The sequence below is a fragment of the Argentina silus genome (genome assembly GCF_951799395.1).
Source record: "Argentina silus genome assembly, chromosome: 14".
Lineage (NCBI taxonomy): Eukaryota > Metazoa > Chordata > Actinopteri > Argentiniformes > Argentinidae > Argentina > Argentina silus.
The window spans coordinates 3,781,904-3,913,784 of NC_139668.1; the positions used below are offsets into that span (position 1 = coordinate 3,781,904).

Here is a 131,881-nt window from a genome sequence, read left to right on the forward strand (position 1 = left end):
TGCTGATGACATTGTTGCGGATCTTTTTTTGAAATTGTTTGAATATACCTTAGAGAAAGACGACAAACTAGCTGATATTGCTACGGGTATACCTAAAAATGCCATGTACACCTCTAAGGATATTCAAAATGAGATCATTGAAACACTGGCAAACCTGGTTCTTGGAGAGGTCAGGAAATGGTATGCAAATGCTGACTCTGCAGGGTTTTGCATGAAAAGTGATGGGACTAGGGATAGGTGTAATGTTGAACATTTGTCCATAATGATTCGGTTTGTATGTAATTCCATGCCAGAGGAGCAACTGATTGGGTTGCTTGACTTGCATCAACTTGATGCTGAGTACATATCCACTGAAATATTGAGACATCTTTCCGATGCTGGCTACACTGCTGACAACATAGCCAGTGTTATGATGGTGCATCGGTGATGAGTGGAGTACGAGGTGGTGTGCAAGCATTGCTTCAAAAGAAGCTTGCTAGATATATTCCATATATTCATTGTTATAACCACCCTTGAGCCATGTGCTAAAAAGTTTTTTGACTTCTCTAGTTCCCTGTATAAGTTCTTCCGTCACCACTGTGTGTCAGAAAAGTATGATGCTCCTTGTCTTAAAAGACTGCTTGAAATTCACTGGATAAGCCATTATGATGTGACACGGTGCATTGTTGAGAATGAAGACCGTCTTCTCACTATCCTGTCAGAGATCTCAGAGGATGATGGTGCCATAGTTGATTTGTGCACTGAGGCATCAGGCCTGTTAATTCAAATTAAGAGGCATAATTTCTTTGAGGTTGGCAAATTTCTAGTGCGGGTGCTTGGTGTCTTGAAACCAGCGAATGCAATTCTACAGTCTCAGTCTATGGATATGTGCACTGCTTGTGTGGTTGTTGGTGCATCACTGGAGTCCTTAAAATCCATAAAGATGATTGTTGGACAGAGCTTTCTCAGGCACCTGCTAGGGATGATTCACATCCTCCAAAGAAAAGGAGAACATTGAGTAAACACCTTGGTGAAACTGTTGTACTCTCAACTGTGGGTCATACGGATTCTGATGATCCCACCATCACCCCCTGTCAGTCTCTGAAATGTGAGTGAAAGACAATGTGAGTCTGAAAAATGAAATTCTTGTTGCAAAACCAATGTTGGTCAAGAAATGTCCAAATGAAACAGACCTGTTCACTGTGTGTAAACACCTGCAGGAGTATAAGGAAGCTTTTCCTGTGTTGCATAAATTGTATGTAACGGCCCTGGTAATTGGTGCGTCTTCAGCATCATGTGAGAGTTCCTTCTCCACACTGTCACGAGTCCTAACCCCCTATCGTCGCACCATGTTACATGAAAGAAAGAGGAAATTGGTGATCTTGGCCCATGAGCAATCAATAACAAATACCTTAGACATGGATGAATTTGTTAGAATCTTTGTCAAGGGAAACAGGAGACTGATATTGTAAATCCATAGATAGATTAAAAAAATAATAATAATAAAAAAAGGATATATGGCTGATATACTGTACATATACCTTCGGGCTACTAGTCCACTTCTCTCACCTCTGGGCTACCTACCACCCAAGTTGACCACCTATCACTTCTACCAGCCCACCCTAACATAGCAGGCTAAAACCAGCCATGTCGGCAACAATTCCAATTTCATCCTCCAGAAAAGACAGCACAAATATTACAGCAAATAATATGGCTAAATTCTGATATACTAATAGAGTATGGTATTACTTTTATTTATCCCTTATTTTACCAGGTAAGTTGACTGAGAACATGTTCTCTTTTGCAGCAACGGCCTGGGGAAGAGTTGCAGGGGAAAGGAGAGGAGATGAATGAGCCAATTGAAAGCAGGGGATGAATAAGTGGCCAGGATAGTATGAGGGCCAGATTGGGAATTTAGTCAGGACACCAGCACTAACACGCCTACTCTTGCGATAAGTGCCATGGGATCATTAACGACTTGGGAGTCAGGACCTCAGTTTAACGTCTCATGCGAAGGACGGCATCCTCTGCAAGGCAGTGCCCCATTCACTGCCCTGGGGCATTGGGGTTTCTTAGAGAGAGGAGTGCCACCTGGTGCCTCCAACACCACTTCCAGCAGCCTGTTTTGGTAACCCCATCCAAGGATTGCTAAGTATGGGTGGCATCTAAGCATACCCTGCTTAGCTTCCCAGACAAGCCAGCAGAGGGATGCAGGGTGGTGTGGCTGCTGGCCTTGCTAATAACATGTCCTCCTTTGAGGGGAAGATTGGGGCAGGGGGAAACAAAGGGGACTAGAAACGATGCAAGCATTGCTATCTGATACATTTTAAAGCTTTGTTTGTGAATGGGAAACTATTTGAGCTTGTTGTAAGTGGCTCAAGCAAGCACACACTGGAACTGCAGCAAAATGTGTAGCCTATAGATCATGGATGTCACATACATCAAGAACTGTCCAAGGATACAACAATGATATGACACCAATATGAAAGTTATTCCGTTTTTAGCCAACTATGATAAATGATATGCCGGACAGGGGCCAAAAAGAACAGAAAAATGAAGACAGTTATTAATCATTAATGAGTCATTTGATGCGGGCTGTAAAACAGTGAAAATATAATTTCATGAAGTTCTCATTTCAATCATGTGAAATACAGTATGTTCAACATAAAATTTGCAGTGCCGAGCAGAAAATTAATGACACGAATTGCGCTCTTTGTGTTGTGAGCGCGCCGTATAGCCAACTGCTGAAATGCGCGGAATCAACTGAGAAACATTATATCGCTACGATTTAATTAACTTGCAGTTTTGGATTTTCTGTCCGCCCAGACAATTCAATGGCAGGGGAAACACTGCCACATAAATCTGACATAATTTCATGAAGTGTCCATGACGAGATGATTTGTTCTAAATTAAGATTTATCCAAGGCAAAAACCCCTTTGCGAAATACACTTCCTATCTCCCTGATAACAACTGTAAGCTACTTTTCTATCCAGTCTCAATCCCAATGAAACCCAAAATCCTTTCTCTTGTCTCACATGAAAATCAATACGTTGCATTATTGAAGCCAATTCGCGGTTATTCATGTCATATTGCACTAAAACATTTCCCTCACTTCTCTGCGCTGTGAGAGAATGCGTGATGACGGTATGAGAGTAGATAGGAGTTGGTCCCATTGCTTGGTCCTCGTTAAAATATTATGATATTTAAACCATTTCCACTCTTCATCTCTGTAATTCATGAGCTGCTATAATACACTTTATTTTGACAATATGATAAAGCAAATCATTCTCTTTTCAAACATGTGTCTGCTGCAGCAGCGATATTGAGGTTGACCACCGCTGCGATGTCGGCCTGAACCTATTAACCACTGGCCGACTGTACACTGCTGCTTGCAAACGTACTACTCTATGCTGATCTGTGTTCTCGGAACGACAATAAGTGGCAGGTACCAACATTGAGACTTTGAGTGTGAGTGTTAAGTAATGTCTAAACAAATGTTTCTAGCATTTTATTGTGGCCAACCATTGAACTGCATAGGGCACCTATAATGGACTGTACAGAAATATTTTTCAATTATTTCAATTTACCTCTGGTATCTGTCTACTCAGCAACACTTGTAGAATGTAGATCAGGTGAGTTTGAGTCTAAAGCGGTGTTTTATCAAATGTTGGTAGCAGTTTACTGGGGCCAACCAGCTCACAGGGCCTTATCTGGAATGCATAGGGCACCTATAATGGACTGTATAGAAATATGTTTAAATTATTTCAATTTACCTTTGGTACCAGTCTACTCGTCAACACTTCTAGAATGTATGTAGATCAGGTTAGTTTGAGTGTAAAGCGGATTACATTATTTATACTGTCCAAACTTCGAGCCTGGCTGCCTGGGTCAATCACTGATTTTTGTTTTGGTAAAAAAAAATCCAGAATATTATGTCGCTCCATACCGGCATGTTGTTGTTTGTTGCTCGCCTAGGGTTGCTGAAGGCTTGTTTTGTATCCAAACATTTAATTTAACAGCAGATCACCTTATGGTGTAAAAACCCTGGAGACCAAAAACTATGTTTTAAGTGAGATGTTATGGCTTGTCAAAAGCTGCAAAAGGAGCACCACCACCCATAACTTCACCTACAATGCAGTATAATACAAGTACTGTATGTTACATCATAAACTGTATGTTAAATCATGTCACTTAAGTTTGACGCTGCCAGTGAAATAATAAGCGTCCTTGACTGAAGCTACAGCTGCAGCTCTTGCTAGCGATTGTAACTCTGCCTCCAAAGATGACAAAGTGTCTCATGTCTTGTTTACTCTCCGTGACTTGACAGCAAGCTAAGTGTCTGTATCTATAGTTACGTGTTAGCTTATAATATTATTGGCCACATACGGTGCCAGTTCTCAGGGGCAAGTTAATATTAGTTCGCTGATCTGGCAAAAGACCAGTTCAGGGCAGTCTGAGATGTGAGTTTAAGTGCAGTCTAAGTGCGATACCCGAACCCCATCGTCATTGGTCAGACCTGTGTTTGTGAGCCAACTTAAAAAATGATGGGTGGGTGGAAAACGAGCATTTGACAAGGAACTAAATTGTCACGTGCTAGAATCAAATGTATCTAAACTTGCATATCACTCTTAAACATTTTCAAGGATGATGAATAAATCAGAATCAAATAATCAAAATTACATCTCAAGTGTGATTCTAATACCAGGCATCTTAAAAAGATGAGAAATATTTAAAGATTACAACGGTTTTAGACACAAGACTAGCCTTATCTTACTCTATTGACGTGGCCTAGTTCTAGGTGTGGTAAGAGGGAATACGTTTTTACATTTACATTTATGGCATTTAGCAGACGCTAAATGTGTGGCTACGACAACAGAATGTATAATTATTATACTAGTTAACCTTGAGTCCTTGACCAGGAATGCATGTATAAGCTGCACGCCATGAACTACAGTAAATCAGGGTAACTTGGGGAAAACAGACACACACACACACACACACACACACACACACTCACCCCGTCCAGTCTCATTCTCTCTTAGCAATTTCAAAGCATTACCAAACTAATAGTGAACAATATCATGTCCTATCCAACAGAACTAGGAGGTCATGTGTAGGAGCCATGTGTTGTCAATCCATCAGATAACGATATCACAAGGGGACGAAAGGGGGAAAGGTTAGAGAGGTACAGAGGGGGGAATGGAGAGAGATAGATGAGGCTTAGTGGAAGTCACTGAGAGTCCCCCCCCCCATCCTTCTCCCTCTCTCTTTGCGGTCAGCATAGCTAATCGTGACTAGTCACAGTCACAGATAGGTCATGCACCTCTCTCTCTCTCTCTCTCCCTCTCTCCTTTTCTCTCATTGCGTGCTCACACAGCCTTCCCAGGTCATGTTAACAGCCTTATCAATCTGTTTTACCACTGAGCTCTCTGTGACTGCCATGGTGAACATATCCCCCTGAACCTGTTGGTATTTATCACAACTGTGTCTGCCTTTCAACCCATTGGCATGGCTGGGGTAGCACTAGCAAATTATATCTGTAAATTCAAAGATCAAAGTAGATACAGTGGTGCGTTTTGTGGCGTTCTATCTCCCCCTGGTGGTCATAGCTGAGAGGTACAATGACTATTTGACAGATAAGGAACAATTAGGTAACAAGAGTGAACAACTGGGCATATACATATTCGTGTGGAAAAACTGTATAGAATTATAAATTGGGAGAAAAACAACATAGTAGCTATGTACTTTTTGGCAAGCCTGCTGAAGAGAAGACCTGTGCTGTTTTCAGACTAAAGGCACAGATGTTTTCCTTTCACATTGCATTTTCCAGCATAGTTCAGGTTGTTAAAAGTGTGCACAGCTGGCCTCACAACATATTTACACCAGCTTGTACCGTGCTGACGGGGGAGCAACCATGACAATATCTAAACCCCCCCTATGTAGGGCAAATGTTGTCCAACCACACCTGTAGACTCAGTGGTGGTAATGCAACATGTTTCACCTCAGCTCCTGCTCTAATAGGGCTGTTATGGGACATGTGTTACCTCAGCTCCGCTCTAAAAGGGCTGTTATGGGACGTGTGTTACCTCAGCTCCGCTCTAAAAGGGCTGTCGTGGGCTATGTGAAATGACAGCAGGCTGTTCTACACCGTGCTATATTCAATGCGGACCAGCACGGTATAGCACAGCTGATTGGCCCATATGATGAAGCACCATCCAATGAATTTGGAGGCATTTGCTTGTGCTCAGGCAGACAAGATGTTTCTTTACACTTCAGAATTCCATTCTGCTGCTGCCATCAGCAGTTACATCATCAATTAAGACAAGTTAGCCAATTCTAGTGGCAGCTATACATGCTCAAACCATAAATCCCCTCCACCATGTTTCACAGAGGTGGTGTACTGTAAACCTTGGGCAGATCCTTTTTTTCTCAGGTATTACTCTGGTACATGATAATATTGATCTTATCTGTCCATAAGACCTTTTTTCCAGACCCCAAACTATAAGTGACCATCCCTTTTGAGTCTGTAGTTCGGCTAGTGATGTATTCTGATGGTTTCCTTAACTTTCATTGACACCTCTTTGGTCCTCATGTTGACAGACACCAATAGCAGACTCCAAAGACAAACGCAAAGCCTAGAATCAGTACTAGACATTAACATCTATCTTATGCCTGCACAAATTATGTGATGGAACACACCAGAAACACCTGTCAAGCCAATTGTCCACTTGTTACTTTTGGTGCTCTGAAATAGACTATGTATAAAAAGTATCAAATAAAATCTGAGAATCTCTACTTTAACCTCATGGCAACTGTTTGATTTCAAATCCAAACCTTTGGAGTATAGAGCCAGGATAATGTCTATCTCGCCTTGTTTTTTTTTTTTTTTTGTTGTGATCAAATATTTATTGAAATGAATACACGCAGTTTACAACCAAAAGTGCGACTTCTTTTTTGAGTTTAACAATAACAGAAAAAAAATACATACTTAGAAAAAGAAAACACAAAATATACAAAATGCAGAATAATGTATTAGAAAGAGAAAAAAAACAAGGAAAAAGAAACTTGTTTGATTGTAGGTAACTTGTTTGATAGTTTCTATTCAGAGAGCCCAATTTAGTAAGTTTAGCCAGGTTATCTATAGGTTGAATAAACTCTGTTTGACCCAAAGCTCTGTTTCTAAGTGTGTGTAATGTTGGACACTGTGACACGCTCATTATTGCGCTTGATCAGGGTGACACGTAGAATATTGGGTGAAATATATATCTGGTTGGTCATTATCAAATCAAATCAAATTGTATTTATATACCACATTTTGTGAACGGATGCAATACAATGCGCTTCAAGTCCTAGGCTATGTAAAGAGTAGTGACATTGAAATTGCTGTATCTTATTTTATGTATTCCATAGCCTACACTCTGGTCATTACCATTACAGTTAGACTTGATCTGATCTAATACAATCTATTCAATAAAGACTACTGTATCACAGAAACAATCCCCACCCATCAGTGCTAACCAGAATTAAAAATCTGGTTTAACGCATGGCATCATTACCCACCACCAATGAGTGGCAACATAGCGCATGCGCAGTAGCATACGGTGCGTTTTTGCCAGATGTTCTACACGTTTGTCGTATAGAAATGATATGAAACTATATTTCAGACGACAGATTGGTGCCAAGGCCATGCCACTGTCTTTTTTAATTGTTTGTCATAAGAAGTAGGCTAGAGCTGCAGAACTTACTGTATATGCGACTATTTTCGTATTTTGCCGTCTATTGCGCGTAACCCAACAGCACCAGATACTATATAGCTAGACAATAAATTGTGTTGGCAACAATTTTAAAACACAAACACATTCAACTTAAAATACGTTTCGATATTTGGAAGACATACCTTACTGGACCAGGCATGTAATATTGGGTTTTTATTTACAGAATCTATTAGTCTGTATATACTAAATAAAGCGCTATTGCAAGAGGGTTTAGCTATCGGTTTGTTGTCGAATACTGACTGAATCCAAAGTCTCTCAGGTTCGGTATGACGCGCTCATTATTATATATATTATATATTATATAGGCCTATACCAGAGCCATGCAAAATCTATTCAATCAATTCAGTTCACGACATTATCAACTTGGCTGGTGGTGTAAAATGGGCTGTAGGAGATCATGGTGACATAAATAAATAACAATGACAGCAATGCACTTTATAATACACGCAGAACTTCCATATTCTTGGAATACTTCGATTGTATCATGGTGAGCCATGTCACAACCAAATGACAATTAATCTAGCTTCTCCTATGCAGCATATGGATATCTTATCACAGTAAGAGGCAAGGGAAGTTTATTTATATAGCACATTTCATACACAGAGGCAATTCAAAGTGCTTTACATAAAATAGTTAAAAAGGAAAAAGCATACAAAATAAAAGACATAAAAATGAATAAAAGTCACAGCACATTTTAGAATGAAGACAAAGGCTAACATAATGGTTTTTAGCCCATTTAGCCAGAGTTGGGGCTGATCTAAGATCTTCCGGAAGTTTATTCCAGCTATGTGTAGCATAATAACTGAATGCTGCTTCACCATGTTTTGTTTTAATCCTAGGAACAGTTAGTAGACCGGTCCCTAATGACCTAAGAAGTCTAGAGGGTTCATAGTGTGGAAGCAAGTCAGAGATGTATTTTGGCCCTAAACCATTAAGTGATTTATAGACAAGTAATAGTATTTTGAAGTAAATTCTATAACACACTGGTAGCCAATGCAGAGACCTGAGAACTGGTGTAATATGTTCAGCTTTCTTGGTCCTTGTTAGAACTCTAGCAGCAGCATTCTGAATGAGCTGTAGCTGCCTAAGTGCTTTTTTGGGAAGGCCTGAGAAAAGACTGGAAATGAAAGCGTGAATTAGTTTTTCTAGGTCTTGTTTGGACATGTATCCTCTAATTCTTGCTATATTTTTAAGATTAGATTAGATTAGATTAGATTCAACTTTATTGTCATTGTGCAGAGTACAAGTACAGAGACAACGAGATGCAGTTAGCGTCTAACCAGAAGTGCAAAATAGCAGAAAGTGCAATGAACAGTATTTACAGGTAGTGCAATATATGATCAGTAGTAGTGCAGTATGATATAGTATAATATAAGCAGTATAATATAGCAGTGCAGTATAGCAGTATGTGAGTAGCAGTAGCATTATAGCAGAATAAATAGTTACAGTATGAGCAGTGTAGCAACATATGAGCTGTATGGGTAATGCAGTCTAGCAGTATATATGTATTAACAGTAACATGAGGTAGATGCAGAATAAATATAAATATGGAATGCCGTATAAAAAGTATAAACAAGTATGTACAGTATGTGCAGTAGTATTAAAGAAAATATAGGATATGTGCATTATGTGCATTATGAACAGTATGAACAGGTATGTACAGAAGAGCAGTGGTATTGAGTAAGAGCAGGGGAGGGGAGTAATAGTGCAATAGTGCAATTGTCCGGGTGGGGGGGGGGGGGGGGGGGGGGGGGTTGCGGGGGTAGTAGGTTGTCAGGTAGGTGTAGTGTTCAAGTTCAGCAGGGTGACAGCCGCAGGGAAGAAGCTGCCTCTGAACCTACTGGTTCGGGTGCGGAGAGACCTGTAGCGCCTCCCGGAGGGGAGTGGGGTGAAAAGTCTATGGTTGGGGTGAGAGATGTCCTTGACGATGCTGCGTGCCTTACGCAAGCATCGTTTGCCCTGGACAGCCTCGATGGAGGGGAGTGAGGAACCGGTGATGCGTTGGGCAGTTTTCACCACCCTCTGCAGTGCTTTCCGGTCCGATGCCGAGCAGTTGCCATACCATACTGTGACACAGTTGGTAAGGATACTCTCGATGGTGCAGCGGTAGAAGTTCACCAGGATCTGAGGAGATAGATGGACCTTCTTTAGTCTCCTCAGGAAGAAGAGACGCTGGTGAGCCTTCTTTATCAGGGTGGAGGTGTTGAGGGTCCAGGAGAGGTCCTCAGAGATGTGGACACCCAGAAACTTGAAGCTGGTGACTCGCTCCACCTCAGTCCCGTTGATGAGGATGGGGGTGTGTGCGCCAGCTTTAGACTTCCTGAAGTCCACAATGAGTTCTTTGGTCTTCTTGGTGTTGAGAGCCAGGTTATTGTCGTTGCACCACACTGTTAGGTGCTGGACCTCCTCCCTGTAGGCCGACTCATCGTTGTTGCTGATGAGACCGATCACCGTTGTGTCGTCTGCAAACTTAACAATGGTGTTTGAGCCATGTACAGGTGTGCAGTCGTAGGTGAAGAGGGAGTAAAGGAGGGGGCTCAGCACACAGCCTTGTGGAACGCCGGTGTTCAGGGTGAGGGTTGAGGAGGTGTGGTTGTGAAGCCTAACAGACTGCGGCCTGTTGGTCAGGAAGTCTAGAATCCAGTTGCAGAGGGAGGGGTTGATGCCCAGTTGCCTGAGTTTGGAGATCAGTTTGGAGGGGATGATGGTGTTGAATGCTGAGCTGAAGTCAATAAACAGCATTCTCACATAAGAGTTAGTCTTGTCGAGGTGGGACAGGGCGGAGTGAAGTGCCGTTGAAATGGCATCCTCTGTACTCCTGTTCTGCCGGTAGGCGAATTGAAAGGGGTCCAGTGTGGGTGGTAGGCAGGTCTTGAGTTGAGCTAAGACCAGCCTCTCGAAGCACTTCATGATGATGGGCGTGAGTGCCACTGGTCGGAAGTCATTTAAGCATGCAAGATGATAATAGGCCGATTTTTATTGACTTGATGTGGGTGTTAAAATGTAGATCTGAGTCAATAATAACACCCAGATTTTAGACTTTATAGAAAGGGAAGACTTCAAAGAAAGACTTCAAAAGAAAGGGAATCAAGATGAGCACCAACTTTCAGCCTTTCTTCTTTAGCACCAAAGACAATTATCTCAGTTTTGTCTTTGTTTAGAAACATCCAGTCATTGATTTGATCAATGCACAGACGCAGTGAGTCTATAGGCGCATAGTCACTTGATGAGAAAGCTATGTATAATTGAGTGTTGTCTTCATAGTTATGGTATGCAATTTTGTTCTTTTGCATAATTAAGCCTAGTGGGAGCATATAGAGGTTGAATAAAAGAGGTCCCAGAATTGAACCTTGAGGTACCCCACACGTCATGCTAGTTCGCCCAGATGTGTAGTTGCCAATGGAAACAAAATAGTCCCTGATATGGGTCTGTAGTTGCTAATTACAGAAGCATCCAGGCTACACTTTTTTAGTAGGTGCTTAATAACTGCAGTTTTCAAAGCCTTTAGAAAAATGCCTGATAGGAGGGTGTTAACTATTTGCAGTAAATCAGTCACCAAGCAGTTGTAAACATTTTAAGGAAGCTCGTTGGCAGAGTGTCAGTTTCCTCAAGAGTTTTGTAGTCAATGGCATTAAACTGGGTCATGTTTATCAAGTTACTTTTATGTGAATGTAGTGGTGACACATTTTTGTTTAATGTGGAACTACTGATACTTTGTCTAATGTTTTGAATTGTATGCCTAATCTTTAGCAAACTCATTGCATTTATCGGTGTTCAGGGGCTATTTGTACTGGGGGGTTAGTCAGCCTATCAACAGTAGCAAATAAAGTGCGTGCATTATTAATGTTTTTGTTGATGATGTCAGAGAAGAAAGATTGTCTAGCGCTTTTCAATTCCAGATTGTAGGAAGTCTCACTTTATAGATGTCATAATGAATGTGGAGCTTAGTTTTTCGCCTTGTTCAATGTAATACTATACAACTTTATTATTTTCGGAGACAATTAGAAGGGCAATGTCAGTGCAGACACCAAAGCAAACATTTCGGATCATCAGTGGTAAACAGACAGAATAATTGCGGAGACACGCAATTATCAAGGACACCTGGTGCCTCATTAGAAGCAGTAGAAGGACAGACACAACCATGGGATGCATCCTCTACATAACTGGGCGGTGGGATATGTACAGTACACGGGGACGTAGGTATATTTCTAAGTATATTTTGCGAGGGGGGTGCTGACTAAAATGTGCCCCCCTCCTTTCTACCCAGAGAAAATGTTGCCTGTCACCTGTTAAACAAGCAATTCTGGTGACTTTTGATGGGAGAAGAAGGTAGTGCGAGTGAAAAGCATGAAATGATCGGATCTCAGGGAAATTACACGAGTGCACTCGTCTAGTTGATAGGTAGTTCTCTGCAGTAACATCAACTCGTCTTTTTTAAAATTGAAATAGAGAATACGTAGGTCTTTTTTATATAACATATATATTGCTCTGTTGCCAGGCCTGCAAACTACAACACCCAGATCAAGTCTCCTAATTTGAACGTCATCAGACTGCTCACAGCAAAAACGCCTACCTCCGCAGCGTAATTGTAAAGGGAGACGGGTGTCCATTTTATTTACGATATAAAACATTACATATTACGCTTGTTGTATTTCATTGGGGTAAAAACCATTATAGAGGGGGTAAGTAATCTAAATTAGTGGATGTGTCGTTTTAAATAGCATAGAAAAGCAGTTGCACATAGCAACTGAAAATTGATAAAATTTCATGCGGCCTACTTAAACGATGCGCCATATTGAATTTCCATCTGGCTTTAGCCGGTAGCTAGCTAAGGATGCAATGGCTACTTCGACTGGTTTTCATTTGGCATAACTCTTCGTGAAGTAGCTTTTTACAGATTTGTTGTGCGACATATGTTTCATGGGCAAAATGTATATTTTATGCTTTGAATATCAGCTGATTTATATTCAAATTGCGTTAGGCCTTAGAAACCTTTAGCTTAGCTAGCTACTGCTATACAGAGCTGTGTTGTAGAAGCTAGCTCACTTGCAATAATGCATGCCTTCCAGTTTGAGTGTCTGTGACACTAACCACAATATTAGAATTTTGCTGATGAACTGTCAGTGAATTTATTGAACGTTTGCTAGTTGTTTAATGTGTTGTTTACCTCCTAGTCTCCCGAGATGAGCAGTTCAGAAGAAGTGTCATGGATCTCCTGGTTTTGTGGGTTGAGGGGGAACGAATTTTTCTGTGAGGTAAGTAGCAATCTAGTATCTTGCCCACATTCTCTAGCAAGGAAGTGGAGGTAGCTGAATACACAGAAGTTGTGAAACTTGTCTTCTCTTAAAAACGACTCTACTGCAGTAGTGTAGTCTACTTAATTATAATAATAGGATAGGAGACTGCTTATGTGGTTCCACCATATATTACTGCCCAGCTGTACACCAACATAAACTCATACTCGCATCCAAAACATAACATGTTTAGCCAATGTCTGGCACTTGTCACCAATGTCTGCTCCTGTCTGTCCTCTCCCCCAATTACAGGTGGATGAGGACTACATCCAGGACAAGTTTAACCTGACTGGACTCAATGAGCAGGTTCCCCACTACCGCCAGGCCCTGGACATGATCCTGGACTTAGAACCAGGTTAGTCAACCCTCAGAACCACCTGTACCACATATTAAAGGAGAGAACATGTTGCTAGAGAGTTTTAGTAAAGTTATCGGTTGCAAGGGCTTGGGCATAATATAGAATACTGTGGGCACAGTAGAATATTTAATGTTGATTAGGACTCTGCACTATATGTGCTCCTAAATAGTGCTATAATGTCCTAGATAATTGGGAATGCCACTAGAAAATGAGTATCTGTCTGTAAATTATGTTGTGTAACCAGCTTTGCTGCTTTGTAGATGGTATGGATGGGAATTTCAACTAATTTTACTGTTGACTACACGAAAGCGACCAAAACCAACTATCCCGCTAGTCTGAAAATAAGAACACTCCAAAAAAAAAAAGTCTGAATTTTCAGCTCTTAAAGATGTATAAGCCCTAACAATAGCCAGCAATGTGATCTTGTGTGCAGTAAGAGCAATTTGAAAGGCTTAAATAGGATAAGAATATACATTTGAAAGGCTTGAATATAAGAGCATAAGTTATACCCGCCACTGTAATTTAACAACAGAATAGGGCTATGTAACTGCTCAAGCATCCTTCACAAAAACATGGCCATGGAAATTGTAATGCCTTAAATTACTATACAAATTTAAATAACATGCAACAGTTATGAGATTTCTTCTAGGCCAAAATATTGCCAAACTTTACTTTTCCCACGAGATGACATGCCGGAGCAGGATTTAGCATAGGCCTACCCTTCACCCCAATCAGATCGTCCTCCAGGTAGGTACCGGAATGTCATCTTGTAAAAGTATAGTTTGGCAATATACAGTGCATTCGGAAAGTATTCAGACCCCTTCACCTTTTCCACATTTTGTTATGTTACACCCTTATTCTAAAATGGATTCAATTATCAATCTACACACAATACCCCATAATGACAAAGCCAAAACAGGTTTTTAGAAATGTTTGCGAATTTATTAAAAATAAAAAAACTGATATCACATTTACATAAATATTCAAACCCTTTGCTATGATACTCAAAATTGAGCTGAGGTGCATTCTGTTTCCATTGATCATCCTTGAGACTTGATTGGAGTCCACCTGTGGTAAATTCAATTGATTGGACATGATTTGGAACGGCACACACCTGTCTATATAAGGTCCCACAGTTGACGGTGCATGTCAGAGCAAAAACCAGGCCATGAGGTCGAAGGAATTGTCCGTAGACCTCCGAGGCAGGATTGTGTCAAGGCACAGATCTGGGGAATGGTACAAAAAAATGTCTGCAGTATTGAAGGTCCCCAAGAACACAGTAGCCTCTGTCATTCTTAAATGGGAGAAGTTTGGAACCACCAAGACTCTTCCTAGAGCTGGTTGCCTGGCCAAACTGAGCAATAGGGGGAGAAGGGCCATCGTCAGGGAGGTGACCAAGAACCCAATGGTCACTCTGACAAAGCTCCAGAGTTGCTCTACGGAGATGGCAGAACCTTCCAGAAGGACAACCATCTCTGCAGCACTCCACCAATCAGGCCTTTATAGTGGAGTGGCCAGACGGAAGTCACTCCTCAGTAAAAAGCACATGACAGCCCGCTTGGAGTTTGCCGAAAGGCACCTAAAGGATTCTCAGACCATGAGAAACAAGATTCCTTCCAACAGGACAATAACCCTAAGCACACAGCCAAGAAAACACAGGAGTGGCTTCAGGACAGGTCTCTGAATGTCCTTGAGTCCAGCCAGAGCCCGGACTTGAACCCGATCGAACATCTCTGGAGAGACCTGAAAATGGCTGTGCACCAGCGCTCCCCATCCAACCTGACAGAGCTTGAGAGGATCTGCAGAGAAGAATGGAAGAAACTCCCCAAATACAGGTGTGCCAAGCTTGTAGCGTCACACCCAAGAAGACTTGAGGCTGCAATCGCTGCCAAAGGTGCTTCAACAAAGTACTCAACAAAGAGTAAAGGGTCTGAATACTTACAGTACCAGTCAAAAGTTTGGACACACCTCCTCATTCAATGGCTTTTCTTTATTTTTATTATTTTCTACATTGTAGATTAATACTGAAGACATCAAAACTATGAAAGAACACACATGGAATTATGTAGTAACAAAAAAGTGTTAAACAAACCAGAATAGGTTTTATATTTTAGATTCTTCAAAGTAGCCACCTTTTGCTTTGACAGCTTTGCACACTTCTGGCATTCTCTCAATCAGATTCATGAGGTAGTCACCTGGAATGGTTTTCAATTAACAGGTGTGCCTTGTGAAGAGTTAATTTGTGGAATTTCTTGCCTTAATGTGTTTGAGACCATCAGTTGTGTTGTGCAGAGGTAGGGTTGGTACACAGTTCTATACAGTGAATAGCCCTATTCGACTACTGTTCTAATCCATATTAGGGCAAGAACCACTCAACTAAGTAAAGAGAAACGACAGTCCATCATTACTTTAAGATATGAAGGTCAGTCAATCCGGAAAATTTCAAGAACTTTGAATGTATCCCCAACTCTAATGAACTTATCCTCTGCAGCAGAGGTAACTCTTGGTCTTCCTTTCCTGGGGCGGTCCTCATGAGAGCCAGTTTCATCATAGCGTTTGATGGTTTTCGCGACTGCACTTGGGGATACATTCAAAGTTGTTGACATTTTCCGGATTGACTGACCTTCATATCTTAAAGTAATGATGGACTGTCATTTCTCTTTACTTAGTTAAGTGGTTCTTGCCATAATATGGATTAGAACAGTAGTCCAGCCTCAGAAACCGCAAATTAGCAGCACCTCAGATTAGAGCCCACATAAATGCTTCACAGAGTTCAAGTAGCAGACACATCTCAACATCAACTGTTCAGAGGAGACTGCGTGAATCAGGCCTTCATGGTCGAATTGCTGCAAAGAAGCCACTACTGAGTAAGAACAAGAAGAAGAAGAGAATTGCTTGGGCCAAGAAACACAAGGAATGGACATTAGACCAGTGGAAATCTGTACTTTGGTCTGATGAGTCCAAATTTGAGATTTTTGGTTCCACCCGCTGTGTCTGTGAGACGTACAGTTGTGGTCAGAAGTTTACATACACTTGTAAAGAACATGTATGTCATGGCAGTCTTGAGTTTCCAATCATTTCTACAACTCTTATTTTTCTGTGATGGATTGATTGGAGCACATACTTCTTTGTCACAAAAAACATTCATGAAGTTTGGTTCTTTTATGAAATTATTATGGGTCTTCTGAAAATGTGACAAAATCTGCTGGGTCAAAAATATACATACAGCACCTTGAATTATTAATTTTGGTGAGGTAGAAAGTTGTCAATCAAATTTGCTTTGTGGCATGGCCTCTTAACTTCTTATGAGTGATTATGATTGACGACAGCTGGTGACTTATTTCATTTAAATAGGGCTTGTTTGATACACTCATTACACTCAGCCAAAAACGCTACAATGGGAAAGTCTAAGGAGCTCAGCACGGAGCACATTAAAGAAGTTAATGTTCTTTACAAGTGTATGTTAACTTCTGACCACAACTGTGTGTGTGGTACATCTGTGGTTCCCACCGAGAAGCATGGAGGAGGAGGTGTGATGGTGTGGGGGTGCTTTGCTGGTGACACTGTTGGTGATTTATTCAAAATTCAAGGCACACTTAACCAGCATGGCTACCAGAGCATTCTGCAGCGACATACCATCCCATCTGGTTTGCGCTTAGTGGGACCATCATTTGTTTTTCAACAGGACAATGACCCTAAACACACCTCCAGGCTATGTAAGGGCTATTTGACCAAGAAGGACAGTGATGGAGTGCTACGTCAGATGACCTGGCCTCCACAATCACCCAACCTAAACCCAATTGAGATGGTTTGGGATGAGTTGGACCGCACAGTGAAGGCAAAGCAGCCAACAAGTGCTCAGCACCTCTGGGAACTCCTTCAAGACTGTTGGAAAACCATTCCAGGTGACTACCTCATGAAGCTGATTGAGAGAATCTAAGAGTGTGCAAAGCTGTCATCAAAGCAAAAGGTGGCTACTTTGAAGAATCTAAAATATAAAACCTATTCTGATTTAACACTTTTTTGTTTACTACATAATTCCATATGTGTTCTTTCATAGTTTTGATGTCTTCAATATTAATCTACATTAATCTATGTAGAAAATAATAAAAAATAAAGAAAAACCATTGAATGAGAAGGTGTGTCCAAACTTTTGACTAGTACTGTATGTAAATGTGATATTTCAGTTTTTTTATTTTTAATAAATTAGCAAACGTTTCTAAAAACCAGTTTTGGCTTTATGGGGTTTTGTGTGTAGATTGTTGAGGGAAGAAAATTAATAAATTTAATCCATTTTAGAATAAGGCTGTAACATAACAAAATGGGGGAAAAGTGTAGGGGTCTGAATACTTTCCGAAAGCACTGTATGTATCCAGTGTCTAGGCTAGTAGTGTGATATTGCAACATGTTTAGAAAGAAGACTGATTAGTTATGGTAATTTTCATTGCCGACTAGCAGTCACCCAATGGTTAGTCGGCTAGACGTTTAATCCTTCCCCTCCATGTTATCAATTTATTTGTGTTATTCTTGTGCATAATGATGCATGTTAAATATTCTTGGAAAAGATGCTACGTGATATGGCGCTATGATTGTGTTTGACCATTTTTGGATGGTTAATAGCTCTGTCGTATTTGTGATTCTGCTATGATGGTGAAGTTTAGAGTAACACCAGAGTGGCCGTTTCCACGCTTATCTCTCTCACAGATGAGGAGCTGGAGGACAACCCCAATCAGAGTGACCTGATAGAGCAGGCAGCTGAGATGCTCTACGGCCTTATCCACGCACGCTACATCCTCACCAACCGGGGCATCGCTCAGATGGTAGCACCAACCCTGTCTCTGTTTACAATGTTTTCTGGATTGGAAGGCTCCAAGTCAAATATTTGCATACTTCTGTTTTTACCCACTTAAACTGGGGGGTGAAAGGTGAATATTTCAGACACGTTTTCACATTGATTCTCACTGTGTCTCTTTGTCTCTCAGTTGGAGAAGTATCAGCAGGGGGACTTTGGCTACTGCCCTAGAGTCTATTGTGAGAACCAGCCTATGCTACCCATTGGTGAGTGTGTCTGTCTGTCTGTCTGTGCAGGTTCAAACATTCTGGCCACCCATGCTTTATGTGATAGGACAAACACTGTCATCAGCACTCGAAATTAACTTTTTCACCTGATGGCACTAGTGCTCCCAAACTAGACAATTTAGGAGCGCCCACTAAAAACAAGGGGTTTGAGTAAACAACACTACAGATAGGTGACACAACACTACTTCTGCTGCTATATATGAGCGGTGAGTAAAATTACAGCTGAGTTATAGTCTCGAGGGGCCAGATGTGTTGCTCCCGGCATACCGTCTGTAACCCTTGTCTTCCAAATCCTTTTCGACGGATGGGGAGAGACATGCAGGAAATCCGCCCATCGTTTTGTCTTCCAAATCTGGTTGTGCCTTATCATCAACATCTCCCTGGACACAAAATGAGTCTCTAACTTCTAGAGGTTTGCAGATGTTAGCTGTCTGCACTAGCTATAAAGACATTGAGCCCCACCTACCCAAACTTGTCAGTCGAGGTGTCTGTCTGTAGCAGACCCTCCTCCGAAGATTTTTTTTTAGATTAGATTCAACTTTGTCATTGTACTGAGACAACAAAATGAAGTTTGGCATCTAACCAGATAGTGCAAAAGACATGAAATTGTAGACAGTGCATGGTATTACAGTGAGTCTAAATAAAAGAATATAATAAGTGAATGTACATGAGATGAATATCAATATGATATGTACAGTTGAACAAGGGCAATAGCTTTTGAGGTATGTTACATATGCAAGATGTATTATTAAAGACCAATATGGTATGTGCAAAGCGGCTGCCATACCAGACTGTGATGCAGTTTGTCAGAAGTTGACAAGGATCCTAGGAGACAGATGGGCTTTCTGCAGTCTCCTCAGGAAGTATAGATGCTGCTGCGCCTTTTTGACCAGGGTGGAAGAGTTGAGGGTCCAAGAGAGGTCCTTGGAGATGTTAATGCTGGAGACGCGCTCCACCTCCGTCCCATTGATGTAGATGGGGGTGGTGTCTGCAGCACCCAGCTTTCCTTTAGTCCACAATGGGCTCCTTGGTGTTGAGGGCCAGGTTGTTGTCAGCACACCACACCGCCAGGTGCTGGACCTCCTCCCTGTAGGCCGACTCATCGTTGTTACTGATCAGGCCTACCACCGTGGTGCCCTCTGCAAACTTGATGGTGTTAGAGCCATGCACAGGCACGCAGTCGTGGGTGAAGAGGGAGTAGAGGAGAGGGCTCACACACAGCCCTGTGGGACACCGGTGTTCAGGGTCAGGGTGGAGGAGGTGTGGTTGTCTAACCTAACAGACTGGGGTCTGTTGGTCAGGAAGTTCAGGGTCCAGCTGCAGAGGGAGGTGCTGATGCCAAGGTCACTGAGTTTGATGACCAGCTTGGAGGGGATGATGGTGTTGAACGCTGAGCTGAAGTTAATGAACAACATCCTTGCAGAGTGTAGTGCCGTGGAGATGGCATCCTCTGTTGACCTGTTCGGGCGGTAGGCAAGCTGGTGGGGGCCCAGTGTTGGGGGTAGGTAGTCTTTAAGGTGAGCCAGGACCAACCTCTCGAAGCACTTCATGATTATGGGGGTGAGTGCAACGGGGTGGAAGTCATTCTGGGCAGTGCCTGGGCAGTGACCAGATAAAAAATGTCAGTGAAGACCCCGGCCAGCTGCCCAGCGAGCACCCTGAGCACACAGCCAGGGATGCCGTCAAGGCCAGCAGCCTTGCTAGCCTTTTCTGCCTTTTCGAAGTTCTCAAAAGCTGGATCCATGATTTCCAGACATACCGCAATAGTTGGTACGGATGGCTCAAGACTAGCTGACTTAGAGAGAAGCAAGTGGATTGAATCTATCGTCTGATAATGACACAATCTAAATTTGTTTACTTTATGGGCTGCATTATTGGTTACACATCACGTGTGTGTAGCATGTAAACCCACACTAACCTGACACTAGCCTGAACACATCATCTCTCAAACATACTATTTTATCCCTTACAATTTCACCAATTATGGCCGTTTTACAGAGATGCCTTAAGAAGTTCAGACATAAACCTTATATTTTTATATAAGTAAAAGATTGTTTACGAAATGTTGCAGCTGCCGACAACAGTTTGTCGTGTATTAGAAGTTGCAGTTGTTAAAAAAGCAATACTTTCAAAATTAACCCGAAAAAAATTTGTTTGGTTATATTGTTTATTGGAAATAGCCTGTGTTCTGCAGATATTTTGCTGCTATTAAAACTTTTGTGAGGTGCAAAAATATTCAAGGGCCAGAAATGCTATACGGAGAAGAATGCTCTCCACTGTGTCCATCCGTCAATCTAAAGGGCGATTTCTTAAACAGAAACCTACAATCTCCTTTCCTCCCTATATTATGAACCAATTGAAAGCTTCAATATGATAGATTTGACGAGGATGAGGGTTGTGGTGGAAGTCTAGGATTTACCACTCTGTACTTTAGCTCTTCGGAGGTAAGAATCAAGAAACAAGTCCTGAGTAGCCACAATATGAGTCCGGTATTTATTGCTTGCAAACAAGAGACAAGAGCGTAACAGCAGCCCAGCGTAGAACCGGGGGTCCGTTCAGCACAAGTCTAAAGAGACAATGATCAGGTTTGTCTTTTATACAGTTTGAACATATTGCCAGGCGCCTACAAGGCTATCGGCTGATGGCCTTGTGCTTACGTGAGAAAGGGCGGGAGAGAATGAACAATGGGGAGGCTTTCTAACTGATTAATCGCCGTTCAACATTTCACACCTATCGACAGGATGCGCCTGTCCCCCCATTATTGCTCTCTCCTACCACTCCCTCAGAGATCACCGCTGTTCATATGGTAAATCATACAGTGCTTCTCAGAACAATGGCTATAGAACTTTAGAGGTGTGGCAAGAGAAAATGTCATCACAGTAGTTACACAAGTTGTATCAGTCATATGAAAGTGTATAACCTGAAAATAGTTCTATGAATGTATTTTCCATAACAGGGTTTTCTTGACAGCCAAATCCAACAGAGAAGTCATTTAGTGCAGCTTTTTCTTTTCTGATGATGGTTGCAGTCACACTGGTGCTCCCAAATCCAAATTCCAGGTCGCACTGTGAAATATTTAGGAACATATGCAAAAATGTCACAATTTAGACCACTGACTGACCCAAGAGCACCTAATTTTCATAGTGCTTTGAATGGCACTGTGGTATTCAATTCATATGTAAAAGTTGTTTAACCAAATTAGTATCCCAGCTCATTTCTCTTTTTCAAAAGTGTTTACTTTTGCGTCTATATTCCAAAGTTACGTTAGACCAGGAGTGTCTTAATTCTCTCCCTCGCTTTCCCTCCCCAGGCCTTTCTGACATCCCAGGCGAAGCCATGGTGAAGCTGTACTGTCCTAAGTGTATGGACGTGTACACGCCCAAGTCCTCCAGGCACCACCACACAGACGGAGCCTACTTTGGTACTGGATTCCCCCACATGCTCTTCATGGTGCATCCTGAGTACAGGCCCAAGAGGCCCGCCAACCAGTTTGTGCCCAGGTAAAATATTGCCATACTGTGTGTTGTCATTGTGCCCAAACACCAGGTTGCTGTACCTTTGTTAAAGTAGTGTGCTGAAAGTATGAGACCTAGATACGTTGCTAGCCAGGCTCACCTAACTCTTATTGTCATAGGGTGAGCTGTTCTGTTTTTCCTCTATAGGCCCTCAGTGGCCCTCCTTGACATGTAGAATGAATGCTTATATGGTTTCTCATTATCTCTCTTATCAGGCTCTATGGATTCAAGATCCACCCCATGGCTTACCAACTCCAGCTGCAGGCGGCATCCAGCTTCAAGAGCCCTGTCAAAGCCATCCGCTAAAGCCCAGAGAAGAGCAAGAGAGAAAAGGATGTTTTTGAGGGGATGGGTCATCTGCACAAAGCTCCATATACAGATGCCTCCTCCCCATCCTTCAGACTGTACTTTTTGGTTTAGATTAGGACGATTGAGAACAATGTGTAAAGATTTGAGTGTGAGGGAGACAAAATGGACAGCTTCAATCCCAAACAAACAAACAAACACACACACACACACACACACACACACACAGTCATGAGCACACTCACACTTCGGATTCCATGCATCTGTTACCAAACTCATCAGTGCCAAAACAGGAAGCGGGGGGGAGGGGGGAAGAAAGTCCATGGATATTGTATTTTATGCTGCTGCTTGTTTGTGACATTATCTGTTTCGCCCCCAAGCTTTTGTTTCGTTTTTTATGTCCTGTCTTTGGCACGGTTTGGTAAAGGGTCATGGTAAACCTTCACCACTGGTTGAAAAATTCATCCCCCTGCTACCCCCATACACATGTACACTGTGGCTGTCACTCACAGAGACAATTTGGTTGATGAGTACAAGGAGAAAAAGTGTCACTTTAAGGGTGTCACCATCTCACCTTCTGTTGTAAACCGTCTTTTTTCCCCAAGACACTCAATGGCATTTATCAGTCTATTCTTGTCGAGTTCAGGTGTATCAAGGCCACTGTATCAAGTGGGGGGTCATTCACAATACCAAGTATTCTGTTGAATTTGCCTTTAAAAGTTGAGAAACGCATGGGTGCTGTAATTTTGTTTTACAGGAAGTTCATGTGTAGACGTATTTGTTTTGTATTTCTCTCTGTTAGACTTACGATAGCAGTGAATAAACCTGAAATGAATACGTTTTAGAATGGCACAGAAAAGACCATCATCTACCTGCTATCTCTGTGTGTTACCCAACATAATACAATTGTGTTTGTGTTGCTTGGATTTCACTGGGCTACTACACCAGGATAGACATCTCTACACAGCTGTACTGACTCGACTGGTGTCCCTCCACACTTAACTAGGATTATTTATGTAAACTATAGAGACAGAAAATCTGCTTCTGAGACCTTTTTGTTAATGTTGTACCCCAAATGTACCCTGTACCTTTGAGTCTGCGTGGAAAAAATAGGACGCCTTATATGTTTTGATTCCAGAACAATAACGATGGATTTGTCAAGGTTAATTAATGTATGTCTGTTTTTTTGCAACTGTGGAAGAGTGACAAGGATTCAGAATTCTCAATAAACTTTTTTCTTTTCATACAATGGTGTTGGGTGGTTATTTTAACATATGGTTTGATTGATGTTTAGTCTAGACCTTCATTATAGTAATTGTTATCAACCCACATGAAACTAGCATGGAAATACCAGGAAATTACAGGACTCTAAAGTATCTTCAAAGATGCACAGGTCAATACGTTCGATACTAACATACTGTAGTAGTGTTAGGGTCAATTCCAATTTAAATTATAATTAATGAGCCAATTTATCACAATTGGATCTTATTGGAATTTAGAATACTTGAATCGAACTTGAATAATAAAAATGTCAATCGAGAGAAAGACTTTAGGCATGGAGAATTTGTAGTAGTCAGTAATCAGTTGAAAAAATAAGATAGCATCTTCACATCTGAGAAAATGTCATCAGTGTCCTGTCCCCACCACATTATAAATTGTCCAAATGCTTGTTCTGCCTTTTGGCCACATAGTGTCAGTGGAGAGCTGGTTAGACTTACCAAACTGTATGTGGTATTTTAGCGTGTCTGCCTTTCAAATAGGGGAACATTTTCAATGTAGGAATATTCAAATTAGGCTTATCTCTAAAGCAAGACTTTGTGTGTGTGTGTGTGTGTTAAAGCCTTAATTTCAGCCAATGTGGTGTATCACATGTTTGAGACAAGGCTCATGTTACTCATGTTACAAACTTGTTTTTCCTGTTTAATTTCGTCACACTTGCTTTCACTCTTCTCTCTTAAGGGTTAATTGAAACTGATGCGTTTCACCAAACTAAATCTCTCTGATAGATATTTACTTATTTGACTGCACCAGGAGCCAAACGTGCAGGTTTCTTAGCTTGGCATATTTGCTGATATCCCTCTCCATGGAAACAGTGAACCTAAAAAAACATCTATTACAGAATCCCCTGAAGATTCTTGCCCTTTTTATATTCAGGTTACAGAGTGATTAATAATTTAGAAATAATGGTATTGGGAGTCTCTATATTAGTTACAAAATACACTTAGAATAGACATTTTCAAAACCTTTTTATATGAAGATATTCATATAAAAAGAATAACCAATATGTACACACATACCATCAAATAAAAGCTGTGAATGTCTACTTTAACCTCACATAAATTGTTTGCTTTGCTCATGTTTCCCCATAAACAAACAAACAAACAATATAGACAAACACAAGGCTAATAACCGAAACTGGGGTACACCCAGCTTGTTGCCTGACTCATAAACCTTTTCTAAACCTTTTTCTATTTCAAAGACAGGAGTTCTTTTTAGTGAATGAGCAGTACAGTATATAATCATGATAATCTCTGTCACTTTTTCCAGGGAGGAGAGAGCAGGAAAGGAGGAGTCGTGATGATTCAGGCTGTTTAGACCATAGCACCAAGAGTATGGGTAGCAGACATTTGTATGTCTGTATGTAAAATGTAGCAATTGTGTTTTTGTGGTGAAGAACAAGTACTTGCATGCTTCCAATAAGGGAGTGCTTGAATTTATATGAATTGTAACACGTGTGTGTGTGTGTGTGTGTGTGTGTGTGTGTGTGTGTGTGTGTGTGTGTGTGTGTGTGTGTGTGTGTGTGTGTGTGTGTGTGTGTGTGTATGTGTGTGTGTGTGTGTGTGTGTGTGTGTGTGTGTTTTGGAAATAAATTATAAAAGGTCTGTGAAGTTCTCTTTAATATAATTAATATAATTGTGGGACAAACTGTGAGACTGTGTTTACCATCTCCGGCATGCTTGCTAATCACAGAGTGATGTGAAATGTTCCCTCCACCACGCCCTGGAGACACTGCACACTTCTATTTCTTGATTGAAACTCTTTCCTACAGTTGTTTCTTCAACACTCAAACATTTACATGCAGCCAACTGCAGTTCCAGAAAAACGTTGTGGATCAATCATTTACTTCATGTGCTTGGTGTACAATAAAGTTCAAAAACCAAACTCTCTCTTCTTTTTCATGTTTCCTTGTTCTCTTCTATTTTCTCCTAAGTGCCATCTGCACCAATGACAAAAGTCGAGAAACAGGTCAGAGAAGATCTGTAGGCAAAACAAAGAAGGCATTTTGCAGGATCAAAACAACCTCCTTATTTTCGGATCGCGAAAGTAAATACTCTGAAGAAGCTATTTCATAATTGTTTTCCCCCCTGAAGTCAAAGTCAAAGTCAAAGTCAAAGTGGCTTTAATGTCAATTCTTCACGTCAAGACATACAAAGGAATCGAGAGGACGTTTCTCACTCTCCCACGGTGAGACAGATAAAGTGCCCAGGCACAACAGATACTCATGGTGGGCACCACTGTCAATCATGGTTAACTCATTTACTACCTGTTTGGTCTTTAACTCATTTACTGCCTTTGCTATTTTCTGTGAGGGAGCCTGGGCTTGCCATAATACAGGCTTAACAACACTCCAAGCACTCATGTGAAGCAACCATAGCCCATCCTTAACTGAAAGCAGTCTTTGGAATGTTTTGATTCACACTTTTAGCCTCCTTCATACCGTGACCTGTTCCAACATGTTGTCTCCAGGCTGCTTTATGCTGCACATCATACTAGCTTGTGTGTGCCTCCCTAATAATACTAGCTTGTGTGTGCCTCCCTAATAATACTAGCTTGTGTGTCCCTCCCTAATAATATTGTATACCATACTAATTATGACATAGTCATTTTAGATAGTATGTGTGCTTTCAAATACAAAACAAACGACCACACTTCCAAAGAGCACAGAGATACCTAATGCATTTGAATAGTAAATAGTTTATTGTTCAAACCAACGTAGGCCGAGCAATAGGTTCTAAAAATAAGAGCAATGGGGACTCAGACATGCACTCCATGCAAACACCGATGTTGGACTCAATATTTGAATAGTGGACCAGGAAGTTAAAACTGCACATCCTGGTGAGACACTAGGATGGAAATATTGTATTCTCTTTCTTAGAATGATACTCATCTTCCAGAGGATATAGCCAACCTGAGCAGTTGGGATAACACCAACACTGGAGAGAACACTGGATGCCTTTCATTTAAAATGTGCAGTTTTTTATATATTGGCACATTGCTTTAAGAACAAGATATTCATTCTTCTATGATCCCAAGACTGTCTAAAAATAAACTTTGAACATTTTAAAAGTTGAAATCTATTTTGGGATTTCTAAATGAATGATATCCATTGATTCTTGAAGAATCTAACTTACAAATACATCATGGGCTTAGTTCAAGTTTTGTTTATGTATTATTTAGTTTAATTTATATCTCATGGATGGTCAGACCTTGCATCCATAACCCCGTCTATGCATTTGAGAGTGGTTACATTTCTCCATCCCCTTGCCTCAGCTCTAAAACAAGTGGTGGGGTGACTGCTTTGTTGTTGTTTGAATCCCACATTGCCCCTTTTACGTCAATTATTTCAGCTTTCAATCGATAGAACTTAACAGCATTAACAAAACATGATGTAAAGTATAGTATGAGCCTAACTCTGGATATCGGACCAGCCAGTCCTTTGGTCCTATAGCCCTTTAGCTATTGTCCTAATGACTAGAAGATTTAAAGGAAAAGATCCAGCCTGATGTCCATGTAAGTGATGTTAAAAAATAATACCCCTTTCAGTTCTTAGGTGGGCTCGTGTAAGTGGAGAGATGGCTGAAAATGGAATTGGGAGAAATCAAATAATGGGTTATTTGAATGTCCCAAGACAAAACTTTCAAGGGAAAGCGTATACTTATTACGACAACATGCAGGAGAGTGGTCTCTCACCTGTACTACTTCAACCTCCAGGCTACCACCTCCCAGTAGAACTTTCATGAGTCTACAACCAAAGAACTACGCTACAAGAACTGTCAATTTTTTGTGTTTTAGTATTCTATACGGTTCACCTGTCAATCAACTTCAGGAAAACAAGGGTGTGGAATTATGGAGACACTTCCAAGTTGTTGGTTGGATATTTAATAATGGTGACGTGGGAGGGGGTTGGGGAGCGTTGGGGGGCGGTTAAATAGCGGGTTAGTGACACATTCTGATCCCAGTCTAACGGACTACAGAACGGACACACCTGTAATCTCGTCGACGCAGTTATTTCTCATTTTCAAAAATGAACAGAATTCTTCTCAGCATTTTCGCAGCTGGTCTGTGCTTTGCAGTCGGTAAGTCGGTTATTCTAGACTTTTTTCAATTTGTTTGTTTATTGTGTGAAGCTTTTTTGAGACTTTTATGAGACCTAAGAATGGTAATGTTCCTAGAGAATTATGTTCGACCGTCATTCGACGGTAAAAAAATAAAAAAGACTTATAGTTGTATTCTATAGACATACACAACTCGTTTTCTGTATTACAGTGGAGTATTATCGTGTATGTATAGTGTACAGTTTTTCTCGATTGCTTGAGCACAACTCAACTATAACTTTTTAAAACAGTTCCACTAAATAGTTTTGATTAAAGCAGTATAATTTGTCATCTAATAAAAAATGTACTTCACCTTTCATTTCATAATGAAATATATAGTAGCCTAACTACTAGTCATCATAATTCATTGTGCAGGTAGGCCAACTTTCAATTGAAAATAAAGGTGAAAAAAACAGTAAGAATTTCACTCAGCAGAAAAGGTTTTTACTATATCTTGTTTACACAGAATACGAATCTTACTATACATATAAATAAAATTAATCTACAATATTCAGAACCAAGCATATAATAACAAAAAAATGCATTCATTTTACATGCATGCAGTAGAGATTCGCTATAATGGGAGAAATAACTATATGTTGTAAGGAAATAATTCAGTTTTATTTGTCAACACTTAATAGATTGTGGTGTCTTATGTAGAGAGTTGTGTTAACTAGCAAAAAGGTGCATAACATTTGCATTGTGTGTGAAATCAAAGACAAATGACTAAGCAATGAAAAATTACTAAATGACTAACTATCTGGCCGTTTACACTATGGTATAAGCAGTCAGATAAAATAATGACAAAGAATGTTGCCATTCCTGAGCTGGTGGCTGCAGATGAATTGGGTATTTCTGTGACACTAACCCCACCCTATATAACCGTTACATGTCTGGTGTGTCTTATCACAGGCACAGATCCAGACAAACTATAATAGACTCCTATACCTGACTAGACTGCATGTCAGAAACTGTCTAACCTCCGATGAGAGATTCTGGTTAATAGGTTGAGCAAAGGCGATGGCCTACTTCTGTGTCCTCTTAAAGACTATTACTTATGAATGTTCAGAATATGTGACCATTTAAAAAAATGATTCTTCTTGTTATAAGGTATTGAATACAGTTGATCCTGCAACTCATTGCCCCATATCCTGTTTCAAACCACACCCACCCTGTGGCCTTTTCTCTTGTGGTTCTTTATGCTGGTATAATAACCCTGCATTCAGGGTTTGATTCCCAGTCTGCATTCTCATCCTGTTACATTAGTACCGTGACCTGGATTACTTGCCTGATATATATAATAGGAGCCACTAAGGAGTGGTGGGCATAGCTGAGTTAGATCTTTTGTGTAGGTTGTGTTAGCTGTTATGATGTACATGAAGGAAAGCATACCTGAAGCTACCTGAATAGATTAAAGACATAGTAGTTTAGTATGCTGACAACAATCTATTGCCACTTATGTAAAGTCCAATCCCCCAGGGACACTATGCAGTATTGAATTTCTAGGCGTACCAGCAAACAAAAGTGTGTTTACCCAATTAGTGTTATGAAGACCTGTTCTGGATATATTTGACTATGGTGTTGACAAGCTTATCTGGCTTTACATGTTAAGATTTCGATTATTTTATTTTTTTCATTGAAAAAAAAAGAATACATTGATCTGCAAAGCCTTTGTCCATACGCGTACTTTGACTTTTTGGTTTGGGGCCTCAAGAACTACGTGACCCGTGCAGCAGCAACGCCCTCCCGAGTCAACAGAATCACTACGTATTCACCTCCACGGGACCTCTGACGCGTATCTACGTAACTTTGTTAAAGTTTGCAGGTGTATTGTAGCAGCCTTGTGCCTCCCACGTCTCTTTACAGGTGCTTTGAATTCAACGAATTGAAGAAAGTATAAAAATGATTTAATTCGTAGCCTATTCGCCTATGATGAGAATCAGATAAATACCCTAACATGTTATATCGCTGGGATGTAGTCTAATTCGTACGAAGCGCCCCACAGTTTGATCCAAATATCAAGCGCAATCGCGGGAAATTCTGGTAGCACGCAATTCCAAAAACAACTGCTGTTGTGTCAGTGAAAGAGGAACGCAAGAACGACACAAATGGTAACAGAAGGAATGTCCGTTTTAAGTGGTTATTTATCCACTTGTAAGGTTATTTTGACTTGCTGGGATAGTTTGCCTGGACTCATTATCCGCCTTGGCGAGTCTCTCGGCACCACTGCATTGATTGTAGCGTCACATCATTTGGCTAATAAATATTGTTAACCGAAGCTTAATACCTCATTACCAATTTGTTTTTCAAAGTGTGAGACAGTCCAAAGACCGAGGGGCCAGGTTGCGGGTATAATGTTACGCACAGGGAGTCCGAGAGTTTCAAAGGACGCGCCATAGGCAGATAGGTCCGTGGACAAAGCTCCGTTTTTATATCATACAAAGTTATTGATGTAGCATTACCTACACAATCACACAGCACACACCCCTCTCATTTAATCCATACCAAAGCAATCAAATTAATTTGGCACTGAATATCATTTATTCAGGATTTCATTTAATACACAATCCAGCTGCTAGGGGGCGCAATGCGACCCATTCGCCACCCTTAACTCCGCCCATGCCTTCGTCCTCGACAATCAAATGTGTTGTACTTTTTAATTATTTGAGCATTTCAACTGAGTGTTTTGGGTAAGCAAATTTGTCCTGCCCAAAATATATTGATTATCTTTTTTTTTTTCAAAAACGATCCCTCCTTTAAACGATCCCTCAAAACCCATCGTTTTAAACTTGCTTTTAACTATTTTTATTGTTGTTTTTACTGACTGAGCTTTTGTTGTACTTTTTTATTTAACTATCTATTCTTGTTCTCTTCATGAAATGTAGTGTCTTTGACTACTGAGAAAAGCGCTATACATATATTATTATTAAAACCTTATCTACCATTCGTTGACTAGTCTTTCAATAGTGTTTGTGGAAATATCTGAGATTAGTATGCCAGCCCTTAGGCATGGATCTACAGTCTGGCTGCTTTCCCTTGCCAAATCTTTTTAAAATATGTTTTTAGGGCATTTCTGCTTTATTGGGATAGAGACAGTAGAGATTGACAGGAAGGATGGGAGAGAGAGGAGGGATGACATGCAAGATAGGTTGAGGGTCAGAATCGAACCAGGAACCTTGCGATTATGTGGTATGCGCATTAGTGTGCTACGCCACCAAGCGCCCCCCCTCCCCAAATATTAATAGGGAAATTCAAAACTGATCCAAGACTGATGCATTAGGCAATATTGCCCTCAGATGGACAACTTTGGAACTGATTATTCAGAAGTCAGTATCCTAGTTTTGCTCATCAACAATCAAAGCCCGTGCTCTCAAGAGAACTCATAGTGGTCAGAGTATGGAGACAGCTTTTCTGTCTGTAATCAAACAGTCAGTTGTGGTGTTCTCAAAATCATTAAAGCCTCATCATCTCATAATAAAAGCACTCTCATACAGATACAGAGAATGACAGTAGTCTGTAGTCAGACAGTTGTCAGGAACACGGTGCCACACCTTGTTGTTCCAGTTACTGTAGCTATTGCTCATTTCTCCCCATCAGTAGTGCTTTCTACTCCCAATGACTGGTCCATGGCCACTTATTGCCTTATAATGACTTTGGGTTACAGTCAAAGATACTAGCAGAGTTGATACTCTCATAGTTACCCAAAGTTCACCTCAGCAATGATTTAAAGTTATGAGCATTCCAAAATCTTTTTTGAATTTGGGCTTTATTTGATCTAGTGAAGTTGACTTGATGCTGTTCTGTGTGGGTTTGAGACAAGGTGCTCTGTTATCTGTGGTCTAATATCAGATCAAAATCCTGTTTGTGGCATATGTATTATGTCCCTGATTCTTGGAATCCTCATGTCGTGTTGACCAATGATGGGTGATGGAGACACAACCAATTAATGAGTGGTTGCTGCTATGGTGAACAACCTCTCCACCCCCATAACAAACATAGCTACATTTACAAAGACCATTGTTGTGATGAAGAGAGTCATCCGTCTACAGTCCTCCATGTTGTGAATCCATTTGAAGCCTGTGCATCTTCATTTAAACCTACCTGTTGTGGTAGGAATGCAGTTGAGTGAGTAAGCAGCAGTTCCATTCGGGCAAGCTGTCACCTGAGTGCATGAGAGCCTGAGGGATTTGTGAGATGACGTTAACGGCACAGACAACAGGTCGGACAGGATTTTGATGGGGGTAAAGTCACAAAAAAGCCCCTGTACCAGACAAAGGACGAAATCCAGTAACTTGCGTCATGTTATGCAATCCATATAGTACAGCAGAGCGGCTTAAACATGAGGGTTGTTGGGTGTGGCTGTTAGAGTTGTAGCCCTGAGATGTGGGTTGCATTTATAGGAGCGGGGAGTTTTCCTTGCAGTCACTTGATTTGCTTGCGCTCACTAATAGTGCATTTTGTTGGTCAAAGCATTATTGTGTGTGATTGTTTATGACAAATTAAAGTTTACTTGTGCTCACGTTTTATAGAGCATCTACACTACAATTCAAACATAAGTGAATACCAGTAGAAGTCACAAATGAACAAAGATATTTCTGTTGTTGCTGCTCAATGTATGTTATGGGTGTGTTTTGGTGACAGGAGTGGCACCCTCTTTCTAATCCAAGTCTCTAATACCTAACTTATCAGATTGGGGTGTGACCGAAACTAGTGAAAAGGGGGCAGGCAGTGCCATGCTTTTTATACCTTATATAACATTAGTTTGTCTTTTGGCTTAGTTTGTATGTCTTATTTATCTCAACCAGAAATTCATCATTTGAGGCCATACTTGTTTTCCAACATTTCTGTATTGAGGTTCATACATAGTGATGGACAGGAGTGGTCTAAAATAACAGATATGCTTTCCACAGATTGCTGTCACCTATAGTTCTTGAGCAGTTACATGACTCAAAGCAAATGGATCTGGCTGACTTATACCTGTCATGGGATTAGTTTGTCACACATTCAACTTGAAGGACAGGTTCTCAATTACGATAGTACCTAGTCACGTGTGTGTGTGTGTGTATGTTTGCATGCAAATGACATAGTGTGCGTGCATAAGTGCGTGTAAGCATTCACCACAGGGCTGAATGGTAAGGACTCTAAGCGGCAACGCTCACCTTCCTCTTTACCCTAAAAGCACCCTAAACTATTGATTAAAGCAGGTAAGAGCCCTGAGGGCATAGGTCAGCGGCCTGGCTTTTCATGATTGGCTATCTCAGTCTGTGGAGTGACCTTCACGACACGCAATCCTATTGTCTCTTCTCATCAAGAGCTAAGAGCTACGCCCCATGTTTGTGAAGTAGAAAAACAAACAACCATAGCCTTTTATGACTACATTATGACCTATAGAAGTTAAGCCTTAAGTCCACTTCAAGAGCAGAGAGTCAACAACCCACCGTTGAGTTGGGCCCATCCTATGTTTATTTAAATAGGGATTTGGGACAGCCTCATTAAGCATTTGTTTCACAAGATTTGCGCACAAGATTTTTGAAAAGATGTTTATTGGAACAACAGAGATGTTTTCTGGAACAGCAAGGGATGATTGATGCTCTCTCTCTCTCTCTCTCTCGCTCTCTCTCTCTCTCTCATTTCTCAGGCCATGCTCTGCAGTGCTACAATTGTGACATAGGCCTTGGGTCCCTGTGTATCACCACCAAAGTCACCTGCAAGGCGGGCGAGAACTGTTATAGTGGCGTCGGCAAAGCAGGTAAGGAAGATTGGGGCCTGGCATGAGTCATAGGTGTCTTCTTTGACGCTTGACTACTTCCCTTCCCAAAGCCTCTCTGTTCTCTGTAGAAACCAACACGGAAGAGAGCCAAATCAGGAATTTACATGCTTTGGAGTGATAAATGTCACAGTTCTTGCATCATTCCAATAGGGAAACACTGCCAGTACACTTGCCAGTACTCATATAGAAAAAAGCTTTAGGGAAACATCTACTGTTGAACGTGAGTTTAATTGGCGTCACATTTAAAAAGAATCAGAACACCAGGAATGTATGAGGAATACATTTAGCCTTTAATGGACCATAGACCTTTCATGTATTTGATAGGGTAGCAGGGAAATAGTGTGTTACATGATGTGTCACATGACCATTATATGTGTCACACTCAATGCCACCCACACAAATCACATGATGTTGCGGTCACTTGTTATGTAAAATAAAGCTGTAAACTGATGTTGTGTAAACCTATTTCAGTAGGCCTTTATTTTGCTGAAATGACTGTTACTGAAATGACAAAGTATTGCTTTGAAATACCATGGCGAATAGATGATTACACAATAATAACCTACTGATTACTTTGTCCTTTTCTCCACAGGCGGGTTTCTGGATGTCAAGATGAAAGGCTGCCTCATAGTGTCTGAGTGCAACAAGACAACTTCTGTTAATTTCCCCTCCAACTCCAACACCACAGTATACTCAATGACCAAGACCTGCTGTGACTCTGACCTGTGTAACAGTGCTCCAGGCCAGGCCCGTGTGAGCCTCCTGCCTCTGTCCCTCGCCACACTGACCACTCTCTTTATGGCCAAGGCCCTGGTGTGAGGGAGGGAAGCCTTCCATGTGACACACACACAGACACACACAGACAGACACACACACACACACACACACACACACAGACACACACACACACACACACACACACACACACACATACACACACACACACCATATCTGTCCAAATCTTTTACTTTGTGGACATAAATCCTGCACAGAGCATGTATCTCTATTTTTTGGCAAACGAAATCCAATCAGGTTTGTTTCATACACCCCTCTTAAGCGGGTATGAAAGCATTTCTTCTAAAATATTTGTCTTGTTGATTATTGATAACATGAAATGAAATTATTACAAAAGAATGTACTTTCCCCAGTCATTAAAATGTACAGCTCTTCCCCCCATTGAGAGCACTATGGAAAGCATTCTATTAAACCTGTTTTGAATGGAATGCTGTGGAATGTGCATGTACATTGGACTTTCCATCCATCTGATTTGAGCAGGTGTCTTCTGAGACGTTGACAGGATAAACGCACCAGTTATAATGACTATAATGATTGCGTGTTATATGTCATGCTGATGGTAACATTAAAATGATCTTCCAAATGGAACGAACAACAGGCCTCTTAGGCATTCTTGCCCATCTAAGTTGTACGTGTAAGTGTGAAGCCATTGACAATGGGGATAACACTCAAACCTAGCAATTGAGAATCCATATGAACAAGTGACTTCATGGTATATGGCCAGGGTCTAAGGTGTGGAAAGCAGATTGTAAACAAGGAAGTAAGTTATGTGGCTAAGTCAGTTATTTGTTTCAATTAAAAACACCACAAAGACTATTTGATTGTATACTCTTAATCCACTTGTCAAAATCTTTAATGTATACAGTAAAGTATATGGGGGCCAATGCATACATTTCAAGGCACTTGTACCATTGTAGTCAAGGTTCAATTTCAATTTAAGGCTCATTTCAAATTTGATGTATAATGTTTACAATTTAATGCTCATTTCAATATTACTGGATCATCACACTATTTCAAGCATTGTATAACCTTCATATGTTGGCTAGCTGAAGGAGATGTGGTGTAGGAACTCACACACCCTACAACTGGTCTTTACCTAGTCAACTATGGAGGTTATCGTATTTTAACTCAGAATTTGACCAAATGTCCACCCTGTACATTTATTATAGGCCAAAATTACGCTTGTATTTATCTTGTGATTTTAGAATGTTAATGTAGAGAATAAATCTTTTTTTTTTGTTTTGGTAGTTGTACTTTGTTGGTTGTACTTTATTTTACTGTAAAATGACTAGTTATTTACTTACAAAGTAAATTACATATTATTAACTTGTTTTTCTCTTTGGAATTAATCATAATACAAACCACTGGTCAACATTTGATACGAATAGGTGTTGAATTATTTGAAGTCGGCGACTGGTTCCTAGTTCTTGGTTAATACTTAGTAAATACCAGTAGAAATAGTACCGTAAAATAACGGGCTACCATTTTGTTTATTGAATATCATCTGGGATTCTTTTCTTGTTCAGGTTTACTGGACATTTGTCAAAATGTATTTCCTTGTAAGGGAGGAAGTCTGTGTACTAATTTGATGTTGGCTGTGTACTAATCGTAAATAGCATGACGGATTAGTTATGTCTTCCTACAACCTTTGACTTGTTAAACTTTCTATACAAATTATAATGTGTATATGCGATGGCTGGATGTCTTTGCAAAATTGGTTGTGTAAAGAATTCAATAAATGTTCAAAACCTCTGGGTTGGCTGCTTTCTTCAGTGTTTCATATCTCTCTTGAGACTTCCTCTCAATGACTCATTCCACATGTTCTCCTGCCTGGCAGGACATACAGGTTTCTTGAACAACATACCCCACCTTGTTCATATCATGTTAGTAGAACGTCCTTGTATATGTTTTGCCTCAAGAGAATATATCCTTTTTGTTATCTGTTTAAAATGCACAATGCTGATGAGATGCACAGAGTTTTAATCAACAACCTAGTAGGTCGCTGAGACATGTTTAAGTCACTATTTTTCTACCAAGCTGCATAGAGAATGTGCTCTATAGAGTACTGTATTCTCACCTGAACTTGAGTATTCGAAATGCCAAGTTAACAATTCATTTGCTAAGGTTCAATCCTGGCAACAAGTGCTATAAGGCAACATCCTTGTATTATTGGAATAACAAGCCACAGGCACCCAGTTTCAACACTGTATGTCAGACCCCCCCACCCCCACCCCCCTTCTTCCTCTCCTCCTTCCCTCACCACCTTACTATGCTCATCATTCCAATCATTCACTGTAGTATTACCTCAGCCTTTACTGTCACTAATGAGGGGATGACAAAATACCTGTTGAGCCCCCTTTCCACTCCTCCCCTTCAACCCCCTCAGTATATAGCTGTAGGCCTATGAACCAGGCTCACCAATTTGTATGTCACTGTTCTCTATCCATTTAGAAGACAAGGAGCCGTGGTTCTTCTGAAGTACTCTAATTTTCTATTCTTTTTGTGATCAAAATCCAACTCTTCACTCACCATCAAGATGAACAGGATCGTTTATGGGCTCCTTGCAGTTATTGCATCATTTGTGCTGGGTAAGTCTCATCAATTATTAGTGCCTCATCTTCAAAACAAAGCTCAGGATGAGGTTTGGTTTGGGTATGTTTAAATCTCAATGATCATCATGACAAGCTCATTCATTCTTCAACTCTTCTTATCCATGAGTTTCATTTTCAAGTAGTAGTTTGTTGTAGTTGAATATCAGCTGCAGGTATAACCAGTCAATAGGTTTATTACCATTACAGCAAGTCGCAACAAGGGAACAATATCCAGCATCTGAGCAGAGAAATTGTCCAACCTTCAATAGGAAGGACACAGCTTATATACCCTAGAATCAGTTAGGTAATACAATCACTATTTTGTTTGTGCATGTGATTACCTGTCGATGATACACTCTGTGCATCAATTGCGATCAACAGATTAACAGAGGGATCATATACATAATATTCTGGTCCTGAACATCAGCCGACAAGCTAAAAAATTCATCAATAGAACATACATAGATCATGTAATATACTAACACTACAGATATGATCACACATGATCTTTACACAAGTGTAAATATAAACCTCAATACGTGGAAATAGTCCTTAGTGGGAGTTAAGAATTTGTCAAGATGGGGTCTTTTTCTCAATCAGATACAGTTGACCACAGAGATGATAGTGTACAGCTATCTCTGAAATCAAGTCACTTGATTTCTATGATATAATGGCACAAGAGTTATGTGAATAATGATAATTATTGCTTTCTTAAAGGTCTAGATATGCTGTATGGCATACCAAACAAGGGAGTGGTCAGTAGTGTTAGGATGTAAATGACAACAGCAATGACAGTTTCGTCAAAATTGTCCCAGTGGGGGCGTTTGGTGGCGTAGCACACTAATGCGCATGCCACGTAATCGCAAGGTCCCTGGTTCGATTCCGACCTTCGACATATCCTGCATGTCATCCCTCCTCTCTCACCCATCCTTCCTGTCAATCTATACTGTCTCTATCTCAATTAAGCAGAAATGCCCTAAAAACATATTTAAAAAATTATAATAATAATAATTGTCCTAGTGGTGTTGGAGAAAAAGCATGTGATATACAAACAGACAGAAATCAATCCATCGTCCCCTCCCTGATTTCATTGTGGGGGACAAAAAAAAACAGTTTTCTACTGTGAGAACCCTATACAGCAGCATCATGCCACAGGTGATAGAAACATATGCACAGTCAATGATGTCTGATTTGCCTTGCTTAAAATGTGTGTGGAATTCACAGGATAGTTCTTTTCTTTCTTTCAGTTAGAGAGAGAGACAATTAGAGAGAGAGAGATCAATTGAATTTAGACTACCATGTCCTGTAATCTCTCAATACAAGTTCCTATTTATTAAAGAGCACATCACGAACAGCCGAAACTGAGAACAGTAACTAAATTCTCCACCTGTCTTTCCTTTCACCCTAGTATTGTGTAGGAAAGTCTGGTCTCAAAGAGGTTACCTTTCCCCCTAAAACTTGATTACACAATGACAATGCTTAGCTTTTGTGTTTTGTGTGCTCAGATCATGAGTCTAACCCCACCCATCCCTGTGTGTTTCAGCTGAGTCCCTGACCTGTAACCAATGTAGTGTGGGACTGCTGGGCACTTGCCTGAACTCTGGTGAAGAGACCTGTGCAACCAACACAAGCAGCTGCTTCACTGGAAGAGCCAGTAAGTCCTCCTCATATCCCCCGACCTGTCATTAAATAGACAGACACACACAGACACACACACATACACACACACATACACACACACACACACACACACACACAGACACACACAGACGCAGACACACACATACACACACACACACACACACACACACACACACACACACACACCTTGCATCATGCTCACTTTCACACACACACGTGACTAGTCACTTTTTTGAGTCACACTAGTCACGAAATTGAGAACCTGTCCTTCAAGTTGAATGTGTGACAAACTAATCCCATGACAGGTATAAGTCAGCCAGATCCATTTGCTTTGAGTCAAGTAACTGCTCAAGAACTATAGGTGACAGTAATCTGTGGAAAGCATATCTGTAATTTTAGACCACTCCTGTCCATCACTATGTATGAACCTCAATACAGAAATGTTGCAAAACAAGTATGGTACATACACACACACACATACACACACACACACACACACACACACACACACACACACACACACACACACACACACACACACCTTGCATCATGCTCACTTTCATCTAACCCCCTTTCCCACCCCCCATTTCTCTTTTTCTCTCTCCAGCATTTCCCTCCATCACTGACTTCCTTGGCTTCAACACTCAGGGTTGCCTGGAAGGCACCAACTGCAACCAGACCTCCAACGGCACCATCCTGGGTGCCGTCTTCGAGGTGTCGAAGGTGTGCTGTGACACTGATAATTGCAACCCAGTGGTGATCAGCGGTGCCCCCTCTGCCATGCTCTCCCTTCCTGCAGCCGTCAGCGCAGCAGTGGTGGCCACTGTGTGGCGCAGCATTCTGTACTAGACCCCCTCTTTCATAAAAATAAACCCTTTTCAACTTCCACCTAAAAAGCGAATGCCCTGCCACATCTATAATTGACAGCTCATGAAACCAGTATGAAATCTGTCCTCTTAAACCACTTTGACATCTCATCGGTTCACACCGCACAACTTGACTCTGATTTTGCCATGTGTTGATGCTATGCTATGTCACATCTTCTAAAGACTAAGAATGATATTAGATGCCTATTCGTGGAAGTTGATCAATGTAGTGTTCAAACAGTAATACTGAATCCTTGAACCTTACATGCTTCTTTTTTTTTATTTTATTATATTCATGGTTTTACTTACTACATGTATGTGTCGTACTCGATGAATTTATGGAGTAAAAATAAACAAAATCCTAACAAATAAATAGTTGTTATTTTTACTGCTTTATATATAAAAGTTCTATATAAATCTAATTTCTCTCCCTCAAACACCAGGGTTAGGGTTGTAGCTAGGGTTAGGGTTGGAGCAAGGGTTGGGCTCGAGCTAGGGTTAAGGCTGGCACTAAGGTTAGGGTTGGAGCTAGGGTTAGGGCTAGAGCTAGGGTTAGGGTTGGAGCTAGGGTTAGGGCTAGAGCTAGGGTTAGGGTTGGAGCTAGGCTTGGGGTTGGAGGTAAGGTTAGGTCTAAATAGTAAGTTAAGTAGGGTCAGTCAGTACACATTTTAAAGTTGGATTGAGTTGTCAAGCTTAAATAGTTGGATAGTTTAGTGGAGTGGGTAGGTTAAGAGTTGTTTGGTTAAGTGGTTGAGAGTGTTTCAGTGGAATAGAACTGGTAGCCAAGAGAGTGTATTGGTGTGTAATGATTCTCAGAATGTGTTCTGCAAGTCTCCTGTTGGTTATATTCAAGAGTTCTGACAGGTCCATAGCAGTTACAGTAACAAGGGGCTCTCAGAATGTTGCCAAAATCAACCATCCAGCATGTCAAAAGATAGGAGCTTCTACGTGGATGCAGTGGCCGCGCTACTCGGTTACGGCTTTTCACTGTCCTGGCGCCCCGCTGGTGGAATGAGCTTCCCACAACGGTCAGGACTGCAGAGTCACTTCCGATCTTCTGCCGTAGATTGAAAACCCATCTCTTCAAGCTACATCTTAACAGTCCCTCCTAAAGACCGCTTCACCTTCACTACCCCTCCTATACTAACCCTAACCCCCGAGTCATCTTCTCCCCTGTTACCCCCCTGTACAAGTTCTCTCCTGCTAATAAAATATACTTATTTAAAAAAAAAAAACTGGCATTACGACTGCCAATGGTCCCTGGTGTGAGCATTGATTACTTTGTCTTATAATGACTGTTGGATAGATGATTCACTTAATTAAACAAATGTATTGTTGTACATCGCTTTGGATAGGCGTCTGCTAAATGCCATAAATGTAAATGTAAATGTAAATGTCAATGTCAATGTCTTCCCTAGTCTTGTGTAGGAAAGCTTGGTCTCAAAGAGGTTACCTTTCCCTCTAAAACTTGATTACACAATGACAATGCTTAGCTTTTGTGTTTTGTGTGCTCAGATCATGAGTCTAACCCCACCCATCCCTGTGTGTTTCAGCTGAGTCCCTGACCTGTAACCAATGTAGTGTGGGACTGCTGGGCACTTGCCTGAACTCTGGTGAAGAGACCTGTGCAACCAACACAAGCAGCTGCTTCACTGGAAGAGCCAGTAAGTCCTCCTCATATCCCCCGACCTGTCATTAAATAGACAGACACACACAGACACACACAGACACGCACACATACACACACACATACACACACACATACACACACATACACACACAGACACACACAGACGCAGACACACACATACACACACACACACACACACACACACACACACTTTGTATCATGCTTACTTTCATGCTAACCCTCTTTCCCACCCCCCATTTCTCCTTTTCTCTCTCCATTTCTCTATCCATTACTTAAGCAGGGCACTGTATACATTTTCTGTAACCAGGGCACACTTGAAAAAGAGACCCTGGTCTCAAGGTGCTTCCCCCTGTATAAATAAAGGATAAATATAAAATAAAATAAAACACTTCAAATACACAATTTTCATGCTTGGCAGATTTTATCTGATTTTATCTAACTCATTTTTCTCCTTTTCTCAAAAAACATCTCACAGCATTCCTCTAACACCACTATTGTCAAAGTGGGGTACGCGTACCCCGGGGGTACGTGGATCGATCTGGGGGTACGTGAAATAAATCTGTGATTTACCTTCCCAAACAGTCCTGTTGAATAGCCGACTGCAGTCTCAGTACCAAAAATAAATGCATGCACCCTATCCAACAGAATAGTATTATCACAATGTCTAATATGTAAGGGATAATGTTCATAGAATATCAATTAGGCTACAAAATAACCCACAGGGGGTACATGATTGTTAAAAGTTTGGGAACCACTGCTCTAATATCTTCAATGATTGTTGAACATGCATCTCCATGTTGCCTATTGCCATGTCCACATATTCCCAGAAACTCTCTTCTCTGTTCACAGCTCTCCAAAGATCATCTAAAAATAATTCTAGAGTGATAATCTTGGCTGTCGTGTCTCCAATGACTTCTCTTAGTTTGTCAAGATCTGTAGGTTTTACACTCCCAGTTGCATCTTCATCATCCTCCTCACTTTCCCTGTCACCTATGTAAATGTCACTTAATAGAGAGGAAACCTCTGCTACAGGTTCTCTGAATGTAACAAAGTTACCTACAGGTTTGTCATCTGATCTGCTTGGTCTGAACCTGCCATCTGTTCTAGAGTTACTTTCTCTTACATCTTCCATAGAACCTGCCATCTGTTCTAGAGTTACTTTCTCTTACATCTTCCATAGAACCTGCCATTTGTTCTAGGCCTATCTATCTGTTCTACTCTTATTTCTTCCAGAATGGCTCAACATTTGCAGTGGCTACGATTAGCTGAAGACGGCATTGGCTATACAACTTTGTTCTCTGTGCCATGAAAATGCCAAATGTTAGCCAACATGTGGATGTGGTCCAGTTACTGAACTGGGCCCGATTCGATTACCACATCTAAGCCTTAAACAACCAGACCTGGCCCATATCTGGACCATTTATCAAATGATAGCTTGACCATATCCATATACTGGCCAAGGTCTGGCCTTTTCATGGCAAAGATGAGGCTCAGGTATGACGGCCAGAGTCGGTCCAATTCTGGCACGGGCAACAAAGATGCACCTGGGCCACATGCAGGCCAAGGTTTGGCCTTTTCATGGCAAATATATGGCTCAGGAATGGCAGCCAGAGCCGGCCCACTTCTGGCCACTTCTTCTTACTGACAGCCCACTAATGTGAAAGTAAAATAAGTGATTGGAATATCAAGAGTTGGATTTGCTGATGCAAGCCCACTAATCACAGTAGGCTAGTGGGGATCTGAGCACTTACTGTAATGCTAGAAGTTTGGGTTGGGTATGGCGTCACCCTAGAGCACACTAGACATTCTTTTCATATTATGCAGCATTGTCACAGACAAACACACCCCATCCATACACACACTCTATCCTCTCTCTTCCGTGTCTCTCAATTATACAAGGGTTACATCCTGTGTTTGGTGTATTTGGTTCTCTAGCATCCTATTGGTCTGGAAGCATCCCAAACTTCCACCCATCTCTGTCATTTCTCTCATTGTCTCTATTATCAATACCTCAATTCAACCATCCATGGTTGACACAACTCCGAGAAGACCTGTTACACCCCTTTACCTCCACTCTCTCACACACTCCTCCATCCCCATATACATTACCTTCACCAACCCTAACTCAACCACACCCTCAGAATAAAAGTGGACGTCCCGCACTGGTGATCCTCATTCTACAGCACTCTCCACTTCATCACATAGCCACTGTTTGGGCTTCAGATTGTTTTGCATCGTTTAAATCAGTGACTCCTGCTACTGGTTGAATATTTTTCCTGTGAGTCACATTATCTCTACTAGGATCAAGATGAAAAGTTTTATGTGGGGCTGTGTGGCATTGTTGGCTCTTGTTGTTGTGGGTAAGTCTTCCTTATTTCAGCTGGGCAAGTATTTATCTGGTGTGGGTGTTATAATAAATCCACACTTGATAAAGGACACAATTGAGGATGTTCAACAATGTTTGTTATGTGCTGCCACTATGCCTGAGATGGTGATTGATTGCTTGTTTTTCAAGACAGGATAGAGATCACAAAGGAGATTTTACAATTAGCTTTGGAGATGTTGTTTTCTTCTGCAGTCAATTTGAGATTAAAACATTTATTTATTTATTTTGTTTACTTCATGTTCGTGTTATTGTAAAGTGGTGCTTTATATTATTTTCATATGTTTCAAAGTATGCTTGACATCCAAAAAGGCTCCATATAAATCAAATAATATATCATCATCATCATTATTGTTATCATACAAGAGGGGAGAGGTTTTCGTAATGATTACTCTTGGGGAGTGGGTGACTCTTTGTGGACCTCTGTGTCACTATACAATGTTAGTTTTTTCACAAAGCAAGGATGACAGATGTCTTATTGTTGACTTTGGAAAAAAGTCAGAGGATGACGAGGACTAGGCTTGGTTGGTAAACTAGCTTACCCCTCATACACAAAATAGGCACCTAGTGCTAAATGGGTTTGCATTCAAAGGTTGTAAAACAAACAGTGTTGGGGAAGCTACTATGAAAATGTATTAAACTAAATTACTAATTGCTATACAAGCGAAGAAGTTAAACTAAGTTAACAAAGTTATGGTACACTGGAGAGAAGTATAGTTTGTCAAACTAAAGCTAGTTTAAAAAAAAAATGCAAACGTCAGCTACAGAAATATGACTAGTCTATATGAGAACTAGAGAAACTAAACAACAGAAACACTCTGAAATCACTGAGAAAGATAAAAACAGGTGAGGTGGAGCAACGTGGGGAGACAGGAAACAGTGAGGAAATAAATAGCACAGACATTTGTTCAAATTCAAGGGCTGGAATAATAGTTAATCCTATATTGCTATTTATTTTTTTTGTTTTGGGGGGAAGATGTAGTAGTTACAGTAGTCGTGTAGTTACCATAGCTCACTACACTGCTACATGGCAAAAGTAGTTAACTACTGAAAACACTATTGGATTTAGGGTAAAATGTTAAAATGTAGTTAAACTAATAGTTACATGTAGTAGACACTGAAAACAAATACTACCTATGTGCATAGCAGGCCTGTTCATTTTGATCATTTATTTTGAAAATAAATAAAGCCTATAAATCTTTAGTCAACTAACTGTCAAGTTTTATGATATATTCATCTGATATTTGTGTCATCTGCAAACCATACAAAAATGATGATGACAATCTAATCCTCGCCTTCCTTTCTTTTCTCTGTTCCTACATCTTTTTCTCATTCCATCAAACAGCCGAGTCCCTCACGTGTAACACGTGTTCCTTGGGGATTTCAAGCATTTGTTTCATTGGCTCAACTACAACATGTAGCACCTCTGAGCCCAATTGCTTCTCTGGAACTGCAAGTAGGTAACAGGGCAAACCACCTGCAAAATAACAGCAAAAATGTATGTAAAAGAGCATAAATTGAATCCCTTGACTTACCTCATTATTGTATTTTTTAATATAAAATTCCCTTGTCATTATTATATTTTGTTTCAAAAGCTATTGATCTACAATTCTGTGATTATAGTACAATCCTAATTCATAATTTAAAAGCCCTGATATCAGACTGAAAGAATAATCACTTTGCAGTTATCCAGTAGCTTTAACTATTCATGCTGTTTCCCATCCTCAATTTCTCCTTATTTTGTCCCTCAAGCATTCAATGTCTCTTCAGTCCTGACCCTGAAAAAGAAGGGCTGCCTGGCCACAAGTTCCTGCAACTCCACCTCTACTGGTACCATCCTGGGTGCTTCCTTCACCCTCACACAAGCCTGCTGCACCACAGACCTGTGCAATGGGGCCAGCTCCATCCAACTACCTCTGACTGCTCTCTTTGGTACCGTCCTGGTGGCTGCATGGAGCAGCTGGGGGTACTAAATAAACCCTACAAAGGAATCCCAGAGGTTTCCATAGAGTTGTGTAGTCCATATACAGTGCCTTCGGATAGTATTCAGACCACTTCACTTTTTCCACATTTTGTTGTGTTATAGACTCAATTTAAAATGGATTAGATTAAACAAATTTGCCATCAATCCGCACACAATACCCCAGAATGACAAAGTGATAACAGGTTTTTAGAGATTTCAGTAAATGTATTAAAATTGAAATACATAAGTAAAATTACATGAACTATTATCATTGCATTAAGATGGACTCAATTCAACTTATTGAGTGATCTGTTGATGACATTTTTGCATTTGAGCTAATTTTAAGAGTGTCATAGCAAAGGGTCTGAATACTTATGTACATGAGATATTTACATTTTTTATTTACATTTTTTTCACACAACAAAATGCGGATAAAGTGAAGGGGTCTGAATACTTTCCGAAGACACTGTACATAATGGGCTGAACTGTTTTTTTCTCTGCAATGTCTGCAATGGTTTGCTAGTTTCGCTAACCTTTAGTCCTGAATGTCAAGTAAGACTGTTTTGATCTCTAATCTTAAATATAGATTGTTGTTATTTCGGTGAACTTTCTCTGTATGTTGATCATTATAAAAACTCTGGCTACATAATCATATTAGTCAAATAAATAATACAACAAAGAGATGTTTCTTAACAATGTTTGTGAACTTGAATTGACTTTTTGTGACTCAGTGTTGCAACATGCCACACTAAGGCCTTTGAATTCATCACTGACAAACGTCCTCTTACCATTGACTGGAAGAAGGCAGAAGAACCAGCTATACCTCATTCTGTTCTCTACCTGTACCTAGCCACATATCTCTCAGCACCAAACTGAAAGTTGATGTGTCATTCCACATTATTGTATATTTAGTGAGCACTGTTAACAGCAGAAATAATCCTCCTAAAAGAAAAAGATGAATAATATTTTGAAAGGGGTGCTTGTCCTGGTGGCCACCATAACAGTAGGTAAGTCATCTTTGAGTATCATCTGTCCCTCCTTGGACAAAATTCTGAGACAGTTTTAGAGTGATTATTAAATTGTTATAGTCTGCCTAAACCAGACTGGATACATACAGTACAGAAGTTGTAATTTGTCTGGAATCAATTCATATACTTATACATATACTCATAACTCTGAGGTCTTTTTTCTCTTTAAAGGGATAAATTGTGTTTTCAGGTCAAATTCACTATTATCCAATGTAATCTTTTCCATTTCTTATCTATCTTGACTTATTGCAAAGATGTTTATCCAAATGTTATAAAACATTCTACCAAATGGCGAACCAAGAGGCGAAAGGTAGTAACTAGGGATATCAGAGTTATCCAATAGTGTTGTGCTATACTATGCTAAGATCCCCCTTATCCACAATGGACTACAGATTGTCTTGGTGGGTGGTGGTAGATCCAGCTTTCTTAATGATGTTATTCAACCTGTTGGCATTCATTAAATCATTAAGAAGACTGGATCTGGCAGTCAGGTGTATTTGGCTGTGTTTCAAAATGCGTTCTTGCATTTAGAGCGCTCTATCTAGAATGCAAGAACGCATTTTGGAACACAGCAATTGTCTTAAGACAGATAGTGCGACTCCGTCCACACTGGTCTGTCTGATAACTCGCAAGCAATTACGGGAAGGATAAAAGGTAGCCTGGCTAAAATATGCACAGTAAAATGTTACCTTGGTTACAATGGGACAGACAAACTTTTCAGCCTCAAACCATTTATGGCATTTAGCAGACGCCTTTATCCAAAGCGACTTACAACAAATACATTTGTTTAAGTAAGTGATCATCATCTATCATCTATCCGTCAGTCATCATAAGATAAAGTAATCAATGCTCGGACCAGCGGCCATAGGCAGTCACAATGCTAGAAGAAGGTCTTTTATTATTATTATTATTATTATTATTATTATTATTATTATTATTATTATTAACAGGAGAGAAACTTGTACTGGGGGGTAGTGGGGGTAAAGAGGTCTTTTGGAGGGACCGTTAAGATGTAGCGTGAAGAGATGGGTCTTCAATCTACGGTGATAGATTAGTAGTGACTCTGCAGTCATGACAGCAGTGGGAAGCTCATTCCACCAGCGGGGCGCCAGGACAGTAAAAAGCCGTGACCGAGTAGTGCGGCTGCTGCATCCACGTAGAGGCGGCCAGCCAGTCATGACTATTCAACAAAACCAAAAAATCCTAAGTGATTTTGAAGTTTCCCCCCGCAAATTTCTTAATTACATGACTGCATGACTTTCAAATTAGTTGTAGTTAAGTTGAGTGAGCAGTATTTATTACGTTTGGCAATGAGGAGGAAAACCAGCATAGATTGGTCAGTGTATATAACAGTGTATATAAAAGTAGTACCTCTAAAAATGGTCTTAATTAAGTTTTGATAGTTTGTAAAGTAGGTTGTAATGCCACTGAAAGCAATGGGTAGCACTATATTTGTTTTATATACAGTACCAGTCAAAAGTTTGGACACACCTTCTCATAAAATGTTTTTTCTTTATTTTTTTATTATTTTCTACATTGTAAATTAATATTGAAGACATCAAATCTATGAAGGAACACATATGGAATTATGTAGGAAACAAAAAAGTGTTAAACAAACCAGAATATGTTTTATATTTTAGATTCTTCAAAGTAGCCACCTTTTGCTTTGATGACATCTTTGCACACCCTTGGCAAATTTGTGTCCAAACTTTTGACTGTATATATATATAAAATAATGGCACTATATTTCCGCAGATGCGGAAAATCTTTCAAAACCAAGAATTGTTCCATGATTTATAAAACAGGTAGTTCAGGCAAAGCGGCATCGCACTAGAATGACGACACCTAACCTATGACAATTGTCAGTGGTATGTCTTTAATTGTTTTCCCTTCAAACGTGTCATTTGTTGTGAACATGCCATGAACCTCCCCCTCACTCTCGTCTGTCTCCACAGTCCAGTCCTTGACCTGTAGGCAGTGCATTATCGGTATTTTTGGGACATGTTTTTTTCCCGAGGAGACGGTGTGTCACAACTCGACTGCCAACTGCTACTTTGGAGAAGCACGTGAGGAAACCTAATATACCAAAATCATTTCCATTACCAGGGCAATGCTAAAGTAAAAGTAAAGCACACTACACTACAACAGCTTATTAAGTCTACATACAGTATGTCAAGAAAACCTAATGACATATCACCCCTTCCTTGTTCATCCCCTTCCAGAATTCAATGCGACAGGGATTCTGACACTCCATACTCGTGGCTGTCTGGATTCAGACCTGTGTGGCAGGACCATCACTGCCTCCCTCCTGGGTACTGGTGTTACTAGCTCTTTCAAGTGCTGCCAGACAGACCTCTGTAACGGGGCCAGCTCTGTCCAGCTTTCCATGACTGCTGCCTTCAGCGCCGCCCTGGTGGCCTCAGTGTGGGGCAGCTGGGCATTTTAGATAGAAAATCCTGGCATTTGGCACTCTGACGCTAGAACTGTCTACAATTATAACATGTATTAATACAACAGCACTTGATTTGTAACATGATTGAAACTATGATTCGTAAACAACTTGTGAGTGCACTGAACTTCACTATAATACAAGAACTTCAATTTATATAGCGCAAAAAGATCTCACAAGTGCTTCACAAGTTAAAACACATACTAATGCTTTGATATGCTGTACTGTCTAAAACTGTTCTTTGATAATGTATGCTATTCATAATGAACATATAAATGGCAATAATATTCATGTGTTGTAATATACAACTGCTTACCTGTCTTTTATAACAAATACAACTGATATTAATAAACACATTTGCCTTGTATTTAGGGAATAAGGGACAAAGAACAGCCATTTACTGTTTAGTTTTAATTGTAGTTGCAACAAACAAGAAAAACGACCACAATGTGTGGGTGTGTATTAACGTTCAGGTGTAGCATATATTAGTACCATAAGTGCCCCACCCTGACCAGAGTAGCAGCCAAATTGAGCAACCAAGCTGTCATTGATGCCACCTAGTGCATTAGCAAGAGGACAGCACATAGATGTGTCTGTGTGTGGGATGCAGTTGAATGCAATTCAAATCCAAAAGTGGCAAAACAGGAAATGGCTCATTTATTATCTTTGGTTTCAGAATTTTATCAACTAGTTTTCTCGTTTATGGTGTAAAAATTGGGCAATTTAAGTAGAATATTAGATTATATAGTCTATAATAAAGAAATAGCCTTCGAGTCCCCCTGCTATAGCAGTGATCAAATTGTGCAGTTCGCCAACTAGTAGATGTTTGTGATAATAACCATGTCCTATAGCCTACCGACCACAGAAATCCTGAATGTGCAGATTTTAACATATTTGTTGAGGTGTGCATAAGCTATCAAGATATAGAAAATTTGGACGTAGCGAGTGGACTGTAGCCCTGTATAGGTCTATAGCCCGTATAGGCCTAGTTTGGTTTCAATTCTTGCAAATTGTAGCCTATCAGTGAGATAAAGGCCACTAACACTAACAACCTAACCATTGAATCACTTTAGCCAACAATAGGCCCCACAATAGAGATCACCTATTCATATTTTACATATGAACCAATCTCCAATCTGATCAATGGATGCTGATGCTGACAACTGACTTGACTTGCCGGTGCCCAGTGGTTTTCCACTTTAAACTAAAAAAGGGCACTCACCCCACCGACACTATTCCCACCCCGATGTTGCCACACTGCCACCATCCATAATCACACACTATGTTCATAACATGGGACCTGTTTAAATTCTACTGAAACACATTATTCCACGAAGAAACCACAGATTCGATACAGTAATGCAAGTCAGTCAGTGTAAATAATGCAGTCAGTCACATTAGATCAGTGGTTTCTCTGTGAAAGATTTAATGGCATTTAAACAGATCATACCTTTCTAGTATGTACACTTCCTAAGTGTGGCATGGTTCATGCTCTACAGATTGTCTCACCCTGTCTACAACAGAAATTCGCACAGACATCACATAGTCTTCGATCTTTATTCCAGGAACAGGAATAACAAAACATAAAACATATGCAATAAATAATTTAAGTGAATAATTAAAATAAATCACAATGAATAAATAGGCCTATATAAAAACATCTCTATAAGGTAATAAATTTAAACCTAGCCATATAGCTAAAACACCTGTTTAACCAACACAACAAACATTAAAATAAATAAACATTACAAAGAAAAACAATGATATGCCTAAATAATAGAAAAAGGGGTGACTAATCACTAAACGACCAAAACTATGCAAAACGTAACTACCTGCTACAGAAATCAATTACATATTTGTAAGTTCTCCTGCAGGACGGAGATAACGGCGTTTTAATGGGAATTAGACTAGCTTGCTTGCGAGTACCGCGGCTAGTAATGACCAAATTACAGCGTGAAGGTGCAGTCCTACTGACCTGCTTCATAGTTTTTTAACAGATACAGTGCCTATAGAAAGTCATCATACCCCTTTGAAATATTTGTCGTACAGCCTGAAATCAAAACCCATTAAAAAAAAACTTTTTCCAGCTTTATGTACACATTTAGAATAACAGGGTTGGAAAAGTCATCAGTCCCCTGATTTAATACTTTGTAGAGCCACCTTTTGCTGCAATTACAGCCATCAATCTGTTTGGATATGTCTCTACTAGCTTTGCACACCTAGATTGGAGAATATTTGCCCATTCTTCCTTGCAGAATTGTTCGAGTTCAGTCAAATTCCGTGGTGAGCGGCGATGGACTGCTCTCTTCAAGTCCATCCACATCGGATTTAAGTCAAGGCTCTGACTTGGCCACTCAAGGACATTCACCTTTTATCCTTAAGCCACTGCGTTGTTCTTTTGGCGGTATGTTTCGGATCGTTGTCATGTTGGAAGGTGAACGACCTGCCCATCTTCAGCTGTCTAGCAGATTGTCCTCAAGAATTTGGGTGTACTTAGCAGCATCCATTTTCCCTTTAATCCTGACCAATTGCCCAGTCCCCGCTGAAGAGAAACATCCCCACAACATAATGTTGCCACCACCATGCTTCACAGTAGGTATGGTGTGTTTTGGGTGGTGTGCTGTGTTTGGTTTTCGCCAAACATAGCGCTTGGAGTTCAGTCCAAAAAGTTCAATCTTAGTCGCGTCTGACCATAAAATCTTTTTCCACATGGCAATAGAATCTTCCAGGTGTGTTTTTGCATAGCACAAATGAGACTGAGTGTGGCACTTTTTCAGAAAAGGCTTCTTTCTTGCTACCCTGCCATACAGGCCAGCTTTGTGTAAAGCTTGTGAGATTGTTGTCACATGCACAGACAGACCAGTCCCAGCCATAAAGACTTGTAAGTCCTTCAAAGTTGCCTTTGGCCTCTTGGTAGCTTCTCTGATCAATGTCTTCCTGGCTCGGTCATCCAGTTTGGACGGACGGACGGCCTGATCTAGGCAAGGTGTTGGTGGTGCCATACGCCTTCCACTTCTTAATGATGCTCTGAACGGTACTCAGAGGGATAGCTAAAGCCTTTGAAATCTTTTTGTAGCCTTCACCTAACTTGTGCCTTCCTACAACTTTATCCCGGAGGCCTTTTAAAAGTACTTTTCCAACCATGGTGAATTCTTTGCAGAACCATGCACTTCTAGTAGTGGAATCCTAAAGAAACAGCTGGTTTTATCATGAAGTAATCAAAACCACTACAATTGATGTCAGGTGGGGGGCAATTAGCCTGGTGTTTGATCTGGAAGTTGATTGGTGTGGTGGAAGTCTAGGATTTACCACTCTGTACTTCAGCTCTTCCAAGGTAAGAATCAAGAAACAAGTCCTGAGTAGCCACAATATCTGAGTCCGGTATTTATTGCTTGCAAACAAGAGACAAGAGCGTAACAGCAGCCCAGCGTAGACCCGGGGGTCCATTCAGCACAAGTCTGAAGAGATGATTATCAGGGTTGTCTTTTATACAGTTTAGACATAATGGTAGGCGCCGCCAAGGCTATCGGCTGATGGGCTTGTGTTTACGTGAGAGAGGGCGGGAGAGAATGAACAATGGGGAGATTTTCTTACTGATCAATCGGCGTTCAACATTTCACACCTATCGGCAAGATATGTCTGTTCCCCCATTACTGCGCTCCCTCACCACTCCCTCTGAAATCACCGCTGTTCATATGGTAAATCATACAGTGCTTCTCAGAACAATGGCTATAGAACTTTAGAGGTGTGGCAAGAGAACATGTAATCACAGTAGTTACACAAGTTGTATCAGTCATATGAAAGTGTATAACCTGAAAATAGTTCTATCAATGTATTTTCCATAACATTGGTTGCACCTGAGCAAGTTTATAATGGTATACTCTAAGGGGCTGATCACTTAACCAAATCAGGTATTTCACTAATTAATTTTTAATAATTGTCCAGAATTTAAAAATATATATATTTTCACTTTGATGATGAGGGTTATAATGTGTACATACAGCTCAAAAAAGTTAGATTCGATTTATTTTAATTTCCAGGGTGTAATGTGACAAAAGGTACAGATTTCACAGGGTATGATGACTTTCTATAGGCACTGTATATAACATAAAAAGTAAGTAAGTGCTGTTTAATCGTGGCTTCATAATTAAAACAGTTCCTACCTGAGTGATATAACCGAACTGGGGATGCGGTGCTTTTCGCGACGTTGATTGATTGATTGAGACAAAACCATTTGGTACCCCCCGTACTTTTTGATACGGTGTATTTTTTCGTGGATAGTACTATACATGTCCCTCTTTATATTTGAAAGAATTTCAATAACAAATAAAGAAAAAATAAAATACAATTAACACCAGCCAAAAAAAGGGCACTTTTGAGGGGCAGGGGCTCAACCCCCTTGGGCCCCATCTGTGAACGTGCCTGCTGACCCAAAAGTGTACCCAAGAGAAAAAGTATTCAACTACCAAAAAATGAGCTTCTTGCTGTGGTCGTGTTTCTCAAACGTTTTAGACACACAAGACCACAATTCACTGATGTGGCTGAACAATTATATATCTCTAGATATAATTATAGCTATACTTCCGGTGGACAAGTTTTTTTTTATTTGTTTGCTTGTTTAATTGTATTTTCATTTCATCTCATTTCATTTCATTTCAATGTATACACATTTTTATTTTATTTTTTTTAAACATGAAAAAACGGCTTAGAAATATGTATCAACTCCCAGTGGGAAGCTTAAGAAATGGAATAAACAAGCTGGGATAAAAAGGAGAAAATGAATGGTACACGGACCTTACGCGCCTTGTGCGTTTGTTTCTAGTGCCACCGCACCTGGGATGTCGGCAGTAGAGAGCGGCCACAGCTTTTCTATTCTCCCCAATGGCGTGTAGAAATAATTGCATTGCTTTGTGGGAGATTCAAGCCCAGTGAGTCAACCGTCTATGCACTCTGTCTGAGGAAGTAAAAGCGAGGGTGGAGGGTGGATTACAACACCAACTTCACATGTAAACTTCGCGATTGGGGCGTTGCCTCATCCGGGTTTTCAGGGAATCCCCTCAGTGAAGTTCGCGAGTGAAGTTAACTTCTTATGTTCACTCGCAGAATCGGAATTGAGTCAATTGCGTTTAACTGTAAGTCTCAGGACTTGGGAGGTACGGATACGTTTGTTTCAATTGTATTACAATTGTTACTGAACTCCGGTTGCTATTGTCACAACGTTTAATGGTAATTACCTACTGACATGATAGCGTACTAATGTTGGTATAAAGGTTAACGTTAGAGTTGTAATAGTCTAGCGGAAGATAGCCTACATGTTGTCGGTCGGATTTCTGTTTATCTATCATTGAAAGAATTTGATAAAGTGATACATTTAATTACTGCACATTGATTGACCACGTTTTCACCTGTCAGTTTCTTATCAGATTGTTTTGCTCCGGCGGCAACACTTGCAACTAACATGAGTGACGAAAATCAACCTCAAGTTGAACTTTTTGTGAAGGTAAGCGATTGCTTATCCCCTATATTTAACAACTTTGGCTACTACAACAATGGACCAGTCATAGGCTGGGTTGCCCAGTTATGATTTATTACAATGTAATCTCTCAATCAAATATTGCCCAACGTAATTCACTGATAATGTATCTGTGGGAAAAGTAAACCGTGCCATTTGTACCACGCGCCTGTTTCTTTGAAGACCAGGCCCTAATTTATGACCAAATTAATGGTCATAAAACCGTGATCGCTGGTGATAGTACTACATTTGTTTACGTTCATGCTTCATTGACCACCTTGACAGGGTCATTGTAATGTTCATAAAACTAATCTAATGCACATTACGCACGTAATCTGTAGGGGCGTAGTCTTTCTGATGCGTGATCCAAATAGTCAGTTTTACATGGTCCCGCGCCACTTTCCATAATGATTTCTCTGTGTGGACAACTGTGTGGACTACTCCTTATTTGCTTAAAGTATGAAAGATGGCGTTGTAACTTCTTGTAATCTGATTCATTTAGTGTTCAGGAGACTCACACCCTTTACCACACAGAAAAAAAAAAAAGTAGTTCAATTTCCTGAAATAAGAATATTGTTGTAGATGGGCGTTGCTTAGAAATGCACTAGAGACCTCAAAATGTTTATTTATTTGTGTTTATCCTTTATTTATTCAGGGGAGTCCCTTTGAGACCAAGGTCTCTTTTTCAAGGGTGCCCTGATTACAAAATATAGACACGTCACTATTATTTACATCATGCCATTTAAAAGAATACAATTTACTCAGGCAATAAAATGTTTTTACAGACAGCAATCAATTATAACAAGAGCACTCCACTGAGGAATCCTTAATCAAGTTCCGAAAATGGCCCAATGATACTAAAGCAGCAAGTATTAGAATATCCTGCAGGTCATAATGCCTTTAGTCAAGAGCACAATGACTAAAGGCAGTTCTACCAGCTCAGAGGAAACACATGTGACCTTGAGGACTAACCAACCTTGAGACCGTGTCCGATAAGTGCCAGGTCTCCAGGTGATAAGGGATGTAAGATAATATGGGAGTTTATGGAGAATTCCTTTATATACATACAAGAGCCAGTGTTGGTCCTTCTAGCGGTTAGTGACTGCCACCCCACAGCCTGATATAGAAGACACTGATGAGTATGAAAATCACCTGTAATAAAAGTGCTGAATGATAGACTGAATCTAACTGTTTCAAAGTGGAGGAGGTTGCATGCATATAAATGATGTCCTCATTGTCGAGGACTGTTAGGAACGTTGATTGTAAAATTTTCTGCACTACTGTTAAGTGAAAAGCATAACTTGTTCCTATAGAAGAAGCCTAGTTTAACTCTCAATTAATCTATAATTAATCTATATGTATTTTAAATGATAACTTCAATCAATCCAGATACCAAGATACTTGTATGAGGGGACTCTCTCAATTTTAGAACCGTCTGAGGTGCAGATCTTTGAATAAATGGCCTCAGACTTGCGAGTTCTAGAGAAAAGCATATACTTAGTTTTGGCTGCATTTAGTAGTAACATGAGGTCCACACGTGAGCATTGAATGCGGTCAAAAGCAGTTTATAGGCTAGACAAAGCTCCAACCACAGAGGAGGCTGCAGAATAAACTGCAGTATCATCTGCATAAAAGTGCAGTTTACAGTCCTTAACTAAGGAGCCAATATCATTTACATACAGTGTAAACAGTCACAGACCTAAAAATGTAACCCTGAGGCACTCTCTTTGTGGTCTCTAGAGATTCTGAACAATGAGATTGATTGAGCTTGAATTTGTATTAGATCCACAGGCCTAACCTACATATTGAGGGGAATAATAAGTTATGTTGTTTTTGTAAAGATAGCATACTGTATTTCAATGTTACATATTCAGTGGCTTTGAGATTATTTGTCTTATTTAGACCATTGTTTATCATATTTTTGTTGTCAATTCTTAACCTAAACCATAAGATTCATACATCTTATAAATTTCTCTGGATCTTGGGTTGCTATGTGATCGTCTTTGTCAGACAATCATCGTATTTATGAGACCTGCTGTTTCATTCTAGGCAGGCAGTGATGGCCAGAGCATCGGCAACTGTCCATTCTCCCAGCGTCTCTTCATGGTGCTCTGGCTGAAAGGAGTCACGTTCAATGTGACCACAGTGGACATGAAGAGGTCTGTTTTGAACTTACAGTGCTTCCATAAGTATTAGAAAGAGGAAGCATTTTGTCTTCTTTTAGATCTATACTCCAACAGTTTGGATTTCAATTTTTAATTCAATGTTTTCTTTTTTCAGATTGGTTTCACCATTTAGAAATGACAGTCCTTTTTATACATATTCCCCCTGTTTCAGGGAACCAGTAGTATTCGAAAATTGGCTTGACAGGTATTTCTGGTAAGTCAGGTGTGTTCTGTCACATTATTTGTGTAGGCATAAGAGAGCTGTCAATGTCTAGTACAGATTTTAGGCTTTGCATTTTCCTTTGTAGTCTGCTATTGAGGACCAAAGAGGTGTCAATTAATCACCTCTTTGGGCGGCATTGTTAAGCATCCAAACATATTGCCATAGAAATTAGGGTTTTTGAGTTTTTCAGGGCCAAAAAGTGGAAGGTTCTTGACTGGCCAAGTCAACATTTAGATATAAATCCAATTGAACATGCATTTCATTTGCTGAAGAGAGAAATTAAGGCAAAAAGACCTCAAAACAAACAACATTTGAAGATGTCTTCAGTACAGACCTGGCAGAGCATCACCATAGAATATACCCAGTGTCTGGTGGGATCAATGGGTCGCATGATTTTTTCTAATACTTTTGGAGCCCTGAAATAGGGGGAGTATGTTTAAAAGAATGTTGTACTTTCTAAATGGTGAAACCAACCTGAAAGGGGAAAAAAAACAGAATTAAAGCTGAGAATCTCTACTTTGACCCCATCATAATTGTTTGATTTCAAATCCAAACTGTTGGAGTGTAAAGCTAGAAGAAGACAAAATGCTTCCTCTTTACAATACTTATGGAGTCCACTGTATCTGTCCACATGAACTTATGTTACATTTTATATATTGCTACTTCCCATGGGGCTTCTCTTACACTCTTGCTCATACTGTCAATCTGTCTCTAATTTCTGTTCCACTTTTGCCAACCTATCTCTCTCTCTCTCTCTGTAGAAAACCAGACATCCTGAAAGACCTGGCTCCGGGAGCTCAGCCCCCATTCCTGCTCTACGGGACGGAGGTGAAGACAGACACCAACAAGATAGAGGAGTTCCTGGAGGAGAATCTATGCCCTCCGAAGTAATCAATCCATCTCTCTATACACTACCTTCCATGATCTTATGATCATACTCTGTGACCATTATACAACATGAAGCAAAGATTCATATCCCTCCTGGTCTAACTGCTCAGTGTGCCAGGACATTTTATTTTTGCTACTTTGACTTTGGGGTTTTAATTCGAGCACATTGTACAATATACAGTGTATGCTATACACTATTGATAGTTTATGTACTTCTTTGTATATCTTATGTTTGTCTATATACTGTAGACATTATGCTGCTTGATGCATGATACCTCACTGAAAGATACCCCAGGGTATGACTGTCTGCTAAATGGCAAATATAATTGTAAACTGCATCCTTCTACCCCAGGTACCCCCGCCTGGCCTCCCGAAACCCTGAGTCCAACACAGCCGGCCTGGATGTGTTCTCTAAGTTCTCAGCCTACATTAAGAACTCCAACCCCCAGCTCAATGACAGTGAGTGAGACAAATCGTGATGATGTGAGCTGATTCTTGTCATGCAAACAGGATGAAAGCGTCTGAAAGCTCCCACCATCTGCCAAAAACCAGCAGGGACTGTCTTTGGTAATGGCATTATGCCCTGAGCTTTTCACCCCGTCTCAAACCGGTCATCTGTTGTCTTATATGTTTAGCAACTCTTTGGAAAGCATTGAAAAATAGATGTGTCAGTGTAAGCGTTTGCCATGCACTGAGAGTGAAAATGACATTTAAAGTCCTTAAAAGGGAACAAATTTGGGAAATGTGTTTATGACCTTAAAGAGATACTTTTTATGATCATATTTCCATTCTTGAGCTTTCTTTGGCTGGCTCCAGGACTAGCATTTATCCATACAGTGTACATGAATAGGCTATATATACAGTATGACTACTTAAAGTCATTTTCTTTATTTTTACGAAATTCTACCGCCATCTCATGTCTTTGTGGGCTATACACGCATGTCGATATGAAAACAATTTGTTATTTCCACTGTTACAAGCGTAATTGATATTATTCGAACTGAGAATACTCTCTGTTTTGCCCATAGTTTGGAACTCATTTTTTTACTACATCCATAATTAATTTGTCTATTCTATTCAAAAGCACAATGGCAGATATATTTTTATAAAAACAATATAATTTTTCTACGGAAACCCTGTTCACTAAATCAGTTTGTGTTGTACTTGTGTGTGTTGCATGGTCAGACCTTGAGAAAGGCCTTCTGAAGGCCCTGAAGAAGCTGGATGACTACATCGGCTCCCCACTTCCTGATGAGATTGACGAGAATAGCGCAGATGATGTCACTTCCTCCTCCCGCCCCTTCCTGGACGGGCTTGAACTCACTCTTGCTGATTGCAACTTGCTGCCTAAGCTGCATATTGTCAAGGTAATATTTTGTTTTAAGCCCTCCTCCTACCCTGGTGTGAGGTCAATTTACAGTATGAACTGTATTCACAACAGTGAAGATTGTGCTAGATTGTGCTGATATAGCATGCCCTTTTGGTCAGGTTGGTCCTCTGTGGCTCAGTTGGTAGAGCATGGTGCTAACAACGCTAAGGTTGTGGGTTTGATTCCAACTGGGACCATATATACTGAAATGTATGCACTCACTGCAATGTAATTCGCTTTGGATAAAAGCGTCAGCTAAATGGCATATATTATATATATTATGAGCAAACTAAAATAGATTTGCTCTAACTGTTACTTGCTCCTTTGGTTATTTAGTAGTAACATGTGCTATGCTTATCAAAAAGTAAGTGAAACAACTATACATCACAATCATCGCAAGCAAGACTTTATACAAGAATAAGTGCCAGAAGCAGTCACAGTGCCAGAGAAAGGGAAGAAAACCATTGTTCGTGTTTTTTTTTTTTGCTTGGCAAAAGTGCAAGTTCAACACAAGTGGGATATGGTGGGATGCTGCTAGGACGGGGAGAGGTCTGAGGAGGAGGAGGAGGAGGAGGAGCCCTGGTGTAGCTTGAAGAGGGCGGTCTTAAGATCCAGACAGTGGTGGGAAGCTCATTCCACCACTGGGGCACCAAGACAGAGAAGAGCCATGACCAAGATGAGTGACTGCTAGGTCCTCTTAGAGACGGAGGTGCCAAGGAGCAGGATGGAAGGATGAAGAGAGGAGATGGGTGAACTTGGGGAGATTGAACACCACATGGGCTGCAGCGTTCTGGATGAGCTGCAGAGGTCAGATGGCAGAGGCAGGGAGCCTGGCCTGAAGTCAGTTGCAGTCGGCGGGAAATGACAAGCACTCTCTTTCCTTCTCTTATTCTGTCTCTCTATCTCTCCCTCTCTATTAGGTGGTGTGTCTGAAGTACCGTGGCTTCTCTATCCCTCGCTCTCTCGCTAACCTATGGAGGTACCTGGATGCTGCATATGCCCGTGAGGAGTTTTCCTCCACATGTCCGAACGACACAGAGATTCACATGGCCTATTCCTCTGTGGCGAGGGCACTGAAGTAGGAGAGAGAATTCCATTAGTCACACACACATACCATTGGAACCACGCACCTACATATGCACACGCACACGCTTACACAAACATAGTGTACCTGACCTAGCATACACTAATTTGCACGCACACACACACACACACACACACACACACACATAAAACTACAGGCTTCTTTTGAGTGCAGGATGATACTGTACTGTACTGACTCAGTCTCTTGATTCTATCAGAGGCATACTATAGGTCCCTATTTTTTGTTGCATATCATATTCACTCAGTCTCTGTATATATTATTCTTTATGATTAATCCTTCACTGCTTAGTTACATTTCGCTTAGTTATTCACTTTCAGCCAAGCCGTTAGAAAACTCATTATTAGTTTTGAATACACACAGACACACGTGCCTAGACCAGTTCAACTTCAAACTTTTTACAAACGCAGACGATTCCAACCAATGAGTGTCTTATACGGCAAGGCAAATTGTCCATTTCACACGGTCTTGATGCAATGTACACTGCCCAAGCAGAAGTTAAAAGAGAGAATCTTGTTTGGTGTGTATCTCTAATTACAGATAGAATTGACATGTTGTTTTGACAACATGGCCTTGTACAGAACAGTGTGGGTTACACAGATGCCCCAGTTCACAATGAGGTTGCACCTCAAAGCTGGTCAGTTTTGTGTAGTGGAAATTTCCGAGGCGGGAAAGCTGTTCTTGGGCCATTATATTGTAGCAAACTGTAGGGAGGAGTATCTCAGCTAGTGACAGGAAATGATTTCAACAGACCTCTGCTTCCCCTCTGCCAGTGTATTGTAGTAAATAATTCATCAAGATTATTATCAAGCCTATGTTTCCCATTGTAAGGCTGTTTTGCATCAATTTACCTGCTTTTTCCATTCAAAATGAATGGTTTTTCTGTCGTAAAATTAATTGTATTGCAGGGCACTTTGTGTTACACCCATATACATTATGTAATGTAGTTATTGTTCCTCTTTTATGGGAACCTTAGCTTACTAAGAAGCACTTGACTCGTTATAACCTAAAGACACCAAACCAGTTTAGTCACATGTTTTACTGTAAATATTCTGAAAATCACAGGACGTCATGCAGAAACACAGTGTTTACAATTACTGAGTAAAATTCTGATAGCATCATTGTGTTAAACTTATGATTAAAGAATAAAATAAAAATGTACTAGAATAATAGATGCACAGATAAATGAAAGCCCATAGTAAAATTGATTAATGGAGAGAACACATACAGTAGTATGTATTAGTATTGTTGATATGCATGCTTATTTCCAATGGTAGAATTAATTGAATTCCTTAAAAGAGAATTTGAACTTCGAGAGTTTATCAAAATGGGAATTTCTGTGGTGTACCCCTGGGAAACAATTGGACATATTTTGTTATGTCAGTGTAGTCTCTCAGAACAAGGTCTTGTAAAATGCTATCACCGAAGTGCAAGTGCATAAGTATTCCTTATTGAATACTGGTGGACAAATGTGGATGGCATTTGCAATATAGTGTTATTTTTCTACTGTAGTTTTCTCAAATAGTGAGATGATCCCAAGTAAAAAAAAAAAACAACCTCCCATATCCTGAAAGACTGATGGGTTGAATGCCTCAACAATCAAATGTATAATATTATTGCAAGACTGAATCCTTATTGTTGACTTCTAGTATCTAAGGACCAACTTTTGCAGGACAATTGTCAATATGGCTATTTGTTGAAAGGGACCATGTCTGTATGATTTCAATGCTGTTGTATTCTAGTATTCCCTTTATTGAAGCTTGTGACTTGAGGTTAGTGGTAAGAGAGAACATTATACATGGCTCAATATTTCTCTTGTATGTAGTAATCCTTCCCTCCCATAGTAAGTTATTACTTCTTCACTCATGTCTTGCACTCCCTCTTTGTCTCCTCCTCCTCAAACCTAGCCTTTATTTGAACAACCTTCCTTCTTATGGTATGCTTTTCTCATTCTTATTATATTTTCTTCTCCACATATTTCAGCCCTTAACACCACCATCCATTTTAGCCGAAGGCAGTTGCACTTAACTTTGATGATGTTGTGGTGGATATTGAATCCATGCAATTGTGTTCGATCTCTATTGATGACAATCAAACTTTGTATGAGATTGAAATGTATTTTATTTCTTTTGTATGTTTAAATCATCCTTTAAAGACACAGTAATTTTTTAAATTCCAATAAAAAGGTTGAAATACAGATGCAGTCAACAATTGTGTTCATTAATCTCTATCAATTCTTTACCAATAAAGTCATGTTGAAATACAATTCCGTATTAAAGTACCTCTTAGCTATTAAAGTAGCACCACTGAGAAGCATGAATGTGAAAAGCCAATCCTTGTTGAGTACATGTTGAGTATGTGAAGTTACAGGTTTCTTTGTCATTTACACAGTGTGATATGTGTCAACAGCCATGTGACTCATTCTAACCGCAGGCAGCTTTGTTACCATGCATTCCTTATAAGGATGTGGACGTGTGTGTGTGTGTGTGTGTGTGTGTGTGTGTGTGTGTGACTGACTGACTGACTGAGTGAGTGACTGACATGGTTAGTATGGGTCATGCAAAGTACATGTAGGCAGTGTATGCGTTATTGTGAAATGGCAACTATGCCAACAACGTGCATAAGTAGGCCTACAGCATGTGTCCAGTATGTGCACATCCATCACCCCAGTATGAGAGAGAGAGGCAGCAGCAGGCAGAGTACAGCTCCCCTCCAGCTGAGGGCAGCAGTGGCCATGGCCCCGTTGCACAGGTCAGTGTCACAGCAGACGTTGCTGTAGGTGAAGTTCAGACCAGCAGTGTGTTTCTCCCCAGTCAGGCCACATTGGGAGGGAATGGCACAGCTCTTTTCATATAGAACCAGACGCAGGTCTCCTACAGAGAGGGAGAGAATCATATTACTAGTTCATATACAGAGGGTAAGTACTACTGTACTGATAGTGTACAATAGGAGTTTGGTGTATTACTGCTAGTCTAAAAATCAATGGAGGTTAGGCCATACTACTGTTTAAAGTAGTAACAAGATGCAATCAATCACTGAACTCCCTTGAGTCCTGTGGCAGTAAGGAAGTCAATAAGAAGACACAGTGTCTGACTGACTCTTTCTTCTCAGCCTCTGAGGCACGTTGTGTTTTGATCCACCCTGTGAGCACTGGGCTATTTAAAGAGATAATTTGATGGCACCACAGCCATTAGTGAGCTAACACCTGGCTTGATGAGAAAATGTTGACATTTGGCCTATTCAACTGGTGTTTTGTCACGTTATAACTATTTGTCATATTGTATACAACTCGGAAGGTAGGGTTAGGCATAATGTGGCGCATTCAATTCACTCCTCAACTCCACTCCAGACTCAATTGCGGCAGCAACTCCAGTCTATTGCTCAATCCAACTCGCAGTCATTGAAAACACAGGTATATCTTCATCCATGTTTTTCAAGACCCCCCCCCCCCCAAAAAAAAAAAGCGCACTGTCTCCAATGCCCGAATTCCTCCCTAACAGACACGTACACACGTACACGTACACACACACACACACACACACACAGTGTGAGCTCACCTCGCGTCCCAACTGCAGTGCTAGCTAGGCAGCGCTGTCCGGTTGGACACTCCTGGGGGAACTTGAGACAGTCCATAGGAGAGATGGCAGGAAACAGACATGTGTAACAGCGCAGAGGGGCTAAGAACAGAAGGGAACAACATACTGTACATAAGACTATGATATAGAGGAAATATGACACTTCACATGTTTTATGAATGGGAGCAACAAAAACACAACACAGCATTGAGAGTGCACCACGTAATGTTAACTGTCGACCTATTAAATTGCTCTAAAATGTACTTACTGACTAAACACTAGAATATTGTAATTTGCTCCAAAGTTAATATACAGTATGTAGCCTTATGTTGATATCCCAATGCCTTATAATATTGAGAGAAAAATCCATGGGTAGGGATGACAGTAAGTCATGACAGTCAGTACTGAAACATTGATCTCATCCAAAAAGTGAATGGACAGCAACAACATTTTCTAGATAATTAATTTTCCTTTCATTTTTAATTCTTATTATACAAATCAGATCATTAATGTTCTCTGATTTATCCGACATACCTGCCAAAGGAAGACAAAACAGGAGGAGAAGGAGCAGTTGTGGTCGAAACATGGTTCAAGTCTTGGTCCCTGCACCCTTAGGAAAAGATTTCAAACTCTTCTCTCCGTCTTTGCCGATGTACGTCCCTGGTACCTGACCTCTCTTTTCACTCCTGTCTCGGTTCGTATCCCATTCAAACACAAATTAAATGGATGTTATCTCTCTCCTTCTTTCCAAATCCAACTCTCAACCTCTCTCTCGCTCCCTCTGTAGTACTTATTTAGGTGATCATACAAAAACTGTCCAGTTGTCATTTGTATCGTCAGCCTTCTCAATCTACCTCCCCCTCTATCTCTCTCCTTCTTTCTCAGTCAGATCACTGGACATAGTCGACGTACTTAGGCAATAAAGTTCCCCACCCTAAACTTCCCTAATTTCATTTGGAAGGTAACCATGTCATGCTGATGTCCCTAGAGTAGTACATGGAAAATTTAAATAAGGGCCTACTTTTAGTTAAGAAGACACTGTGAATGTGACTCTTGGTGATTCATATTAAACAGACTTTAAAGTAGCCGCGGGGCCAAATAGCACATTCCTAAGATAGAGATGATCTATTTGAAACATGCACAGGATGCAGAGGCACTCCTTCTGTACATACTTCAATATAACATTATACATGTGAAATCAGTGCGTCTTGCTGAAAACTTAAATCGTTTTATAGATGAGATAGCGAGAGAGGGAGAAAGAGAGAGATGGATAGACACAGAACAAACAGAGTAAGAGATAGAGAATGAGTGTGTGTGTGTGTAGGACATAGAGAGAGAGTAATGGCATTATCCATTACTGGCTAACGAAAGACGTGAGGTGGGCAGGGAGGGCAGTCAAGTGACATGAGTCAGACCAGCTAAACTGTTTACCAAAAAAAATATACAGCTACCCCTGATACTCCTTTGACTGTGAACAAACATTTGATAGGCTTAGATATACAGATACTGCTAAGGGTTTGGGGGATGGCGGTGTAGCTAATGCCGCTGTGGTCCTTCTTTTACTGTGTTCACTGGGATGTTTTGTGTGTGGGCTAGAGGCAGGGATGACAGATGGCGTTATTTAATCCTGTCTGTATCTCTCTCTCTCCCACCCCCAGTCTAGTATGTTTTGGCTGTTTTGACTGCATTAACACACTAAAATAGAACACAGTACTGCCCTGCGAGTCAGAGTGTTGCACATCACACACACACACGAACGCACACACACAAACACCATCTGTCACTGAGAGCCTAGAAACGATTATTTGAGCTTAAATCATCAGACCCAGTAATGTAAACCATCAGCAGACGTCTGATAAACCAGACACTGGAGTGAATGGAAAACCATGTATGTACCTGCACATCATTTTAAAGGAAAGTTTTGGTATCTCAAAAGGAAATCTTATTCTATATGTTGTTATCATTTGTCAACATACACCAATGTGAACGTTTGTCAGCTAGCTGATAGAAATGCATTGAAGATGCTGTGGTTATTTTGTGGTTTATTGCAAATCAAATAATTATTGTCTGATGTAATCTCCATGTTTCCTTACATAAATACATTTTAAACATTTTAGCAAGCAAGGTTTTTTTTTGCATGATTTTTATTGGTTGAATCTTTCCCTTATCAGGTCCATACCTGAACCCAATTTGGCTCTAGAACATTTCTCATCTAAATGTATATCTCTGGCAGATAAACATGCCAGTTTAAACGCCTTAGAATTAAGAATAGAACTAATCTTTGGTATTCCACAGAACTTTCAGATCTCCTTTTGTTGAGAAACAAGGCCTAGGCCAAAGCTAGAAAAACAGACTCAGTAGCTGATTGGCAGGTTTTCAGACAACTGAGAAATACGTAGATGCACCTCATCGGATCAAGAAAGCTAAATCAAGATACTTCCTAAGTGCTATCATGGGTTCTACTGGTGATGCTACAACATTTTGGAAAACAATTAACGCCCTGAAGTGTGGAAATTCCTCTTCCTCCCTACCTAAAGACGTTTTGTCAGACTCTGGCCTCATTACAGAGAAAATTTAGATAAGTAATGCCTTTAATCATTGTGCTGCCTTATTTATAGATCTCTCCAAGGCATTTGACATGGTCGACCATTACCTACTCATTCAGAAGTTAGCTGAAATAGGCCTGGATCAGACTTCATGTAGCTGGTTTGAACATTATTTAACAGACAGAACGCAGTGTGTATTTACTGATTAAATCAGGTTTTCTGGACATAAGAAAGGCTGTCCCACAAAGATCGATTCTTGGTCCGTGTTTTTTTTTTTTTTTTTTACTATTTACATTAACGATATTAGATTATTTGTAAATAATTGTAACCTGCATCTATATGCCGATGACACTGTTGTATATGCTATGCAATTGACCAGGCTGTTTCTGAGCTATAGTCTGAATTCGCTGTCCTGCAGAGAGCATTTGTTGGGTTGAGGTTGGTGCTTAATGCTGGAAACACCAAATATATGTTATTTGCCAAATCACAGAAAAATGTATCTGATTTATGCATATGTACTTTGGGTTGGGCCCCCATTGAGCATGTCCCCGCTTATAAATACCTGGGAAAAGGCTTCTTTTATAGGAATAGATCTTGCCTTTCCCTGAACAGCAGAAAGCAGATTGTGCAATCAACCTTCATGGCAATGCTTGATTATGGTGATATTATCTACCAAAATGCAGCAGCCACTACTCTTAAACCTTTGGATGCCATCTACCATAGCGTCCTTTGCTTTATCACAGGTGATACTCATCATTGCATACTTTATCAAAAGGTTGGCTGGACCAAATTACCTAAGTCATTCTCAGAGTTGGTTAACTCTTGAGGTTCCTCGAATTAGGTAAATCCTCTTTTAGATATAGTGCACCTTACTGCTGGAACAATCTACAAAAAAAAACATTTCAGTTGGTTGTTCTGGTGCCGCTCGGGCAATTGAGGGTGTTGATTGAGGACCTCTTTGGTGAAGGATGTGATTGTTTCTCCTGATATATTGTGATTTTATATTATGTATTGATTTCTGTATTTAACTGTGTTGTATTTTGTATGTGTTGTTTTATATTTTTTGTATGTGTTTGTAATGCACACTGTCCACAATAGATACAAAAGAGGCCTTGGTCTCAGTGTGTTTTCCCCTGTATAAATAAAGGTTAAATAAAATGATCAAAATAGTTAGCAGTCATCACCATCAATCACCTGCATCATAGTTAAAAGACGATTGGAAAACGCATTGGAAACCGCCTTCCGTACCCAGTGAAACGTCACGCCGTGAGTATCTATCTCCTTTGAAATCGCGTCTATCTCCGACGTATGAAAAATACAGTCAATCCTCAAGTCTATCCAAACTCAGTCAAGTTTTGATTGAAACAATAGCATGATTGCTAATAAAAAAAAATAAACTATTTCAACCAAGGTTCTTCTGGAATCAATGGGTCTGCAAACTACCGAAACCTGCGGATCAAACAAGCAGCAAGATGAATGTGATGTGATCGCCATAGAGGCATCATGTTGTAAAAGCAAACACGTTATTTATCTGCTGCATCATACACATCTCATGCTTTGATTAGGATTTCACCTAGTATATGCAATCAAAAACATAGCTGCTTATCGAGCAAGGTGGCTTAACCTAGCATTGTTTTTACAACACCGGACGGTATATTTTGTGGCTATGCTAGTTGGCTTTAGTTTTGGCTGATCATGAGTTTGTGTGCTAAATGGTAGCGTACTATTAAGACTATCTTGACTCACTTTGTGGGCACATAGACAATGTTTTCAGCGCACTCAGATCAAATAATTCTCTTTACTTGCATAGAAAGCAGTTAAACAGTGTTATCGGCCTACCTCTTTCTTTGTGTTAAAATGTGAATTGTGAATTTGAAAGATGTGAGTCGCACTTCACAACAAACACACTTCAGCAAAGTTGTGCCACCTGACGAAGTTATAATGTGCCAAGCATCTTGATAAGTAGTTCCCACTAGATATGTCCCTTACATACGTTAAACTGTTTTAGGGGTATATTTATGTATCTAATTACAGCATTTGTCTAAATACATCATATTGTTCAAATTCAGTGTTTTTGTAAGTAGAGCTCTTTCAGGTCTTTACGAAGACGAATTCTTCATGTGAAGCCCGGCCAGTGCGGAGGCATATAGGACGACATTTCTACGTCCACAGTCAGTCAAATGTTTGCTGGGATATTAGTAGTACCAATGAAGGGATCAATTTTCTATTGGCTAAGGCCCTGTCAAACTCTAAAACATCAGAAAATGTATACAAATCTATACGTATGAAATCACTCACTCACAATTTAGCAACTTATTAGGAAACCTCGTTTCTAATTGACTAAACGGGTGAACAGACTGAAAAGTTCATCTCCTTCGAACTTCGATATTTAATACATGCTCCCACTAGCACGTTAATGTCCTTGGACATTTTTATGGGTAGTTGAAAGAAAGTGAGAGGTTGGTTACGTTAGATGACTGAATGGATAGATGAAAGATATGATGGATAGATGACAGAGGGTTATACTGAGTGAAGCAGTAGTGACTCGTGAAGGAAGAAAGGATGACGCTAGGTAGTTGAAAGGTTAGATAGATATAAGGTTGGAAAGATAGAAGCTTAGAATGTTAGAAGGTTATATATAGAGAGAGAGATGATAGATAGATAGATAGGATAAGGTAGTTCAGTGGAGTGGGTAGAGGGTTGGTTGGTTTACTGGTTGAGAGTGGTTTTAGTGGGGTAGAACTGGTAGCCAAGAGAGTGCATTGATGTGTAATTATTCTAAGAATGTCTTCTGCAGGTCTCCTGTTGTTTTTATTGAAGAGTTGTGAAAATTCCATGGCAGTTGCAGTAACAAAGGAGCTCACAGAATGTTGGCCTAAATCAGCAATCCACCATGTTAACCGGATGAGAGGTTTTGGAGTTACAAAAAGCTGAATAGTTTAAAAAGTTTAATAGGTATCAAAAGTTTTTTTTATTATAGATGATAATTTTAAGTTTTACAGTTGAAATGGTGTTAATAGCTTAAAAGGTGTAATATCAGCAGTGGTTAAAAAATGTTATTTTTTGGTTTCCATAGACCTCCATGTTAAAAAGTGCAGTTTCAAGTTTGTAATGTTTCGAAAGTATCAAAAGTAAAAGTCATAGCAACGTGAGTTTTAAAGTTGGATTGGTATGAATAGCTTAAAAGTTGAAGGAGGAGTAGCAGGTGGAAGAATTGGAATAATAATAATAATAATAATAATAGGTGCTATTATTGCTGAAGCAAGCCCACCTAATAATAACAAGCATGTCGAAGAACAATATTTGGACTTGCTGAAGCAAGCCCACTAATGAGAATAAGTATGGGCAATGACAATAGTTGGACTTGCTGAAGCAAGCCCACTAATAAGAATAAGAATAATAAGTAGAACACACACACAAAGTTTTAATGGGCGGATACAAGGCGAGAGAAGGAAGCGGAGATGTGGCACATTGGGAAACAATGGGTCTGTGGGAATATGAATTCCTAATCTCGGGAGGACCACTTGAAATCCTTCTTTCAGTGACTAATTCTGCAGAGAAAGAGGCCATGTAAAAACGTTTTTGAGCAACGATTTACAGAGATTAGCTGCCATCCGACTTTATTAAAGTGACAGAAGAGTCCGAATAGTTATCAACCTTGCCGGACAATGTAACCTCTGTACTTTAATTTAAGGTAAGAACCAAATATTTATAGCGTATATGCCTACATCTCGCAAGTGTTTTCTCCTTTAACAGATTGGGAAAGCGGACAGCAGGATGGACGGGTGGGGGATGGGGAGGGGAAGTAAGAGGATGAAAGCTTGATGAGGCGAGGCAGAGGGAAAAGAATAACGGGTGAGGAGAGGAAATTTGAGGAGAAACAGCAGCGGACGTTACCCAGCCAGAGAAGTCACTGCGCTCCTAAAAAAAAAACTTTAACCTCTGCAAAACAAAAAGGTATCTTATTCACTAATTTGTAAACTATTGGCATTTTTGGGTATGAACTCTTGCAGCCAATCATTTTAGATGCTACATTCTGCATGTCTGATATGGGTTAATTGCTATTTGTCTTTGGGTAATATAGTAGGCTATAATATAGGCTAGCACATTGCAGTAAGTTGTGGAAATGTGTAATAATTCATATCGATCCTGAGAAGGCATACTTTGTTCTCTTTTATTGTCACTTCTATCGCTCAAATTCTACCTCGAATGATTGTGATGATCTGCAGTTGAAAAGGCTGAGGACACTTTTCCTTTATTATGAATACGCAAAACTTTAAAATCGGACAAACGAGAAGCACACGAACAAAATTCGCGATACTCTTGCGCCTATTTGTGGAAGGGGTCGATCTGAATTTGCTCAATGTGGTCTGGATAACGTCATGTGCGTAACAGTGGGAGAGAGTTAACAGTAGTAGTAGGCTTTAAAGAGAGTAGGCCCGCTGGATACAAAAGAAAGATTATAAAGAGGCGATTGTCGAAACTGTTGCCAAAGAATGTTGTTCTCAAATCATCTGCCCTTGAATGCGTCCCATGTGTACTCTCAAACACCGTTATCTATCAATTCTGTTTTTACAGTTATACAGAATATCATGTCTCTGTCTAGGTTATCTGTAGGCCGAGTAACTATTTGAATTATTTAGTTTTATTTAGTGTTAAATAATTAGAGAGTGGTGATTACTGGACAGTATGCTTTTTAGAGTACAACTGTCCAACTCCATCATCACCAAAACAACTAAACAACAGCTGAATTAATTTACCATACCATACCAGAATAATATGGCAACACAGATATCTGTCTCCCTGAGAAGTATTATGAGGACATGATTGCACGTATGTCTAACAACATGTCACTGACCATTCACAAACAAGCTTCAACAAGAGCCCTAAATAAAGTTTCCCCTCCTCTTTCTTTTTCAAGCAGGTATCACAGTGAAAGTCCACACATATGAGTCTGAAGGTATCAGAGGGGATTGGAACCGCTGACTGGCACAACCGGGGGACATCTCTTCAGTCATTCTTTGCCTGAATGACAGACTCCCTAGTGTTGCTGTTTCCCTCCATCAGATCTGTTTAGTACCCAGCTGGTCTTGTGATCACACGCCACACATTCTCAGGACGTTGGGAACACACTCCAACTCTGGCCCACTCCCTCCCACACATCTAGAGGCAGAACACACTATTTGCCTTGTGGTGGCAGAACACCAGTACTTGTTCCGAGCCCTGGTACCAGGCCTTCACACACACACATCATGGCGAGCTTGAGCCCATATGGCCGTTTCACTCACGCTGTGGTGCGAGGCATCCCAGGGACCTTTGGGAAGGCGGCGGATAGCCGTGAAAATGGGGAAAACTCGACAGACCTGGCCAAAGCACAGCGTCAGTTTGGGGTGCTGACAGGAACTTTGAGACAGAAGGTGGGGCTGCAGCTGATTGAGATCCCCCCAGACCCGGCGCTCCCTGAGAGCTGGAGGATAGAGGACGTGGCCGTGATCCAGGGAGACACAGCGCTGATCACCAGGCCCTTCAAAGAGCAAAGGCGCAGTGAGGTAGACTGAAAAACCAAAACAGTCTTTTCATCACTAACATTTTTGCCCTATAGGAGGGGGGGAAAAAATGTGTGTTTTTCTCTTCCTCTTTTGTGGTCCTCTGTGGCTGTTGGTAGAGCATGACGCTAACAACGCTTAGGTTGTGGGTTTGATTCCTGCTGGGACCATATATACTGAAATGTATGCACTCACTGCAATGTAAGTCGCTTTGGATAAAAGCGTCAGCTAAATGGCATATATTATTATATTATTATTATTATATTATATATTCTCTTCTCTCTCTCTCACTCCCTCCCTCCCTTTCCCTCTCTGTAAGGCTGAGGCTGTCATGAGGGTGATGTCGGAGCTCAATCTGACCGTAGTAGAGATGGGGGTTGAGGAGGGGGGCTCTGGGGGGGCCACGCTGGAGGGCAGCGATGTGCTCTTCACTGGCAGGGAGTTCTTCGTTGGCATCTCTTCTCACACCAACCACAGAGGAGCTGAAGTGTTGGCTGATACTTTCAGGGTGAGTAGGATGGGAGTAGGATGAAGTTGTGGTCCTCTGTGGCTCAGTCGGTAGAGCATGGAGTTAACAACGCTTAGGTTGTGGGTTTGATTCCCACTGGGACCGTATATACTGAAACGTATGCACTCACTGCAATGTAAGTCGCTTTGGATAAAAGCGTCAGCTAAATGGCATATATATGAAGTTGCCCTTAGACACTGATCTCAGGTCAGGTTTGCATTTGTCCCCCTGAGCGTTAAGGTTAGGATTTGGGGAGGCTAAACTGATCTTAGATCTGTGCCTAATAAGGGCAACTTTTACCTAGAGCGAGCATATTTTGCAGGGGTGAGCAGGTGGCCATTGCTTTAAGGCTCAAAGACAATGGTCAAGGGAGCATGTCCCATTGATTAGTGATGGTGATTACACAGGACAGCCCCTGCGATTTGACAAGGCCCCAAAAAGTGCCACAAGTATTGATTGCTTCTTCTAACCCCCTGCATTTATTGTGTGTCTGTGTGTGTGTCTGTGTGTGTGTGATAGATAGGGAAAAAAGTAAGAGAAAGAAAGTATAAATACAATTCCTGTGTAACACCTCATGATCTCGCCATCTTCGTCCTTGTTTAGGACTTTGCTGTGTCCACTGTGCCAGTGTGTGGAGGGGCTCGTCTGAAGAACATCTGCTCTATGGGGGGTCCTGACACAATCATCATCAGCAATAGCGATGGGGCCAAGAAGACACTTCGGGTGAGTGTATGTGAGGACGGATTTTCTGACAATTGAGAAAGGGCTTCTGTATCAATTGCCTAACTTCTTTAAAAGGTGTGTGCCTTAAGTTTGACAGAACTAAACATGTAGGCTTGTGAGCACTTGAAAATAAATACTTGTGTTGCTGTTTCTCTTTCAATGGTGGGCATTTCAAGATGTCATTTGTATTTGTCCTTACTGATTGTCTGATATTATGAACACAAATCATCTGATCTCCCTCCATGACCACAAAGCTGACAAAAAACAACTACCTTTGGTGCTCTACTTCAATATACCACTAGACTGCGCTACAGTATTACACCTTTTCACATGAGCAAAGGTAGCTTAACTTAAAGTCTAACGGTCCTTCCATTCTTAATTGATACAACCCTTTCCCCTACTATCGACTGAGCCCTTCAGTGACGTTTTGATTACATTTCTGTGAGTCAGCCCTACCTGAGCGAAGGGGAGTGAATAAGGTAAAGAGCACTAGGATGTTTAAAATGCAACTCCCTCAATCCTATTCCCTACCCATACAAAGCTATAATTGTATAACTTTATTGACTATACAAATTACAAAGACATCTATTTGAACTGTAGATATAGCAAGCTACATATATTTGTACAGTGGTTTGCCAGACATCTTTGAATTTAATTGAAAATGTTGATGATGTTGGGATATCGGAGGGGATGGAATTCCTCCTTCGCTGGCTTACAACCATCTTACATCCAGGTAAAACAAGGATTCCCCCCTTGAGTGAAGGGAAGGGAATGCACTGAAGCAAACATTTCTTTCGGAATGGAAAATACCCCATTTCTGAATTCTGAACATCTCAAGAGGGAACATCTTAGGGGAAACCCAACCCCATGTACTGAACATAGATATGGTGTTTCAGTCAATGAATAAGTCTGAGGTCTGAATATGGGTAGACAGGAGAAGTGCTTAATTTTTGACTGACTGTAAGTCCTTCCATCTCTGAATAGACACCTGTATGTGTTCCATTTGTTCTATATCAGAGTCCCTGTGGTAATGTGATCTGCAGGCTACAGACCCTGGCCACTCATGTCATGCTAATCATGTTAGCGCTGCCTGTGTGCGTTGTGTAGATGATGGAGCAGCTGACCGATCACCACTACGAAGTGCTCACCGTCCCTGAGGATGCAGCTGCCAACTGTGTCTACATTAGGGGCCCCTCCAAAGTGGACTACCTGCTCCACCGGCCCACTGAGGAATGCCCAGACAGTGCCGCTGTGAGTGGAGTCAGTGGACAGTGATCTTAGATGGCTTTCCTCCTGTTCTTTCTTGTGCTTGTGACTGTGCCTTCAAGGTGTAAGGAAATATAGCTACAAGATTATTTCAATTAATCCTCTTAGCAAAATCCCTTTGCCCCACAGTATTGTGGCGTACAGAAAGTATCACATAATCAAAGACACAACAAACAGTAAAAAAATATATTAAAAAATTACCACACAACTCATAATAATAAATAAGGGTAAAAGATGAGAAACAAATAATAAAGGTGACTAAATGAGAACAATAATATTCTCATTAAAGTCATAAGCACACTAGCAAGTTTGACAGTGATTTTCTGTGCATCCATGAAAGATATTTATTTTATATGAATGCTTTACTCTTTTCCAACTCTTCATAGCACAGGAAAGTAAGCTTGGGACATGAAATAATGTAATAAACATTTCCAACATGTGTGAAGCCTGTCCATTGTCAAGGACCTGGGTTAAGGTTCCTTCCCATAAATGTATGTAATAGTTCCATCTCTTTCCTCCCCTCCAGGCCTTCCAGAAGCTGCCTGAATACACCCTCCTCCCCACAGCGTGCAGTGAGGCCTCCAAGCTCGGAGGGGCTCTGTCTTCTTTCTGCCTACTCATCAACAGAAAGCCATCCTTCTGAACAACCTATTCTTTTCCCATCACATACACACATATGACAATATAACCACTGTGAATACATGGCCACTGCTCTCGTTTGGGGCTTGGGTTGATAAAAGGTTCAATGTGTATAATATGCATGGCTGCGGAAAGACTACGATGGCAGCTTCTTACAATGCAGCACAAGGTCAACTCTAGATTTCAAATTATATTCATGGTTCATTGTCACACGCTGCAGGACAGAAATTTTGGCAATTGAGGCATCAATCTGGCCACGGCTGTCTTCAAATTAGCTTGCATGGTTTTATATTCCAGGATTTAAGGCTTGGACAGAAATACTCGTGCTGTGGTTTGGAATGGCAATTTGGGCATGTAGTACAAGCAAAGCATTTTGGGACAATAACCAACTTAATACATCATTTTTGTATTATCTAAGTATCAGGAGTAAGTCCTTATTGACAGAGCACTGACATATTTATACTTCCTGGTGAGAACCCAATCAGCACCGGTAGAATGCATCTCAAAGGTTGACACAGCAGCCATCTATGACAAGAGAATGTTAACTCAATTTGTATGTTCTGTATTCTAGTTTAGCTTTTGTATGTACGGTTTAGACTTTGTATCTGAAAAAGACTGAATGTCATCCAATAAATTGAATTAAAATCACTGTTGACTTCACTCAACCCATCTTGAGCCACTGTTCATCTATGCTTGTAGGCATGAATGACAAACACTAGAACACCACATTCACATTTATGATCCGTTTCATGTTTGTAAAGCAGGGCTACTCTGAAAAAGTAACATTGGCCTCAGTAGGACCTCCCCTGACTAAAACAAAGGTTTAATAATAACAGAAAAAGGAAGTTTCTTCAAATTTATTACAGCAATTTTTAGAAAGCAACAAAGACTTTTAACGGTTGGATTTGGCCACTCTCTCCAACTCATCCTTCTTCTTGATGGCGTAAGAGTTAGATGAACCCTGAGCGGGGGAAAAAAAAAAAACAGATTCAGGACACTAATCATAATCACTGCTTAAATGGTCACACGGCATTCATTTTCAGTGCTCAAATAGCATACAAGTCCTCTTCAATGAAGGCTCACCTTGGCTGCGTTGATCAGCTCATCGGCGAGGCACTCGGCGATGGTCTTGATGTTCCTGAAAGCAGCTTCTCTTGCTCCTGTGCACAGCAGCCAGATAGCCTACGAGACATTTGTGTTTTAGTAGAAGTAAACAACTATCCCAAAACACCCGGTCTGGAATGAGCGTCGTCATCAGGAATATCAACACAAATTGTCAAAATGGAGGGTCTGTATCTGAGCCGGTGGTTGGCTGGGTCACAAGAAGACTACAGTCAACGAATAAGCAAAGAAGTTTCTCTCCGAGCACTCTAGCACACCAGAACAACAGGGATCTGTCAAGGCGTGACTCTAGCCTCGGTTATACAAGCACATTACATACATGTTCATTTTATGTTCAAATCACAACCTCTCTCGGGTCACAAGGACAAATCGAGTGAAAGATGGACATGGGATCCACTGACCGCCCTTGGGCCCAGAGGTTACTAGTAGACTGACACAAGCAGAAGAACTACCATGGCAGACTTCAGCAGACAGTGAGAATGGGGAATGAGGACGGGTATGCAGTCACCTGGTTCACCCTACGCAGAGGGGACACGTCCACGGCCTGCCTTCTCACTGTACCAGCACGGCCGATACGGGTGGAGTCCTCACGGGGTCCGCTGTTGATGATGGCGTTCACCAGCACCTGGAGGGGGTTCTGAGGGAAGAGCAGCGTAAAGACAGGGGTCAGTTACATGTTACATCCCTGCTGTAAGCCAATGGGTCTCAACCTCTTTGGCTCCTGACTCCTAAAAAAAAAAAAAAAAAAGTAGGTTTCGGGTCAGATATTGTTCGATTGCCACAGGTCTTGGGTAAATTAATCAACAGTAAGCTACATCAACCCCAACTCATCAAAACCAGCACTACAGTCTAGCAGGCGCCTGTGGCCACGCGCACCAAGACAAAGTGATCGCATCCCACAGCAAAAGGAACGTGATGCAAGACACAGTAGGGTAAACACCTCACTGCGTATCGGTCATTTGTACTGATTCCACCAATTACCAAGGATGTCCTAGCATGCCTAAAGAGAAAGTTATGGTAAATTAAAATAATTAGCCCTCATATCTGTTGTTTTTAATCACTCGGGTCTAATCAGGTACAGGTTCTCAATTATAAGGCCATATTACTCTCCAAAATTATCAAATATTTGGGAAGGCCTATGTCCCACTTTAGAATTCATCTTGCAACCCCCCCAACAACACACATTTTTCTTTTTTTTGAATTATTGGGGTGCCGACCCTTAAGGTTGAGAATCACTGCTGTAACCCACAGGAGATCTCCATAAAAAACATCCAAACACCTTCCTATTTCAAGTACTGCATTGCAAGGGTTAAAAAGCCACAGCTACGATACTGAAAGCGTACGACGCGGGTATACATACCTCCCCGGTCAGCAGGTGGATGATCTCAAAGGCGTGCTTGACGATACGCACGGTCATCAGCTTTTTGCCGTTGTTGCGTCCGTGCATCATCATGGAGTTGGTGAGTCGCTCCACGATGGGGCACTGGGCCTTACGGAAACGCTTGGCCGCATAGCGCCCTCCAGAGTGTGGTAGGTACTTGGCGTACTTCTCTTTCACTGCAATGTAATCCTGAGTAAAGGCAAAAGAACATCGTCCATTGGAATTCCTGTCACAACCTCTTTTTTTTGGGCTGAATGTAAGGGGCCGATAACATTAAACATGTATCTGAGCTGGTGATTGACTGGGCCACAAGAGGCTACAGCCAACGAATAAGCAAAGAAACTTTCCCTCTGCGAGTACTCTAGCACACCAGGACAATGGAGGGGTGTCCAAGCGTGACTCTAGCCTCGCTTTACAATATACATCTTTCTGTGACTAACATTGTCACAATATTGTTACAACATTGTTCGGTACCCTCTGAAAAAGCTGAAACCAACAGCTGTCTGCGCTCCACGCAAGACAATCCTTACCTGCAGGGAGATGTCATTGATCTGAACATCATCTGTGCTCCACTTCCCAAAGAGTTTGATCTCTGGGGATTCAGCCACTGCTGGGGCAGTTTCCCACGACTCAGTCATCCTGAATAGACAGAGCAAATTCAGACACACAAAAACATTAACTCATGGGCAGTAAGAGACCAATGGCGTCAATAAATTCGGACAATTGGTCCTTTTGTGTAGTCTACATTTCTTACACCCACATTGGTTAACACTGAAAGGCAACACTGCAGAAGGAGATCTTGAATTGTTGTATTCTTTCAGTTATTCTAGGAATGGAGCTTTAATGCGTGTTGATGCTACAATTTGATGCGGACTCTAACGATCATGGTAGACCGCTGGCTAGCTAACGTAACGTTTAAACGTAACTAACTAGAGAGTTCCTGCGTTTTTCAATTTCAAAATGATGCAGGTGATTTGAACTTGGGACATCTGACAATGTAGTATGATCCGAGACCGGACTTCTGTCAAACATCAAATAATTCACAGAGCACAGTATGAGCCTATCTGGTTTTAGAAAGACATTGAATACAATTCTGAACTCTTCTTCTGGCACGAATATGGCATACGCTTTTTCCATACTTTTCCCAGGTCTGGAAAAGTATGGAATAAAATAGACAATTTCCAGACCTGGAAAAGTATGGAAAAAAGCCTGTAACGATAACGAGACAATCATTACGCGACTACCAACAATATTCCTTGTGCTGTATTTCGTGCAGCGAATACTGGGTCAATACTGTGGTACCTAGCAGTCCTTTCTCTCTAAGATCATCTCATTGATTACTTTGTCTTATGATAACTGTTGGATAAATGATTCACTTACTTAAACAAATGTATTTATTGTAAGTCGTTTTGGATAAAGGCGTCTGCTAAATGCCATAAATGTAAAAAAATAAAATAAAAATGTAATCTCGACATCCTGGTAGGCCCAAACGTAAGCCTGCATCACGTACAAGAAAGCGTGTAAACTAAACGGTCCGCTCGCTAGTAACTACATGTTATCTTACTTTCATTAATAAAAAGCAATACTTAAGCATGAATCTCGATTGATATTGGGTAGGATAAAACGGTGGACTAAATAGATTGAGCTTCAAATAAAATCCCGTGAGGTCCTCGCTAATGTACGGGTGTTACACATGGGCTAGCTAACAAGCTATGCTCTGCCGGGATCATTGAGCTTCGGAATCAACATTTGGTTCCTTTAAAAATCAACTTACGGATCTAAATGGTGATTTACTTTCGGCTCCTATGAAAGAACGTAATGCAACACATACATTGGCTTCATATGGAGTGCTTCAAGTAACATTTGAAGCGCAAAATAACATATTTGTCACTCACTTGTGTCTGCAGTTCTACACCACACTTCTCAGAGACGAAAAAGGGCCTATTCAGGGCGCCTCATGCAGATATGCAGCGAAACGGAAGTGACCTTGGTATCCGGTTCGCATAGCTTTAGGGAATTGTAGTCCGGTATTAATGATCTGATTCAGGTTACCTGTCCCAGGGTCTAATATCATAAACTTTTAATCTACATCAGAGTTATTCTTTTTATATATGTTATTTATTTTATTTTTCAGATCTATCTGGTAGATTCTGAGTCGTGTTGGGGAAATCAGCCAGCTCGACCTGATCCTGGATAGCAAAAATGATCTGATTCAGGTTTACCTGTCCCAGGGCCTAATATCATAAACTTTTAATCTACATCAGAGTTATTCTTTTTATATATGTTATTTATTTTATTTTTCAGATCTATCTGGTAGATTCTGAGTAGTGTAGGGGAAATCAGCCAGCTCGACCTGATCCTGGATAGCAAAATAATAATAATCTGGATCGTTTCAGTTTTGAAATACTGGGCCCTGGAGTGCTGATGTTCTTGAAAATGTACCTATTTAAATGGGCAATCTGTGATTGGTATATCCATTGGATGACTTTTGAATTAATGATATAGCCATTGATTCTTGAAGAATATAATGCCTCATGAGCTCAACCAAAAGCCTCTTAGAACATCTCTGGTTCAAATTACCCCATCAGAAGTCAAAATATTACCTTGTTTTCATCCATTGTTTGTAAACAATGTAATGGAAATGTGTTAGGCTATAAGCCTACTGAATTAGGCTCCACTGCTACAGCTGCATTCGCTGCTGTAAAAAATTGTCCCAGTGGTGTCGGAGATAAACCACGTGACTTATGAACGGACAGAGACCGAATCATAGTCCCCACCTGATTTCATAGTGGGGGGACAAACATCTTTTTGATCTCATGGATCGTCAGTCCTTGCATGAGTTCGAGAGTGGTTACGTTTCTCCAGCCTCATCCCTCAGCTGTTTACCAAAAAAACCCACTTTGTTGTTGTTTAAATCCCAGATTGCCCCTTTAATATTTACTAATTAATTGGGTCTCTGTCAAAGTAGGGCGGTAGTTTGGCATACAGAACATTTAAAGTAATAACTGTAAGTGCTGCAGACATTTTGCAAAAACTGTTGAAATATGTATCTACACAAATGCTGTGACAAGACGAGGCTCAAAATGAAAAATGCACAAGAAAATGTCTGTTTTTAATGTTCTTTACACAAAGTTTTCAATAAGGAACATTTTCCATTTAGGGTTACTATACACTATCCATATAGATATTTCTCAGAATAGAAATGGTAAAGCACATTGGTAATTCTCCCATTTTGCAAAAGTCAATAACACTGAAACACAGAATTCTGAAATCAAGTATTATTATTTCCTTCTAAAAAATATTATAATGGCCTGGTAATTGCAGCTTCTTCCATTAGATAACAGAAAAAATGCAATGTAGAGAGTTAAAAGACATCAGACAATGGTATTCTTGATTCCCTATTCATCTATGCAATACACATGTCAAAACATTCTTTAGACTCAGAACGTAACCCAATAATAAAATGTGACAATATTAAAATACTTAGACATAATACTGCAATGTCAACCATTTTGAAAAACATTTATACAACATACAGCATTCCCTTTAACCCCTCATATCTTTTTTAGGTAAACTTCTGGTGACATTTCAACCTTTGTGCAGTCCGTGTTCACACTGTAACTTACTGTAGTCAATTACACAGACAGACATTCATAAAAACACCCATATCCCCAACAATATCACAAATAGTTTAAAAGAAACAAATAGTTTAAAAGAAACCACCACCCTTTCTGATAAAAACAGACAGACAAGAGGTTTGATCAACAGCCTGAGATATCTAAATGCAATGAGAGGTATGTCATGTTACATGCTCAGTGGACAGGTATATGCTAATATAGCACTGCCACTCCTTACCCCTCTCCCTCTTTCTAAACTCCTTTCCCCTTTTTCTACCATTCCCCTTTTTCAACCAACTTTCCCTTCATCATCCATTCCCTGTTTTAGCACCATCACTGTTGGCAGGTCGTAGCACTTCGGTTTGGAAACATAATGGAACACTGAGACACACAGGTAACATTCTAAACTTAAGGCATGATGTCTACTGCAGTGGCTGGGCAGCTCAGGGACAGCAATGACCATGATCACATTCTGACTAAGTGGTACAGGTTAAAAATACAGGGAAACATTAGTTCCAGATAAAACCAATGGTAAAAAGTCACTCCATCAATGAGATGATGAACTGGGCAGTGGGTCTGCAAATGCACAGGATGACACTGTTGTGTAGTACTTTCTGAGGTATGTGTGGACAAACACACAAATAGATACACATGTAAGAGTGTATATGTTGGTTCAATATGTAATGGTAAAGTCATTATGTTTGAATAATTTGCTATTCATGATGTACTATAGACATATGTTTCACACACAGTGGAAAATGAGCATAACACATTGTAGAGATGAATCTCTGGAGGTGTGTGTGCTTCATTGTTATGAAGATTGCATGAAGAGTGTGTGTGAGTGTGTGGTCTGTTCTAGACCAGCCACTTCTCAATGCAGGTGGTAAAGACTGTGTCATTAGAGTGCCACTTGACGTGCTCTACTCCAGCCATTGAACACAGGAACAGGTCTCCACGAGCATTCAGTGTCTTCAGACCAAACACATCTCTCACATACAACTGGCAAAGAAAACAGGAAATGTAAACAATGGAAAAACCATCATATTCAACTTGCACAACTTTCATCTCTCGCTTCACTTACAGCCTTGAAAGTACAACTATAAATATCAACCAAATTAACCATACACCTTTGCCCGGTCGAAAGGAATACTCACATCTTGGTTCTTCATCTCAACGACAGTCTCGTTGTTATCGTAAAAGCCAAACTGACTAAAATGCAAAGACGGAGAGAGAACCAGTGAGAGGGTGACCTTGGAGGAAGTCACACAGACATAACATCTCTCTAGGAAAACGTAGAAGGGAGACAAAGCAATGTGACAAACGGGAGTGAGGAACGTCTCACCTGGACTGCCAGGGTGTGATGACTCCATCATCTGGGCCCCCAATCAAGACCAGCTTCTTGATACGAAGGAAGTTCTTTTTCCATACTGCATGAATGACAGAAAACATGGTACTCTATGCATTCTCAAATATTGACAACATTCATAACATATTTTCATACAGTGAAGAAGAGTAAAACACCGTACAACCAGTGTCGGATCACAATCACAAGCTAAAAAATGCTGAGAATAATATACAGTAGCTCAGGAGAGACAGAGACTTGGCAGTGGAGCTGACTAGCCCTTCTCTGAAAAACAGGATTACTATAAAACCCACTGGTACACACTATAGGCACAGAGTGGTGTGTAAGGACAAGGATCACTCATGCAGAATTGCTGACCTGTTGAATTAGGATTTGGCCTCTCGCTGTTCAATAAAGCTAGATAATCACTGCTGTTCACGTACATGTCCTGGTGATGGGGGTCTGAAGGAGAAAACAAAACACTCATCAAAGTGAGAACAGCATTCACTCCTACCACAGATCCACCATCTAACTCCTAGGCATAAATCACAGTCTACTCGACTTTACGTCTCAGAATCAAAGATCCCTGAACATTAAGTGACTGAACCATTCCTCACCATTCCAGTAGTTGCAGATAGATATCCTTTGACCCACAGAGGTGTAACAGAGGTGGAAAAGGTTGGTCTTCATAAACTGTGGGAAGAGGTACTTCAGATAGTCTGTATCTGAAAAATATAACAAGGGCAATGAAGGGTTTAAATTCATAATTTGGCAGCACATAATGACACACATTGGCAACCAGAGGGACAATGCTTGATTCAAATGTTCATTGTCGTTGGCTGCACTAACCTCCATATTGCCCAGCCTGTGGCGAGGACAGAGAGATAAAGGAGTGGACATTGTGGTCAGAAAGAGTGGATAGGATCCCTCTGCAAATCAGTCCACCTGAAGCAGAACGAGAGTAAGTAAATACACATTCTTATCTCATTGAATGTTTTATGAAAAAAATAAAAAAATAAAATAAAGGTCAATCAGTTATGTATACCCAAAATGTTCTATAAAATGTCACTACAAAATTCAGTATAAAAAACACACAATTGTAAACAAACTGTATATGCCCACCTTGAGAGTAGCAGATGAAGTGGACCCCATCAGCTGCATTTTGCATGATGGGATAGATGGCCTCCTTGAAGCCCTCCACCTGTTTCCATAGTGGCTGCAGGCTGGAGCTGCGGTCAAACAGGTCAAGGACTGACACATTGGTTCCTGGGTGAGACTGCAAGAGAAAGAGACAAAATGAACAAATGTGCCAAAATATGTCCTGAACTCCTGACATATTTGCAGAGAATAATGTACACTAAAGTGTTAGAGACCTATTGACTGTCCATAAGTCAGCATGCCTCAGGTTTCACCTAGAACAGTGATACTCAATTGGTGGCCCACAAGGACATTTTGAGTGGACTCCCCAAACAAAAACTGTTTGGGTTGAAAAATGTCTAAACCAGATAGGAAATGCTTCGAAATTATTGTGGAGCCATTTAATGTGTTCCTATGTTGTATTTGTTATTGTATATTTTCAAGATTGGTGTGATTTTACATTGGACACATTTACATTACCTTACAGTTACCTTCAATTGCATATGTTCAGGGGCATACTGTAGGTTTAACATTAGTATGGGTGGGAGATGTCCCACTCAGTTTTTGAAAATGGCATTTTTGTCTTGGCATTTCATCACTTTTTATCCAAGAAATTGCATTTAAAAGCCAAATTATAGGGTAAAGCCTACTGTATAGACCTATGGAAAGAGTGTTTGTATCAAAGGTGCCACAAAATAGGCACCACCTTGACATTTCACTTACTTCTGCTCTAAATCTTTTATCAATGTTATTGTTATTATATATATATATACACACACACACACAGCGCCCTGCGTTAGTAATGGGACAGTGAAGGATTTTTTCTTCTTTTGGCTCTACACTCCAAAACTTTGGATTCGAAGTCAAACAATTACTATTTTTTCAGGGCACCATAAGTAATTGGACAGATTCATATAATGTCCAAATTAAGCACTCATGTTTAGTATTTGGTCGACAATCCCTTGCATGCAATAACTGCTTGAAATCTGCGAAACATTGACCCCACCAGACACTGGGTATCTTATCTGGTGATGCTCTGTCAGGCCTGTACTGCAGACATCTTCAGTTGTTGTTTGTTTTGAGGTCTTTTTGCCTAAAATCTTATCACCAGGAAATGAAATGCATGTTCAATTGGATTTAAATCTGAAGACTGACTTGGCCGGTCAAGACCTTTCCACTTTTGGCCTTTTTCTATGGCAGTATGTTTTGGGTCATTGTCTTACTGTATGATGAAGCGCCATCCAATGAATTTGGAGACATTTGCTTAAACTGGCAAGATGCTTCTGTACACTTCAGAGTACATTCTGCTGTTGTCATCAGCAGTTACAATCATCAATTAAGACAAGTTAGCCAGTTCTAGTGTACATGCCCAAACCATAACAACCCCACACTCATAGTTGAGGTGGTATGCTGTGGATATTGGGCAGTTCCTGTCAAGCCAAAATCTCTATCACATTTGGGTACCCTGCAATAGGAGGACTATGCATAAAGTGTGTTGTAATATCTGAATGGTGAAACCATATACACTTACCTTTCATGTCTGATAAAAATGACTGACATTTTTGGATTTTGCTGTCCTCTAAATGACCTGTTAGAGGTGCCATGTGTGTTAAGTTGCTAGAAATGCAGGAAATTAGCTTTCAATAGTAACTGCCAGACCCCCCCCCCCCCCCCGCTAGAGGTTTCCCTCCCCCAAAATCAACCCCGCACCCATGCTTATGTTGCTTGATAAAAATGCTATTATTTCAAAATGAAACAATGATGATATTAGTTCGAATTAAGCTTTTAATCATTCATGAGTGCAATTTTAAAGTAGTCAATTTGTAGTAAATGATGGAGAAAAAAATTGTGTACCTCCGACCAAGCCTATCCATTAGAATAAATAACAAAGATTACTAATGGGTTACTAATGGGAGACAGAGACTAGTGAGAAGCTTTAGATATTGATCTCAATGCAGTTTTGCTAATAGTGGCTGCACTTTGTTAGAGCAGAGAGAGAGAGAGAGAGAGAGAGAGAGAGAGAGAGATAGAGAGAGAGCACAACTTGAATGGACTTTGTTTCTGTTTGATATGTGGTCTATGTTCTCACCATAAGCAAACGTACCACAATGAGGCACTTTAGTTACATAATGACTTCTGTTCCTCACAGTAGGTCACTCTTTGAGATGTAGGTTCTCTGTGGAGAAAAGTGAGGATGGGAAACTACAAAAAAGAAGGCAGTGTTGAGATGAAAAGGGAAATGTGTTGCTTATTAACCTACAAGAGCTTCTGATCTCCTGTTTAGTCTTCATGGCTAGAGCCGTAAATACAGGGTCTGTCTGGCTCTCTCCACATCATTTTATCACAAAAGGCAGCTGTCAGCAATGCATTCCCCTGGAGACATGGGCAGCCCTTTTCTTATTACTTTAGTCACTGGTCTCCATAACTGATTCAGAAGGGTGGAGAGAGGTGGGGGGAATCCAATTATCTACAGTAACTTACATCTATCATAATGATAACCAACCATTATCCTATTCTAATGCTTTATCCTCTGTAGCCTTATCAGACTTCTCGTTAAAAGGACACTGAAAAACTCCCATGCATATTACGCAACGTCAGGTCAACACCATGATAAAGAACCGGGTAACAATCAACAGAGATCAATTTGCCAATATTAAGTCAAGAGGTATGCCATTTGCTGTGGTGACAGAGTTGACTAACAGACAACAGAAATGCTGTAGCAACCAATTTCTGATAAAAAATTTTTTTCTAAATCCATTAGCGTCTTGTGCTGCTCGCAAACGGAAAGTGTTTGAGATGATTAACCGAGATGCGTGTGCTCAATTTCCGAAAGTACAAAGGCAAACACAAAGTACAAACATGGTTTTACATAGGCCTATGAGGGCTTAAACCAATCATATAAATCCAGCACAGTTCAGCGTTTAGCTGTCTAAAATATTTTATTTGTTGCAACTACTTACCTGGTTGATAAAGCGCAGTAAATCCACAAATTCCCCGGAGCTGTCGAACAACCCATGGACTACGATCACCGGCTTGTACCCGACGACTGCTGCAAGAAGGCACGCACCGAACAGCGACCACAACAACCTCGTCGCCCCGCTCCTCCTCCGGCCCGAGACGGCAGAAGACGAGGGCCCTTTCATAGTTCTTCTAACAAAACATAACATCTCGATAACACAAACGACTAATTAAAAACAGAATATACTGCCGGTAGAATTATTTTTGTTGCTATATTAAATATAATATTCCCATTTCATAAGATAAAAAATAGCTATAAAATCATACAATACAAAAAAATAAAAAAGCTATCCTCTGTGCTTTTCGTTACACCTTATCCCTTTTATAAATCCTGTTTTTTAACGTGCATCCTGGTTGAATTCCTGCAACTGGCTCGTTTGTAAACACAACACAGTTGACTTATTGGAGCTTTAGCAGATGTTTGTGTGTGTGTGTGTGTGTATGTTCCGGTTCTTGATCAAAACCGTGTGACCGCCAATGAAGTCATTTCCGGTTTCGATTGCTTGCCCATTGGGACAAAGACACTTGATTAAACTCTTTAAAAATAAACAAACAAACAAACCTTTCCCCAAATTAGATCAGTAGCACCTTTACCACGAAAAAACGCAAACTAAGGGACAGACATAGGATAAATCTTTATCACCATGTCATGATGGGGTAAAAGCTACATATATTCTTCAATAAACATTGCATAAGTTCCCATTATTTTGGACTGCTGAATGCATTATCTTTACGAATTAACATTTTTACCTGCAAAATAAGCACCCTGCCGACAGTTTTATTTGCTGCTTGGAGTCAAATTATTATTTGCAGCATGGCCAGATAAATGGCCAAATTCATCACTGTATTTGTCAAGAAATAGTTCCTAGTCATGAACTATTTCTTGGACAGTAGCAGTTAGTTTCTATGACGGGTAACTAATTACTTTCAATGAGGAACATATAGCTTAGTTAATTAAGCAATAAGGCACTTATGAGTTCATGCTTTATTGTGAATAAAGTCACAGCTGAGGGGCGTTGTTAGGCCCAACACGAAACGTAGGTCGGACAACCCCTCAGCTGTGACTTTATTCAGATAAAGCATGGACTCAAGTGCCTTATTGCTTTTAAACAACTTACCTTTATTGATGATTATAACTGTTGCCGAAGTGTACAAAAACATTTTGTCTGCGTGAGTGCAAGCAAATGCCTCCAAATTCATAGGATGGCGCTACATCATACAGTAAAAAAATGACCTAAAACATACTGCCATAGCAACTAGGGAGTTTTTCAGGGCCAAAAAGAAAGTGGAATGGTCTTGATTGGCCAAGTCTATCTTCAGATTGAAATCCAATTAAACATGCATTTAATTTCCTGATGCCTAAGATTTTAGGCAAAAAGACCTACAATCAAACAACAGAATTTGGCTGCAGTACAGGCCTGCCAGAGCATCACCAGAGAAGATACCGGGCGTCTGGTTGGGTCAATGGGTCGCAGACTTCAAGCAGTTATTTCATGCAAAGGATTGTCCACCAAATACTAAACATGAGTGCTTCATTTGGACATTTGATAAATCTGTCCCATTACTTTTGGGCACCCTGAAATATGGGGACTATGCATAACAAGTGGTGTAATTTCTGAATGGTGAAACCAATATGTACACAAATATCATCAAATAAAAGCTGATAACATCTACTTTACCATCCTTGTAATTAAATAGTAAGTAAGTGCTGAAAGAAGAAAAAATGCTTCACTGTCCCATTACTTGTCAGAGGGCACTGTCAGCCTTGTATGACTGAATACCAGTAGGCAGTTATGTTTACAATAAATCCTCCTAACTTGTGGGTTTGATTACTTTGGAGGAGCGGTTTGATTACTTTGATTACTTAACAAGGAACATTTCAACCTCCTGACTCACAATAATAGAGCAAACTCACTAATAAATACAAGTATGCGCAAGAACCATACTTGGACTTGCTGAAGCAAGCCCACTCATTAATAAAAACCAATTACAAAAAAAATGTTTGCCTGTATGGCACATCACCCATACAAACACATTTTCAACACATTTCAATAATTTGGATTTTATTAGCAAAACAAAACCTGCACAAAGTATAGGAGCAGCTCTGAACAAAGCAGCAGGATTGAATTCAAGTGAATTCTAATAATTACATTACAGGAGAAATATTTCTGCTGATGTGTTTGCAGCTATGTAAGCAGAGACTAGCAACAGACCTCCAAGCTCCAATGCACCTTATGCAAAATCTAAGCATGTTTGTTAGCATATGGACCATTTTGAGTCACCACTGAGAAATTCCTCCAAAATTGAGTATCGTAGTCGAGGACAGATACTGTAGGACGGCTGATCAACATTCACACTGCCTGCCAAAGCAGTGCAGCAAACAGTAGCCATATTGCATATAAAATGCAGATGGTATTAGATACCATAAAGAAAAAAATCATCTTATGACTCGGCATTAGATACCATATATAATTCATCTCCATCATGACCAGTCAAGGAAGTTCTTCAAACCTTTACCCAGACACACACATAGCTACAGTCTGCTATGGCTTTGGATTACCCTTATCAAATGTAAGTACTTGAAACTGTTTTGGTTTGCTTTCACACAACAAAGGTACTCAATTGCCCTGAAGTATAACCAGACTGCAGCTAAAATCAGATGGCAGCAAATAAGCTAATGCTAGCTCACACATAGCAAAAAGCCAAATATTAATCAGAAATCAAATCATTAGCTCCTTGGAATCAGACGCTTTCCATAACAGTAATTTTGTCAGACGGTAGGCTGCAGCAGCTCCTGGAGCTGGCAGAGGGCGCTGTCCAGGGTGAGAGCCAGCGTCTCAGCGTTGGTCTCGTCACAGCAGTTGAAGGCGGTTACGGAGAAGTGGACATGGTCTGACTGGGGGTTGTAGCACACAGCATATCCATCAGGAACAAGAGGTCCGAAACACATAACACTGTCCGTGTTTGACGGCACCTACGGCAAGAGTCCGGATAAAGTATAGATGGGGAGACAGGAAAGGTAGGATAGCATTTGGGGTTCATAAATCAAGTCAACCCTACTCAAATTAAGACAATTCAATGTGCTTTGCAATTAAATCGATTCACATTGACCACAGCTAAAAAACTGAAAGGTTTTAGCATCAATATTAATATAGCAAGCAAGCCCATCAAAAGCTAAGTTATCACACTCTCTAATTCCCATCAATTGATTTATTTGATCAAACCATGTCTTTAACTTGAAGTGGGTATGGAAAGTATAATTTCACTCACAAATTACAAAAGGGTAAAAATTGTCCCATGGGCGTCGGAGATAAAGCGTGTAAAATACGAACGTACAGAAAGCGTGACATACAAACGGACACAGACCGATCCATAGTCCCCTCCCCGATTTCATCGTGGGGGACAAAAATGTCTGATACTAAAGTAAAGTAGAAAGGCCCGAAAATACTTAACGCAAATGCATGCATTGTGAGAACACTTTCTGATGTCAGGAAGCAACACTTGCATGTTTACTTTCATACTTCTACATACTTGTGTTGGGCCAGTTGTTGGAACTCTGTGAATGCTTGCGTTACACATTTTAGAGGCACATTTTCCTATGTGCTAGTGAGGGCGCAGTTGCATTTGTTTTTCTGCAAAACTGTCTGTTTTTTTGTTTGTTTGTTTTTTTATTACCTTGAACTCAGTTTTGACAGAATTCTTCCCTGTGTGTCATTGGTAACAAATGTATCAATATCTTTCACATTCACATCGGTGTACCTGTCCAGTTCTGAGTTTCCAGTGAGTGGCCAGTCCATAGGCAGTGTCCATGAAGAGTCTGGGCACACTCAGTCCCTCCTCGATGGCCTGAAGCTTCAAGGCAAGCAGGTGACCATCGATTGCCTGCCCTTTTAGCGTCTAAACAGAAAAGTCACTGTTAAGGTGGTAGAGTGACAGAGGAAATGAAATACAGGAAAAAAAAAAAGAGGGTACAGAATTAAATGCAAGCTCCGTATAATACTGAGAGAATGTGGCAGGCAGCTATTGCTGTTGTAGAGTCTTGGGTATAGTTACCTGATCAGTAAGAGCACTGTAGGCATCTATAGCTTCTCTGAGTAACTCAAGTTTTGCCTCCCTCTGCAGCACAAAAACAAAAGTTTACAGAATTAATACACATGGTATCAACTGCCATCTGTTCCGCTCCCTTTGCAAGCAACTCTCATTGTCCCCTCTTCAAGCTGCTATCTGTCGCTGACTTGGATGCTGATAACTGCAAGTGGTGGTTTTCCTTGACTATAAAACAACTCAGATAGTTTTGTGCTACTGCCTAATTGGTAAGCTATTGCCACCTGAAAGTTTAACACCCACTAAGCTCAATGTTTGTACAGGCACGCAAAGTTTCTCACCGAGATAGAGGGCTCGTCAAAGGCACGCACAAACGCAAGGGTTTGATTGGTGGGAGACCGGATGAAGTTTGTGCGCCCTCCTTGAAACATCCGCTGGGAAGCAATGTCACAAGAGACACATACCTCGTTGTGGACTCTAATGGAGTTGGGGAGAGCGGGAGAGAAGGCATTATTTAGTGTAATCACTACCCAATGCAGGATTTTCTAATTGGCAGTCAATAATATCTGTCACATCATTTTGTTATTCTTTTACACCAAACATGTTTTACATATTGGAGTTTCATGCTCCATGTATGAAAATTAGCCATCTAGGAAATCTGCATCACCAATTGTGAATAGAACATTAATAATTCATATCTTTATAGCACAATTTTGATGCAAAATGATGTGACCTCTTGTGACTGTTGTGGTCCCTTTGAACTCACCTGTAGTAGGCCAGCTGCAGTGCCACCTGGATGAAGGAGTTGGGACTCATGTTGTGCTGTTTGGGTAACTCCTTCCCAAACCTCTGGAAGTTGAAGCAGTTTATGTCCAAGTCATTGATCAGTCTGTGAAAAACATCAAATTACATTGAAATGATGAAGAATATATACCAAATAAATACAATAATAATAATAATAATAATATAATATAATCTGGCAAAACATTTCAGCATTTGGCCACAGGAGGGCAGCACGTTCTCTGAAACTAGATCACAAACATGAAGACAATGAAGAGGTCAGGAGGGTAGCAAAGCCAACCAGGGCATTACGCTATGTTTTGTCAAGGTTAGCTCAACATTGAAGGTAGAAAATCAAATCTAACACACAAAGTAAACATCTACACTGAACTGCACTAGTGCACTCCAGTACACTACAGTAACACTCTAGAATGTCAATGAAGTGAGCATATAAACACCATATGAACAAATCACAGCTTTAGTGTCCAGAGTATGAAAACTCACATATCGAGGTTTTGCTTGGCATGCTCGATATCTCTCTTGATCTCACGGTCAATGGAGAAGTACAGCTTCTTGGGCATTAGAAGAGGGACCAAAGGGGCTCTCTTTGGGTCTGGTTTCTTACTGTAGTAAATAGATGAGTAATTATCACCTTAAGTAACTCCTGAAAAAACATGTGTGATATGAATATTACCGCAATGATTACAGCATGTTGGGCAGTAGTTACTGAGACCCTCTGTGTCTTATCTCACCAGTATTCTAAAATGTGATCCAGAAGGGTCGATATGGGCGGACCCTCAGCAGTAGCTTGCTCATACAGAAGCCCCCATGAGCCATCTTCACCCACCACAAACTATGGGAGAGAGAGAGACAGTGGAAAGGAAAGAGAATTAATTTGTTTGTTCGATCGTTTACTCATTCTACAACTGATTATTTGGTCATTTGGTTCTACTGTTCCACTCGCCTGCAGTGTTTTGTCAAACCAGCGATTGCCGCTATTTGAGTACCTCCCTCCTCCATGCAGGACTTGAGCTGCCATGCGACTAGAGTACCTGGCAGTCAAAATCAAAATAACTCAGAACGGCAAGACTACTTCATTTCACAATCTGAAATACGTCAGAGACATCAGTTGAAAAGTGCCCAACAATTACTTTGCATAGTGTCAAACATATTCAAGGAAAATGCTAATACATGAACAAACTGTAAAGCAATTTGCTCATATTTCACCATAACTACGAACATGTTATTGTAGAAACTAGGGCTGTCAAACGATTACAAAAGATGTATCGAGTTAATCGCATGGTTTGCTGTGATTAAATCACAACTTAATCGCAATTTTGTCTGGTAAAATTTTGACCTAATTAAAGATTTAATTGAAAAAAAAAAACTCTACACTGAGTTGTAGATGTCATATAAAGGGGAGAAAACATAAAATAACTTGCATCAGATGTCATCTTTTCAGCAATCACAATTCAGCCAGGTGTGATGAAACTGGTTGAATAAAGTTTCTCCATATTTCTGACTGAATTACTCTACTATAGGAACTTGACTAACTATCAAGTCTCTTCAGCCTATGACAAGAACTATAGGCCTATATCAAAATGTAAGGAGTGAGAAGAGTCAGCCATGTTGGTAGACAGTGCACGTAGACACATAGACAGTGCACGTAACACCATTGCTGCAGCAAGACCACTGCCCTTTGAGCATCTGCCCTAGATCGCGCACAGCTTGCAGGTCTGTGTTCCTCCGAGACAGCATCTCCGTTTAATGGTCGGTGTGAACAATGTGCTGCACAGAATCACTGATCTACAAATCACCTACTGCAAGAAATAACCTCCAATTGTTGATCAATATCAGCGAATGTGCGCAGTGCATGCCTGAGGCTGATCATCTCAAACACGGAGAGTGACTTTGAAAACCCCTTGGATTAATGCTGCAAGTTTGTGGGCACTTCATCAGAGTGATATGTTACACACTGGGGAAATTGCGTAAACGCCATAAGAAAAAACATATGGAATTTGTTTTAATCGCATGAATTAACACATTAAATTTGACAGCCCTAGTAGAAAATAATAGTTGTCAACAACAACAACCTAGATACATAAGGTATCTCATACAGGATTAATGGAGGAGGAACTGATGAGGCTTTATTCACCCTGACTGGCACCAATGGAAAGGAGAGCATACAAATATTTAGTGCATCTCTAAGTATTTTAGCCTACACAAAAATAGTACACTGTATTTTATTATTATTGCAATCTTGACTTCAGTGGAAAAGCTACACAACAATACAGACATAAGGAGAGGTAGAGGGAAAAGAACAATGGTCATACTTCTCGTCTGAAATCCTCATGACTGGAGAGTCCAGACATAACGTGAAAAGTCCCCTCTCAATCACTCGTACTGATTCTTTGTTCAATTTATCTGAAAGACAGCATTGAAAGAGAGACAAAAAGAGCATGAAAAAAGAAAGGAGATGAGTCAAATTGAGAATTGAGAAAGTCCCCTGAAGATCCATGTCAACTGTAGCAATCCACCATAAATCATTTATTCTGAGACCTAGCTTGCATGTATGTACACTCACCGGCCACTTTATTAGGTATACCTGTTTAACTGCTCGTTAACGCAAATATCTAATTAGCCAATCACATGGCAGCAACTCAGTGCATTTAGGCATGGTCAAGACGACCTGCTGAAGTTCAAACCGAGCATCAGAATGGGGAAGAAAGGTGATTTAAGTGACTTTGAACGTGGCATGGTTGTTGGTGCCAGACGGACTGGTCTGAGTATTTCTGAAACTGCTGATCTACTGGGATTTTCACGCACAACCATCTCTAGGGTTTACAGAGAATGGTCAGAAAAAGAGAAATTATCCAGTGAGCGGCAGTTCTCTGGGCGAAAATGCCTCGTTGATACCAGAGGTCAGAGGAGAATGGCCAGACTGGTTCGAGATGATAGAAAGGCAACAGTAACTCAAATAACCACTCGTTACAACCAAGGTATGCAGAAGACCATCTCTGAATGCATAACATGTCGAACCTTGAAGCAGATGGGCTACAGCAGGAGAAGACCACACCGGGTGCCACTCCTGTCAGCTAAGAACAGGAAACTGAGGCTACAATTCGCACAGGCTCACCAAAATTGGACAACAGAAGATTGGAAAAACGTTACCTGGTCTGATGAGTCTCGATTTCTGCTGTGACATTCAGATGGTAGGGTCAGAATTTGGCATAAACAACATGAAAGCATGGATCCATCCTGCCTTGCATCAACGATTCAGGCTGGTGGTGGTGGTGTAATGGTGTGGGGGATATTTTATTGACACACTTTGGGCCCCTTAGTACCAATTGAGAATCGTTTAAACGCCACAGCCTACCTGAGTATTGTTACTGACCATGTCCATCCCTTTATGACCACAGTGTACCCATCTTCTGATGGCTACTTCCAGCAGAATAACGCGCCATATCACAAAGCTCACATCATCTCAAACTGGTTTCTTGAACATGACAATGAGTTCACTGTACTCCAATGACCTCCACAGTCACCAGATCTCAATCCAATAGAGCACCTTTGGGATGTGGTGGAACGGGAGATTCGCATCAAGGATGTGCAGCCGACAAATCTGCAGCAACTGCGTGATGCTATCATGTCAATATGAAGCAAAATCTCTGAGGATTGTTTCCAGCACCTTGTTGAATCTATTCCACAAAGAATTAAGGCAGTTCTGAAGGCAAAAGGGGGTCCAACCCGGTACTAGCCAGGTGTACCTAATAAAGTAGCCGGTGAGTGTATATCTGAGAGCTTCCTTCTCTCCCAGTGGAATATGGGCACATTATGGTCATGGATTGTGCTGTGTTTACCTTTGAGCAGGCGATTGTAGGCCTGGCCCCAAGTGTGGCGGTGCTCACTAGTCAGAATGCCCATGGGCTCCTTATCTGTTTTCCAAGACTGAGCCCTGATCCGACAGAGCTGGGCGTGAATCTGGCTCTCAGTCATCCTTGAGCCGTCACTGTTGTACACGTCCAGCTGGAAAAACTGGCACAAGACAAGACAGGTTGTCAGGAACAGTAAACAGGAAACATAGCCCAGCCCCAGATCTGTACGTGCTTTAGTCTAGTCGCGTATGGCATGACAACAATAGACAAGAGAAATTTCGCTTTATCACATACAAGATCTGGGACCAGGCTGAAGGAAACAGCCTTCAAATGTCCTTCTGGGGATCAGTGTCAGTGCTTCGTTTATAACTGTGTGCTGTACTGTATGTGACTGATTTGGGCTGTCGCTTTGTTCTGGGCCAGCTTTTCTAGGGGATGTTCTATATTTGTTAATTCATATTGTTTATGTGCTTTCTATACCACTAAAATAAAAACGTGCCATAATTGCGCATGTTCGGACTCAACGACAGTCAGCAAAGACATCGGAAATACAAAAAGACACCAAAAGAGCACTTGAAGATAACAAAAACAAAAGCAAAAAACGAGAGAAAACATGATTTCCTCCTCTCACCAAACGCACGTGAGCTCACCTGGTAGTTCCGCACCACAGTGATGTGAGTGGAACGGCGGGAGCGGCCGTAGTGGGCCACATGGTCGTGTTTGGGGCCTGGGATCCGACACGAGGAGAAGAGGAGGGGGAAGAGCTCCATGCAGAGCCTTTGGCCCCGCATGAACTCAACTGGCAGACAGCCCCTGACCGCCAGAGAGAGAGAGGTCTTAACACGGATACAGTTACTGACAGTATGCCACCATAAATTTAGATCGGCTCCATTCAACGAAAGCCCACGGGCCGACACAGAGGCTAAAGGTTAATTCCCTAAATAGCCTGAGCTGATGGTCGAGATGGTACCTTTAACATGGGATACAAATATTGAGATTGTTCATCTTTTGATCAAATACAACGTAATCAACACCTATTGGGCTATACATTTGTGTGTAATATCAATGTTTCACAGGCTTATCTGGTGTGCTATGCCCAAACATAAGATTACTTACCTGTCTATGTTGGCTTTGAAATCCAGTACAGCAGCAATCAGCTTGGATGCAAACCTGGGTCGAGACAAGATATGGTTGAGAACAGGTCAAAATGGTTAGTCTGGGTTTTTAACTGCAAAGACAGGCAGTTGAAAATAATCATATTTCATTGTGCTACTTTGAGTATAAATCACCCACATTTTGGAGGAACTATCTGAAAAATCTAGCCTCAACACAGAAAGCAGCCTTGCCCTATCCACATTAAAACATTCTGTCAGAAATGCTATAATCTGGCCTGGGTAGTAGGCTGTTCTTGTGTTACTCAGCATCCCCCTGAAAATAACTGATGTAAACTTTGCACAGGTGCAAAATGCTTTATAAATATGTCCCTCTGTTTGTTTGTTTGTGTGTGTTTGTTTGTGTGTGTGTGTTTGTGTGTGTTTAACATCATCCATCTAGATTACATTAACATCAGTAGATCTGTGTACAGTCAGCAAACTGGCCTTATCCCCTCTAATACCTCACTGGTGGCATATAAAGACTTTGCTGTCAGGCTGCTCACACAAGCTGACCCCTCCAGTCCGAGAAGTCCCGTTTGGGCAGGGAGATGGCCGGGTTAGAGTGCACTGCCAGGGGCTGTCTGCTCTCCAGGTACACCCACTGCACCCACCAATCTGATATCTGGAGGGAGAGGATGAGTAGCCTATACTCATAAGGTATTTTAACTTGTTGGTTTTTCTTTTATTTCTGTTAAATTGGTACCATTCCACCAATGTCCCATATGATATATTTTCTTCGTCCATCTATCTTTTCTATCATTCTTCCTCCAAAAACCAATACCTAACCCCAAACTATCGGTCTGTTTCAAACAAAATCATACGGTCCTATAATGATTTTGTATACCCAATTTTTGGAATGTCTTGCTCTTCTCTCCAGGCCCTCCTGTAGCCTCGGACCCAGTCCCCCCACCCTGCCAAACTGTTGCACCATCTTCCGGGTGTGGTGCAACTCCTCTGGAGGCAGGAGCGGCTCCAGGGCGTGTAGGTACCCCTGTAGGGTGTTAGCCAGCGGGGGCACAGGCTGGACAGGCATCGAGGGGTAGCTGTGCTTCTGTCTGAACGCCACCTTGACGTTCAGTTAAACAAGGTTACATAGACACAAAGTGACGCTGATTGTAGCCTACGTTAAATTAAAGATTCATGCACCATGTGAAGATAGAACACTTTTGCCCAAAGATATTAGGAAGAAGTTCACCCAGGAACTGTTGAACTCCAGGCTAAACAACCCAATCTGAATATGACGAAACACTTGACAATATCAGAACAACCACAAGTGCATCTTTTCATATTTCACCACGTAGATAGTCAATATAAGTGGAATATACCCAGTGTCTGAACACTTACCCGAGACAGCCAAGGCGCGCATGTTGTTGATGGTATTTTACGCAAAATCATCTCACCTCTCTTCAACCCACGACCTACTCACGGAGTCTTGCGCGACTTTGCAGGATCAAACGCGGGAATTCTCCAACGAAGAAGTCAACGGGTCAATTGCAAAACTTTTTATTTATTTTTAGCTGAAGTTACAAACGTAACCTGTAAATTAGAGATTTAGATAGTTTTGCACGCTAATGACAAATGCCAGGTGAGTTCAAACCCTTCTGGTGTGCTAGTTTTTCTTTGGAGTCAAGAACTCATAAAACGTGTTCGTTCCAGACAACAAATGTCAACATAAACGGAATCCGACCAAACCCAAAGGAGCTCCGCCTCCCCTGCCGTACGCCACGTACACATAGACTGCGCAATGCGCTTGCGGTCCGGCGGCACTCAATGGGATGAACTTTCAATGGGATGCGCTGCGCACCATTGCGACTCGGCAGCTGCACGAGTCTTCGCTGCGTTCCGGATTCCGCACATCCAATCCTACGTGTCCGTTACGCCACGTGCACATATAATGCGACAAAATGATTGCGATCCGTCAAAAAACTATTCTTTCCCGCATAACAGCATGGTGTGGTGAGTGGGAGGTTTTGCTTGGTGGTGTAGGATATTTCCTACATGTGCGGAATCTGGAATACAACGCGACCCGAGTCGCAATGAAATCAATGAACTCCTGCCTGACCTCAACCGCAATGAGCAGTCTATGTGAATGTGGCGTTAAAATAGCTGCGGAAGTCTGTTTAAAAACTACTTTGTGATATTATCGACTAACTGTCAACACCACAGCAGCACTGCTGAGCTTAACAACAATGTTAGCTTTTATTCAAAACGTATTTTGGACTTTTAGATGCAGCCAGTCAATTGTTTGAATGACGAAGTGCAGTTCACCGCAAGTCACCCAGCTGGAGGTCCCACTCACCGCACCACACCATGCTAGCAGGGGGAAAACAATAACATGTGCATGTGGCGGTAGCAAGGTTTGTCCACAAGGTGTCACACCATGAACTGATGCATACTGAACTGTTGCCAATGTGCTTTAAAGAAAGTAAGAGGTGATCAGGGTTAGGGTCAAGGCTAAGGTTAGGGTTATATAGGGCTAGTGTTATGCTAGGGTAAGGCTGGAGCTAGGGTTATGGCTGGAGCTATGGTTAGGGTTAGGACTGTGGAGATTTATCCTTATCTCCTGTCCTAATCTTAGCCATAAACCTTATTCTGCCCATAATCAGAGCACCAGCCCTAACACTGACCCTGGTCCTAACCACAGCCCAAACCCTACCTCCAGCCCCAAAACTAGCCCTAACCCTAGCGCCAGCCCTAACCCTAATCCAAGCTCCTAGTTTTCGAGGTGGACACGGGCTCCCATTGGACTCACTTAACCATCTTCTATAAACCATCTTTGGTTATAACCATATATTTGGTTATAGGGTTTTTAGAAGATGGTTTAGTGAAAATCCAATGGGAGCTGTACAGTATTTGGCAAGCATATGGCTATCAATCAGTCTGATTTGTAACTGCTTGTTAATGGTTAATACATCATTTATAAACTCATAATCATGTACTAAGTACAATAATGCAAATGTTTTGGTTTTCCGTCCATCTAATGCACAGGCTGCATGCAGTCTGATCAGATTTTCCATAAATTGATATGTTCGCAATACAGCCCCCCACCCCAACCAACCAGTAATTTCATACTGTAGTTTAGAATAATTTATTCAAATTTCTCATGAAGCCAGCTTCTTCAACCACAATAGAAAACAGAAAAAACTATGTTCAAAAGTAACATACTAAGGGAACTGAAATCATACACAAATTAAATAATTTTTTCATAAATTCGCTAAATTCTAATTATTAGATTGTGCATATAGCCTACCCAACATTGAGATAACGGCTACATCCCAGCTTCAAGATAACATGAATTGAGTGAATCATTCCATGGGTACCAGTGCCTGCTTTGCCTCACAAAATACGTAGGCCATTCTTTAATACCAATATTAGCTTTTCCATGTTTTCCAAAGCCCCACATTAATTCCACAAGAAACAGACCTAGACATAACAACAATATCTATAGTTTTCAAAAACATCAAATCATTATTTATTATCACCTGAGTTTTCATTGTGAGCGTTAAGGCGAAATACATTTTGAGGTTCAAACATGACTACTTGAATAATTTTTTCATGATAATTATCATTGGTAATTTTACAGGTGGCCTATAATGGACATCTAGAATATGATCTTTATAACATCTGTATGAGCAAATCCAGCAGGCACAGAGACCAGATGATACAAACATCACTCAATCTTTACAGTTTCATTTACAGTTGTTGTTTTTTTTATGTTGCATTATGTAGAACAAACTAAAGTATCCTTTCCACCATTCTTTAACAATAAGTATCTTCCACTAATTTGCATAGACATGTGATCATCAACCAACCAACAGCAAACCTGATGGTCAAAAAAGTACTCATATATATTTACTATGTACCATGTTTTTAGATTCATAATAATTTCACTGTTACCCTCACATTGAAGGTCATTTAAGTAATTTCTGCCATCAATACTCCACTACATGCTTCAACAAACCTTCTCATTAACTGCATAAAACAATGTACTTTTTATACAAAATCAATTGTCCCTGGTCCTAGGTTAAACTAATTATTACACATCAAAAGGATTACAAACATTTAGCAACAATTTAAAAGAAAGAAAATACTGACAAAAACACATTGTATTGCCATATAAAACATTTAAAACTTTGACCACATCACATATGTGATAATATACAATATGGCGAGATGACAGGCGTCTACCGATGGCAAGATTCATCTGTAAAACAGAGAGATGAAGAGGGGTTAAGGGAAACTTATGATTAACCACCACATGACTGATGTGCAGTTTAGAGCTGTTAATTAAACAGTCTCTCTTTTTTAAGTACAATGCAGAAAAATAACACTTGTACTATAAGTTGCAAGTATCTATATTATTATTAGCTGCAAAACAAAACAAAACTGGCTATTGGTTCTACAGTATATTATTCTACAGTGACTGAAGTGGACTGTCATGTTGATGCAAGCAGTATAACTTTCCTTTATTTCTACATTTGATCTGAATTATCACTGTTTGTTTATTTATTGTCTGGACTTGTATTGGCATTTATTTTCAAAGGAAGTGACACTGACCCACTCTCAGAACTCGTCCGGTTGCTTCCCCCACACTCCTGCTGTTCCTGGACACAAACACTCCTCTCTCCTCCTCCTCTTCATCCTGCACCTCCTCCCCCTGTACCCTCTCCTCCCTCCCTTTCTCGTGGGGGTAAGGGGTAGAGGCCAGCATGGAGGTCTCTGATGGGTACTCACACACTTGCTCTAGATGGGCCTCATTGAAGCAAACCTTCACCTGGAGGGGGAGTAAAGACAAGTCAAGGGCTTTGTACAGCATATACACCCTTACAGACTGACTGGCAGCTGCAACTTGTCAAGCTAGTGCTCTTATTGAGACCCGTTATTGGCAAAAAATAACAACTCATATCACATTGTCTTTATCATGTCAAAAGGTGAAATACAAGGCACCTATAAATCCTCCACAATCTTAGCTTGTCTGGAGCTCCACTGAGTAACATATGTGTGCAGTTTGTTTACTGAGAGCACAATATAGTGTTAACAGACTGCCTGGACTTTAAACTAAATAAAACCTAGTCCCCTGTATTATAGTATTCACCACAGTGTCTTGGGTCTTACTCCCATACAGAGACTGACTGAACACAAGTGTAGATACAGTAGTCCTCATAATAACCTGGTGTGAGAGAGGTTGGACAAATCAAGCTCAGGCACAGGAGGCTAATCCTCCTGACTGAACTGATTAACCCAGGCTAACACAGCAGGGGAGAAGATGGAGGAGAGTATGAGACAGAGAGAGAAACAGACAAAGGGAGAACAGACAGAGGAAGACGCAGTGTGTTGATCTACCACTGAAGAGCATGAGCACATCTGTACCTCTGAAATGTTACTAAAAGAGGTTCTTCAACAGGCACACTGAGTAGTCTGAACCTAGGGATTGAGGGGAAGAGCGTAAATCACCCCCTTCTGTGAGATGATGTCGCAGCCTGGAGGAAGGCAAGAGAGCTGACGTCAAACAGTCTCAAGGGCAGCAACGTGAGCAACAGGTGGTCAAAAGCACCAATGGAAAAGCATTTCAGCAGGACAGTTATAGCAAAGGAGAGCTGCACTTAACAGCAAAGCATGCATTATAGGATTTTGTCTTGAACACAACATAAATGATTGAGGGTTTTCCTGGTGTTCAATAAGTGGACTGGGTGATTACTTGGTGAGATGTATTCAGGTAAATTATTGCTGATCCAATTGGTTTGGGTGGTCCAATGGAAGGTTGGACCATCTCTATTCAAGCATAACCCTGATTATCATGCAATGTTACATATTCATCCTGTTCTCTGACATGGTATTCCAAAATCATGTTAAATTGATGCAGATTACACATAATCCACATTCTATTACATCATCAGGAAATCATCACTGCTGGATGTATTCACTCAAAAACTATTTATTCATGTCTTCATGTCTTTGTTCTTTCACTGTCTTTCTTGTTCCCCTCTAGAGGAAGTGAGCATGCTTAATAGAGGAAATGAATGAGAATATGCACTGTGTCAGCACGGGAGTCACAAGGTTTTAGTAAAAAATCACAGCGGCATTGTAAAGTATATCTCGCTTGACTCATTCCTGGCTCTGTCACCATTTTGCTCTTTTTGTTTCCCCTCATTATTTCCTTGTTACCCTCTCTCAGTAGCAAATGAGAGACTGTCCCTCAGTCACACACAATCAAGCTTGTTGGGAAATTAGGTTACAGTGGGACTGTCAATACTAATTTCTACAAAAAGACAGAAGAAACACCTCAAGCTTCCTCACATATATAAAATATCTCACAAAACATGTTCAATCTGAGGTGTTATTCCTGTTGCCACTGGGTTAGGGTTTTCTGTCTTACTCTGCTAACAATGCAGTCATACGACAAAAGGTCAATTTGGTCTAAAGTGTTTGCCAAAATTCCAATGCAGCAAACAAACCCAGCAGAAACAGGAACACAAAGGAAGACTTGTCAGAATGGTGGAGGCTGATTCAGTCAAAGACAGGATTTGATGTATGAGAATGTAACCTGCTATAAAATTGTGTGGCACATGTAGGACACGAGACTAATCATGCCTATACAAGTTTATGTTAAACTACAGATAAATAGGAATCCTGCCCTAGATGCACATTCTGTTCTATTAACTCATCACAGTGTATATTGTATACGTATAACCAGACCCATGTAATTCTATTGCTTTTATCTCATACTTGTGGGGAGACTGCCAGCCCAGTCTTTAGTTATGCTCTGATGTGCCACTTTGTTGTGGAGATGTCCTAATTACTCCAAAAGCGCATCTCTCTCTCTCTCTCTCTCTTCCTCTCTCTCTCTCTCTCTCTCTCAGGCTATTGCTCCAAATGTTTTTTCGTTATGTTGCACAAAAAGGGGAAACAAAGTAAAAGATCTATGATTTCGATGGCAAACCTACACTTTCAGTAGTAAGCCACTATTGGCAGCATTGGGGAAGCTGCTCTGAAAATGTATTTTACTAAGCTACCAATTACTTTACAAGAGAAGAAGTTGAACTACACTTAATATACTCTTAAGTAACTAAATCTACTTCGAAAAAGCAGTTCACTACATCAAAACTACTTTGTCCAACACACGCCATGTTACCGACAGATGACCAGTCTGTCCGAGTAAAGGTACTCAATTGAAATGCTCTTAGAGAAAAAAAACAGGTGAATTGGAGCACAGTAAGGAAGAAAAAGTAATTAACTACTGAAAACACTACCAAGGCAAAATGGCAAACATGCTACATGGCAAACAAGTAATTAACTAGTGAAAACACTACTAAGATTTGAATTTAGTTTAACTACCACCAAGCTACTGCAAAATGTAGTTTACCTAATAGTTGAACTACATGTAATGTAGCTACTGCACTACATAACACAGGCTGTTGGATAGCTTTGGATTGCATGACTCTGTATGAGAAACATTGAGACAGAAAGAGACGAGGAGGAAGGGGGGTAGCTGTCTGTGTACGTCATTGTGGTTTCCTTTCCACACTCCTCCTGCCTCAAGTGTATCTCAGTATACGTACAGTTCTCCCCATAGTATGGGGAAAAGAAAGCAGTTTCTTAGTTTGGCTCTACACTCCAACAGTTAAGATTTGAAATCAAACAATTACTATGAGGTCAAAGTAGAGATTTTCAGCTTTAATTCAATGTTGTTTTTGTTCAGATTGGTTTCACCATATATATATAAAAAAACATTTTTATATGTATATACATAGTCCCCCTATCAGGGCACCAAAAGTATTGGGAAAAAAATCATATAATGTCCAAATGAAGCACTCATGTTTAATATTTGGTAGAAAATCCTTTGCTTGCTATAACTGCCTGAAATCTATGACCCATTGACCTACCAGACGCTGGGTACTGTATCTTCTGTGGTGATGCTCTGCCATGTCTGTATTGCACCTATCTTACAGTGTTGTTTGTTTTGAGGCCTTAAATCCCCATTTTAGCTAATTAAATAGATGTTCTGTGGAATAGCTTGCATGATTTCACATGGCCCAAATTCCTAAAATGTTCTCATTTTCAATAAATATGGATTCCTAAACACATGCATTAACAGTATCCTATTATTATTATTATTATTATTATTATTATTATTATACTGCTACAGTGAAAAGGGAATGTAGAAAAAGTGCATCTTACCAAGTGTATGAGAGTAACCAGCCAATACTTATAAAGTAAAGGTGAGAGTATATTAGTATATTATATTAGAGTATATTATACTCTGGTGAGAGTATATTAGTATTGAGAATAGCTGAGAATCACAATGGCGTGCTTGATAAGGCTTTAACACGCTTAACTCAGTTTATGTGTTCTTCTCAGTGCAATCAAACATGATGTACTACACTCTCAGTCATTTACTGATTGTTATACTATGAGTGTGAACACGATATGGAGCATCCTTTTAAACCACAAACCACAAAATCACTACAAATTGCTGTCTGCTACATGCCCACTGGTCTTCTCTTACCCTTTTGGGAGTCTCTCTGTTCTTGACCAAGCAGGACTTCTCCAAGTTCTGATACCCGCCAATCACTTCGATCTCCTCAGCAGTAGGATATCTCTTTTTGCCTCCTTCGCCTGCTTCGTTTTGAGCAGGTGTCTGGGTCTGGGCAGACATCCTGGACGAGGATCCTGGAATTGCTGCTGCCACTGCTGCCCCTCCAACAGGCTTCCTGGGGTTGATGGTGATGGTGGTGCCCCTCTTCCCCTGGCCTCCAGAGGCACTCCTGATACAGAAGCGGGTAGGAGATGGAGATGGGGAGGGTGAGACAGAGGGGGATGGGGAGGGTGAACATGGAGATGGTGATGGGGTGGGGAGGCAACCCCTGTCCGGGTGTTTCAGTGAGATCTCAGGAGAGGGACTGAGGAGAGACCTAGAGTTTATAGAGATGGATCTGGGCTGATTTGACTGGTTGGATTGGACCTGCTTTGGTTGAGGTCTCGGAGAGCGCAATTGGGATGGCTGGGGTATTCTGGGACTGGAGAGTGTTTGCTGCTCCTTTTGCTGTGTCCTCTGGTGGTTCTCATTCTGCTGGTGTGGTATTCTCGGACTCTGCTCCACTTTTGACTCTTTGTCTTCCAACTGAGTTTTTTGTGTAGAGGACTGTGCTGTGTTGTCGTTGAGCGACAGTCTCTGTATTTCCTGTTCCCTCAGCTGTAGCTGTTCCACCTGAAGCTGCACCGTCTGAAGACATCCAGACATCTCATCGCTTGAAGAAACCTTATCCCTACCCCATAGTTTCCTCTGTGCTAGCCTCACATCTGATGTCTCCAGAGTGCATGGCTCTTGTTGTGCTGATATGTGGGATTGTACCTTGGGAGTGTGTGAGGGGATGTCCACAGTCCTCTCACTTATACACACTGCCGCTCTAGACCCCACCGTCTTCAAGTTGTAGATCCTACTCATCGCAGCAAGAGAGTGAGGGAGAGGTGGAGAGGGGGAAAGAGACCCTGAGGGAGAGTGTGAAGGAGACAGATAATGTGGGATGTATTCTTCCTCCAATAGTTGTTCCTTTCCTTCTTGTCCTCTGGTGTCCTGTTTCCTCTGCCAGCCACTGTCATCACGTAACTCCTCTACATGTTCTGTTGAATCTTCCTCCCTCTCAATTGTGTGTGAGCAGGTAGAGGTTACCTCGGAGGCTGCAATGGAGGTTCCCCTTGTTTCTTCTACTCTTTTGACAGCTTGCGACAAAGAGAGAGGAACAGGAAGCTGGGAGCTGGCTTTCGACATGTTAACTTCCTGTGTGACGTCAAGCAGAGTAGAAGTCTGTGTTGCAGGGCCTTCCTGTCTCCTGTCTGTCACTCCTCCCCTCTTTATATGAATAGCAGCTTCCCATTCTCTCTTCATTTCACTTCCTCTCTCCTCACATCTGTCTGTAACTCCTCTCCGAGTCCAAGTATTTTCTATCGCTTCAGTCATCCTGATTTCTATCCCTCCCTCATCACCCGCTCCCTCCATATTCCTAAGCCTATCTAGCTCTCTCTGTCGAATCTTCTCTCGCAGGGATTCTATGCGACTCAAAGGCTTGCCAACCCTCCAACTATCCCTCCTCTCAACTCCTTTTGCGCCCCCTCCCTCTCTGTCCTGTCCTTCATCACTTTGGATGCTTGGCCTTTTTCTATCCAACATTTCCTCCACGCCATAGAACACAGTTCTAGGTATGTGAATTTCAAGGGGAGTTGGGGTGATTCCAATTGGGACAGCATGCTTTGGAGACTTCGGGATGACATCCTGGATGCTATTTACTGAGTGAGCATCACTGTGAATGTGTGCCTCACCTGAAGCCCTGTAAGTTCTGACTCCACTCTCATTGTCACGTGCATTCATTGTTTCGCCCACTTTCTCTATTTTATTGATAGGATCCTCTGTGTGCTGTGAGAGTGCTGACTGGTTTGAATGGTGCCCCTGTGCTCTTAAACTACTGGAATGCCACTCTGCTCCTCTATTGGGGTCCCCAAGCCGATGTGCCACTGTGCTGAGCAAATTGGAGCATTCTGTAAATGCAGATGCATGTCTGTAATGACTGTCAATAGCATGAGTTGGACTAGCTCTATCTATGGACAAGGTAATCGCACAGTTTTGCTGAATTGTATCAGCTGAGATTGTGCCTTCCCTTAGGTCTCCTCTCCTAATGTCCGACTCCCTTCTCTCTCGTACTTGAGGCTCTGTTTGTCTTCCACCCATCACCTCTCTTTCTAAAGTCCTTTCCCCCTCCAATGCACTCACGCTCTCCTCCCTCAATCGCCTCACTTCTCTTTCCACAGGTCTCACTCTCCCATCCTGTTTGATAGGTACTCGTCGGGCAAATGAGATCCCCTCTGTGTTTTTAACTGAGGCCACTGTGAACCCCTCTTCCCTATCCATAGTCCCTGTCAGCTCATCAGTCCCCTTGTCAGTAGATTCAGACTTAACTGTTGTTACGACCTCAATCCCATAGCAAATATCTTTCTTCATGTTCCTCTCCAGCACACACTCTCCCTCTATCTGTCCTCCTGTCTCCCTGTCTCCTTTTATGCACCCCTCTCTGTGCTTTCCCACCCTCTCTCTGTCTGAGAGCAGTGTCCAGCGCTGGTGGGCTCTCTGCATGTTTCCCTTCTCTGACCATTCCCCCACCACTACATCCCCCTCTGCTACTGCCATACTATCTGAATACTTCCTCTCTATCACTTTCTTCTCATCGTGCCATTCATTGTACCCATTCTCCTTTGCACATATTACTCGATCAGAAAAGCTGAATGAACGTTTTGGCACACCTCTGAACACTCCATTTGTTCCATCTCTCCTCTCCTTGTCCTTGAATGGATCATCATTTTCCCACAGACCTCTATCCCTTCCAGGCCGGATAAAACTGTCATTACTTTTAGACCGGGAAGGGGGCTTGGGATGCTCCCCAAATTTACTCAGCAGCTCACTCACCCTACTTCCTCTCTCAGTGAAGACACTATCATCTGTATCACATTTCCTATCTTCTTTGTGAGTAGCTGCCTGTCCCCTTGGCCAGTCTTTTTCCCTAAAAGTCTCCCTTTCCTTTTCTCTAATGCATGTCATCTCTCTTCCTTGCTCCCTCTCACAATCCTTCCCTCCATCTCTTGTGCACTTCATCTCTCTGTCTCTATCTCCCTCTCCTTCTCTCCCTGACCCTTTTCGACCTCCACTCCTGTCCTCAGTCCCAGCTGAGGATTTGATGATCAGTATCTCAGATGCTCTGATCTCTGTAACACTCCCAGCCAAAAGCTCCATCTTCACGCCTCTGTTTTCCTGCTCTTCTCCCTGACCCTCCATCTCCACCTCTCTCCGCTTACCCCTTTTCTCATCGTTACTGTTTCTTTCCTGTTCAATAATGATAATGTTGTCTGCCCTAATAGTCCGAAGCCCTGAGACCAGTGGAAGGGGTCTGGGAGGATCTGAGTCTCTCTCCTCTCTCTCTTCATCTTTTTTCCCTTTCAGGCATTCCCTCTCCCTCTCTCTGCTTGGGTCTCTCCCAGCACTTCTGTTTCTTTCTCTGCCCTCGCTCCTGTCCCTGTACCTCTCTATTTTTATTTCTATATCTCTTCCTGTTCTTGACTCTCCATCATAATCTTTGAGGCCATCTTTTTCTATCCCCTTCTCTCTATCTCTTTCTATCTCTGTGTCTTGTTCATTCCCTTTCTCATGGCCCATCTCCCCAGCTCTGTCCATGTCTCTTCCCCTCCTCCATCCACAAATAAATGGGTTTTGATGGACAGGGCTTATGGTCTCCATAGACACCTGGCTCAGTAATTTGGTCTCTCCATCCAGCCACGGCCCTGTTCCCTCTGGACTAAGTGATGGTTCACTTCCCAGGAGCACCAACATTGAGATGTCCATGTCAAGCATCGCCTCAGAGGGGGCCTTGCCATCCACAGCTTGGAGGGCTCCCTCTCTCTCTGTCTCCTTGTCCCCCAAAGTATCCTGCTTTGCTCTCCTTCTCTGGATGATCCCTCGCTTCCAGGCAGGCATGCTGGCAAGTCTCTCCTCTTCCTCATTTTCTCTCTTCTCTCGCTCCTCCTCCTCTCTTCTCTTTCTCTCCAGCAGGAGTTGTTTCCATTCCGGTAATGAGGAGACAGACATAACAGAGAAGAACTCTTTCTTTGGACCAACTGTCTGATTTTCCTCTCCTATGGTCGTCTGGTAATGAATCTGTCAAAAAGAACAAATAGTGAGACACAAATCAAAAAGACACAATCAAATTATTATTTTATTTTTTTAATTAGTAGAAGCCCATTTTATTGCAAACTGACCATGAAACGCTGTGCAGAATAAATGTGTTACAGTAACCAATACTTAAAATACTGTCTGCCATTCTGTATTTTACACGTAGGCTGATTACATTGGCATATAGTCTACAGTAGAGAATATGCAGTTCAAACGTATACGGTATTTTTCTTCAAATTGTTTATTTTCCCTGCAAAGTTCAATGTGTTTTAAAGGAAATGTCCTACATCTCGATATAGCTTATGTTTGTAAATCGTTAACCACAATCGTTGAGCCGTAATCTATTTTGTAATCTATCTGTCAGTAGAATGTTTTATTAAATCGTTTCCAAAAACTTACCGAAATCCTAGGTACTCCGAAGTAATTGTCTATAGTCTCCCCTGTGTCGGTTTAAGACCTGCAATCTTCTCCTGATCCTGAGTGCAGAGCGACTGTGCGCCTTTGGATCTTGGACGTGTGCGTAATGTGCTAGCAAATCGAATTCGTCTAACTTCGCTTTTTTCCAATAGCCCATCTAATTAATCAAAGTTTATAGGCCGGTAACTCCTTTAGATAACGACGACCTTGCTAACAATCAGAGCATGTAGGCCTACATCTGATACACCTCCATGGGTAGTAAATATTCTCAGCTTCAGCGCAGTCCGACTGTAATCCGATAATTACATTAAATTCCGTCAGGGGAGTTAGTGGCACACACCATATTGTCCGACCTAAGAAAAGACACCCGTCTGCAGCCACCCACCCCCTCAATCCTCCGTCTAAAGAAGACACCCGTCTGCAATCACCCACCCCCTGACTCCGCACCGCTAATTGGAAGTCACCACAGACTGTGCTGCTGTCAGGGTACGAGTTAACCCCGCAGGAATTAAACGTCAACTGTCGATACAATCCAAGTAGTCTACACGAGAAGGCATGCAGGACTAGGCCTATAACTGTCGGTGGCCTAGACAAGACCGTTGAGGAACGAGTGTATCAGACAGTAGCCTACATCAAATATTTGCAATCAATGAAATAAAGTAGCCTAATCAAAGTAAATTAACTTCATATCGAATTTGAATCTAGCAAAACTCAGCAAGATGGCAAGATGACAACTGAGCATCAGTATGCCTGACAACTCTTCTTTTTTTTTGAAGTATTGTACTTCATCGGCAAAACACTTCAAAAATGGTACTCTGTGGCTCAGTTGGTAGAGCATGGCGCTAACAACGCCTAGGTTGTGGGTTTGATTCCCGCTGGGATCATATATACTGAAAAATGTATGCACTCACTGCAGTGTAAGTTGCTTTGGATGAAAGTGTCAGCTAAATGGCATTTATTATTATATAGAAATACTGTGCATTAGGCTTTATCAAAAAGCTAAGCAATGAAAGGTTGTTATTTATGATGGAGGGATAGGCCTACATGGAGGAATCTGATGGTTATTTATGATGAGGGGGGTAGGCCTACATGGAGGAATCTGATGGTTATTTATGACGAGGGGGGTAGGCCTACATGGAGGAATTCAGACCTATAAAATATAAACATTGATAGCCCTCCACCAAGCAAAATAATGTTTCGCCTAACCCTCCCCGATCTCATCGACCCAAGCCCTATAAAAATACTGATTAAAACATTAAGTACATAGCAGAGCACCTACGGTCTCACTCATAGGTGAAACAACCTGAAGCCCCCAGGCATTGCTAATACAGATATATTAAGTTAGGTGAACTTGAACATTTCCAAAAGTGTAGCCTACTCAAAATCTTTATGTGGTACTGACACAAACCTTGATGGGTAGTGAGGTGTACTTAAGTTAAGTATGACCAACTTTTAAGTAAATGTAACGTATTGCTTTTAAGTGACAATAGCTATGTTGTATTTAAATTGAGCATTACTTTGCTAGTAATTCCAACTTAAAATCAATCACAGCATAACAGAACATATAGAACATTTAATAGAAGCAAATTCAACTTTCTTATTTTTTTTTAAGTAGTATCAACTCAAATCATTCAGCATAATTGTAATTTAAAAATGTATTTGTCAAATACAGAGAGGAGAGCTAAAGGAGCATCACGGGAGAATACACAGCATTGAATTCAGAAGCATTGAAAGATATCAAAATATTAAAAATTGCTAATCGCATGACCCTCCCCCAAAACCACTTAGCCCTCCTTCCGACTGAAATTGGAAAAGCATGACCCACTCCCAAATCCCTCCCTGTAGGGTTGATTAGCAAAAGGTTTTTGGTAGATTCACAAGGAGACTATAAAAAAAAATGTATTTGTGGAAACATATATGTGTGGAAATTTCATTGAAATAGATTATTGTTTAGAAGCTTACAAACCCTAAAATTACAACAATTACAATAAAATGTAAAAGGCAAGACATAATATTTCCACATCTCAAATGACCAAACTAATCCATTCAGCTCATCAAGTGGTATGGAATTGACTTTCTGAATGTAATACTTATGTAAATGCATATTTAACTGCAAAATATTTGACACATGGAAAAACAACAAACAAAAAAAGATAGAAAAGAGAGAGAAAATATTAAGAATGGGAAGAGGCAATCAGTATGGGTGTGTGTAGAACATATATAGACCAGAATATTACATATAAAACATAGTTAAAAAGAGAGAGAACACAACAAGACACCTAAAACAATATGTATCCAACATGTTTCCAAGGATACGCCTACTTAATTCTATTAAATAAGGTTACATACATAGTCTTCCTTTACTAGTCGCATTCTAATGTCAGTACAAGGCAATATAAAATTTGTATAGGATATTATTATATTCTACAGTATAAAAACAAAAATATAGTATTACAGTAATTGGTGTCACATGTTGGTGGAATGTAGAATTGACTAATGTCATGCTAATCATAGAATTATTAGAGCAGGATTTTCTAGTAGTTAGAAAGAAGTAGTTAAACACAACAGTTATAACGCTATAACTGCCTAAATTCTTTGTGACAAATTCACAGGCGCTCTGATTATTTTTGTAAAACATACCAAGATAAAAAAGGTCATTGCATTTCAGTGTGGTCATTTGCTGCATACAGCCAGCCACATAGTTCTCATTCAATCCCATTAATTGTATGTGCAATAACATGCATGACTTCAATTTACTCTTGTTTCTGGTTACTATCGCCCGGAGCACTGCCCCCTTGTGGCATGCAGAAGAGTTGTAGTTTGCTGTTTAGCTGGACGCTGAGGTAGGCAAAATCCTGTTTGTCCAGGGAGTGAGCCAAAAGCAGGTAGGCAGACAGACTGCCTGCCAGCAGGAGCCTGTCCAGGGACAGGGCAGGGAGGAGCCACAGCACCACGCCCAGCTCCAGACACACTGGATGACGCAGGTGAGCGAACAGGCGCTGAGCTCGGGGAGACTTGAGAGACAGTGGATCTCCTAAACCAAGGCATTCATAATACACCTGATAGGGATGGAGTGAGAGGATGAAGGGAAACCAAGGAAAGGAATTATAATCCTTCTGAAATGTCAAATTATTTATATTTTTCAAATGATAGTCATTATCTGTGATTAACAATTTCAGCAGAATAATTGGCACCAATATCAGGCAGCCATTACATCGAAGAGGAAATATAATGTATGCAGGATCTTCTACAGTGTAGAATGTGAAAGGTATAATGATGAATACATGACAAACATATGTTTGCATAGATGTACCTGCTTGATGCCCAGTAGTTCAGGATAGTCAAATATCATCAGGATGCTGCAGATGATGGCCCAGCACAGGAAGTGCAGGGTGAAACAGAGCAAGGGGAACCAGACATCCCATGGTGTGTTACGCACTGACCACAAACAAGGGGCACCAGTCACAGGCTGCCAGAAACGCATCAATATCTGGTACAGGGACAAGACAGAGAACGTAGAATTAAGGCATTACTTCAAGTTCAAGTTCAGTTTATTTGTCATTACATTGACTACAAGTACACAATGTAACTAAATGCCTTGAGCAGAGCAGCTCTCAACATCCACAACAACAACAACATCCACAATAACAACAATAGAATGTAATAAAGATAATAAGCTAATTTACATTTATGGCATTTAGCAGGCATTTATCCAAAGCGACTTACAACAAATACATTTGTTCAAGTAAGTGAATCATCTATCCAACAGTCATCATAAGACAAAGTAATCAATGCTCACACCAGGGGCCATTGGCAGTCGTAATTCGTCGTAATTATTTATTAACAGGAGAGAACTTGTACAGGGGGGAAGTAGGGGTGAAGAGGTGTCAAGGGTTGGGGTTGGGTTAGTACAGGGAGGGTAGTGGGGGTGAAGAGGTCTTAAGAAGGACTGTTAAGATGTAGCCTGAAGAGATGGGTTTTCAATCTACGGCGGAAGATCTCTAATAACAAGAAATAAAAACAATAATAATAATGAATAAATGAATGTAGCAGCAGGAATTATCATTATTGGCCATTAAGGCTTTACGATATTGAGACACTAACATGTGCATTACCTGCAGTGCCAGGGCAGTAGTGCAGCAGTACATGGCCCGGTTCAGCACCCCCAGGACAGACTGGCAAGCATGCTTGACTGGAGGCCAGGCCAATAGGCTGTGCTGAGCTGTGAAAAGAGCCAACAGTCCTAGGTCCACACCCATAGCCTTGAGCACCGATCTCTCCTGCAAGGCTACCGACCATGGTATGGAGTCTTTGATAAAGGCACAGTTGGAGAGGGAAACAAAAGAGTTCAAAGTTCAATCTTCTTATAAAAGGTCATAGCATCTACAGGATCCAATTTGAACACCTACCGCAAATCCCATGTACTATTAGAATGTTTTCAACAGTGAAAAACTGAATCGCCCAAAGTGGGTCTCGAACCCACGACCGTGAGATTAAGAGTATATTGCTCTACGGACTGAGCTAGCCAGGTAGTAAGTCACACACATTGCACATGCGCACCTGTTGTAGCGCGGAGAGTTTGAATAAATTAGAGAAGATTAGTCCTGTGTAATTGTACAAAAGACTCGGCAAAGAACATTGCGAGCCCATCACCAATACAGAATGTTACGCAGAAATGCCGTGAATGAATTACAGTAATGAACAGGATGAGCACAAACCCATGACAACTGGTTATCACAATATTGGCAAAGCCACATGAACTTCTGTTCATCTTTCAATCTGACACATTTGAAACATATTGTCTACATTACAGTTCACTCGCTGTTGTAACACTGCTCATACACACCATCTACTTAGTCACTTGTAACTTGTATTAACTTATTTCGGTAGAATCAACTCACTGTGTGATGAGCAACATGTTCTAACATTCTACCGACACGTAAGAAAACATACCTTGACAGAGTGTCGACTCTCCAGTAATGTTATGATATATGGCTCGAAAAGAGATGAAGCGAACAAAGTCAGCACCGCTTATGAAAACAAAGACAAAGTTGATCAGAGCCAATATGCAGAAGGTTATACCCCGAACCGTGACTGACGCCATTTTTACATAATTTGTGTCTTGATTAGAGACAGCTTCGTTTCTTCCGGGGCTGAAAATGGGTGGGGACGAATATTAACACGAGGTGTCGCTGTTTTCAGCCTTTTAAAATATGAACATTGATAGCCCTCCACCAAGCAAAATAACCCTAACCTTAACCCTAACCCTTTTTGCAATAATGTAGGGTATACTTAAAGCAACCAAAAGAGGCCCTGTAGCACTTGTCTGGAGCAAATCGTTGTATTTCCCTCACGATGGTTCATCAAAGTAAGCTTACAGTTATGAAAGGCTTATAGAAATTTCAAATATCAACATTACCATCAACATAGACAGAAAGATTAATTGCATTCGCATTTGCAATGAATACTCTTTTGATAGTGTACTTCTATAGAAGCAAAGCAGTCTGTGGACTTGTGGCGATGAGTGTCTGGATGAACATGGTGTCTCTCTTCATTCACTTTTATACAGTAGAAAAAAAAGCCTGAGTTTTAAGCACCGAATAGGTCCACAGTAAGCAATGTTGAAACCCAGGAGTGACTGTGGAAAAGCAACCGGCCTTGGTAAGCTGTGGAAAGCCGGCTAATGAGGTCCCAAGCAAACATTCACCACACAGACCAAATCTTACGTCGATAAAATATTGCTGTCCAAATATAAATGAAAGCTGTTTCAATGTGAATAGTAAACTTTGCCTCTGTTAAACCTTCAGGCAATTCTATTCTGGTTCAGAATAATTTGGATCACGTAATGGCTACCATATACACTCACTGAGCACTTTATGAGGAACACTATACTAATACTGGGTAGGGCCTCCCTTTGCTTTCAAAACAGCCTCAGATCTTCGTGGCATTGATTCCATAAGATGTTGGAAACATTCCTTTGAGATTCTGGTCCATGATGACATGTTTGCATTGCGAAATTCCTGCAGACTTTTCAGGTGCACTTTCAAGCTGTGAATCTCCCGTTCTACCACATCCCAAAGGTGTTCTATTGGATTCAGATCTGGTGACTGGGAAGGTCACTGAAGAACACTGAACTCATTGTCGTGTTCATGAAACCAGTTTGAGACGAGTTTTGCTTTGTGACATGGTGCATTATCATGCTGGAAGTAGCCAGAGCGACTTAGACAGTGGCTTCACTGTGTAAACTATTGTCCTTTACCTTGATAATGTTTTCAACTTTCTTCTCCTCCTCCTTCTCCTACACACACACACACACACACACACATGATTGTGGCAGTTTTTTTTATTTCTTATGACAGTGTTTATTGTAAGTAAACCAATTTTTTTTTTACTGCTGTTAATGAACTGAACGTGAGACATAAGTGAGACTTATGGTACTGATAAAAGCTGTAGATTGAAAACCCATCTCTTCAAGCTACATCTTAACAGTCCCTCCTAAAGACCACTTCACCCTCACTACCCCCCCAATACTAACCCTAACCCCGAGACCACTTTTCCCCTGTTACCCCCCTGTACAAGTTCTCTCCTGCTAATAAAATATATATTTTTTTTTAAATGTTGTGAGCATTGATTACTGTTGTACGTCGCTTTGGAAAAAGGCGTCTGCTAAATACCATAAATGTAAATGTAAATGATAAGAATCACATATATAAAAATCAACGTACAGCTTATAGTGGTTATAACTGTTGTTATAACTGCTGTTTGACATTTCAATACCAACAATGCTTTCAGGACTCAAACAGGCAGAATGTGATTATGATTATGACCTGCTCTGCATTGGAAACATTTCATTTGTAAATTGAGGTCAGTTCAATAAAAGCTATTTTGCCGATAAAATAATCTATCAGTTTGATTGATTGCTGAAAACTTCCCCACTCCCCCACTCCTGTCACTGTGATATTACATGACTCTCTTTACAGCCCGTCACCTCCACCCTCTCAGGTGTAGGATGGTATTGTCACCTCTGCACTGATCAGCCAGCTGTATGTTTCATCCCTCTACCGCAATGGTCACCAACCTGTGGTGCTGAAGGTCTACAGTGTGTACAGGCGTTTGACCATCAAGGTCTGAGGATGAGTCTGATAAGTCTTAGACTCCTCAGGGCCAGGGTTGGTAGCCACTAGACCTGGGTTCAAATAGTATTTGGATGTATTTTCAATTCAATGTACACTGTCAATGTGAGTGATCTAGTCCTGGGTTACCTCCAGAATGTCAGTGATCTAGTATGTCAGTGATCTAGTCCTGAGTTACCTCTAGTATGTCAGTGATGCAGTATGTCAGTGATGCAGTATGTCAGTGATGCAGTATGTCAGTGATCCAGTATGTCAGTGATCTAGTCCTGAGTTATCTCCAGTATGTCAGTGATCTAGTATGTCAGTGATCCAGTATGTCAGTGATCCAGTATGTCAGTGATCCAGTATGTCAGTGATCTAGTCCTGAGTTACTTCTAGTATGTCAGTGATCCAGTATGTCAGTGATCCAGTATGCCAATGATGTTGTCCTATGTTACCTCTAGTATTATGTTGAACAAAATATAGAATGGAGACAAGTTGACAAATGTTGCAATTTATTTGTCAGTAATTATGCTGATAGTATGAAATGCATATAAGAAAAAGTTAGAGTAAGGATAAGAAATAGGAAAGAAAATGATAGAAAAAGATAACATATTTTTGTTTTGTTTTTTCCAAAGGGGTTGGTCTGGAGTAGGGGTTCCGTTAATTCCACCGAAGCTGAAAAATATATAACATATATAATAAGTTACTAACCACTGTTAGTATAGAATGTAGTTGTATGGCACTTGTAATCTTGAATACTGTGGATGTTAAAAATGGTTCAACTGTTAAGTCGTGGATATTACAGAGCGACTTAGACAGTGGCTTCACTGTGTAAACTATTGTCCTTTACCTTGATAACGTTTTCAACTTTCTTCTCCTCCTCCTTCATCAGTTTTTTGGCCGCCTTCTTTTGGGCTTTGTTCTTTTCCCATTCCAGCCAGCGGTCCTCAATCCTCTGTCTCTTCTCCTCCATCTTTAGCAGCTTCTCCCGGTTCATCTGTTCCTGCTGGGCTCTGGTGATGAACATCCCGCCTATCAGAATCATTGTGTCACCTTTGTGCTCTTCGTTGTAGTGGGTACGCTCAATCTTTTGTTGGGTCCTCTCTTTGACCTGGTTATTCAGCCAGCGCACCAGTCTCCTGCGCTTGCTTTTGTCCTTTTTGGGTGGACCTTCCTCCTCCTCTTTGGAGGTTGAGACAAACTCCTCCTCGTCACCGCTGAGGTTAGAGCACTCGCTGCCCTCCTCCTCCTCCTCCTCTACCTCTTCCACCAGGAAGTGTTTGGTGTTCTTCCTCCACAGCTGGGCCTCGAGGATCTCGGCCTGAGCCTTGCTCTCAGCCTCCTCTGCCTCCTTGAGGAGCCTCTGCTTGGTCTCCTCTATCTCTGCCTGAGGGATGATCCTGCCCTTGTAGACCACTTCAGCATGGACAACTTCACTCTCATCCAGCTCGATGTCAATGATTTCACACTGAGCCATCTTGGGCTCAGCTATCTCAGAACCAGGAGATGGGTCTACGGCTGACTCTGGAACCAGGTCTGGGTTCGCAGTCCGATTCCAGGAGTCAGGTGTGAGGTCGGGCTTGTCTTTGGCCTTACACATGATCACCCGGGGCACCGGCACAACCACGGCAGGCTGCCACTTCTTGTTGGAGTTCTGCACCGTCTCGAGGTACAGTTCCTCAGTACAGTTCTCTCCATTGGCCTCCATCTCTCGAATTCTCTGTAATTTAAAATTGAGAGATGTCATAATGTGTTCAGGCAACCAAAACCGTAATGATGATATAAAGAATAACTGTTACTATAACTACTACAATTGATATTTCTTGCCTGCTGTCTCATTTTCTGGAATTGGAGACTTTTGCTTCTGGCTTTCTTGTTTCTCAGCTGTGTATCGTAGTCTTGGAGTTTCACCTCCTCCCTGCACAAAGCCTTGAATTTCTCAATTTCTGCATCTCTCTTCCCTTCCATCTCAACAATGGCCTCACTCAACTTCTCCTCATACTCCTTCTCTATCTTCCTCCTGAGGGTCTTCTCAATTCTGCGGGCCATCTTCCTGGTCTTTTCCTGCTCCTGGTCCATGGACGTCTGGATTTGTTGTTGGAGCTTTGTTCTGAGGCCTCTCTCTTTCTCTATCTTGCTCCTACACCTGTCAACCAGGGTTTGCATGGTCTCCTGGGCTCTCTCCTCCAGGTCCACCATGTCCTCCTTCACCCGGAGGACCTCACCCCTCAGGAGCTCTATATCCGCCTCTCTTTCCTCCCACCTCCTCTCCATGTCCAGGTGGAGCGGGTTGTTGCACTGCACACCGGTGCTCTCCGCTCCCAATACGCCTGGGTCACCCTGGAACCTGGTCCGACCCTTGACCCTAAGGCCAGGATTATCATACGCTGTCATCATTTTCTTTCTGCAATAGAACATATAAACACATACGTCACAATTACATTCAAGAATGTTGTTCCATTGATAGAATGCTGCTGACAGAATGGCCAGAGCAATTAAGCTTGCAGTATGTGTTAAATGAAACTCCAGATTCTGTTCTATGCTTTGTATTTAGAATGCATTAGAATCACATTGATGGTGGTGATGATACATTGATGGATTTTTTGGAGCTATCCTATTTCTGCTATGACATTCCTGTTCTCTGCATTCTCTTCCCATGACAACAATGAAATTACCTTGAGTGATATCAAATCAACAAACCTGGTCACCATGATCATACTAAGAATCTAGAGCCATATTTGGGCATTCGATTGGATAACTTCAATGGGGTCAAGCCCCACCCCTTAACCCTAACCTTGACCCATAGGCCACGCCCACATCACCTCTGATTTTTTTTTTTGCTCATTTGAGCCAATGACCTATTGAAATAGAGACCACAGAGCCCCTCCTACATTTTACCTATGGCACAGCCAGTGGCCTTGTTCAAAATGTTAGGTTTTAAGTAAAATTGCCTACCTTAACAGTCCATTAAAAAGTTAAAACATGCAAAACATATCCATACATCTATCATTTATAGTGCTCAACATATCAGATTAAGGAGCTCTGGAAAAGACAGGTGTACTCACCACTATCCAGTCACTCTACTGTCTGTCTCTGCCTGGTTTTTACTACCAAAGTTCTGACATTCTGATTCTATTGATTCTTTCCCCATGACAACCATGACATAACCTTCTGTGATTTTAACCATTACTGTGACATCTATTTAGAGCCAACTCTAGAATGTATTCGGATAGATCCTGTGGACTCAAGCCCCACCCCCTAACCCTTGACCTTTGAGGTAGTAGGCCACACCCATTCCCCTCTGATTAGTTCATTGCTCAATTGAGTCTTAGACCTATTGAAATAGGTACTGCAGAGCCCCTTCCCTATTTTACCCATATCACAACCAGAAGTCAAAATACACATTTTACAGTTTTTTCATAGTTTTCTGTCAAATAATCTATTCATTATATGGTTAAAGTCAGAATATCCACACACCTATAGTCTGTGCTCAATGTATGAAATAAGGGATTTCTGATAAAAACAAGTGTACTCACCACTATCCAGTCACTCTACTGTCTCTCTGCCTGTGTCTCACTACCAAACACATAACTAGCATTCTGATTCTATGGATTCCTTCTGTGACATCACTCATCAACGTACCTGGTTGCCCTGGCTGACAACACAGAAATAGAATGTAGAATGCTACACCATTCTAGAGTTCACAGTTCTGATTCTACTCACTTCGGCCTTGTGATGTCATCTCTGATAGTGACATCATGACCAGCAGTTTGCAATCATGACTATGAAGTATTGTAACAGGACAAACACACACATCAAGTTATACATTGTTTCAATGATGCAATGACCAGGATTATGTTTGACCTATGCAACTTTAAATTAGATGTCACGCGCACACACACACACACAGACACAGACACACACACAGACACAGACACACACACATCAACACACACACACACACACACACACACACACACACACACACACACACACACACACATGATTGTGGCAGTTTTTTTTATTTCTTATGACAGTGTTTATTGTAAGTAAACCAAAAATGTTTTTACTGCTGTTAATGAACTGAACGTGAGACATAAGTGAGACTTATGGTACTGATAAAAGCTGTAGATTGAAAACCCATCTCTTCAAACTACATCTTAACAGTCCCTCCTAAAGACCGCTTCACCCTCACTATCCCCCCAATACTAACCCTAACCCCGAGATCACTTCTCCCCTGTTACCCCCCTGTACAAGTTCTCTCCTGCTAATAAAATATATAAAAAAAAAAAATGTTGTGAGCATTGATTACTGTTGTACGTCGCTTTGGAAAAAGGCGTCTGCTAAATGCCATAAATGTAAATGTAAATGATAAGAATCACATATATAAAAATCAACGTACAGCTTATAGTGGTTATAACTGCTGTTTGACATTTCAATACCAACAATGCTTTCAGGACTCAAACAGGCAGAATGTGATTATGATCATGACCTGCTCTGCATTGGAAACATTTCATTTGTAAATTGAGGTCAGTTCAATAAAAGCTATTTTCCTGATAAAATAATCTGTCAGTTTGATTGATTGCTGAAAACTTCCCCACTCCCCCACTCCTGTCACTGTGATATTACATGACTCTCTTTACAGCCCATCACCTCCACCCTCTCAGGTGTAGGATGGTATTGTCACCTTTGCACTGATCAGCCAGCTGTATGTTTCATCCCTCTACCGCAATGGTCACCAACCTGTGGTGCTGAAGGTCTACAGTGTGTACAGGCGTTTGACCATCAAGGTCTGAGGATGAGTCTGATAAGTCTTAGACTCCTCAGGGCCAGGGTTGGTAGCCACTAGACCTGGGTTCAAATAGTATTTGGATGTATTTTCAATTCAATGTACACTGTCAATGTGAGTGATCTAGTCCTGGGTTACCTCCAGAATGTCAGTGATCTAGTCCTGAGTTACCTCCAGTATGTCAGTGATCTAGTATGTCAGTGATCTAGTCCTGAGTTACTTCTAGTATGTCAGTGACCCAGTATGTCAGTGATCTAGTATGTCAGTGATCCAGTATGTCAGTGATCCAGTATGCCAATGATGTTGTCCTATGTTACCTCTAGTATTATGTTGAACAAAATATAGAATGGAGACAAGTTGACAAATGTTGCAATTTATTTGTCAGTAATTATGCTGATAGTATGAAATGCATATAAGAAAAAGTTAGAGTAAGGATAAGAAATAGGAAAGAAAATGATAGAAAAAGATAACATATTTTTGTTTTGTTTTTTCCAAAGGGGTTGGTCTGGAGTAGGGGTCCGTTAATTCCACCGAAGCTGAAAAATATATAACATATATAATAAGTTACTAACCACTGTTAGTATAGAATGTAGTTGTATGGCACTTGTCATCTTGAATACTGTGGATGTTAAAAATGGTTCAACTGTTAAGTCGTGGATATTACAGAGCGACTTAGACAGTGGCTTCACTGTGTAAACTATTGTCCTTTACCTTGATAACGTTTTCAACTTTCTTCTCCTCCTCCTTCATCAGTTTTTTGGCCGCCTTCTTTTGGGCTTTGTTCTTTTCCCATTCCAGCCAGCGGTCCTCAATCCTCTGTCTCTTCTCCTCCATCTTTAGCAGCTTCTCCCGGTTCATCTGTTCCTGCTGGGCTCTGGTGATGAACATCCCGCCTATCAGAATCATTGTGTCACCTTTGTGCTCTTCGTTGTAGTGGGTACGCTCAATCTTTTGTTGGGTCCTCTCTTTGACCTGGTTATTCAGCCAGCGCACCAGTCTCCTGCGCTTGCTTTTGTCCTTTTTGGGTGGACCTTCCTCCTCCTCTTTGGAGGTTGAGACAAACTCCTCCTCGTCACCGCTGAGGTTAGAGCACTCGCTGCCCTCCTCCTCCTCCTCCTCTACCTCTTCCACCAGGAAGTGTTTGGTGTTCTTCCTCCACAGCTGGGCCTCGAGGATCTCGGCCTGAGCCTTGCTCTCAGCCTCCTCTGCCTCCTTGAGGAGCCTCTGCTTGGTCTCCTCTATCTCTGCCTGAGGGATGATCCTGCCCTTGTAGACCACTTCAGCATGGACAACTTCACTCTCATCCAGCTCGATGTCAATGATTTCACACTGAGCCATCTTGGGCTCAGCTATCTCAGAACCAGGAGATGGGTCTACGGCTGACTCTGGAACCAGGTCTGGGTTCGCAGTCCGATTCCAGGAGTCAGGTGTGAGGTCGGGCTTGTCTTTGGCCTTACACATGATCACCCGGGGCACCGGCACAACCACGGCAGGCTGCCACTTCTTGTTGGAGTTCTGCACCGTCTCGAGGTACAGTTCCTCAGTACAGTTCTCTCCATTGGCCTCCATCTCTCGAATTCTCTGTAATTTAAAATTGAGAGATGTCATAATGTGTTCAGGCAACCAAAACCGTAATGATGATATAAAGAATAACTGTTACTATAACTACTACAATTGATATTTCTTGCCTGCTGTCTCATTTTCTGGAATTGGAGACTTTTGCTTCTGGCTTTCTTGTTTCTCAGCTGTGTATCGTAGTCTTGGAGTTTCACCTCCTCCCTGCACAAAGCCTTGAATTTCTCAATTTCTGCATCTCTCTTCCCTTCCATCTCAACAATGGCCTCACTCAACTTCTCCTCATACTCCTTCTCTATCTTCCTCCTGAGGGTCTTCTCAATTCTGCGGGCCATCTTCCTGGTCTTTTCCTGCTCCTGGTCCATGGACGTCTGGATTTGTTGTTGGAGCTTTGTTCTGAGGCCTCTCTCTTTCTCTATCTTGCTCCTACACCTGTCAACCAGGGTTTGCATGGTCTCCTGGGCTCTCTCCTCCAGGTCCACCATGTCCTCCTTCACCCGGAGGACCTCACCCCTCAGGAGCTCTATATCCGCCTCTCTTTCCTCCCACCTCCTCTCCATGTCCAGGTGGAGCGGGTTGTTGCACTGCACACCGGTGCTCTCCGCTCCCAATACGCCTGGGTCACCCTGGAACCTGGTCCGACCCTTGACCCTAAGGCCAGGATTATCATACGCTGTCATCATTTTCTTTCTGCAATAGAACATATAAACACATACGTCACAATTACATTCAAGAATGTTGTTCCATTGATAGAATGCTGCTGACAGAATGGCCAGAGCAATTAAGCTTGCAGTATGTGTTAAATGAAACTCCAGATTCTGTTCTATGCTTTGTATTTAGAATGCATTAGAATCACATTGATGGTGGTGATGATACATTGATGGATTTTTTGGAGCTATCCTATTTCTGCTATGACATTCCTGTTCTCTGCATTCTCTTCCCATGACAACAATGAAATTACCTTGAGTGATATCAAATCAACAAACCTGGTCACCATGATCATACTAAGAATCTAGAGCCATATTTGGGCATTCGATTGGATAACTTCAATGGGGTCAAGCCCCACCCCTTAACCCTAACCTTGACCCATAGGCCACGCCCACATCACCTCTGATTTTTTTTTTTGCTCATTTGAGCCAATGACCTATTGAAATAGAGACCACAGAGCCCCTCCTACATTTTACCTATGGCACAGCCAGTGGCCTTGTTCAAAATGTTAGGTTTTAAGTAAAATTGCCTACCTTAACAGTCCATTAAAAAGTTAAAACATGCAAAACATATCCATACATCTATCATTTATAGTGCTCAACATATCAGATTAAGGAGCTCTGGAAAAGACAGGTGTACTCACCACTATCCAGTCACTCTACTGTCTGTCTCTGCCTGGTTTTTACTACCAAAGTTCTGACATTCTGATTCTATTGATTCTTTCCCCATGACAACCATGACATAACCTTCTGTGATTTTAACCATTACTGTGACATCTATTTAGAGCCAACTCTAGAATGTATTCGGATAGATCCTGTGGACTCAAGCCCCACCCCCTAACCCTTGACCTTTGAGGTAGTAGGCCACACCCATTCCCCTCTGATTAGTTCATTGCTCAATTGAGTCTTAGACCTATTGAAATAGGTACTGCAGAGTCCCTTCCCTATTGTACCCATATCACAACCAGAAGTCAAAATACACATTTTACAGTTTTTTCATAGTTTTCTGTCAAATAATCTATTTATTATATGGTTAAAGACAGAATATCCACACACCTATAGTCTGTGCTCAATGTATGAAATAAGGGATTTCTGATAAAGACAAGTGTACTCACCACTATCCAGTCACTCTACTGTCTCTCTGCCTGTGTCTCACTACCAAACAGATAACTAGCATTCTGATTCTATGGATTCCTTCTGTGACATCACTCATCAACGTACCTGGTTGCCCTGGCTGACAACACAGAAATAGAATGTAGAATGCTACACCATTCTAGAGTTCACAGTTCTGATTCTACTCACTCCGGCCTTGTGATGTCATCTCTGATAGTGACATCATGACCAGCAGTTTGCAATCATGACTGTGAAGTATTGTAACAGGACAAACACACACATCAAGTTATACATTGTTTCAATGATGCAATGACCAGGATTATGTTTGACCTATGCAACTTTAAATTAGATGTTACGCACACACACACACACACACACACACACACACAGACACAGACACACACGCATCAACACACACACACACACACACACACACATATACACACACTCCCTATGTTATGCTTGGCTGTGACTCACCTTCTTGGAAGCATTTAATTAAACCGGATGATGATGATGATGATGATGATGATGATGATGATGATGATGCTCAGGAAGCAGGATGAGGTTAAGGAGGGGGCTGATCGGTCTGTTTGTTCTGCGGTTACCACGGTGATGAGGGAGTGACACCCTGATTACAGGGATGTCACCTCCATCGCAGTGAAGGACATGCTTCCCCTGATTACAGGAAATGATCAGTATCGATCCCAGAGGGAAGAGAAAGACTTACCGTTAATTACATTTGAACAATGCAATTAATATTCTGGCTGAGACTGCTGCAGCATGTCAATAATGTTTAATTTTTTTTAATTTTAGAAATGTAGCGGACACTTTTTTCCCGAAGTGACTTACAATAAGTACATTTGTAAAGGAATCAACGATACAACAGTCAAGTAAAACCAAGTGCCATTGGCAGTCACAGTGCTGGAGAAAGGAAGAAACTTTTTATTTTAATATATTTCTTTTTATAACGTTAATGTAGGGTGTTTGGGAATAGAGAGGTCTTAAGAGATGGGTAATGTAGTTCTGCCAGTGGCTCAGTATTGTATGTTCGTGTCACTTGAGAAGAGTAAGAACTACAATGACTTCTTCTAATACGTCTTAGATTACAGTACTTTTGAAACAAATGACTCCTTAAAGCAGAATCTGACGCTGATTGTAAAATAAATTCTCATTAGTAGAAGTATCTAATTTAATCTAGTTAATAAAGTAATGTTCCATATCCAAGGTGGGTTGATGAGAAATCAACTTTAAACATATTTTTGAGTAAAACTGTCAGTGTTTTCTCGAGGTAACGCAGCTCTGTCAGCAAATCCTTGCTTTTGCTGATTTTGCATATTTTCATACCGTATGTGAAGCCCACAGATCACGTCACTCACCGGCCCTGCAGCCCACAGATCTACCGGCCCCGCAGCCCACAGATCCACCGGCCCCTCAGCCCACAGATCCACCGGCCCCCCAGCCCACAGATCCACCGGCACCGCAGCCCACAGATCCACCGGCCCCCCAGCCCACAGATCCACCGGCACCGCAGCCCACAGATCCACCGGCCTGAAATAGGGTGGATCGGTTCTATGGACTGTGCTGAGATCCACTGATCAAGTTCTCCCTGGGGGAAAACACACAATACCTCCTGCTTACCAGTGACATAAACATGCGATTACTGACTTTACTTTTGTCCGTGATATATCACTGTATTCCTTTAATGAAAAGAAAAACTATAAAGATTGTAGAAGTGCTATGTGGATTATCGCTATTATGATTTTTTCATGATTTTTTTTATAATTTAGAAGTCATCCCACGGCCCCCCTGGCAGCTCTCTGAGGGTCCCTTGTGGGCCGCGGCCCCCTGGTTGAGAAACACTGAGCTATAGTGGACGCTTGAATAGCGGGAACTTCCACCCTAGATTTCCCACCCAAACCCATTCCCAAAATAAATCATTGCGAGAAACTGTAAATTATAATACATTTGTTTTATGAACAGCGTGACGTGAAATGGAACTGTTAAATCATATACAATGTCTAAATCTACGGCATTCTCTGCTCTTCATGATCAATCATCAACACTCAGTGTGTGTGTAACCTTCTGACTAACTAGTGTGTCAGGTGGTGGTCTACAGTTCGATTCCTATTTGCATAATTTCTCATCTGATTGTTGCAGGATCAGGTGCACCATGCACGTGTGTGATGTTGTGTTGTAGCCTCATTTATGTTATGTAGTGGCTATATTTGGATAGGCTAGCCTATACGATTTGACCAACATTTTCTTTTGTGCTAGCACAGCACAACCCAACGGTGTTTACACAGTATAGTCTGGTAATGTTGTTGTGACGAGGCCTACACAGTATAATCTGGTAATGTTGTTGTGACGAGGCCTACACAGTATAATCTGGTAATATTGTTGTGACTAGGCCTACACAGTATAGTCTGGCAGCATTGTTGTGAATAGGCCTAAACAGTACAGTCTGGTAGTATTGTTGTGAATAGGCCCACAGTCTGGTAGTATTGGTGTAAATAGGCCCACAGTCTGGTAGTATTGGTGTGAATAGGCCCACAGTCTGGTAGTATTGTTGTGAATAGGCCCACAGTCTGGTAGTATTGGTGTGAATAGGCCCACAGTCTGGTAGTATATAGGCATGCTTGACATGTTTTATATGTAAGCCTACTCCTTTAACAGGGATATGGCTAGTTTATGCTCCTACACATTGCTCGATTTCTCCAGTTGTAAAGACAGGGGACTTTAGTTTGAGTGCTTTGGAGATAGCAATGCTGTCAAATGTTGACTCAACTACTGTTCCAAATTAGATTTAGTTTACCATTTGCACTCTACATACAAAGATTGGAGGGCCTGTATTTGTGGTGCATTGGGGTATAGGTTACTGTACAACATCTGTTCTGTCTGAGACTGTCATCCAAGAGGCCTACGGCTCACAGAGCAGTACGCTACATGTAGTAGGTGTTAGTGGAGAACAGTTTACATGAGAAATCAGAGGATGTCCTCATCTGATCCTTTCAGAGTCTAAACAATGTGGATGAAAATAATGTCAACAAGGAGGAGGAGTTGAAGCAGGACTTGTCTCCTCTGATGGAGGAGAGGAAGAGTCTGACTCCCAAGAAGAGGAAGGTCAAGGTGAGAGATGGAGGAAATCTGGGATTTACTCATAAGTTAATATACAGCAGCATTGGTAGCTAGTTCATAGCAGTGTTATTGAACAAGGACCAGGTGCTTTTGTCCTCATTCATTTGCTCATTCATTCATTGACTATCATGTGTTTCAGACCAAGAGGAGGAGCCATGCCAGGAGAACCCCAGTGGAGCAGCTGACCACTGACACTGATGCAGGTCAGAGACACATGCATCAAAAATGCTCACTATTGGTGAACACAAACATTTTGAAGATCACTTTTTGAGACTTCTTCAAGTCCATGATGATACTTTGCACACAGGCCCCTCCTCCTCCTCTGTGGAAATGACCCCCCAGGTGACCTCTGGCCAGGAAGCAGCCGACGCCTAGACCCAGGTCCAGGGTGAGAATGAGAGGTCTGTGTCCAGGGCCTCCAAGGCTTTGGACTTCCTCCCTTTCAACCTGGATGTGTTCAACCCGATTATCATCCGGTTTCTTCAGAACCTGACTGAAGAGTATATATAGTACAAACTGTCTTTATTATATGTGTGCGTGTACATCCAAAGCTATAATGCTCGATAGAAAGTTTTTGGGTTGTAGCCTACACTTCTCTTTTTCTTGAACACATCTGATTATATTTCAGACAATGGAGGCCGCTGAGAGTTGGCAAGGTCGACGCTGTAAGTGTCATTAGACTCATTCAGAATTTATATAAAGAAATGTTTTGATTTGATATATCTCTATCTCTCTTACTTCTGCATGGTTTTAGTATCTCTCTGATGGATTTCTTTTGTTTTTGCAGCCTAAGGATGGCCTGTTTCACTTGCATTGAGAACTCCTTTGACTGCATGTTGTGCGTTCACAGCAACAGCTTCCAAATACAAATATTGTCAAGTATCAGAACTAGTGAACCCAAATGCAGCACACAGAGTCGGGACACAGGTATAAAATAATATAGACATTTAATAAGTAAAAAAACAGGGAAAGGGTAACTGGGCAGAAGACTTTTTTATTTGGCCATGCAATCAATTCTCATCAATTGTAGGAATGTGGTATGTGCCCCCCAAGACAACACACATGCACTGCACACCCCTCCGAGACAACACATGTGCACACCCCCAAGGGAGAACAGAGCTCTGGGCACAGGGTCAGCCATATTCGGCACCCCTGGAGCAGTTAGAGGTTAAGTGCCTTGCTCAAGGGCACAATGTCAGTGGTAGGCACCTTAGATATGATGCCAGCAACCTTCCAGTTACCAGCTCACATCCAGCGATTTGCCGATTACTGGCCGGCCTCTCTAACCTCTAGGCTACCTGCTGCCCCAGGTAGGGCAGGAAGGCAGGGAAGGCAGGGAAGGCAGGGGAGGCAGGCGAGTAGATCAGGCAGCGGTCGGTACATGAGAAGGCAGTCCAGAGACAGGCAGATAATACTATCGTATTATCTGCCTGTCTCTGGACTGCCTTCTCATGCCTTCAGGCGGAGGTCGAAGCACGATAAGGCAGTCCTAGGAAGAGCAGATAATCCAGTCGGGATTATATGTCTGCAAAAACACAGTTCAAAAATACACAGAGTCAAAACAACAGGCGAGGAATTGCTGGGACGTATAGGGGTTAGCACTATAACGAACTATCGGCAGCCACGCCCACACCAAAACACCCAGGCTGGGAAGAGGGAGAGAGACTGACACCGGCTAGGTAGAAGTGGAGGGCGTGACAAATACCACACTTGGAATCAACTCAGACCTTTTTACCTGCTTAACTGATAAAGAAATAATGAAGGAATAGCCCACACCTGTCCATGAAACAGCTTTTGAGGCAATTGTCCAATTACTTCCAAATACCTTGAAAAAGAGGGGGCTACATATTAAAGAGCTGTAATTCTTGAACCCTTCCTCCAATTTGGATGTGAATACACTCAAATTAAAGCTGAGAGTCTGCACTTTAAGCCCATATTCATTATATAACTGTAACTTGAATATGTTTTAGTAAACAGCTAAGATAAAAATTGTGTCCAAATATATATGGACCTAGCTGTATATGATATACAGTATGTAGCAGCAACGGTGTCTAAGTTGTAGTGGTTCAATTTGCATTGAACACACAAAGACTGACATACCTGGAGACACATGATAGATTTGACACTACCGGTTGTTGAGGAAGTTGGACACTAGATGGCGCCATGTAGCTCTGGTATTTGCATGTATAATGCAATGTAAACATACTACCTCATATTAGGATAGCTATGATGCTTTTATGCACAAAATAATTATATTTTGATTACAGTGGACTGACTAAAAACATTCAAATGTTTTTTGGTGTAAGATGTCCCTTTATGCTCACTCCAAAAGTTGAATATGTAGGAACTTTCTGGATTTTTTCAATAAACCTTATTCTATGGATAAGATATGCTTTTGCTAAGTCATCTAATGTTGTTGGGTGAAACAACTAGAGTTTTGTACCCTTGCATGTTATAAATACAACATAAACAACATGCCTATATTACCCACCAGGTCTGCTTGAAAAGTGTCTTAAGAAACATGAATTTAACACATATAGGACCGTATTTTAATGGGGTAAAAATCAGTCTGGTGGTGAGGGGTGTGTCTGAAATGTTTGTGTTATTTAGCATGCACTCCGCAACCTGCCACCTTGCTCCCATGCCCACCACTCTTGGCTTCACTGTCCCATTACTTACGCAGGGCAATGTAAATCATTATGGTATTTTATCTATTTATTGCACATGTACTGTATGTTCAGTTGATGGTTGTTTATGTAATGGTTATTTAAAGAGAATTCATAGGATGTCCTATTGAGGATATAAACAATAGCAGCCATGTTGTCACTGCTTTGTTTTCAAGCCACACTGTCAGACTATCACAATTTTCAACTTGAGACCGTCCCCGCCTGTCCTCCTTGGCCTTGTCTGCCTTCTAGTCGGTTCGGCTTTTCAACTCAAACACACTGATTATGTATTGACAACATGCTTATTGTACCACTAATAATTAATTATGTGTTGATGCCCTCATGTGGTCTTTCTAGACTTCCTATCTTCTCAACATTATCAGAATTCCCTAAACATCCTTACTAGAGTTAGATATTACAGGGAGGCAAAGCTTTTAATTGTTGTCTTGCATTTGATAACTTCCCTAGGCATTGTTAAGAATGTTATTCATGCAGGTAGGCAAATCCAGGAACCTTCTCTGACACATCTCACCCGGGGTTGTCACCCAAAACACACTAGTATCGTCAAACTCGTTTCACCAAAACTTGAATGTTGTATGTTAATGACTGTGTGTTCATGCATTCAGTGGTCATGCCCCAGGGCTCAGTCTCAGGAATGCTAGCATGTTAAGACATGTGGAGGCAAGAGGATGTCACAATACAACTGTGAGTATTCAAAGTGTTTATCTCTAGTATAGCATATAGAGAAGACTAATGATTTTGTTGCAGTAGCAAATTGGCCTCTTCAGAATTATATTCCATGCTGATATACAGTTTTCTATAGTTAATGTCTGCTTCATGAAATTAAAGCATTCTGTCAAAACAAAGATGATACGCAGCATATATGTTCTCACCGGAAAAGCAACAGACCCCCCTAGAATATTGATACCGAAAACAAACAAATTCTGAATCTATTCTCACAAATTCAACATTAGGCAATGATATGTGATGTAATCCAAAAAGGCCTCTGTGAAACAGACAAACTAAATGGGATGCAGAGGGTGTTGTCAGATGAGGTTCAATCAGGCCATTTACACCTTACCAACTTTTGGCTCGACAACCAAAGTTATTAACAGTCACTCCCAATCTCATTTTGTACATACACACATATCATAGGGGAGAGAACGCTGCATGTATAGTATGTACAGTATGACAAACAGGACTCGCTCCAGATTGCCTTTTTTATGTTGTTGTGTGGGTGTGTCACAGATCACTGCAGATAGCCACTATCAATGACCAGTAGTCAACTCTGATTGGCCGAC

At 41.1% G+C, this 131,881-nt stretch overlaps 12 protein-coding genes across 15 annotated transcripts; 6 read left to right on the forward strand and 6 right to left on the reverse strand.

The window, feature by feature from the left end:
- Positions 1–12,313: 12,313 nt before the first annotated feature.
- On the forward strand, positions 12,314–23,556 carry LOC310815600 (casein kinase II subunit beta). Its single transcript, XM_083685446.1, has 7 exons — positions 12,314–12,437; positions 12,930–13,010; positions 13,302–13,404; positions 18,112–18,227; positions 18,390–18,465; positions 21,797–21,986; positions 22,217–23,556. Exons 2-7 carry the CDS (start codon positions 12,939–12,941, stop codon positions 22,305–22,307), a joined length of 648 nt encoding a protein of 215 aa, XP_083541572.1. The 5' UTR covers positions 12,314–12,437; positions 12,930–12,938; the 3' UTR covers positions 22,308–23,556.
- Positions 23,557–27,529: 3,973 nt separating this feature from the next.
- LOC310815212 (prostate stem cell antigen-like) lies at positions 27,530–35,999 on the forward strand. Its single transcript, XM_083684907.1, has 3 exons — positions 27,530–27,664; positions 33,321–33,431; positions 34,045–35,999. The coding sequence occupies exons 1-3, from the start codon at positions 27,613–27,615 to the stop codon at positions 34,269–34,271; spliced, it is 390 nt and encodes a 129-aa protein (XP_083541033.1). The 5' UTR covers positions 27,530–27,612; the 3' UTR covers positions 34,272–35,999.
- Positions 36,000–43,166: 7,167 nt separating this feature from the next.
- LOC310815435 (uncharacterized protein) lies at positions 43,167–45,750 on the forward strand. Its single transcript, XM_083685199.1, has 3 exons — positions 43,167–43,356; positions 44,725–44,835; positions 45,132–45,750. The coding sequence occupies exons 1-3, from the start codon at positions 43,305–43,307 to the stop codon at positions 45,350–45,352; spliced, it is 384 nt and encodes a 127-aa protein (XP_083541325.1). The 5' UTR covers positions 43,167–43,304; the 3' UTR covers positions 45,353–45,750.
- Positions 45,751–46,142: 392 nt separating this feature from the next.
- LOC310814965 (uncharacterized protein) lies at positions 46,143–49,127 on the forward strand. The gene is made up of 3 exons (XM_083684544.1): positions 46,143–46,349; positions 48,326–48,436; positions 48,593–49,127. The coding sequence occupies exons 1-3, from the start codon at positions 46,298–46,300 to the stop codon at positions 48,814–48,816; spliced, it is 387 nt and encodes a 128-aa protein (XP_083540670.1). The 5' UTR covers positions 46,143–46,297; the 3' UTR covers positions 48,817–49,127.
- A 4,674-nt stretch (positions 49,128–53,801) lies between these two features.
- Positions 53,802–62,275, forward strand: clic1 (chloride intracellular channel 1). 2 transcript variants are annotated; one of them, XM_083684333.1, is made up of 7 exons: positions 53,802–54,045; positions 54,232–54,319; positions 56,381–56,490; positions 57,481–57,606; positions 57,960–58,066; positions 58,793–58,974; positions 59,897–62,275. In XM_083684333.1, exons 2-7 carry the CDS (start codon positions 54,278–54,280, stop codon positions 60,056–60,058), a joined length of 729 nt encoding a protein of 242 aa, XP_083540459.1. In that variant the 5' UTR covers positions 53,802–54,045; positions 54,232–54,277; the 3' UTR covers positions 60,059–62,275. The 2 variants fall into 2 exon arrangements, with proteins under 2 accessions (XP_083540459.1, XP_083540460.1); XM_083684334.1 differs by having other exon boundaries at positions 53,802–53,972.
- A 464-nt stretch (positions 62,276–62,739) lies between these two features.
- LOC310815544 (uncharacterized protein) lies at positions 62,740–64,239 on the reverse strand (the record flags this gene model as incomplete). The annotated part of the gene is made up of 3 exons (XM_083685365.1): positions 62,740–62,951; positions 63,636–63,755; positions 64,188–64,239. 3 exons carry the CDS (start codon positions 64,237–64,239, stop codon positions 62,740–62,742), a joined length of 384 nt encoding a protein of 127 aa, XP_083541491.1.
- A 5,906-nt stretch (positions 64,240–70,145) lies between these two features.
- Positions 70,146–75,627, forward strand: ddah2 (DDAH family member 2, ADMA-independent). The gene is made up of 6 exons (XM_083684466.1): positions 70,146–70,156; positions 71,124–71,748; positions 72,065–72,253; positions 72,857–72,976; positions 74,084–74,227; positions 74,769–75,627. Exons 2-6 carry the CDS (start codon positions 71,452–71,454, stop codon positions 74,883–74,885), a joined length of 867 nt encoding a protein of 288 aa, XP_083540592.1. The 5' UTR covers positions 70,146–70,156; positions 71,124–71,451; the 3' UTR covers positions 74,886–75,627.
- Positions 75,628–75,723: 96 nt separating this feature from the next.
- Positions 75,724–79,351, reverse strand: rps5 (ribosomal protein S5). Its single transcript, XM_083684467.1, has 6 exons — positions 79,280–79,351; positions 77,915–78,023; positions 77,364–77,573; positions 76,512–76,640; positions 75,965–76,063; positions 75,724–75,842 (listed from the first exon to the last, which is right to left on the reverse strand). The coding sequence occupies exons 2-6, from the start codon at positions 78,020–78,022 to the stop codon at positions 75,774–75,776; spliced, it is 615 nt and encodes a 204-aa protein (XP_083540593.1). The 5' UTR covers position 78,023; positions 79,280–79,351; the 3' UTR covers positions 75,724–75,773.
- Positions 79,352–80,495: 1,144 nt separating this feature from the next.
- Positions 80,496–86,926, reverse strand: ppt2b (palmitoyl-protein thioesterase 2b). Of its 3 annotated transcripts, XM_083684514.1 has the most exons (9): positions 86,811–86,904; positions 86,441–86,630; positions 83,466–83,619; positions 83,193–83,288; positions 82,961–83,068; positions 82,722–82,805; positions 82,344–82,428; positions 82,156–82,210; positions 80,496–82,000 (listed from the first exon to the last, which is right to left on the reverse strand). In XM_083684514.1, the coding sequence occupies exons 2-9, from the start codon at positions 86,621–86,623 to the stop codon at positions 81,857–81,859; spliced, it is 909 nt and encodes a 302-aa protein (XP_083540640.1). In that variant the 5' UTR covers positions 86,624–86,630; positions 86,811–86,904; the 3' UTR covers positions 80,496–81,856. The 3 variants fall into 3 exon arrangements, with proteins under 3 accessions (XP_083540640.1, XP_083540639.1, XP_083540641.1); XM_083684513.1 differs by having other exon boundaries at positions 86,441–86,926; XM_083684515.1 differs by lacking the exons at positions 86,441–86,630; positions 86,811–86,904 and adding an exon at positions 85,570–85,645.
- A 1,624-nt stretch (positions 86,927–88,550) lies between these two features.
- Positions 88,551–98,000, reverse strand: cratb (carnitine O-acetyltransferase b). The gene is made up of 15 exons (XM_083684582.1): positions 97,696–98,000; positions 97,196–97,417; positions 96,855–96,973; positions 96,314–96,367; positions 95,848–96,010; positions 95,183–95,357; positions 93,656–93,746; positions 92,287–92,374; positions 92,075–92,175; positions 91,827–91,946; positions 91,309–91,431; positions 90,884–91,019; positions 90,552–90,614; positions 90,258–90,395; positions 88,551–89,472 (listed from the first exon to the last, which is right to left on the reverse strand). The coding sequence occupies exons 1-15, from the start codon at positions 97,744–97,746 to the stop codon at positions 89,269–89,271; spliced, it is 1,848 nt and encodes a 615-aa protein (XP_083540708.1). The 5' UTR covers positions 97,747–98,000; the 3' UTR covers positions 88,551–89,268.
- Positions 98,001–99,796: 1,796 nt separating this feature from the next.
- On the reverse strand, positions 99,797–108,979 carry ppp1r18 (protein phosphatase 1, regulatory subunit 18; the record flags this gene model as incomplete). The annotated part of the gene is made up of 3 exons (XM_083685011.1): positions 99,797–100,555; positions 100,909–101,125; positions 104,858–108,979. The coding sequence occupies 3 exons, from the start codon at positions 108,977–108,979 to the stop codon at positions 100,536–100,538; spliced, it is 4,359 nt and encodes a 1,452-aa protein (XP_083541137.1). The 3' UTR covers positions 99,797–100,535.
- Positions 108,980–111,033: 2,054 nt separating this feature from the next.
- On the reverse strand, positions 111,034–114,584 carry nrm (nurim; the record flags this gene model as incomplete). Its single annotated transcript, XM_083685451.1, has 4 exons — positions 111,034–112,539; positions 112,794–112,970; positions 113,596–113,789; positions 114,434–114,584. 4 exons carry the CDS (start codon positions 114,582–114,584, stop codon positions 112,234–112,236), a joined length of 828 nt encoding a protein of 275 aa, XP_083541577.1. The 3' UTR covers positions 111,034–112,233.
- Between the last annotated feature and the right edge of the window lie 17,297 nt (positions 114,585–131,881).

What these genes read in the sequence shown, in the direction of transcription:
- LOC310814965 (XM_083684544.1), top strand. Translation starts at nt 46,298, where the DNA reads ATGAATAATATTTTGAAAGGGGTGCTTGTCCTGGTGGCCACCATAACA. An exon ending in GGTGGCCACCATAACAGTAG is followed by an intron (nt 46,350 to 48,325) that starts GTAAGTCATCTT and finishes CTGTCTCCACAG; the next exon opens with TCCAGTCCTTGACCTGTAGG. An exon ending in CTGCTACTTTGGAGAAGCAC is followed by an intron (nt 48,437 to 48,592) that starts GTGAGGAAACCT and finishes ATCCCCTTCCAG; the next exon opens with AATTCAATGCGACAGGGATT.
- LOC310815600 (XM_083685446.1), top strand. Translation starts at nt 12,939, where the DNA reads ATGAGCAGTTCAGAAGAAGTGTCATGGATCTCCTGGTTTTGTGGGTTG. An exon ending in GATCCTGGACTTAGAACCAG is followed by an intron (nt 13,405 to 18,111) that starts GTTAGTCAACCC and finishes TCTCTCTCACAG; the next exon opens with ATGAGGAGCTGGAGGACAAC. An exon ending in GCCAACCAGTTTGTGCCCAG is followed by an intron (nt 21,987 to 22,216) that starts GTAAAATATTGC and finishes CTCTCTTATCAG; the next exon opens with GCTCTATGGATTCAAGATCC.
- ddah2 (XM_083684466.1), top strand. Translation starts at nt 71,452, where the DNA reads ATGGCGAGCTTGAGCCCATATGGCCGTTTCACTCACGCTGTGGTGCGA. An exon ending in TGTTGGCTGATACTTTCAGG is followed by an intron (nt 72,254 to 72,856) that starts GTGAGTAGGATG and finishes GTCCTTGTTTAG; the next exon opens with GACTTTGCTGTGTCCACTGT. An exon ending in GGGCCAAGAAGACACTTCGG is followed by an intron (nt 72,977 to 74,083) that starts GTGAGTGTATGT and finishes TGCGTTGTGTAG; the next exon opens with ATGATGGAGCAGCTGACCGA.
- cratb (XM_083684582.1), bottom strand. Translation starts at nt 97,746, where the DNA reads ATGATTTTGCGTAAAATACCATCAACAACATGCGCGCCTTGGCTGTCT. An exon ending in CAAGACATTCCAAAAATTGG is followed by an intron (nt 96,974 to 97,195) that starts GTATACAAAATC and finishes CTCTCCCTCCAG; the next exon opens with ATATCAGATTGGTGGGTGCA. An exon ending in CTACAATCGCCTGCTCAAAG is followed by an intron (nt 93,747 to 95,182) that starts GTAAACACAGCA and finishes GCTGTCTTTCAG; the next exon opens with ATAAATTGAACAAAGAATCA.
- clic1 (XM_083684333.1), top strand. Translation starts at nt 54,278, where the DNA reads ATGAGTGACGAAAATCAACCTCAAGTTGAACTTTTTGTGAAG. An exon ending in CAACCCCCAGCTCAATGACA is followed by an intron (nt 58,067 to 58,792) that starts GTGAGTGAGACA and finishes TTGCATGGTCAG; the next exon opens with ACCTTGAGAAAGGCCTTCTG. An exon ending in CTAAGCTGCATATTGTCAAG is followed by an intron (nt 58,975 to 59,896) that starts GTAATATTTTGT and finishes CCTCTCTATTAG; the next exon opens with GTGGTGTGTCTGAAGTACCG.
- LOC310815212 (XM_083684907.1), top strand. Translation starts at nt 27,613, where the DNA reads ATGAACAGAATTCTTCTCAGCATTTTCGCAGCTGGTCTGTGCTTTGCA. An exon ending in TGGTCTGTGCTTTGCAGTCG is followed by an intron (nt 27,665 to 33,320) that starts GTAAGTCGGTTA and finishes CTCATTTCTCAG; the next exon opens with GCCATGCTCTGCAGTGCTAC. An exon ending in TAGTGGCGTCGGCAAAGCAG is followed by an intron (nt 33,432 to 34,044) that starts GTAAGGAAGATT and finishes TTTTCTCCACAG; the next exon opens with GCGGGTTTCTGGATGTCAAG.
- LOC310815435 (XM_083685199.1), top strand. Translation starts at nt 43,305, where the DNA reads ATGAAAAGTTTTATGTGGGGCTGTGTGGCATTGTTGGCTCTTGTTGTT. An exon ending in GTTGGCTCTTGTTGTTGTGG is followed by an intron (nt 43,357 to 44,724) that starts GTAAGTCTTCCT and finishes TCCATCAAACAG; the next exon opens with CCGAGTCCCTCACGTGTAAC. An exon ending in TTGCTTCTCTGGAACTGCAA is followed by an intron (nt 44,836 to 45,131) that starts GTAGGTAACAGG and finishes TTGTCCCTCAAG; the next exon opens with CATTCAATGTCTCTTCAGTC.
- rps5 (XM_083684467.1), bottom strand. Translation starts at nt 78,022, where the DNA reads ATGACTGAGTCGTGGGAAACTGCCCCAGCAGTGGCTGAATCCCCAGAG. An exon ending in TCCACCTGCTGACCGGGGAG is followed by an intron (nt 76,641 to 77,363) that starts GTATGTATACCC and finishes CTCTTCCCTCAG; the next exon opens with AACCCCCTCCAGGTGCTGGT. An exon ending in AGCTGATCAACGCAGCCAAG is followed by an intron (nt 75,843 to 75,964) that starts GTGAGCCTTCAT and finishes TCCCCCGCTCAG; the next exon opens with GGTTCATCTAACTCTTACGC.
- ppt2b (XM_083684513.1), bottom strand. Translation starts at nt 86,647, where the DNA reads ATGTTATGTTTTGTTAGAAGAACTATGAAAGGGCCCTCGTCTTCTGCC. An exon ending in TATCTGCAACTACTGGAATG is followed by an intron (nt 82,806 to 82,960) that starts GTGAGGAATGGT and finishes TTTCTCCTTCAG; the next exon opens with ACCCCCATCACCAGGACATG. An exon ending in ATCACACCCTGGCAGTCCAG is followed by an intron (nt 82,211 to 82,343) that starts GTGAGACGTTCC and finishes TTTGCATTTTAG; the next exon opens with TCAGTTTGGCTTTTACGATA.